This window comes from Bombyx mori, chromosome 19 (genome assembly GCF_030269925.1).
Source record: "Bombyx mori chromosome 19, ASM3026992v2".
NCBI lineage: Eukaryota > Metazoa > Arthropoda > Insecta > Lepidoptera > Bombycidae > Bombyx > Bombyx mori.
Window position 1 is genome coordinate 14,735,476 of NC_085125.1, and position 142,733 is coordinate 14,878,208.

The window sequence follows — 142,733 nt, forward strand, 5'->3', positions numbered from 1 at the left end:
TTTTTTTTTTTTTTTTTTTTTTTCGGGTAGAGGGCCGAACCTCCTACGAGGTCCCCGCGCAAAAGGGGCGCGCGGGGTATGTGAGACTCAACGATCTGCATGGTGTTGTGAGCAGACCGCGGGCCCAAGGATTTTAGAGCCCACCCACTAAACGACTCCTCTGCACTCTTACACCCGACGTCCGATCCCCTCCGAGGTCAGAACCCGGATGAGGTAGGGGGGCTACCGCGGTCAACACTACAACCAGACGGCGCGGCTCACCCCAAGGACGCCCAGCCGACGGAGCCTTCGAGGCGAATCGAAGGCTCTGAAACGTCGGCCGTCTCGGTACGGCAGCCCGTCGGGCCGCCCAGACGGTGCCGCTGGTGTCCCGGAATACCCCGCTGGACCAGAACCAGCCTGCCGGGTCGGGACGCGATACACCGTCGACCGGTCGCTCTATTCACTCCACGGCAGCGCGCTAGAGTGCTGGTAGCGCGCCGCGCGGCCTCACCCCCTCAGGTCGCCCCTTGACCTTCACCGGGGGGAGACCGCCACCTACAGGGGCCGGGACGTACGGGCGTATTCCCGCCTCCGGCCCCCGGCTCGACGGCGACGGATCGGTGCGGAAAGGGAAGAGCTCTCCCTCTCTCGCTCCGCCGCCTCCTTCTGCGAGATGGTGGACTCGCAGAAGTCGAGCATCGCCTTCCAGGACGCATCGCTGCCGAGCATCGTAGCCACGACGCGCGGCAGCGAGAGGTCCTCTCCAATGACCGCGACGAGGGCGGCGCGCTGCTCGTCGAATCCAGAGCAACGCGCCAGCGTGTGTTCCGCTGTGTCATCCTCGTCGCGGTCCGCGCAGTGATGGCACTGCGCCGTCGGTTCCCTTCCGGCTATCTTGTGCAAGTACCGGCCAAAACAACCATGGCCGGTCAACATTTGCGTCAGCCGGAAGGTGAGGCATCCGCGGTCGCGGCCCACCCAGTCCGCGAGAACCGGGCGGACCGCCTCGACGGTACGGAGGCCGGCCGACGGGTCCGCCAAGCGGCGAGACCACGCCTCCAGCACGGACCGCCGAGATTGGAGCCTCCGCGCTCGAACTACTCCTTCGCCGGGGCGCCCTTCCCCCCTAGAGCGGAGGTCGCTACGCCACCGGTAATCGGCAGCGAGCGCCTCCGCCTCCAGGTCCCAGGGTGGCGCCCCAGCGAGCAAGCACGCCGCCTCGAAGGAGACGGTGCGGTATCCTCGGATCGCCCTGACCGCGATCGCGCGCTGCGGACGTCGCAGCGCGGCGACGTTCTGGCGGGTCAGGGCGTGGCACCATACGGGCGCGCCGTATAGTGCCATCGACCGCACCACCCCCATGTAGAGGCGGCGCGCCACCTGATCGGGACCCCCGACGTTTGGAAGCAGCCGGCTCAAAGAGCCGGCCGTCGCCATCAGTCGAGGGCCCAACTTCGCGAAGTGAGCGCGGAAGTTCCACCGACCATCCAGTTCAAGGCCGAGGTACCGAAGACCGGTCACCCCGACCCCGACGCGGACGCCTCCGATCACGAGGTGGGCACCCAGAGGCGGCGCTCGTCCCGGCCCGTGAAACAACAGGGCCTGGGTTTTGTCGAGCGCCACCTCGAGTCCCAGCCGTCGGATCCTTGTGACGACGTGTGCCACGCCTGCGCACGCCAGACGAGCAGACTCCCGGTAGTCCCTCCCCGGAGCCACGACCAGAGTGTCGTCAGCGTAGCAAATGACGCTCAGCCCGGGGAGGGGACCCCGTATGACGCCCCGCAGGACCCAGTCGTAGCCGATGTTCCACAGCAGGGGGCCCAGGACGGACCCCTGCGGAACACCGCGCTCGACGGGGAAGCGGTACATCGCCCCACCGTGTCCGATGCACTGGATCGACCTTTTTTTTTTTTTTTTTTTTTTTTTTTTTTTCGGGTAGAGGGCCGAACCTCCTACGAGGTCCCCGCGCAAAAGGGGCGCGCGGGGTATGTGAGACTCAACGATCTGCATGGTGTTGTGAGCAGACCGCGGGCCCAAGGATTTTAGGACCCACCCACTAAACGACTCCCCTGCACTCTTACACCCGACGTCCGATCCCCTCCGAGGTCAGAACCCGGATGAGGTAGGGGGGCTACCGCGGTCAACACTACAACCAGACGGCGCGGCTCACCCCAAGGACGCCCAGCCGACGGAGCCTTCGAGGCGAATCGAAGGCTCTGAAACGTCGGCCGTCTCGGTACGGCAGCCCGTCGGGCCGCCCAGACGGTGCCGCTGGTGTCCCGGAATACCCCGCTGGACCAAAACCAGCCTGCCGGGTCGGGACGCGATACACCGTCGACCGGTCGCTCTAATCACTCCACGGCGGCGCGCTAGAGTGCTGGTAGCGCGCCGCGCGGCCTCACCCCCTCAGGTCGCCCCTTGACCTTCACCGGGGGGAGGCCGCCACCTACAGGGGCCGGGACGTACGGGCGTATTCCCGCCTCCGGCCCCCGGCTCGACGGCGACGGATCGGTGCGGAAAGGGAAGAGCTCTCCCTCTCTCGCTCCGCCGCCTCCTTCTGCGATATGGTGGACTCGCAGAAGTCGAGCATCGCCTTCCAGGACGCCTCGCTGCCGAGCATCGTAGCCACGACGCGCGGCAGCGAGAGGTCCTCTCCAATGACCGCGACGAGGGCGGCGCGTTGCTCGTCAAATCCAGAGCAACGCGCCAATGCGTGTTCCGCTGTGTCTTCCTCGTCGCGGTCAGCGCAGTGGTGGCACTGCGCCGTCGGTTCCCTTCCGGCTATTTTGAAAAGGTACCGGCCAAAACAACCATGGCCGGTCAACATTTGCGTCAGCCGGAAGGTGAGGCATCCGCGGTCGCGGCCCACCCAGTCCGCGAGAACCGGGCGGACCGCCTCGACGGTACGGAGGCCGGCCGACGGGTCCGCCAAGCGGCGAGACCACGCCTCCAGCACGGACCGCCGAGATTGGAGCCTCCGCGCTCGAACTACTCCTTCGCCGGGGCGCCCTTCCCCCCTAGAACGAAGGTCGCTTCGCCACCGGTAATCGGCAGCGAGCGCCTCCGCCTCCAGGTCCCAGGGTGGCGCCCCGGCGAGCAAGCACGCCGCCTCGAAGGAGACGGTGCGGTATCCTCGGATCGCCCTGACCGCGATCGCGCGCTGCGGACGTCGCAGCGCCGCGACGTTCTTGCGGGTCAGGGCGTGGCACCATACGGGAGCCCCGTATAGTGCCATCGACCGCACCACCCCCATGTAGAGGCGGCGCGCCACCTGATCGGGACCCCCGACGTTTGGAAGCAGCCGGCTCAAAGAGCCGGCCGTCGCCATCAGTCGAGGGCCCAACTTCGCAAAGTGAGCGCGGAAGTTCCACCGACCATCCAGTTCGAGGCCGAGGTACCGAAGACCGGTCACCCCGACCCCGACGCGGACGCCTCCGATCACGAGGTGGGCACCCAGAGGCGGCGCTCGTCCCGGCCCGTGAAACAACAGGGCCTGGGTTTTGTCGAGCGCCACCTCGAGTCCCAGCCGTCGGATCCTTGTGACGACGTGTGCCACGCCTGCGCACGCCAGACGGGCAGACTCCCGGTAGTCCCTCCCCGGAGCCACGACCAACGTGTCGTCGGCGTAACATATTACGCTCAGCCCGGGGAGGGGACCCCGTACGACGCCCCGCAAGACCCAGTCGTAGCCGATGTTCCACAGCAGGGGGCCCAGGACAGACCCCTGCGGAACACCGCGCTCGACCGGAAAGCGGTACATCGCCCCACCGTGTCCGATGCACTGGATCGACCTGCCCTCGAGGTAGGAGCCGATCAGTCGGCGGAGGTATGCGGGGACGCCGTGATACTCCAGCGCCCCCGCGATCACCGACCAGGGCAGGGTGTTGAAGGCGTTCCTTACATCTAAGGATAACGCCATCGCCACCCCGCCCCGGGATACGGCTTCGTCGGAGAGGGCCCGCACGCGCAGAATTGCGTCGATAGTCGAGCGGCCCTCTCTGAAGCCGTATTGCTCCGCCGAAAGATCGGGACCCGTCTCGGTCAGGTGCCGGACGATGCGGGCCGCGACGATCCTCTCGAGCATCTTGCCCGCTTCGTCCAGCAACACGATGGGGCGATAGCCCGCGGGTGAGTCCGCGGGGCGCCCGTCCTTCCGCAGAAGGACCAGTCTGCCCGTCTTCCATTTCGACGGGAACCGTCCCGACTCGAGGCACGCTTCGAAAAGCCCCCCGAGCCGGTCCCCTAGGGCCTCGAAGGCCAAGCTCCAGACCCGGCCGTGAACGCCGTCAGGGCCGGGGGCCGTGTCCTTCGCTCTCATTTTGGACACGGCCGCATGGATCTCCGCCCCCGTGATAGGGGGAGGGGGCTCCTCGGCAGCGGGAACGCTGGGGCGACGTGGAGGTGTGCCCCACGTGGCGTCCATCTGGGGGGGCTCAAAGTCCCCCCCCGCTGCCGGCGGGAAAAGCGCGGAAACTATCTCCCGCAGCTGCCGAGGCTGGAGCCGCTCGGTCACCGGGAGCGCCCACGGCTGCAGTTTCCTGCGAACCATCTTGTATGGGCGCCCCCAGGGATCTTCGTCGAGCGACTCCAGGAGAGTCTTCATGCTCTGCTTCTTGGCCTCGCCGATGGCCAGCTGCAGCGCCGTCTGCTTTTGACGACAGTCAGCGTGCAGCTGGGCCGCCGTCTCCGCGAACGCAGCGTCGCGACGACGGCGGCGGCGGTGGCGTGCGCTCCGGCGGCGCGCCCTCACGCACTCCTCGCGGAGTCTTGCGATCTCGGGCGACCACCAGAACGCACCCCCACGTGGTGCTCGGGGGCCGACCCGGGGCATGGCGGCATCACAAATGTTTGCCATGGTGCCCCGGAACCAGTCGACCTCCGCATCCACGTCCGCGAGCCGCGCGGGTTTTGGCGCCCACGCAGCAACAGCGGCCGCCTCCATCAGCAACTCCTTGTTCATCCGTTTCAAGGCACTGGATCGACCTGCCCTCGAGGTAGGAGCCGATCAGTCGGCGGAGGTATGCGGGGACGCCGTGATACTCCAGCGCCCCCGCGATCACCGACCAGGGCAGGGTGTTGAAGGCGTTCCTTACATCTAAGGATAACGCCATCGCCACCCCGCCCCGGGATACGGCTTCATCGGAGAGGGCCCGCACGCGCAGAATTGCGTCGATAGTCGAGCGGCCCTCTCTGAAGCCGTATTGCTCCGCCGAAAGATCGGGACCCGTCTCGGTCAGGTGCCGGACGATGCGGGCCGCGACGATCCTCTCGAGCATCTTGCCCGCTTCGTCCAGCAACACGATGGGGCGATAGCCCGCGGGTGAGTCCGCGGGGCGCCCGTCCTTCCGCAGAAGGACCAGTCTGCCCGTCTTCCATTTCGACGGGAACCGTCCCGACTCGAGGCACGCTTCGAAAAGCCCCCCGAGCCGGTCCCCTAGGGCCTCGAAGGCCAAGCTCCAGACCCGGCCGTGAACGCCGTCAGGGCCGGGGGCCGTGTCCTTCGCTCTCATTTTGGACACGGCCGCATGGATCTCCGCCCCCGTGATAGGGGGAGGGGGCTCCTCGGCAGTGGGAACGCTGGGGCGACGCGGAGGCGTGCCCCACGTGGCGTCCATCTGGGGGGGCTCAAAGTCTCCCCCCGCTGCTGGCGGGAAAAGCGCAGAAACTATTTCCCGCAGCTGCCGAGGCTGGAGCCGCTCGGTCACCGGGAGCGCCCACGGCTGCAGTTTCCTGCGAACCATCTTGTATGGGCGCCCCCAGGGATCTTCGTCGAGCGACTCCAGGAGAGTCTTCATGCTCTGCTTCTTGGCCTCGCCGATGGCCAGCTGCAACGCCGTCTGCTTTTGACGACAGTCAGCGTGCAGCCGGGCCGCCGTCTCCGCGAACGTTGCGTCGCGACTACGGCGGCGGCGGTGGCGTGCGCTCCGGCGGCGCGCCCTCACGCACTCCTCTCGGAGTCTTGCGATCTCGGGCGACCACCAGAATGCACCCCCACGTGGTGCTCGGGGGCCGACCCGGGGCATGGCGGCATCACAAATGTTTGCCATGGTGCCCCGGAACCAGTCGACCTCCGCATCCACGTCCGCGAGCCGCGCGGGTTTTGGCGCCCACGCAGCAACAGCGGCCGCCTCCATCAGCAACTCCTTGTTCATCCTTTTCAAGGCCCACCTGGGGAACGAACGGGGCGCACCTTGCGGGAGCTCCTCCTCGCCGCGGGCGCCCGCGGCTGACGACGACAAGGAGGAGGCAGAGAGCTCGAATCGGACGTATCTGTGGTCCGAGAGCGTCTCCGCCCCCTCGAGTACGCGCCAGCCGCGGGTGCGGCGCACGGCGGACGGGGACGCGAACGTAACGTCCACGTGAGATTCCCCGTTCCACCGCACGCAAGTCGCGACCGTACCTCTGTTTAGAAGACAGAGGCCGGTCGCGATCGCCCACTCCGAAAGAGCCTCGCCTCGCGAATCCGTGCGGGGGGAGCCCCAAGCCGTACACTTGGCATTGAGGTCCCCCGCGACGATGACAGGGCGGGACCCGAAGCGGTGCAAGAGCACCTCGAGCCCGCCCAGAAACCGCTCGAACTCGGCGAGGCTCCTGTTCGGAGAAAAGTACGCCCCGATCACGACGGTCCCGTCGATCCTAGCCGCGACGTACCCGGGTCCCCTGGCCACCATATCCAAGGGGGGTAACGCCGCGGACTGTCTAAGTACGATGGCCACGGAGCCGTCGACGTCCCCGATCCAGCAGTCCTGGTCGGTGGGGACGAAGTACGGCTCCGCGGCGACAGCGACGTCGATTGACCACTCCGCCATGGTGTGGACGAGGAGATCCTGTGCCCTGGCGGAGTGGTTCAAATTACTTTGGAGGAAGCGATGGACGCAACCCATTACGGGGCTACGTCCATCGCTCCCTCGTCTGTCCCGCCCTGCGGCTCGACAACAGCCGCGGCGGGAACTGACTCGCCGGCTGCCCTTGTTGCAGCCGGCTTCTTTTTCTTTCCGCCCCTCCTCGTTTTTGTAGAGGTGGGGGCAGATTTACACGCCGGGCCCCCGGCCCGGTGGTCGGCCTTCCTTTTGGCCGCGTCGCACAAGACGCAGTGCGGCGCGGCTGTGGTGCAGGAGGCTGCCTTGTGCCCCGGTTGGCCGCAGCGGAAACACAAGCCGCTGCGGTCCACGGTCGAGGGGCACTTGGCGAGGCCGTGGCCGGTGCCGAAGCACCGAAGACAGCGCCACGGCCTGGCATCCTGCAGCTGCACGTGGGCCACTACCCAGCCCACGCGCAGCCTTCCTGGGCTGTCGGAAGGCCGCCCCTGTGGAGGGGTGGCCAGGAGGGTCGCCGTTGCAATCGGGCAACGCGCCCACGCCGTCCGGGTACCAGAGTAGGTTACCCGGAGCTCCCCGACTTTGACGTCGGCGAGGGCGCAGTTGCCCTGCGACGCGATGGCCGAGGCGACCTCCTCCTTCGTGGCACACTCGTCGAGGCCCGTAATTTTCACCTCCGCCATTTTTACGGGCCGCGCGATGCGCACCACCTCGGGATCCGGCAGGATTTCCCTCAGCCGGGCCGCCAATTTTTCGGCCGCGGCGTTGGTGTTCGGGCCGGGGCACTCTATGAGACGTGCCCCGTTGGCCGTCTGCCGGACCTTGATGCCCCCCTCCACGCCGAGGGCGTCCACATCCACGCCGCCGCGCGCCTGGGTCATCACCTCGTGGTAGGTGATGCCTTTTTCTTTGCCGGCCGGCAGCAGCTCCACTACCACTGCAGCCGACCGCGGGGCGCGCGGCCTCCTTCGTCCATTTCGGCCCCTCGGCTCCGCTCGACCCTCTTGGCGGGGAGCGGCGGCCGCAGGGGCGGGCTTGGGGCGCGGCGCGACAGGCGCCGCCACCTTTTTGGGCCCACGCCGCACTACCGTTGTCCATGCCTCTTCCATAGTGGCAGGAGCCGGGGGCAGCGGGCGGGGCTGGGGAGTCGGGGCCGGTTTCGCAGCGTTGATGCCCCCCTTCTTCTTGGTCCGGCTCCTGCCGGGCCCCGCCTTCGCAGGCTGGGGCGGCGCAGGAGCGGATGCCGATTTCTTCGGGGGGGCTGTTGATGTTGGTGCCCCCACAGCTGCGGGTGTTGGTGAAGTCGCAGCAGGAGTTCGCGCGGGTGTAATTCTTTTCTTACCGCTGTAGGTCCTAACAGCGGGTTGCATAGTCCTGCGGGGTGCTGGCACAGGCGCACTTCCCTTCGCCTCGTGAGCGAGGGGCGGCCTCGCACGCTCCACCTTGGAGCTTCGTGCTTCCTGGATGAGGACCTGCCGCCTCAGCTGCTCGACCTCAGTGAGGCCTTCCGCTTCGGGCGGAGGAGGGACAGGGGCCGAGCTGCGTTGCCGCTCTATAAGGTCGGCCACCATGGTCCTCAACTCGGCCATGTCGACGCGGAACTGTCCGTTCTCCGCCCGAAGTCGGCCATTTTCCTCCGCCAGTTGCTCAAGGCGGGCGTGCTGCAGGGCTACTTCTTGCCGCAAGCCTTCCGTCTCCGTGGTTGTGGTGCGGTTCACTACGTCCTGCAATCTCTCTTCAAGTGTGGCCGCTCCAGATTTTAGGGCCCGCACATAATCACCCTTGAGTCCCCCGCCGGATTTTGTGGCGACTGCGGAAACTAATTTTCCGACCACCTCGAATGCACGGAGGGGGTCAGAGGGACCCACCTCCGTTAGGGAGCGCTCTAGGCGCTGAACCACTCCAATCTCTGATTTTTCCCGGGCCTCACGGCAGGCGGCCCTGGACTGCGCCGAGGAGGCAGCGTCCAGTCCGCAAGAGGAACTTTTTTCGAAGCCGGTGGCGGGCGACGCCGCAGCAGTCGCCGGCCCTTCCGCCAACGCCATATATTTGGCGCTGGCAGGCTCACCCTCGGACGAGTCAGACGGAGCGGAGGACGCCGGCCGTCGGCCGACTTCCGCTTCCGCCGAGTCCGCTGTCGAGTGTCGGTGAACAGCGCCGGTGTCTCCCGCCCACTGGATGCGTCGCCCCTCGCGGAGCTCCGCGCCGAGTAGAGCGAGATAAGGCTCTCGCAGCGCTCGAGGCGCACGGTGGGGACCCTGTCCCTTACGCGACCCGTGCTGTCGCCCCCTTCTGCGTGACAGTGTGTGCCCCCCCCAGAAACGGTGGGGCAGCGTGCGGCCGATCGCTCGACCGCACGGAGGGATTCTCCCCCCGCGGAGCGGGAGGTACCCTCCTGGGGTATTACTTTTCTCACAGATGCCATTTCATATTTTGTTTCCTTTTTTATTAACCAGGGGTCGGTCCCCTGGGGTCTGGTTGGTACCCTCGGGACTGGACTCCCTCCAGCCATTCATCCCATCGCCGGGCACCAGAGCTTAGGATTGGGGCATTTTTTAAAGAGGTTTACGTCCTCGCGGCCCCGTGCCTCGCGGCAGCGGCCCCCGTCCCCCACGCGGTGAGGATTACGGGTTGGCCGGCGGCCCGCCGAGTGCAACAAGCAACACGGCAAACCACCGCCCGACGCTCAAAAGAGCAGCAACGACGAAGCCACGCCGGTATACCGGTACCCCCCTCTGGAGGGCGTGCCCCTGTAGCCGAAGCCGGGGACATGGCGACCAGCGGCCGGAAGATGCGTAAGCAACGCCGGCTCACTTCTCCATCGAAAAGGCAGGCCAAAAGTGGCCCACCATCTCCCATGGGTTACGTCCGAAACGGGTCGGACGTGACCCGAAGAAAAACAAAAAAGGGGGAAGAAAGGGGAAAAGAGAGGGAGCCCGAGCGTCTCCAGGAGGAACACCCTTCAGCGAGTGAAGGGCGTGGAGAGCCCGCAACTCCCCCTGCTGGTTTTGGTCCGCGTCATCCGATCTCTTTCGTTGCAAAGCCTAACTAGGCTATCCTACACCTACACCTAACCTACCTCCCTAACACCTAAGAATCCTTGCAACGAAAAAGATCGGACGATACCCCTGGGAGTGGGACTGTTCCCAGAGGATCCCGTTATCCGCCACCTACGGACGCGCCCGGTGGAAGTCCAGCAAAACTCCCCCACAGACGGAGCCCCCGGCCACGCAGAGTGCGCGCCGGGGGGCCCGCCCAGGTCCCTCGGGAACCTTTTTTTTTCTCGGGTAGAGGGCCGAACCTCCTACGAGGTCCCCGCGCAAAAGGGGCGCGCGGGGTATGTGAGACTCAACGATCTGCATGGTGTTGTGAGCAGACCGCGGGCCCAAGGATTTTAGAGCCCACCCACTAAACGACTCCTCTGCACTCTTACACCCGACGTCCGATCCCCTCCGAGGTCAGAACCCGGATGAGGTAGGGGGGCTACCGCGGTCAACACTACAACCAGACGGCGCGGCTCACCCCAAGGACGCCCAGCCGACGGAGCCTTCGAGGCGAATCGAAGGCTCTGAAACGTCGGCCGTCTCGGTACGGCAGCCCGTCGGGCCGCCCAGACGGTGCCGCTGGTGTCCCGGAATACCCCGCTGGACCAGAACCAGCCTGCCGGGTCGGGACGCGATACACCGTCGACCGGTCGCTCTAATCACTCCACGGCAGCGCGCTAGAGTGCTGGTAGCGCGCCGCGCGGCCTCACCCCCTCAGGTCGCCCCTTGACCTTCACCGGGGGGAGGCCGCCACCTACAGGGGCCGGGACGTACGGGCGTATTCCCGCCTCCGGCCCCCGGCTCGACGGCGACGGATCGGTGCGGAAAGGGAAGAGCTCTCCCTCTCTCGCTCCGCCGCCTCCTTCTGCGAGATGGTGGACTCGCAGAAGTCGAGCATCGCCTTCCAGGACGCGTCGCTGCCGAGCATCGTAGCCACGACGCGCGGCAGCGAGAGGTCCTCTCCAATGACCGCGACGAGGGCGGCGCGTTGCTCGTCGAATCCAGAGCAACGCGCCAGCGTGTGTTCCGCTGTGTCTTCCTCGTCGCGGTCCGCGCAGTGGTGGCACTGCGCCGTCGGTTCCCTTCCGGCTATCTTGTGCAAGTACCGGCCGAAACAACCATGGCCGGTAAGCATCTGCGTTAGCCGGAAGGTGAGGCATCCGCGGTCGCGGTCCACCCAGTCCGCGAGAACCGGGCGGACCGCCTCGACGGTTCGGAGGCCGGCCGACGGGTCCGCCAAGCGGCGAGACCACGCCTCCAGCACGGACCGCCGAGAGTGGAGCCTCCGCGCTCGAACTACACCTTCGCTGGGGCGCCCTTCCCCCCTAGAGCGGAGGTCGCTACGCCACCGGTAATCGGCAGCGAGCGCCTCCGCCTCCAGGTCCCAGGGTGGCGCCCCGGCGAGCAAGCACGCCGCCTCGAAGGAGACGGTGCGGTATCCTCGGATCGCCCTGACCGCGATCGCGCGCTGCGGACGTCGCAGCGCGGCGACGTTCTGGCGGGTCAGGGCGTGGCACCATACGGGCGCGCCGTATAGTGCCATCGACCGCACCACCCCCATGTAGAGGCGGCGCGCCACCTGATCGGGACCCCCGACGTTTGGAAGCAGCCGGCTCAAAGAGCCGGCCGTCGCCATCAATCGAGGGCCCAACTTCGCAAAGTGAGCGCGGAAGTTCCACCGACCGTCCAGTTCGAGGCCGAGGTACCGAAGACCAGTCACCCCGACCCCGACGCGGACGCCTCCGATCACGAGGTGGGCACCCAGAGGCGGCGCTCGTCCCGGCCCGTGAAATAACAGGGCCTGGGTTTTGTCGAGCGCCACCTCGAGCCCCAACCGTCGGATCCTAGTGACGACGTGTGCCACGCCTGCGCACGCCAGACGGGCAGACTCCCGGTAGTCCCTCCCCGGAGCCACGACCAGAGTGTCGTCAGCGTAGCAAATGACGCTCAGTCCGGGGAGGGGACCCCGTATGACGCCCCGCAGGACCCAGTCGTAGCCGATGTTCCACAGCAGGGGGCCCAGGACGGACCCCTGCGGAACACCGCGCTCGACGGGGAAGCGGTACATCGCCCCACCGTGTCCGATGCACTGGATCGACCTGCCCTCGAGGTAGGAGCCGATCAGTCGGCGGAGGTATGCGGGGACGCCGTGATACTCCAGCGCCCCCGCGATCACCGACCAGGGCAGGGTGTTGAAGGCGTTCCTTACATCTAAGGATAACGCCATCGCCACCCCGCCCCGGGATACGGCTTCGTCGGAGAGGGCCCTCACGCGCAGAATCGCGTCGATCGTAGAGCGGCCCTCCCTGAAGCCGTATTGCTCCGCCGAAAGATCGGGACCCGTCTCGGTCAGGTGCCGGACGATGCGGGCCGCGACGATTCTCTCGAGCATCTTGCCCGCTTCGTCCAGCAACACGATGGGGCGATAGCCCGCGGGTGAGTCCGCGGGGCGCCCGTCCTTCCGCAGAAGGACCAGTCTGCCCGTCTTCCATTTCGACGGGAACCGTCCCGACTCGAGGCACGCTTCGAAAAGCCCCCCGAGCCGGTCCCCTAGGGCCTCGAAGGCCAAGCTCCAGACCCGGCCGTGAACGCCGTCAGGGCCGGGGGCCGCGTCCTTCGCTCTCATTCTGGACACGGCCGCATGGATCTCCGCCCCCGTGATAGGGGGAGGGGGCTCCTCGGCAGCGGGAACGCTGGGGCGACGCGGAGGCGTGCCCCACGTGGCGTCCATCTGGGGGGGCTCAAAGTCCCCCCCCGCTGCCGGCGGGAAAAGCGCAGAAACTATTTCCCGCAGCTGCCGAGGCTGGAGCCGCTCGGTCACCGGGAGCGCCCACGGCTGCAGTTTCCTGCGAACCATCTTGTATGGGCGCCCCCAGGGATCTTCGTCGAGCGACTCCAGGAGAGTCTTCATGCTCTGCTTCTTGGCCTCGCCGATGGCCAGCTGCAGCGCCGTCTGCTTTTGACGACAGTCAGCGTGCAGCTGGGCCGCCGTCTCCGCGAACGCAGCGTCGCGACGACGGCGGCGGCGGTGGCGTGCGCTCCGGCGGCGCGCCCTCACGCACTCCTCGCGGAGTCTTGCGATCTCGGGCGACCACCAGAACGCACCCCCACGTGGTGCTCGGGGGCCGACCCGGGGCATGGCGGCATCACAGATGTTTGCCATGGTGCCCCGGAACCAGTCGACCTCCGCATCCACGTCCGCGAGCCGCGCGGGTTTTGGCGCCCACGCAGCAACAGCGGCCGCCTCCATCAGCAACTCCTTGTTCATTCGTTTCAAGGCCCACCTGGGGAACGAACGGGACGCACCTTGCGGGAGCTCCTCCTCACCGCGGGCGCCCGCGGCTGACGACGACGACAAGGAGGAGGCGGAGAGCTCGAATCGGACGTATCTGTGGTCCGAGAGCGTCTCCGCCCCCTCAAGTACGCGCCAGCCGCGGGTGCGGCGCACGGCGGACGGGGACGCGAACGTCACGTCCACGTGAGATTCCCCGTTCCACCGCACGCAAGTCGCAACCGTGCCTCTGTTTAGGAGACAGAGGCCGGTCGCGATCGCCCACTCCGAAAGGGCCTCGCCTCGCGCATCCGTGCGGGGGGAACCCCAAGCCGTGCACTTGGCATTGAAGTCCCCCGCGACGATGACAGGGCGGGACCCGAGGCGGTGTAAAAGCGCCTCGAGCCCGCCCAGAAACCGCTCGAACTCGGCGAGGCTCCTGTTCGGAGAAAAGTACGCCCCGATCACGACGGTCCCGTCGATCCTAGCCGCGACGTACCCGGGTCCCCTGGCCACCATATCCAAGGGGGGTAACGCCGCGGACTGTCTTAGTACTATGGCCACGGAGCCGTCGACGTCCCCCATCCAGCAGTCCTGGTCGGTGGGGACGAAGTACGGCTCCGCGGCGACAGCGACGTCGATTGACCACTCCGCCATGGTGTGGACGAGGAGATCCTGTGCCCTGGCGGAGTAACCTTTTTTTTTTTTTTTTTTTTCGGGTAGAGGGCCGAACCTCCTACGAGGTCCCCGCGCAAAAGGGGCGCGCGGGGTATGTGAGACTCAACGATCTGCATGGTGTTGTGAGCAGACCGCGGGCCCAAGGATTTTAGAGCCCACCCACTAAACGACTCCTCTGCACTCTTACACCCGACGTCCGATCCCCTCCGAGGTCAGAACCCGGATGAGGTAGGGGGGCTACCGCGGTCAACACTACAACCAGACGGCGCGGCTCACCCCAAGGACGCCCAGCCGACGGAGCCTTCGAGGCGAATCGAAGGCTCTGAAACGTCGGCCGTCTCGGTACGGCAGCCCGTCGGGCCGCCCAGACGGTGCCGCTGGTGTCCCGGAATACCCCGCTGGACCAGAACCAGCCTGCCGGGTCGGGACGCGATACACCGTCGACCGGTCGCTCTATTCACTCCACGGCAGCGCGCTAGAGTGCTGGTAGCGCGCCGCGCGGCCTCACCCCCTCAGGTCGCCCCTTGACCTTCACCGGGGGGAGGCCGCCACCTACAGGGGCCGGGACGTACGGGCGTATTCCCGCCTCCGGCCCCCGGCTCGACGGCGACGGATCGGTGCGGAAAGGGAAGAGCTCTCCCTCTCTCGCTCCGCCGCCTCCTTCTGCGAGATGGTGGACTCGCAGAAGTCGAGCATCGCCTTCCAGGACGCGTCGCTGCCGAGCATCGTAGCCACGACGCGCGGCAGCGAGAGGTCCTCTCCAATGACCGCGACGAGGGCGGCGCGTTGCTCGTCGAATCCAGAGCAACGCGCCAGCGTGTGTTCCGCTGTGTCTTCCTCGTCGCGGTCCGCGCAGTGGTGGCACTGCGCCGTCGGTTCCCTTCCGGCTATCTTAAAGAGGTACCGGCCAAAACACCCATGGCCGGTCAACATCTGCGTCAGCCGGAAGGTGAGGCATCCGCGGTCGCGGCCCACCCAGTCCGCGAGGACCGGACGGACCGCCTCGACGGTACGGAGGCCGGCCGACGGGTCCGCCAAGCGGCGAGACCACGCCTCCAGCACGGACCGCCGAGATTGGAGCCTCCGCGCTCGAACTACTCCTTCGCCGGGGCGCCCTTCCCCCCTAGAGCGGAGGTCGCTACGCCACCGGTAATCGGCAGCGAGCGCCTCCGCCTCCAGGTCCCAGGGTGGCGCCCCGGCGAGCAAGCACGCCGCCTCGAAGGAGACGGTGCGGTATCCTCGGATCGCCCTGACCGCGATCGCGCGCTGCGGACGTCGCAGCGCGGCGACGTTCTGGCGGGTCAGGGCGTGGCACCATACGGGCGCGCCGTATAGTGCCATCGACCGCACCACCCCCATGTAGAGGCGGCGCGCCACCTGATCGGGACCCCCGACGTTTGGAAGCAGCCGGCTCAAAGAGCCGGCCGTCGCCATCAATCGAGGGCCCAACTTCGCAAAGTGAGCGCGGAAGTTCCACCGACCGTCCAGTTCGAGGCCGAGGTACCGAAGACCAGTCACCCCGACCCCGACGCGGACGCCTCCGATCACGAGGTGGGCACCCAGAGGCGGCGCTCGTCCCGGCCCGTGGAATAACAGGGCCTGGGTTTTGTCGAGCGCCACCTCGAGCCCCAACCGTCGGATCCTAGTGACGACGTGTGCCACGCCTGCGCACGCCAGACGGGCAGACTCCCGGTAGTCCCTCCCCGGAGCCACGACCAGAGTGTCGTCAGCGTAGCAAATGACGCTCAGTCCGGGGAGGGGACTGGCGGAGTAACCTTTTTTTTTTTTTTTTTTTTTTCGGGTAGAGGGCCGAACCTCCTACGAGGTCCCCGCGCAAAAGGGGCGCGCGGGGTATGTGAGACTCAACGATCTGCATGGTGTTGTGAGCAGACCGCGGGCCCAAGGATTTTAGGACCCACCCACTAAACGACTCCCCTGCACTCTTACACCCGACGTCCGATCCCCTCCGAGGTCAGAACCCGGATGAGGTAGGGGGGCTACCGCGGTCAACACTACAACCAGACGGCGCGGCTCACCCCAAGGACGCCCAGCCGACGGAGCCTTCGAGGCGAATCGAAGGCTCTGAAACGTCGGCCGTCTCGGTACGGCAGCCCGTCGGGCCGCCCAGACGGTGCCGCTGGTGTCCCGGAATACCCCGCTGGACCAGAACCAGCCTGCCGGGTCGGGACGCGATAGACCGTCGACCGGTCGCTCTATTCACTCCACGGCAGCGCGCTAGAGTGCTGGTAGCGCGCCGCGCGGCCTCACCCCCTCAGGTCGCCCCTTGACCTTCACCGGGGGGAGGCCGCCATCTACAGGGGCCGGGACGTACGGGCGTATTCCCGCCTCCGGCCCCCGGCTCGACGGCGACGGATCGGTGCGGAAAGGGAAGAGCTCTCCCTCTCTCGCTCCGCCGCCTCCTTCTGCGAGATGGTGGACTCGCAGAAGTCGAGCATCGCCTTCCAGGACGCGTCGCTGCCGAGCATCGTAGCCACGACGCGCGGCAGCGAGAGGTCCTCTCCAATGACCGCGACGAGGGCGGCGCGTTGCTCGTCGAATCCAGAGCAACGCGCCAGCGTGTGTTCCGCTGTGTCTTCCTCGTCGCGGTCCGCGCAGTGGTGGCACTGCGCCGTCGGTTCCCTTCCGGCTATCTTGTGCAAGTACCGGCCGAAACAACCATGGCCGGTAAGCATCTGCGTTAGCCGGAAGGTGAGGCATCCGCGGTCGCGGCCCACCCAGTCCGCGAGAACCGGGCGGACCGCCTCGACGGTTCGGAGGCCGGCCGACGGGTCCGCCAAGCGGCGAGACCACGCCTCCAGCACGGACCGCCGAGATTGGAGCCTCCGCGCTCGAACTACTCCTTCGCCGGGGCGCCCTTCCCCCCTAGAGCGGAGGTCGCTACGCCACCGGTAATCGGCAGCGAGCGCCTCCGCCTCCAGGTCCCAGGGTGGCGCCCCGGCGAGCAAGCACGCCGCCTCGAAGGAGACGGTGCGGTATCCTCGGATCACCCTGACCGCGATCGCGCGCTGCGGACGTCGCAGCGCGGCGACGTTCTGGCGGGTCAGGGCGTGGCACCATACGGGCGCGCCGTATAGTGCCATCGACCGCACCACCCCCATGTAGAGGCGGCGCGCCACCTGATCGGGACCCCCGACGTTTGGAAGCAGCCGGCTCAAAGAGCCGGCCGTCGCCATCAATCGAGGGCCCAACTTCGCAAAGTGAGCGCGGAAGTTCCACCGACCGTCCAGTTCGAGGCCGAGGTACCGAAGACCAGTCACCCCGACCCCGACGCGGACGCCTCCGATCACGAGGTGGGCACCCAGAGGCGGCGCTCGTCCCGGCCCGTGGAATAACAGGGCCTGGGTTTTGTCGAGCGCCACCTCGAGCCCCAACCGTCGGATCCTAGTGACGACGTGTGCCACGCCTGCGCACGCCAGACGGGCAGACTCCCGGTAGTCCCTCCCCGGAGCCACGACCAGAGTGTCGTCAGCGTAGCAAATGACGCTCAGTCCGGGGAGGGGACCCCGTATGACGCCCCGCAGGACCCAGTCGTAGCCGATGTTCCACAGCAGGGGGCCCAGGACGGACCCCTGCGGAACACCGCGCTCGACGGGGAAGCGGTACATCGCCCCACCGTGTCCGATGCACTGGATCGACCTGCCCTCGAGGTAGGAGCCGATCAGTCGGCGGAGGTATGCGGGGACGCCGTGATACTCCAGCGCCCCCGCGATCACCGACCAGGGCAGGGTGTTGAAGGCGTTCCTTACATCTAAGGATAACGCCATCGCCACCCCGCCCCGGGATACGGCTTCATCGGAGAGGGCCCGCACGCGCAGAATTGCGTCGATAGTCGAGCGGCCCTCTCTGAAGCCGTATTGCTCCGCCGAAAGATCGGGACCCGTCTCGGTCAGGTGCCGGACGATGCGGGCCGCGACGATCCTCTCGAGCATCTTGCCCGCCTCGTCCAGCAACACGATGGGGCGATAGCCCGCGGGTGAGTCCGCGGGGCGCCCGTCCTTCCGCAGAAGGACCAGTCTGCCCGTCTTCCATTTCGACGGGAACCGTCCCGACTCGAGGCACCCTTCGAAAAGCCCCCCGAGCCGGTCCCCTAGGGCCTCGAAGGCCAAGCTCCAGACCCGGCCGTGAACGCCGTCAGGGCCGGGGGCCGTGTCCTTCGCTCTCATTTTGGACACGGCCGCATGGATCTCCGCCCCCGTGATAGGGGGAGGGGGCTCCTCGGCAGCGGGAACGCTCGGGCGACGCGGCGGCGTGCCCCACGTGGCGTCCATCTGGGGGGGCTCAAAGTCCCCCCCCGCTGCCGGCGGGAAAAGCGCGGAAACTATTTCCCGCAGCTGCCGAGGCTGGAGCCGCTCGGTCACCGGGAGCGCCCACGGCTGCAGTTTCCTGCGAACCATCTTGTATGGGCGCCCCCAGGGATCTTCGTCGAGCGACTCCAGGAGAGTCTTCATGCTCTGCTTCTTGGCCTCGCCGATGGCCAGCTGCAGCGCCGTCTGCTTTTGACGACAGTCAGCGTGCAGCCGGGCCGCCGTCTCCGCGAACGTAGCGTCGCGACGACGGCGGCGGCGGTGGCGTGCGCTCCGGCGGCGCGCCCTCACGCACTCCTCGCGGAGTCTTGCGATCTCGGGCGACCACCAGAACGCACCCCCACGTGGTGCTCGGGGGCCGACCCGGGGCATGGCGGCATCACAGATGTTTGCCATGGTGCCCCGGAACCAGTCGACCTCCGCATCCACGTCCGCGAGCCGCGCAGGTTTTGGCGCCCACGCAGCAACAGCGGCCGCCTCCATCAGCAACTCCTTGTTCATTCGTTTCAAAGCCCACCTGGGGAACGAACGGGGCGCACCTTGCGGGAGCTCCTCCTCACCGCGGGCGCCCGCGGCTGACGACGACGACAAGGAGGAGGCGGAGAGCTCAAATCGGACGTATCGGTGGTCCGAGAGCGTCTCCGCCCCCTCGAGTACGCGCCAGCCGCGGGTGCGGCGCACGGCGGACGGGGACGCGAACGTCACGTCCACGTGAGATTGCCCGTTCCACCGCACACAAGTCGCGACCGTGCCTCTGTTTAGGAGACAGAGGCCGGTCGCGATCGCCCACTCCGAAAGGGCCTCGCCTCGCGAATCCGTGCGGGGGGAGCCCCAAGCCGTACACTTGGCATTGAGGTCCCCCGCGACGATGACTGGGCGGGACCCGAGGCGGTGTAAAAGCGCCTCGAGCCCGCCCAGAAACCGTTCGAATTCAGCGAGGCTCCTGTTCGGAGAAAAGTACGCCCCGATCACAACGGTCCCGTCGATCCTAGCCGCGACGTACCCGGGTCCCCTGGCCACCATATCCAAGGGGGGTAACGCCGCGGACTGTCTTAGTACGATGGCCACGGAGCCGTCGACGTCCCCCATCCAGCAGTCCTGGTCGGTGGGGACGAAGTACGGCTCCGCGGCGACAGCGACGTCGATTGACCACTCCGCCATGGTGTGGACGAGGAGATCCTGTGCCCTGGCGGAGTGGTTCAAATTACTTTGGAGGAAGCGATGGACGCAACCCATTACGGGGCTACATCCATCGCTCCCTCGTCTGTCCCGCCTTGCGGCTGCTCTGGTGCCGCGGCGGGAGCTGACTCACCGGCTGCCCTTTTTGCAGCCGGCTTCTTTTTCTTTCCGCCCCTCCTCGTTTTTGTAGAGGAGGGGGCGGATTTACACGCCGGGCCCCCGGCCCGGTGGTCGGCCTTCCTTTTGGCCGCGTCGCACAAGACGCAGTGCGGCGCGGCTGTGGTGCAGGAGGCTGCCTTGTGCCCCGGTTGGCCGCAGCGGAAACACAAGCCGCTGCGGTCCACGGTCGAGGGGCACTTGGCGAGACCGTGGCCGGTGCCGAAGCACCGAAGACAGCGCCACGGCCTGGCATCCTGCAGCTGCAGGTGAGCCACTACCCAGCCCACGCGCAGCCTTCCTGGGCTGTCGGAAGGCCGCCCCTGTGGAGGGGTGGCCAGGAGGGTCGCCGTTGCAATCGGGCAACGCGCCCACGCCGTCCGGGTTCCGGAATATGTCACCCGGAGCTCTCCGACTTTGACGTCGGCGAGGGCGCAGTTGCCCTGCGACGCGATGGCCGCGGCGACCTCCTCCTTAGTTGCGCACTCGTCGAGGCCCGTGATTTTGACTTCTCCCATCTTCACGGGCCGCGCGATGCGCACCACCTCGGGGTCCGGCAGAATCTCCCTCAGCCGGGCCGCCAATTTTTCGGCCGCGGCGTTGGTGTTCGGGCCGGGGCACTCTATGAGACGGGCCCCGTTGGCCGTCTGCCGGACCTTGATGCCCCCCTCCACGCCGAGGGCGTCCACATTCACGCCGCCGCGCGCCTGGGTCATCACCTCGTGGTAGGTGATGCCCTTTTCTTTGCCGGCCGGCAGCAGCTCCACTACCACTGCAGCCGACCGCGGGGCGCGCGGCCTCCTTCGTCCATTTCGGCCCCTCGGCTCCGCTCGACCCTCTTGGCGGGGAGCGGTGGCCGCAGGGGCGGGCTTGGGACGCGGCGCAGGAGGCGCCGCTACTTTCTTAAGCCCACGCCGCACTACCGTCGTCCAGGCCTCATCCATATTTGCTGGGGCCGGGGGCAGAGGGCGGGGCTGGGGAGTCGGTGCCGGTTTGGCGGCGTTGACGCCCCCCTTCTTTTTATTCCGGCTCCTGCCGGGCCCCACCTTCGCAGGCTGGGACGAGGCAGGAGCGGCCTTCTGGGTCTTGGGCTGGCCGGTGATAGGTGCCCTTGAGGGGGCGGGTTTTGGTGCCCCCGTATCCTTTGCCGATGATCCGGGTTTGGCCGGAGCAGCAGCTGAAGCGGCCGAACGTGCCGCTGGTGTCGCATCCTTTTTGGGACCGCCATATGTTTTTGCGGCCATTTTCTTTCGGGGTGCCGGTGTGGGGGCAGCGCCTTTCGCCTCGTGAGCGAGGGGCGGTCTCGCACGCTCCACCTTGGAGCTGCGTGCCTCCGAGATTAAGAGTTGCCGCCTCAGCTCTTCGGCCTCGCTTTCATCTTCCACTTCGGGCGGAGGGGGAACGGGGGCCGAGCTGCGCTGCTTCTCTACCAGGTCGTTGACCACCGTGCGCAGCTCTGCCATATCGACCTTGATTTGGCCGTTTTCAGCTCGCAGGTGGCCGTTCTCTTCGCTAACCTGCGCAAAGCGGGCGTGCATCAGGTCCAGCTCTCGCCGCAGGTCCGCGTTCTCCTTATCAGTCGTGCGCTCCACCACCTCCACCAATATCTCCTCCATCGAGGCGGCTGAGGATTTGAGGGCCCGTAGGTAATCACCCTTTAAGCCCGCGCTCGACTTCGTCGCCACCGCAGACACAAGTTTCTGGATAATGTTCAATCTACGGAGGGGGTCATAGGGACCCACCTCCGTCAGGGAGCGCTCCAGACGCTCGACCTCTCCTACCTCTGTCCCGTTCTTTGCCTTGCGGCAGGCGGCCCTAGACTGCGCCGAGGAGGCAGCGTCCAGTCCGCGGGAAGAAATGTCACAATTGGTGGCAGGCGGCGCCGCAGCAGCCACCGGCCCTTCCGCCATCGCCATATATTTGGCGCTGGCGGGCTCACCCTCCGAGGAGTCGGACGGAGCGGAGGACGCCGGCCGACGAGCCGACTTCCGCTTCCGCCGAGTCCGCTGCCGAACGCAATCGGCAAACAGCGCTGGCGTCTCCCGCCCACTAGACGCATCGCCCCTTGCGGAGCTCCGCGCCGAGTACAGCGAGATCAGGCTCTCGCAGCGCTCAAGGCGCACGGTGGGGACTCTGTCCCTTACGCGACCCGTGCTGTCGCCCCCTTCCTCGTGGCAGTGTTTGCCCCCCCCAGAAACGGTGGGGCAGCGTGCGGCCGATCGCTCGACCGCACGGAGGGATTCTCCCCCCGCGGAGCGGGAGGTACCCTCCTGGGGTAGTACATTTTTAACAGTTGCCATTGTATCCATGTTTCCTTTTTGATTAACCAGGGGTCGGTCCCCTGGGGTCTGGTTGGTACCCTTGGGACTGGACTCCCTCCAGCCATTCATCCCATCGCCGGGCACCAGAGCTTAGGATTGGGGCATTTTTTAAAGAGGTTTACGTCCTCGCGGCCCCGTGCCTCGCGGCAGCGGCCCCCGTCCCCCACGCGGTGAGGATTACGGGTTGGCCGGCGGCCCGCCGAGTGCAACGAGCAACACGGCAGACCACCGCCCGACGCTCAAAAGAGCAGCAACGACGAAGCCACGCCGGTATACCGGTACCCCCCTCTGGAGGGCGTGCCCCTGTAGCCGAAGCCGGGGACATGGCGACCAGCGGCCGGAAGATGCGTAAGCAACGCCGGCTCACTTCTCCATCGAAGGGCAGGCCAAAAGTGGCCCACCACCACCCATGGGTTACGTCCGAAACGGGTCGGACGTCACCCGAAAAACAAAAAGGGGGAAGAAGGGGGAAGAGAGAGGGAGCCCGAGCGTCTCCAGGAGGAACACCCTTCAGCGAGTGAAGGGCGTGGAGAGCCCGCAACTCCCCCTGCTGGTTTTGGTCCGCGTCATCCGATCTCTTTCGTTGCAAAGCCTAACTAGGCTATCCTACACCTACAGCTAACCTACCTCCCTAACACATAAGAATCCTTGCAACGAAAAAGATCGGACGATACCCCTGGGAGTGGGACTGTTCCCAGAGGATCCCGTTATCCGCCACCTACGGACGCGCCCGGTGGAAGTCCAGCAAAACTCCCCCACAGACGGAGCCCCCGGCCACGCAGAGTGCGCGCCGGGGGGCCCGCCCAGGTCCCTCGGGACCTTTTTTTTTTTTTTTTTTTTTTTCGGGTAGAGGGCCGAACCTCCTACGAGGTCCCCGCGCAAAAGGGGCGCGCGGGGTATGTGAGACTCAACGATCTGCATGGTGTTGTGAGCAGACCGCGGGCCCAAGGATTTTAGGACCCACCCACTAAACGACTCCCCTGCACTCTTACACCCGACGTCCGATCCCCTCCGAGGTCAGAACCCGGATGAGGTAGGGGGGCTACCGCGGTCAACACTACAACCAGACGGCGCGGCTCACCCCAAGGACGCCCAGCCGACGGAGCCTTCGAGGCGAATCGAAGGCTCTGAAACGTCGGCCGTCTCGGTACGGCAGCCCGTCGGGCCGCCCAGACGGTGCCGCTGGTGTCCCGGAATACCCCGCTGGACCAGAACCAGCCTGCCGGGTCGGGACGCGATACACCGTCGACCGGTCGCTCTATTCACTCCACGGCAGCGCGCTAGAGTGCTGGTAGCGCGCCGCGCGGCCTCACCCCCTCAGGTCGCCCCTTGACCTTCACCGGGGGGAGGCCGCCACCTACAGGGGCCGGGACGTACGGGCGTATTCCCGCCTCCGGCCCCCGGCTCGACGGCGACGGATCGGTGCGGAAAGGGAAGAGCTCTCCCTCTCTCGCTCCGCCGCCTCCTTCTGCGAGATGGTGGACTCGCAGAAGTCGAGCATCGCCTTCCAGGACTCGTCGCTGCCGAGCATCGTAGCCACGACGCGCGGCAGCGAGAGGTCCTCACCTATGACCGCGACGAGGGCGGCGCGTTGCTCGTCGAAACCAGAGCAACGCGCCAGTGTGTGTTCCGCTGTGTCTTCCTCGTCGCGGTCCGCGCAGTGGTGGCACTGCGCCGTCGGTTCCCTTCCGGCTATCTTATGCAAGTACCGGCCAAAACAACCGTGGCCGGTAAGCATTTGCGTCAGCCGGAAGGTGAGGCATCCGCGGTCGCGGCCCACCCAGTCCGCGAGAACCGGGCGGACCGCCTCGACGGTACGGAGGCCGGCCGACGGGTTCGCCAAGCGGCGAGACCACGCCTCCAGCACGGACCGCCGAGATTGGAGCCTCCGCGCTCGAACTACTCCTTCGCCGGGGCGCCCTTCCCCCCTAGAGCGGAGGTCGCTACGCCACCGGTAATCGGCAGCGAGCGCCTCCGCCTCCAAGTCCCAGGGTGGCGCCCCGGCGAGCAAGCACGCCGCCTCGAAGGAGACGGTGCGGTATCCTCGGATCGCCCTGACCGCGATCGCGCGCTGCGGACGTCGCAGCGCGGCGACGTTCTGGCGGGTCAGGGCGTGGCACCATACGGGCGCGCCGTATAGTGCCATCGACCGCACCACCCCCATGTAGAGGCGGCGCGCCACCTGATCGGGACCCCCGACGTTTGGAAGCAGCCGGCTCAGAGAGCCGGCCGTCGCCATCAGTCGAGGGCCCAACTTCTCAAAGTGAGCGCGGAAGTTCCACCGACTATCCAGTTCGAGGCCGAGGTACCGAAGACCGGTCACCCCAACCCCGACGCGGACGCCTCCGATCACGAGGTGGGCACCCACAGGCGGCGCTCGTCCCGGCCCGTGAAAAAGCAGGGCCTGGGTTTTATCGAGCGCCACCTCGAGCCCCAACCGTCGGATCCTAGTGACGACGTGTGCCACGCCTGCGCACGCCAGACGGGCAGACTCCCGGTAGTCCCTCCCCGGAGCCACGACCAACGTGTCGTCGGCGTAACATATTACGCTCAGCCCGGGGAGGGGACCCCGAATGACGCCCCGCAGGACCCAGTCGTAGCCGATGTTCCACAGCAGGGGGCCCAGGACAGACCCCTGCGGAACACCGCGCTCGACGGGGAAGCGGTACATCGTCCCACCGTGTCCGATGCACTGGATCGACCTGCCCTCGAGGTAGGAGCCGATCAGTCGGCGGAGGTATGCGGGGACGCCGTGATACTCCAGCGCCCCCGCAATCACCGACCAGGGCAGGGTGTTGAAGGCGTTCCTTACATCTAAGGATAGCGCCATCGCCACCCCGCCCCGGGATACGGCTTCGTCGGAGAGGGCCCGCACGCGCAGAATTGCGTCGATAGTCGAGCGGCCCTCTCTGAAGCCGTATTGCTCCGCCGAAAGATCGGGACCCGTCTCGGTCAGGTGCCGGACGATGCGGGCCGCGACGATCCTCTCGAGCATCTTGCCCGCTTCGTCCAGCAACACGATGGGGCGATAGCCCGCGGGTGAGTCCGCGGGGCGCCCGTCCTTCCGCAGAAGGACCAGTCTGCCCGTCTTCCATTTCGACGGGAACCGTCCCGACTCGAGGCACGCTTCGAAAAGCCCCCCGAGCCGGTCCCCTAGGGCCTCGAAGGCCAAGCTCCAGACCCGGCCGTGAACGCCGTCAGGGCCGGGGGCCGTGTCCTTCGCTCTCATTTTGGACACGGCCGCATGGATCTCCGCCCCCGTGATAGGGTGAGGGGGCTCCTCGGCAGCGGGAACGCTGGGGCGACGTGGAGGTGTGCCCCACGTGGCGTCCATCTGGGGGGGCTCAAAGTCCCCCCCCGCTGCCGGCGGGAAAAGCGCGGAAACTATCTCCCGCAGCTGCCGAGGCTGGAGCCGCTCGGTCACCGGGAGCGCCCACGGCTGCAGTTTCCTGCGAACCATCTTGTATGGGCGCCCCCAGGGATCTTCGTCGAGCGACTCCAGGAGAGTCTTCATGCTCTGCTTCTTGGCCTCGCCGATGGCCAGCTGCAGCGCCGTCTGCTTTTGACGACAGTCAGCGTGCAGCTGGGCCGCCGTCTCCGCGAACGCAGCGTCGTGACGACGGCGGCGGCGGTGGCGTGCGCTCCGGCGGCGCGCCCTCACGCACTCCTCACGGAGTCTCGCGATCTCGGGCGACCACCAGAACGCACCCCCACGTGGTGCTCGGGGGCCGACCCGGGGCATGGCGGCATCACAAATGTTTGCCATGGTGCCCCGGAACCAGTCGACCTCCGCATCCACGTCCGCGAGCCGCGCGGGTTTTGGCGCCCACGCAGCAACAGCGGCCGCCTCCATCAGCAACTCCTTGTTCATCCGTTTCAAGGCCCACCTGGGGAACGAACGGGGCGCACCTTGCGGGAGCTCCTCCTCGCCGCGGGCGCCCGCGGCTGACGACGACGACAAGGAGGAGGCGGAGAGCTCGAATCGGACGTATCTGTGGTCCGAGAGCGTCTCCGCCCCCTCGAGTACGCGCCAGCCGCGGGTTCGGCATGCGACGGACGGGGACGCGAACGTCACGTCCACATGAGACTGCCCGTTCCACCGCACGCAAGTCGCGACCGTGCCTCTGTTTAGGAGACAGAGGCCGGTCGCGATCGCCCACTCCGAAAGGGCCTCGCCTCGCGCATCCGTACGAGGGGAACCCCAAGCCGTGCACTTGGCATTGAAGTCCCCCGCGACGATGACAGGGCGGGACCCGAGGCGGTGTAAAAGCGCCTCGAGCCCGCCCAGAAACCGCTCGAACTCGGCGAGGCTCCTGTTCGGAGAAAAGTACGCCCCGATCACGACGGTCCCGTCGATCCTAGCCGCGACGTACCCGGGTCCCCTGGCCACCATATCCAAGGGGGGTAACGCCGCGGACTGTCTTAGTACGATGGCCACGGAGCCGTCGACGTCCCCCATCCAGCAGTCCTGGTCGGTGGGGACGAAGTACGGCTCCGCAGCGACAGCGACGTCGATTGACCACTCCGCCATGGTGTGGACGAGGAGATCCTGTGCCCTGGCGGAGTGGTTCAAATTACTTTGAAGGAAGCGATGGACACAACCCATTACGGGGCTACGTCCATCGCTCCCTCGTCTGTCCCGCCCTGCGGCTCGACAACAGCCGCGGCGGGAACTGACTCGCCGGCTGCCCTTGTTGCAGCCGGCTTCTTTTTCTTTCCGCCCCTCCTCGTTTTTGTAGAGGAGGGGGCGGATTTACACGCCGGGCCCCCGGCCCGGTGGTCGGCCTTCCTTTTAGCCGCGTCGCACAAGACGCAGTGCGGCGCGGCTGAGGTGCAGGAGGCTGCCTTGTGCCCCGGTTGGCCGCAGCGGAAACACAGGTTGCTGCGGTCCACGGTCGAGGGGCACTTGGCGAGGCCGTGGCCGGTGCCGAAGCACCGAAGACAACGCCACGGCCTGCTCTCCTGCAGTTGCACGTGGGCCACTACCCAGCCCACGCGCAGCCATCCTGGGCTGTCCGAAGGCCGACCCTGTGGAGGGGTGGCCAGGAGGGTCGCCGTTGCGATGGGGCAACGCGCCCACGCCGTCCGGGTTCCGGAGTACGTCACCCGGAGCTCCCCGACTTTGACGTCGGCGAGGGCGCAGTTGCCCTGCGACGCAATGGCCGCGGCGACCTCCTCCTTCGTAGCGCATTCGTCGAGGCCCGTAATTTTCACCTCCGCCATTTTTACGGGCCGCGCGATGCGCACCACCTCAGGGTCCGGCAAGATTTCCCGCAGACGGACCGCCAGTTTTTCTGCCGCGGCGCTGGAATTCGCGCCGGGACATTCCACTAGGCGGGCCCCGTTGGCCGTCTGCCGGACCCTCAGGCCACCCTCCACGCCGAGGGCGTCCACATTTACGCCGCCGCGCGCCTGGGTCATCACCTCGTGGTAGGTGATGCCCTTTTCTTTGCCGGCCGGCAGCAGCTCCACTACCACTGCAGCCGACCGCGGGGCGCGCGGCCTCCTTCGTCCAGTCCGGCCCCTAGGCTCCGCTCGACCCTCTTGGCGGGGAGCGGTGGCCGCAGGGGCGGGCTTGGGGCGCGGCGCCGCTACCTTTTTGGGCCCTCGCCGCACCACCGTCGTCCAGGCCTCATTCATGTTGGCCGGGGCGGGAGGCAGTGGGCGGGGCTGGGGGGTCGGTGCCGGTTTGGCGGCGTTGACGCCTCCCTTTTTCTTTGTCCGGCTCCTGCCGGGCCCTGCCTTTGCAGGCTGAGGCGGAGCAGGAGCGGATACCGGTTTCTTTGGGGGGGCAGATCTTGTTGCCCCCGCAGCTGCAGGCGTAGAGGCTCCGGTTGTACGAGCCCCGGCCGGAACAGCGTCAGAAGTGGCCGACAGTGTCGCGGGTGTTGCAGCTTTCTTCGGTCCCGCGTACGCTTTCACAGTAGCCGCTCCCTTGATCTTTCGAGGTGCCGGCACAGGGGCACCATCTTTCGCCTCGTGAGCCAGGGGCGGCCTCGCACGCTCCACCCTGGAGCTGCGCGCCTCCTGTATAAGGAGCTGCCGCCTCAACTCCTCGACCTCAGTGAGGCCTTCCGCTTCGGGCGGAGGAGGGACAGGGGCCGAGCTGCGTTGCCGCTCGATGAGATCGGCAACCATCGTTCGCAGCTCGGCCATGTCGACGCGGAGCTGACCGTTCTCCGCCCGAAGATGGCCATTCTCTTCTGACACTTGCTCGAGGCGGGCGTGCATCAGATCCAGCTCCTTGCGTTGGTCCATTGTCTCTTCATTTGTTGTGCGGCTTACTATCCTTTCCATGCGCTCTGCCAAGGTGGCGGCTGCTGACTTCATGGCACGCACGTAGTCGCCCTTTAATCCCTTGGCCGATTTTGTAGCTATGGTGGCGACCATGTCCTTCACTATTTCGAATGCTCGGATGTGGTCATAGGGACCCACCTCCGTCAGGGAGCGCTCCAGGCGCTCGACCTCTCCTATTTTTATTTTTCCTCTTGCCTCACGGCCGGCGGCCCTGGAATGCGCCGAGGAGGCAGCAGCCAGTCCGCGAGGAAGACTATCGTCACAATCAGTGGCGGGCGGCGCCGCAGCAGCCGCCGGCCCTTCCGCCAACGCCATGTATTTGGCGCTGACAGGCTCACCCTCCGAGGAGTCGGACGGAGCGGAGGACGCCGGCTGACGAGCCGACTTCCGCTTCCGCCGAGTCCGCTGCCGAACACAATCAGCAAACAGAGCTGGCGTCTCCCGCCCACTAGACGCGTCGCCCCTTGCGGAGCTCCGCGCCGAGTACAGCGAGATCAAGCTCTCACAGCGCTCGAGGCGCACGGTGGGGACTCTGTCCCTTACGCGACCCGTGCTGTCGCCCCCTACGTCTTGGCATTGTTTGCCCCCCCCAGAAACGGTGGGGCAGCGTGCGGCCGATCGCTCGACCGCACGGAGGGATTCTCCCCCCGCGGAGCGGGAGGTACCCTCCTGGGGTAATAAATCTTTCACAAGTGCCATGGTTTTCATATTTCCTTTTTGATTAACCAGGGGTCGGTCCCCTGGGGTCTGGTTGGTACCCTTGGGACTGGACTCCCTCCAGCCATTCATCCCATCGCCGGGCACCAGAGCTTAGGATTGGGGCATTTTTTAAAGAGGTTTACGTCCTCGCGGCCCCGTGCCTCGCGGCAGCGGCCTCCGTCCCCCACGCGGTGAGGATTACGGGTTGGCCGGCGGCCCGCCGAGTGCAACGAGCAACACGACAGACCACCGCCCGACGCTCAAAAGAGCAACAACCACGAAGCCACGCCGGTATACCGGTACCCCCCTCTGGAGGGCGTGCCCCTGTAGCCGAAGCCGGGGACATGGCGACCAGCGGTCGGAAGATGCGTAAGCAACGCCGGCTCACTTCTCCATCGAAGGGCAGGCCAAAAGTGGCCCACCACCACCCATGGGTTACGTCCGAAACGGGTCGGACGTTACCCGAAACAAACAAAAAGGGGAAGAAGGGGGAAGAGAGAGGGAGCCCGAGCGTCTCCAGGAGGAACACCCTTCAGCGAGTGAAGGGCGTGGAGAGCCCGCAACTCCCCCTGCTGGTTTTGGTCCGCGTCATCCGATCTCTTTCGTTGCAAGGCCTAACTAGGCTACCCTACTCCTACACCTAACCTACCTCCCTAACACCTAAGAATCCTTGCAACGAAAAAGACCGGACGATACCCCTGGGAGTGGGACTGTTCCCAGAGGATCCCGTTATCCGCCACCTACGGACGCGCCCGGTGGAAGTCCAGCAAAACTCCCCCACAGACGGAGCCCCCGGCCACGCAAAGTGCGCGCCGGGGGGCCCGCCCAGGTCCCTCGGGACCTAACCTTTTTTTTTTTTTTTTTTTTCGGGTAGAGGGCCGAACCTCCTACGAGGTCCCCGCGCAAAAGGGGCGCGCGGGGTATGTGAGACTCAACGATCTGCATGGTGTTGTGAGCAGACCGCGGGCCCAAGGATTTTAGAGCCCACCCACTAAACGACTCCTCTGCACTCTTACACCCGACGTCCGATCCCCTCCGAGGTCAGAACCCGGATGAGGTAGGGGGGCTACCGCGGTCAACACTACAACCAGACGGCGCGGCTCACCCCAAGGACGCCCAGCCGACGGAGCCTTCGAGGCGAATCGAAGGCTCTGAAACGTCGGCCGTCTCGGTACGGCAGCCCGTCGGGCCGCCCAGACGGTGCCGCTGGTGTCCCGGAATACCCCGCTGGACCAGAACCAGCCTGCCGGGTCGGGACGCGATACACCGTCGACCGGTCGCTCTATTCACTCCACGGCAGCGCGCTAGAGTGCTGGTAGCGCGCCGCGCGGCCTCACCCTCTCAGGTCGCCCCTTGACCTTCACCGGGGGGAGGCCGCCACCTACAGGGGCCGGGACGTACGGGCGTATTCCCGCCTCCGGCCCCCGGCTCGACGGCGACGGATCGGTGCGGAAAGGGAAGAGCTCTCCCTCTCTCGCTCCGCCGCCTCCTTCTGCGAGATGGTGGACTCGCAGAAGTCGAGCATCGCCTTCCAGGACGCGTCGCTGCCGAGCATCGTAGCCACGACGCGCGGCAGCGAGAGGTCCTCTCCAATGACCGCGACGAGGGCGGCGCGTTGCTCGTCGAATCCAGAGCAACGCGCCAGCGTGTGTTCCGCTGTGTCTTCCTCGTCGCGGTCCGCGCAGTGGTGGCACTGCGCCGTCGGTTCCCTTCCGGCTATCTTGTGCAAGTACCGGCCGAAACAACCATGGCCGGTAAGCATCTGCGTTAGCCGGAAGGTGAGGCACCGGAAGGTGAGGGACCTAACCTTTTTTTTTTTTTTTTTTTTTTTTTTCGGGTAGAGGGCCGAACCTCCTACGAGGTCCCCGCGCAAAAGGGGCGCGCGGGGTATGTGAGACTCAACGATCTGCATGGTGTTGTGAGCAGACCGCGGGCCCAAGGATTTTAGAGCCCACCCACTAAACGACTCCTCTGCACTCTTACACCCGACGTCCGATCCCCTCCGAGGTCAGAACCCGGATGAGGTAGGGGGGCTACCGCGGTCAACACTACAACCAGACGGCGCGGCTCACCCCAAGGACGCCCAGCCGACGGAGCCTTCGAGGCGAATCGAAGGCTCTGAAACGTCGGCCGTCTCGGTACGGCAGCCCGTCGGGCCGCCCAGACGGTGCCGCTGGTGTCCCGGAATACCCCGCTGGACCAGAACCAGCCTGCCGGGTCGGGACGCGATACACCGTCGACCGGTCGCTCTATTCACTCCACGGCAGCGCGCTAGAGTGCTGGTAGCGCGCCGCGCGGCCTCACCCTCTCAGGTCGCCCCTTGACCTTCACCGGGGGGAGGCCGCCACCTACAGGGGCCGGGACGTACGGGCGTATTCCCGCCTCCGGCCCCCGGCTCGACGGCGACGGATCGGTGCGGAAAGGGAAGAGCTCTCCCTCTCTCGCTCCGCCGCCTCCTTCTGCGAGATGGTGGACTCGCAGAAGTCGAGCATCGCCTTCCAGGACGCGTCGCTGCCGAGCATCGTAGCCACGACGCGCGGCAGCGAGAGGTCCTCTCCAATGACCGCGACGAGGGCGGCGCGTTGCTCGTCGAATCCAGAGCAACGCGCCAGCGTGTGTTCCGCTGTGTCTTCCTCGTCGCGGTCCGCGCAGTGGTGGCACTGCGCCGTCGGTTCCCTTCCGGCTATCTTGTGCAAGTACCGGCCGAAACAACCATGGCCGGTAAGCATCTGCGTTAGCCGGAAGGTGAGGCACCGGAAGGTGAGGGACCTAACCTTTTTTTTTTTTTTTTTTTTTTTTTCGGGTAGAGGGCCGAACCTCCTACGAGGTCCCCGCGCAAAAGGGGCGCGCGGGGTATGTGAGACTCAACGATCTGCATGGTGTTGTGAGCAGTCCGCGGGCCCAAGGATTTTAGAGCCCACCCACTAAACGACTCCTCTGCACTCTTACACCCGACGTCCGATCCCCTCCGAGGTCAGAACCCGGATGAGGTAGGGGGGCTACCGCGGTCAACACTACAACCAGACGGCGCGGCTCACCCCAAGGACGCCCAGCCGACGGAGCCTTCGAGGCGAATCGAAGGCTCTGAAACGTCGGCCGTCTCGGTACGGCAGCCCGTCGGGCCGCCCAGACGGTGCCGCTGGTGTCCCGGAATACCCCGCTGGACCAGAACCAGCCTGCCGGGTCGGGACGCGATACACCGTCGACCGGTCGCTCTATTCACTCCACGGCAGCGCGCTAGAGTGCTGGTAGCGCGCCGCGCGGCCTCACCCTCTCAGGTCGCCCCTTGACCTTCACCGGGGGGAGGCCGCCACCTACAGGGGCCGGGACGTACGGGCGTATTCCCGCCTCCGGCCCCCGGCTCGACGGCGACGGATCGGTGCGGAAAGGGAAGAGCTCTCCCTCTCTCGCTCCGCCGCCTCCTTCTGCGAGATGGTGGACTCGCAGAAGTCGAGCATCGCCTTCCAGGACGCGTCGCTGCCGAGCATCGTAGCCACGACGCGCGGCAGCGAGAGGTCCTCTCCAATGACCGCGACGAGGGCGGCGCGTTGCTCGTCGAATCCAGAGCAACGCGCCAGCGTGTGTTCCGCTGTGTCTTCCTCGTCGCGGTCCGCGCAGTGGTGGCACTGCGCCGTCGGTTCCCTTCCGGCTATCTTGTGCAAGTACCGGCCGAAACAACCATGGCCGGTAAGCATCTGCGTTAGCCGGAAGGTGAGGCACCGGAAGGTGAGGGACCTAACCTTTTTTTTTTTTTTTTTTTCGGGTAGAGGGCCGAACCTCCTACGAGGTCCCCGCGCAAAAGGGGCGCGCGGGGTATGTGAGACTCAACGATCTGCATGGTGTTGTGAGCAGACCGCGGGCCCAAGGATTTTAGGACCCACCCACTAAACGACTCCCCTGCACTCTTACACCCGACGTCCGATCCCCTCCGAGGTCAGAACCCGGATGAGGTAGGGGGGGCTACCGCGGTCAACACTACAACCAGACGGCGCGGCTCACCCCAAGGACGCCCAGCCGACGGAGCCTTCGAGGCGAATCGAAGGCTCTGAAACGTCGGCCGTCTCGGTACGGCAGCCCGTCGGGCCGCCCAGACGGTGCCGCTGGTGTCCCGGAATACCCCGCTGGACCAGAACCAGCCTGCCGGGTCGGGACGCGATACACCGTCGACCGGTCGCTCTATTCACTCCACGGCAGCGCGCTAGAGTGCTGGTAGCGCGCCGCGCGGCCTCACCCCCTCAGGTCGCCCCTTGACCTTCACCGGGGGGAGACCGCCACCTACAGGGGCCGGGACGTACGGGCGTATTCCCGCCTCCGGCCCCCGGCTCGACGGCGACGGATCGGTGCGGAAAGGGAAGAGCTCTCCCTCTCTCGCTCCGCCGCCTCCTTCTGCGAGATGGTGGACTCGCAGAAGTCGAGCATCGCCTTCCAGGACGCATCGCTGCCGAGCATCGTAGCCACGACGCGCGACAGCGAGAGGTCCTCTCCAATGACCGCGACGAGGGCAGCGCGTTGCTCGTCGAATCCAGAGCAACGCGCCAGCGTGTGTTCCGCTGTGTCATCCTCGTCGCGGTCCGCGCAGTGATGGCACTGCGCCGTCGGTTCCCTTCCGGCTATCTTGTGCAAGTACCGGCCAAAACAACCATGGCCGGTCAACATTTGCGTCAGCCGGAAGGTGAGGCATCCGCGGTCGCGGCCCACCCAGTCCGCGAGGACCGGACGGACCGCCTCGACGGTACGGAGGCCGGCCGACGGGTCCGCCAAGCGGCGAGACCACGCCTCCAGCACGGACCGCCGAGATTGGAGCCTCCGCGCTCGAACTACTCCTTCGCCGGGGCGCCCTTCCCCCCTAGAGCGGAGGTCGCTACGCCACCGGTAATCGGCAGCGAGCGCCTCCGCCTCCAGGTCCCAGGGTGGCGCCCCGGCGAGCAAGCACGCCGCCTCGAAGGAGACGGTGCGGTATCCTCGGATCGCCCTGACCGCGATCGCGCGCTGCGGACGTCGCAGCGCCGCGACGTTCTCGCGGGTCAGGGCGTGGCACCATACGGGAGCACCGTATAGTGCCATCGACCGCACCACCCCCATGTAGAGGCGGCGCGCCACCTGATCGGGACCCCCGACGTTTGGAAGGAGCCGGCTCAGAGAGCCGGCTGTCGCCATCAGCCGAGGGCCCAATTTTTCGAAGTGAGCGCGGAAGCTCCACCGACCGTCCAGTTCGAGGCCGAGGTACCGAAGACCGGTCACCCCGACCCCGACGCGGACGCCTCCGATCACGAGGTGGGCACCCAGAGGCGGCGCTCGTCCCGGCCCGTGAAACAACAGGGCCTGGGTTTTGTCGAGCGCCACCTCGAGTCCCAGCCGTCGGATCCTTGTGACGACGTGTGCCACGCCTGCGCACGCCAGACGGGCAGACTCCCGGTAGTCCCTCCCCGGAGCCACGACCAACGTGTCGTCGGCGTAACATATTACGCTCAGCCCGGGGAGGGGACCCCGAATGACGCCCCGCAGGACCCAGTCGTAGCCGATGTTCCACAGCAGGGGGCCCAGGACAGACCCCTGCGGAACACCGCGCTCGACGGGGAAGCGGAACATCGCCCCACCGTGTCCGATGCACTGGATCGACCTGCCCTCGAGGTAGGAGCCGATCAGTCGGCGGAGGTATGCGGGGACGCCGTGATACTCCAGCGCCCCCGCGATCACCGACCAGGGCAGGGTGTTGAAGGCGTTCCTTACATCTAAGGATAACGCCATCGCCACCCCGCCCCGGGATACGGCTTCGTCGGAGAGGGCCCGCACGCGCAGTATCGCGTCGATCGTCGAGCGGCCCTCTCTGAAGCCGTATTGTTCCGCCGAGAGATCGGGACCCGTCTCGGTCAGGTGCCGGACGATGCGGGCCGCGACGATCCTCTCGAGCATCTTGCCCGCTTCGTCCAGCAACACGATGGGGCGATAGCCCGCGGGTGAGTCCGCGGGGCGCCCGTCCTTCCGCAGAAGGACCAGTCTGCCCGTCTTCCATTTCGACGGGAACCGTCCCGACTCGAGGCACGCTTCGAAAAGCCCCCCGAGCCGGTCCCCTAGGGCCTCGAAGGCCAAGCTCCAGACCCGGCCGTGAACACCGTCAGGGCCGGGGGCCGCGTCCTTCGCTCTCATCCTGGACACGGCCGCATGGATCTCCGCCCCCGTGATAGGGGGAGGGGGCTCCTCGGCAGCGGGAACGCTGGGGCGACGCGGCGGCGTGCCCCACGTGGCGTCCATCTGGGGGGGCTCAAAGTCCCCCCCCGCTGCCGGCGGGAACAGTGCCGCAACAATTTCCCGCAGCTGCCGAGGCTGGAGCCGCTCGGTCACCGGGAGCGCCCACGGTTGCAGTTTCCTGCGAACCATCTTGTATGGGCGCCCCCAGGGATCTTCGTCGAGCGACTCCAGGAGAGTCTTCATGCTCTGCTTCTTGGCCTCGCCGATGGCCAGCTGCAGCGCCGTCTGCTTTTGACGACAGTCAGCGTGCAGCTGGGCCGCCGTCTCCGCGAACGCAGCGTCGCGACGACGGCGGCGGCGGTGGCGTGCGCTCCGGCGGCGCGCCCTCACGCACTCCTCGCGGAGTCTTGCGATCTCGGGCGACCACCAGAACGCACCCCCACGTGGTGCTCGGGGGCCGACCCGGGGCATGGCGGCATCACAAATGTTTGCCATGGTGCCCCGGAACCAGTCGACCTCCGCATCCACGTCCGCGAGCCGCGCGGGTTTTGGCGCCCACGCAGCAACAGCGGCCGCCTCCATCAGCAACTCCTTGTTCATCCGTTTCAAGGCCCACCTGGGGAACGAACGGGGCGCACCTTGCGGGAGCTCCTCCTCGCCGCGGGCGCCCGCGGCTGACGACGACGACAAGGAGGAGGCGGAGAGCTCGAATCGGACGTATCTGTGGTCCGAGAGCGTCTCCGCCCCCTCGAGTACGCGCCAGCCGCGGGTGCGGCGCACGGCGGACGGGGACGCGAACGTCACGTCCACGTGAGATTCCCCGTTCCACCGCACGCAAGTCGCGACCGTGCCTCTGTTTAGGAGACAGAGGCCGGTCGCGATCGCCCACTCCGAAAGGGCCTCGCCTCGCGCATCCGTGCGGGGGGAACCCCAAGCCGTGCACTTGGCATTGAAGTCCCCCGCGACGATGACAGGGCGGGACCCGAGGCGGTGCAAAAGCGCCTCGAGCCCGCCCAGAAACCGCTCGAACTCGGCGAGGCTCCTGTTCGGAGAAAAGTACGCCCCGATCACGACGGTCCCGTCGATCCTAGCCGCGACGTACCCGGGTCCCCTGGCCACCATATCCAAGGGGGGTAACGCCGCGGACTGTCTCAGTACGATGGCCACGGAGCCGTCGACGTCCCCGATCCAGCAGTCCTGGTCAGTGGGGACGAAGTACGGCTCCGCGGCGACAGCGACGTCGATTGACCACTCCGCCATGGTGTGGACGAGGAGATCCTGTGCCCTGGCGGAGTGGTTCAAATTACTTTGAAGGAAGCGATGGACACAACCCATTACGGGGCTACGTCCATCGCTCCCTCGTCTGTCCCGCCCTGCGGCTCGACAACAGCCGCGGCGGGAACTGACTCGCCGGCTGCCCTTGTTGCAGCCGGCTTCTTTTTCTTTCCGCCCCTCCTCGTTTTTGTAGAGGAGGGGGCGGACTTGCACGCCGGGCCCCCGGCCCGGTGGTCGGCCTTCCTTTTAGCCGCGTCGCACAAGACGCAGTGCGGCGCGGCTGCGGTGCAGGAGGCTGCCTTGTGCCCCGGTTGGCCGCAGCGGAAGCACAGGTTGCTGCGGTCCACTGTCGAGGGGCACTTGGCGAGGCCGTGGCCGGTGCCGAAGCACCGAAGACAGCGCCACGGCCTGCTCTCCTGCAGTTGCACGTGGGCCACAACCCAGCCCACGCGCAGCCATCCTGGTGAGGGACCTAACCTTTTTTTTTTTTTTTTTTTTTTTTTTTTTTTTTTTTTTTTTTTTTTTTTTTCGGGGGGAAATCCTCATGGACTACCTTCGCCTAGGGAAAAGCGAAGGGGCGTGCCGGACTCCTACCGGCTAAAACCACCCCGGTGTCCACCCACACGTGCGCGCAGGGCCGCGGGAATCCAAAATTCTTCCGCAGCCCCACACCAGTGCTGGCCCGGTCTATCCAGGCCTCGTCTCCTGCACGGAGTAGTGAGGCGTTCAGCTACTCCGTGCATCGCCTCAGAGGCACGCGCCGACACCCGCATGCGCCTCCGTCTCAGGTCCATCGAATAGGGGGCGAGGGCTTTCCCAAGTCCCTCGCCCCTGGACCCATTCATGGGGGGCGGAAAAGGGCATTGTCCGCCCTTGTTCTGCGCCCGGTGCGCCTTCTGCGGCCGGGAAAGGGAGTCGAGATCTCCCTCTCCCGTTCTGCAGTTTCCTTCTGCGACATCACGTCCTCGCAGAAGGACACCACCGCGTCCCACGACTCTGCGCTGCCGACCATCCTCCGCACTACGGCCGGCAGCGACAGATCGCTTCCTACTTCATTTGTGAGGACACGGCGCTGCTCCTCCCAAGCTACACACTCGGCGAGCGTGTGTTGCGCCGTGTCCTCCCCGCAGTGGACGCAGTGGTGGCACCGAGCGTCCGGCTCCCTGTCTATGCGGCACAGGTACTTGCCGAAGCAACCGTGCCCCGACAGCACCTGTGTCACCCTAAACGACAGGGATCCGTGCCTTCTCCCGAGCCAGTCGTCGAGTACTGGCCGGATCGCCTCGACGGTTGCGAGGCCGGCGGTAGGGCGCAGAAGCCTTTGCCGCCATTCCGCCACCAAGGCCAGACGGAGCTCCTCTCGGCGCAGCGCGATCTGCCGCTGCACCAGCCTCGAGCCCCGTGCCCGCTCTTCCTCGCGCCATCGATATAATGACGCGAGTACTTTCGCCTCTAGGTCCCAGGGCGGGGATCCGGCCAGGACGCAAGCCGCCTCGTAGGAAATCGTGCGGTACCCGCGGATGACTCTGACGGCCATCACCCTCTGCGGCTTACGCAGAATGGCGAGTGTGCTGGCCGTCATGTCCATCGCCCACACAGGGGCCCCATACAGGGCCATGGACCGCACGATTCCCACGTACAACCGCCTACAGGCGGCGCTCGGGCCCCCCAAATTGGGAAGCAACGTTGAAAGCGCGCCCGCTGCACCCATCAGCTTGGGCACCAGCCGCCGGAAGTGGGGCCCGAATTCCCATCGGCTGTCGAGCACCAATCCCAGATACTTCATGGTGGACTCGACAGCTATCCGGGTCCCACTTACCACGATGTGTGATCCCGGCGCCGGCGCACGTCGGGGGCCATGAAACACCATAGCCTCCGACTTGTTTAGGGCCACCTCCAGGCCCAGGCGCCGGATGCGGTTCACCACCAGTGACACCGCAGCCGCGGCTATCAACGTCGCTTCCCTGTGCGAGCTCCCCCGGGCAGTGACAAGCGTGTCGTCCGCATAACACGTCAAGTTGGCGCCCGACGGGAGCTCGCCTCTCAGCACCCAGTCGTAGCCGATGTTCCACAGGAGCGGTCCCAAGACCGATCCCTGTGGAACACCGCACGACATGAGGTGCCGACCGGCACCGTCACGTCCCCGATAAGTGACGCATCTACCCTCCAGATAAGCCCCTACCGTGCGGCGGAGGTAGGGAGGCACGCGATGGTATTTCAGAGCCTCCCGAATACAACTCCAGGGTAGGGTGTTGAAAGCGTTGGAGATGTCTAAAGACACCGCCAGTACCACCCCACCCCGGGACACCGTCTCCTCCGCCAGGGCCCTCACGCGCATGATGGCGTCTATGGTGGAGCGCCCCCGACGAAAACCAAATTGGTTGTCATCCAGGTCCGGCCCCTCCCTGCACAAGTGGCTGACGAGGCGATCTGCGATAATGCGCTCAAAAAGTTTGCCCGCCTCATCGAGCAGCACTATGGGCCGATACGCGGACGGCGAGTCCGCGGGGCGCCCCTCCTTCCTGAGCAGGACCAGCTTCCCCTCCTTCCATACACTAGGAAACTGACCCTGCTCGAGACATGCCGTAAAGAGCCCCCTCAGCTGGGGCTCTAGCTCCTTCAGAGCCAGGACGAGTGCTCGACCAGGAACTCCGTCGGGTCCCGGGGCCGTGTTCTTAGACCGGAGTCGCGACACGGCCGCTCTCATTTCTGCTTGCGTCACCTCGGGGACATCGGTGCTTTCCTCTTCTCGAGAGTCTGTGGCTGAGGGTGAAGCCATCGCCGGGGAAACGTATTCCGCTCGCTCAGGGAAGAGGGCCGATACAACCGCTTCTAGCAACTGGGGTTGCATGCTTTGCGCCAGTGGAGGCGCCCAGGCACGCAACTTGCCCCGTACCCAACGGTAGGGGCGCCCCCACGGATCCCGATCTAGGGACCCCAGCAGCTCCTCCCTGGCACGCGACTTAGAGTCGCCGATGGCCAGCCACAGAGTCTCCTTAGACGCGCGGTACGCCTCATACAGCGCGTCTTCCTCGACGGAATCCCGTCGACGTCGTCTCCGGTATCGCGTGTACCGGCGGCGAGCCGCGACGCACTCAACGCGCAGCCGTGCGATCTCGTCGGTCCACCAGTACACCTGGCGCCTTGCGGACTGTTGGTGGACACGGGGCATGGACGCGTCGCAGATCTGCGTCATCGCCCCTCGAAACCACAGCGCCACCGCTTCGACGTCGACGGGACTGTTCATTGTCGACTCCCAAATCCAGGACTGGACTAAGGCAGCTTCCTCGAGTAGCTCCTCGTCGATGCGCTTAAGTGCCCAGCGTGGGCCGTCGTTAATCGGGGCGGTTGGCTGGCGGCCGCTCGCGGTCTGGGCAGAGACGTCGAACCGGATATACCGATGGTCCGACAGCGTCTCCACCTCCACGGCGACACGCCAGTCGCGGACTCGGCTGGCGACAGAGGGGCTAGCAAACGAGACGTCCACTATCGAGCCGCCCCGCTGCCGCACGCACGTGTATTCCGAACCCCGATTCAGGACGACCAGACCAGTTGTCACCGCCCACTCTTCTAGCACCTCGCCCCGATGGTCAGTGACCGGAGATCCCCACGCCGATGACTTGGCGTTGAGATCCCCGAGCACCAGAACGGGACGAGGGTGATAGCGGCCTACGACGGCGCCCAACTCGACGAGGAACCCCTCAAAGTCGGCGAGACTCTTGTTGGGAGAAAAATACGCCCCTACAATGCCGATACCGTCCGAGACCGCAGCAACCCAGCCGCGGCCCCGAGACGGGTTGATCAGAGTCTGGCCGATAATGGCCACCAAGCCGTCAATGCTCCCCAGCCAGTTGTCACGGGCGGGGACAAAGTACGGTTCGGCGACCGCAGCCACGTGGATCGACCACTCTGCCATGCTCTGGAGTAAAATATCCTGAGCTCTGGCACAGTGATTGATATTGCCCTGGAGGAAATGGAATTGTGCCATTATTGACATTCCATTCCCTCGGCAACGGTCCTGGGCCGGGAGTCGGCTACGGAGCTACTAGCCTGCGGGGGTGGCGAGGTTTCCCCGGTAGGTTTTGAGTTCCTCTTCTTCTTCTTGGCCTTGCTGGCTGGTGCGCCACAGGCTCCTCCACCCAGCCTGTGTCCCGCTGGCTTCCCTGCAGCTGAACACAAGCTGCAGTTGAGCGCCGCGGAACACTGAGCCGCCTTGTGGCCGGGCTGACCGCAGCGATAACAAAGGTCACTGCGGTCAACTTCAGCGGTGCACTTTGCCCGGACGTGCCCCTTATCCAGGCACCGGAAACACCGCAAAGCCCGGGGCTGTAGAAGTTTCACCCTCGCTGCAACCCAGCCAACCAGCAATCTGCCGCTTAAGGCGATCTTTTTCGCCGACGCTACAGGGCACCGAACCCAGACCACGCCGAGTCCGGTGGCATCGGTGCGTATATCGCCGGCCCGCACCTTGTCCGATGGACACTCTCCACTTCGGGCAACGGCCGCTACCACCTCCTCAGAGGTCACGGAGTCATCCAGTCCAGCAATCCGCACCTCTGCGGTTTTCATTGGCCTGGAGACCCGGACGTCCTCGGGGCTGAGGACCTCCCTCATCTTGGCGGCCAGAGCGTCCGCCTTTTCGGCACTGCCACTCGTAGTACCAGCCACCTCGAACAACCGTGCACCCGTGGCAGCCTGCCTGTGGGTGACGGCCTGAAGACCAAGATCTGATAATTTGATCTTGGCCTTTGCTTCGGCGATGACCGACTGGTACGTTACGCCGCGCTCCGCAGCTCCGGGCTGTAGCGTGAGCGTCACAGCTTCGGAACGCGGAGCACGTATCTCCGGTCCTTTGCGACCGCCTTTGGCAGCCCGCCGCGCAGGCTGCGCAACCGCCTTTGCGGTTTGGCCGGGGGCATGCGTTGCTGCTGAGGCCGCCTTGGCGACCCTGCGTGCCTTCTTGCGGCCCACGACTGTAACCCAGGTCTCACCCTTAGACCCAGCAGTCGTGGGCTGATCGCTCGATGGGGCTCCCTCGACGGGCTTTTTGACACCCTCCGCGGGCTTCCCCTCCCTAGGCTTAGGTCTCGGCGGCTCCTCAGCCCTCCGCCGTGTATCGGCCGCTAGTGGCGGACGGAGGATTTCCGCAGGGAGGCGCCGAGAAATTGCCTCCATACGAGCATTGACCATGCTCCCGCACTGGAGCATACAGAGCCGGACAATGCGCTCGACCTCGTCGTCGGTATGAGTGCTTGTCGGTCTCGGTGCGGGAGCCGGGGTCACTACCGATGCGGCATCAGTGGACGTACGCCGCTGCTGCTGCTCGCTCAACGCAGTGACTCGTCGCCGGAGGTCCTCCATATCATTTCGGAGACGGCTGTTTTCCTCCTGCAACTTCGCAACCTCGTCAGAGGCCGTCCTGTTGAGGAGGATGCCAATCGCCTCCTTAATGTCCGCGGCAGCTTCTTTCAGACCGCGGGTAAACGTGCCCTTCAGGCTGCCGGATTTGGTGGCAACCTTCAGGACTAAGTCCACCCCGTCCAAGGCAAGCTGACTTAGGGCCACCGCAGATGGTTCCCCCCCTTCCGCCGCTAGAGTAGCGCGTCGCTCGCGTGCGCGTCGGGCCATTTCCGACACTTCGTCGGCCGCGACAGCTTTGCGCTGCTCTCTTCGGGCGGCGTTGATCTCCGCCTTTGAGCTCCCTAGCGAGGCACAGCTCTCGCCACCAGGGTCCTCGGTAGTGACCCCCATGTCACTATCTGCTTTGCTGGCAGCCGGAGTATTGGAGCACACGAACCTACCCTGTGCGTTCCTCCGCGGCCGTGAAGCAGTCACTCCTCTCGAAGCCTGCCGACCTCTCCTCGTGGTCGGTAATTTCTTGGGGGGCAGCAAGCCTTCCTCATCTGAGGACAGATCCACCGACCCATCTCCCACTGGAGCATTGTCGCGTGAGCGTTTTCTAACGGAAGACGACCCACGCGGTCCTCCGTCAATATTTTCAAAATAACTGCTTCCAGTAATATTATCAGCAACAGGGGCCTGGTCGCCTACTCCTGCGCGTCCATCGGTAACCAATTTATCACTCGCAGGCCCGGGTACCTGCGAGCGCCGGGCGTCAGCCGGGTCGCATGACAAATCTCTCTCATAGTTAGCCATTTTCATATTAAAGAAGTGGGTGGTACGCACATAACTTCCCCAAGGCGATGTGGCCGCTCTTTTTGGGAGGGTGTTTGATCCTCCCGAGGCCCGCAGATGCCTCCGGTGCAGGATATACCGCCCGCTGGTCGGTATCTACAAGCAATTTTTTTTTTTTTTTTTTTTTTTTTTTTTTTTTTTTTTTTTTTTTTTTTTTTTTTTTTTTTTTTTTTTTTTTTTTTTTTTTTTTTTTTTTAATATATATATATATGAACTAGCTAAACTAAACGAAACTAAACTAACTTAAACTAGCCACCACCCGGCACCGTGGTTTAATCACCTCGCCACGGATGCCCCTAGGCCGCAGGTTGAGGAGCAACCCACGGTCTTCTCCACCTCGATCACCGCGACGTACACGTAGCGGAGACCCCTAGGCCACGAACTGTAAAACAGCCCGTGGTCTACCCCTCCTTGCTCCCTAGTCGTGTACTCTGCAGCTGCAGAGCGCAGATAGAGAGCCCTCGGGAGCGACTCCTCCGCCCCGGCAGAAATTCGCCGTGGGCAACAATCTCCTCTTTCTCACCCCTCACGAGGAGATTGTTGCCCACGCCCAGGGTGCACCGGCCCAGCGCCTGCTCGTCCTCTCAAGAAAACAAAAGGACCAGCAGCCACTGAACACTCGGGGAGGTTTTCTGCCAGGCACCCCAACCTAACCTAACCTAACCTAACCTAACATTTCGTTTCAATTAATTTCAACCCAATTGCTTACAGTTCCAAAGAAATTAACTACACCTCATTTCATCATTAAAAACTAAAAATTAAGCTGTATGTTATAACACCTTTGCTTTTATAGTTGAAAAAATGGAACTTGCTACTTACTGTCTTTCACTTGACAAATGACAAGATCATCTACACAATATTAAAATTTTAATTTAACTTATAATTTTAAGATCAATTTCTACGAATTGTACGTCTATCTCTTTTAAATTTATCAAGAAAGATTAATATTTATTAATATTCAAGGTCTACTCTGTCTCTAGATCAAATCAAATAATAAATATGTGAGTATATTAGATTCACTTTAATTGAAGAGTTTATGATTTTATAAAAATTTTTGAATGCCTATTATGTTTTTAATTCACCATTCAACTATGAGGTATTTAATACATTAAATATGTACACATAGTTATTTAAATATTTTCAAAATAAATATTTTGGATATTTTAGGTCTTCAAGAACTGATACACGTCGTATCGAAAGATCACGGAGTCATTCGGTGGAACGATACCAAGAACGTAAAGATAGCAGAAGGTCCAGGAGTCGATCATCCAGTCACAAGACTCACAGGTCAAAGTCGCTCACGTCCAAACAGAGTTCTACAAGCAGAGAAAAAAAGCGTAAAAAGACTAAGAAAAAGAAAAGACACTCTTCTAGCAGCAGCAGTAGTAGTAGTAGTTCTAGTGACAGCAATGAAGAAGAATTGAATTTCTTGCAAAAACTGGAGGCCGAAAGACAAAGACTCAAAGAAGAGAAACGTAAACAGAAAGAGATGCTCAAAGCGAAGGAAACTCCTGAGGAGAAAAGGTAATAATAGTAGATACTAGAAAAATGGGTCGAGAATCTGAATTGCGAAATCTAGCTTAACGATCTTGAACTCATTGTGGTTTGACAAATAGGACTTCTGTACTTTTTTTGAGCTACACGACTATGCCAGTGTTTGAATGCCGTAGTCGGTATACATTTTTGTTTTGAGATATGAACTTAGCCAATTTATTTCTTATCATAATGAATTTAATGGTATAAGACCCTGGCTAGTTTAGCTACTAGTCCCTGCCTCATTAAGTACTAGTAGTAGTCTGTTGTAATCATGGATACCATCCTGCAGATTTATATCTTGAAGCAGCTATGCATTTTAGGTTTGAGGTTATAATCTTATGGTGGATGTTAGATTCTTCATTTATTTATTCATAAATAAAATTTTGTTGAAGTCTCAGGAAAAAGAAGAACTTTCAATGAAATACTAATTAAAAATATATCATTATTAAAATGCTTAAGGTAAACTTTAATATCACTATTCATTTCTTTTGCTTTGCTTCATGAGTACTGTCCATTGTATCACTTTGTGTAGAACTGATTATTAACTAACTCCATGTTGCCTTTGCAATGCTTTTTATTGTCAAGACGACTATGTCTACTATTTTCCAGACCATTTCTATAGGTACTTTCAATATCCATTTTTGTTATTTGACAACTGATGGCACTACTCATACTGCCATAACAATACAATGGCAGTCCCACCCCTTACATTGGAAGGTATTTTTGGTTTTTGATGCATATAGGCAGGATGAAGGCCGTACCTTCTTACAAATCTTACAAATTTATTAGTTTTGTGGATTTGATATTAAAATTTATATTATTAAGTTATGTTTCCTTTATTGTAGCATGCATCCATCATGATTTTATTAATATGTCAATACTTTTTAAACTATATATTGTTCCTAATTATGCTGATGGTGGATTGACTATGGTTGCTATGGCTTATATGCACTTTGAGGATATTAGAAAGTAAATTTTTGTACTCAATCCGTGCTGTTCTAATAACATTCTTTAACTCCAAGCTCCAAATATAGAATTTATTCAAGTTTAAATTGGCAGTCAAAAGAACAACAATATCACAAAACAATAAGTGTTAAATAGTATAACAACTAAACGAACATTAATTTGTATGTCTCTTTCACTCTTTCCAAGTTTTGTCATTACCAATTACTTTTTATAGTAATAAATTGTTTTACTGATACAATTACCTTTTTATTTAATTTAATTTAAAGGGAGAGGCGTCTTCGTGAAAAGCAAGAAAAAGAAAGGAAACGCCGCGAGCGTATGGGCTGGGACAATGAGTACCAATGCTACACTAACCAAGACAACCCATTTGGAGACTCTGCACTGACCAATACATTTGTCTGGGCTAAAAAACTTGCTAAAGAAGGTGTGAAAAATGTATCCAGAGAAGAACTTGAAGCTTTGAATAGACAGAAACAATTAGAAAATAAGATTGAATTGGAAAAGGTAAGGATTTGATAATAGACATAGGCTTAAGATAGGCATGAGGCTTTATAAATATAAAGTATAGCAAATGATAAAGCTATGGGAGTTGTTCATGAGACGCAAACATTCTAAACATTTACAGGGTCTAGGTGGGGTAGAATGAAAACTGACAAACAGTCTGTGCGCTGTCCTATTGTATATTATTGTATAGATCTTGTTGACCTGGGAACTGCGTAGTATATCGTGATCAATTGTAGACTCTAAATATTAAGAACATTACTGCCCGGTTTCAATTATGGCATTGAGCCAAGAGTGTAATAATATTGTGGGCCATTCCGTACATATTACTTATATTACCAGTACAAAACTACTATAGATAATGACATATTTACTTTGTAAATTGTAATGAATATAATTATTTTGTTTTAAATTGTGCATAAGAATAGTTTGTAAAATAAATCATAACTCTTTGAGCGCGTACCGTTGATATATCGACTTTATTATTATGGCTATAAGGTGCGGAGAGTCGGAATACCGACGTTTGCGCAGTTTGGTTAAAGGTAGGTGGGTATCGAACTTAGGGCGCGCAATAATAAGTTAATAGCATCTATAAATAATCATTTCAAATTATTTTACTGTGAATTTAGCATTGATTTCTGTTTTAGGTTTCCTTTAAGTTAAAGTTTTTTTATCAGTACTTTTTTTAAAAACCCTTTGGTATTTTTTGCCTAATATGTGCCAATAAGCTGAACACTACAAGATTTAAAAAATAATAGCGCTACATTATTCATTGCTAATTCTGGCGTACGTTGCACACGACTGCCATATCTTATGATTGTATCATTTTCATGTTGCCTGGTGGCAGTGGATTTCATTGGCGACACTGCTGTTTCTGCTTCGAGATATGTCTGTGAGTGTGTGTGTGTGTGTAGGTGAAGCAGCGCCGCTTGGAGCGCGAGGCGGAGCGCGCAGCCCGAGAGGCGGAGGCCGGGGCGGCGGCGCGCGCTCGTGAGGCCGCGCAGTTCCACAGCTGGGCGCGCCACGAGGATGCCTTCCATTTGCACCAGGCCACCCTGCGCACGCAGATAAGGATCCGGGATGGACGAGGTCAGTCACAATAAAGCATTATCTTAAAGAGAGGCAAAACACTGGAGGTAGGACCTCTTCTGAGTCCGCGCGGGTAGTTACCACCACCCTGCCCATTTCTGCCGTGAAGCAGTAATGCGTTTCGGTTTGTAGGGTAGGGCAGCCGTTGTAACTATACTTGAGATCTTAGAACTTATATCTCAAGGTGGGTGGCGCATTTACGTAGTAAATGTCTATGGGCTCCAGTAACCACTTAACACCAGGTGAGCTGTGAGCTCGTCTAACCATCTATACAATAAAAAAATAAAAAAACAGTCATTATTTCTGTATATTTTGTGACCGCTTGCTTATCTACAGCACTGCAAGCTATACCTACTGGTAATTTTTACGAAAATTGCGCGGACGGTGGAGTATGAAATTTCCCACATTTATACAAAATTTAGAGAAGGGGTGCAAAATGTTAATCTTTTTTTTAATTATGCATAAAAATACATAAAAATGTTTATAGTCTGTGGTCAAATTGAGAATAGATTAATATTATTATCCTCACTTGTGATATTTGTATGTTGTTTACAACTATGCACACCACTTGGTTCCTTCAAACAGCGAAGCCGATAGACCTGCTGGCGTGGTATGTGAGCTCAGAGGAGTGCGTGGATGCTCTGGAGATGCACGAGCCCTACACCTACCTCAACGGGCTGCAGATGCAAGACCTCGAGGACTTGCTCGAAGACATCAAGGTATAAAATACTTTCAGTACCCGTAAAGCTGAGCAAAGCTTACACCAGCACAATCGGACTTGTTCACTCACCCCAGTACCGACACAAGCACACGGCCAGCTCGGGCCTCCCTGTGGGGGGGGGCGGCCCTACCCCGATAGGACGGTGTAGGACTCATCTGATGATTTATACGAAGTTGTAATAAGGCCTTGGCAAAAGTATTCACTCTACTCACTCTGCCATTGTTCGAATACCATAAAATTAAATTACGTACCTAATACGTCCGTGAATATTTATCTTCATTCTCCAAAGTGTAGGCATCAGCCGCGCGATATGAACGATTTGCCACCCACCGTGGTGGGGGTCGGGGGGCTGTGGTCCGGGGTTTATTCATGAGTTAAATAATTCTCGTAGTGTTTTGTCACACAACTTCACTCCTCGTGTTCCCGCCAAAAAGTCCATATAGATGGTAGAAAAGGGTAGAAAACATAAATCATATAATATACAAATATTTTTGGTAGGTTTACAAAGAGTTGGAGAAGGAATCTAACCAGTCGTACTGGGAGGACGTGCAGACCATCGTGCTGGACGAGCTGGGCAAGCTGCGCACCGTGGCCGCGCCCTCCGCGCGCAGGGACGGCGTGCACAGGGCCGTCGCCGATGACGTCACACAAGTACTTCCACTCTTTACACTACTACACTCAAGGCTAGGGTTGCAACCTTCTTTTTGTAGATAAAGTACATTGGTTATTACAGGTAGGAACAAAAAGTACATAGTATTAAAATAAAGTACAATTTATTTTTTACTGTTATTATGTTTAAAGACATTTTTTATTACCATTGAAAAAATTAAACAGGACTGTGACAATTAATGACAGTGACATATGAGGTTAAGTTCGGTCAGAATATTTGTAAAAACAACGAGTGCTTAGGTGATGTAGCGTTGGCGAGTGGCGACATCGATTGAGCAATCGATGTATTTCGCTTAACGAAACAATACATATGACTAAACTTTTCAAAATCCCAAAGAAACCAAATCATGCCAAATAAAGTATTTTCGTGTACTTTATTGTTCACATAAAGGATAGCGTACAATACTTTATTATAAAGTACGGGTGGCAGCCCTAGTCAAGGCGCCAGACGGACGCACGCGGCGCGACCCTCCGGTTCCGGTCACTCGATCTTACCCGCTCTCTACCATTACAGATCTTCAAAGGCAAGACCGGAGCTCAGCTGGAGGCGCTGCAGACGCAGATAGAGCAGAAGATATCCGGCAGGAGAGACGGCGTCGACATCGGGTACTGGGAGAGCTTGCTTAGCCAGCTGAAAGGTAACCGCTGTCTGGCGCGCATGCTGCTGTCCACTCGTGCACAATATGCCCCTGCCAGCTGTCGTCTTAGAACTAACCGTTACTTTCTGAAGACGGGGTTGGTGGTAGGACGCTTTGTGGGTTCACCACCGCCCTGTCCATTTCTGCCGCGAAGCAGTAATGCGTTTCGGTTAGAAGGGCGGGGTCGCCGTTGTACTGTAAAAATTGATACCTTAGAACTCGTATCTCAAGGTGAGCGACAGCATTTACGTTGTAGATGTTTATAGGCTCCGGTAACCACTTAACAGCAGATGAGTTGTGAGCTCTTCCACCCATCTAAGACGATCTAAACCAAGCTCCCAAACTTATTTTGGTCTGCTGCCCATTTTCAGAATAAATTATTTTTTAGCGCCCCCATTTTTTCATCTAATTAAAAACCACTATAATGAGAGCTCAATCGGTGTCTAAGAGTCTTTTTTTTCTGGGTCTCCTACCGCCCTCCTTAAAGTCTTTAGCGCCCACAAGGGGGCGCTATCGCCCACTTTAGGAAAGGCTGATCTAAGCAATAAAAAAAATGTGGTGACCGCTTCAATTAATCCAGACTCTGCGTAGACGACTCGTGCGGCCCTTTTTTTTCCATTTTTTTTTTATTAGATTGGTGGACGAGCTCACAGCCTACCTGGTGTTAAGTGGTTGCTGGACCCCATAGACATCTACAACGTAAATGCGCCACCCACCTTGAGATATAAGTTCTAAGGTTTCAAGTATAGTTACAATAGGCCCTGACTGACCTGCTCTCTGTAGTCATCGACAAGATCATTATTAAAAAAAAGGTGTAAATTAATTGACCACTCATCGATAAATCAGTGGATAAATGTAGCCGCCCCCGAGGCTGCTGAGCGGCCGCAGGAGTCGCTCGCTCGGTATCCACAGAGGCCCGAATGCAACACATTCATCTAAAACAGAGAGTAAAGTAGCGCGTTGTGTCGCCAGCGCACCGCGCGCGCGCCCGCCTGCGCGAGCGGCACCGACACAACCTGCGCCGCAAGCTGCAGCTGCTCAAGCGCGAGCAGGGCGTCGCCCCCGCGCCCCGCGCCCCCGCCAGCCCCGAGCCCGCGCAGCCCGACGGCGGGGGGGCCGCGCCCGACGGCGGGGGGGCCGCGCCCGACGGCGGGGGGACCGCGCCCGAGGCCGAGGGGGACGAGCACGAGGAGGAGGAGGAGGAGTGCGTGTCGCTGTACCGGTCGGGTCGGTACTCGCCCGCGCTGCTGACGGACCGCGACCTCGAGCCCGCCACGCTGCTCACCGAGCCGCTGGCGGACCTGCAGCGCCTGCACTACCTGCGCGCCGCGCGGACCCGGGGCCGCGCCCCCGCGGTACGTTCTAACCCTTGCGCGGTCGGACAAGGCGGACTCCGTAGTGACATCACTGCGCCCCGGCACAGACCGTACTTATTCAATGGTGTCGATGTATGAACAGGGACGACCAGAAGGCAGCTCGGCGGGGCCGGGAGCGGGCGGAGGGGCGGAGTCTCTGGAGGCGGAGGCCCGGCGCGCCATGGGCGCCCCCGCACCGGACACGGCGCCCTTCGCCCTGGAGCACGCGCTGCCGGACCAGCCCTGTCTGTGGGCCGACAAGTACAGGCCCAGGAAACCGAGATACTTCAACAGGTCATCTCATGAAGCCAATATCATTACTACAATTACTATTAGCTATTTAACCGACTCTTTATAGATGAACCGATTTAGATATTTTTTTTTTAGAAGTAATACTTTTCATGTGCACTCATTTAAATTTTATCAAAATGTGACTAGTTAGCGATGTATTTTTAATTGACTACATTGAAGATATTTTAATTTTATTTTCTTGACAAAGCTTTTCATTTTTGTAAAAATTTTGTGTTATTTAGGTACTGTGTGCAGCCCCCGAACAAGGGTCGGCAACGAACTATGTCCCCGCGGACCGTTCCGTACCGACCCCGTACCGACCCCGTACCGACCCCGTACCGACCCGTACTGACCCCGTACTGTGCCCGTACTGACTCCCGCCCGAGCCTCGTTATTAACATCACATCTGTGTCCGCAGAGTCCACACCGGCTTCGAGTGGAACAAATACAACCAGACCCACTACGACATGGACAACCCTCCCCCGAAGATCGTCCAGGGATACAAATTCAACATATTCTATCCGGACCTCATCGACAAAAACTCGACACCGGAGTTTTCTCTCGTATGTGATTAATGTTTATCTATCTAGGTTGTTCCTCATTCTTGTAAAAATGGTAGTATGGCAGTATGGTATTATGGCAGTATGGTAGTATGGCAGTATGATAGTATGGCAGTATGGTAGTATGGCAGTATGGCAGTATGGTAGTATGGCAGTATGGTATTATGGCAGTACGGTAGTGTGGCAGTATGTTATTATGGCAGTATGGTAGTATGGCAATATGTTATTATGGCAGTATGGCAGTATGGTATTATGGCAGTATGGTATTATGGCAGTGTGGTATTATGGCAGTATGGTGTTATGGCAGTATGGTATTATGGCAGTATGGTATTATGGCAGTATGGTATTATGGCAGTATGGTATTATGGCAGTATGGCATTATGGCAGTATGGCATTATGGCAGTATGGTATTATGGCAGTATGGTATTATGGCAGTATGGTATTATGGCAGTATGGTATTATGGCAGTATGGTATTATGGCAGTATGGTATTATGGCAGTATGGTATTATGGCAGTATGGTATTATGGCAGTATGGTATTATGGCAGTATGGTATTATGGCAGTATGGTATTATGGCAGTATGGTATTATGGCAGTATGGTATTATGGCAGTATGGCAATATGGTAGTATGGCAGTATGGCAGTATGGTATTATGGCAGTATGGTATTATGGCAGTATGGCAGTATAGTAGTATGGTATTCAAGGGCGGATCCAGCTTTGGTGCCAGGAGGGGGTCACATAGTCATGGTCAAGTCAAGAACTTATAATTTAATTTTGATAACAATAGATACAAGTAAAAAGTAGGTATTTTATTATAAGCACATTAAAGGTATAAATAAATTTTAGTTTTTTAACTTAGAACTGTGTTATGATATGTTGAAGTTTAGTCGTTCCGATTCCGATTGAGGTTAGGCCTAGCTAGACGTTACGTAGTCGACAAGCGCGCGCGAGTGTGGCGCGGTAAAATTCAAATTTTCGATGCGTTCGTTCCCAAACATTTGCCATCATACAAAGTTATTATATTATATTAAATTAATTAAGGAGCAATATAAGGAGCAACAATATACCTAGTCTTGCCATAAATACTGAAACAAAGGAAAAAAAAAATTCTATTGCAAATAACATTTATTACTTTTACAGTGTGTTAGTTTAATACATAAATATAAAACAATTTAAAGTATAAAAAGCTTATTCGAAGTGGTCTCCATTGGCTGCAATACAGTCCTTTAAACGTTGAGGCCAGTTATCAATAGAAGCACGCACTCTTTCCATGGAAAATTTTTTCACTGCTAATCGTGCAGATTATTTTAGGGACTCCAAATTATCATGGCGTTTAGAGCAAGCCGTACTCTCTAAAACTGACCATAAATCATAATCCAGCGGATTAAGATTGGGACTAGACGACGGTCAGTCTTCAGCTCTGATGAAGTCCGAAACGTTCGTTTCCAACCAATACTGCGTAGACCGAGCTTTATGACCTGGCGCCGAGTCTTGCTGGAAGGACCATTCTTGATTATTGAACATGGTGTTGTTAAGAGGCTTCACTACCTTCTCAAGAATGGTATCTTGATACACTTGTGCCGATGTTTTGATACCTTTTTCACAAAAGTATGGCTCAGTCACTCCTTCATAGCTGATACCCCACCAAATCATCACTGAAGTCGGATAGTGCCCACGTTGCACTCTGTCGACTAATTGGGAAGCTTCCTTAGAGCTTTGAGCATAAATACGGTCATTTTGTTTGTTAAAATGTTGCTCAATTGTAAAAAAAAATTCTCATCCGTAAACAAATTTTTTCTATGACCTTCCTTTGCGTACCGTTTCAGTAGTTGTTTCGATTTTACCCCCCATTTTCTTTTAAATTATCAGTTAAGAAATGACCACTAGGTCTCTTATAGGACCATTCTAACCGGCGCCATCTAGGCGGGCTTCGGATAGCCTGCCGACCGAGAGGGCTGGTGGTCGTGGCGCCGACGACCGCCAGTCCGGCGTCCCGAGGGGGAGGGTGATGGGAGAGATGTGCTCCGCACTAAACGCTTCACTTTCCCCCCTTTGCCTTTTCATGAGTTTTGTCTCATGCGAGGTTTGGACGTTGGTTGTTGAGAGACAGGAGGTTTTAGTCGGTCCGACTCCGACATGCCCCGCCCTCCATCCCCAGTGAAGGGCGGAAGTCCGGCGATCCGGCGAAAAAAAAAAAGGTCTCTTATAGGCTGCAAGTCTTACGCGACATGGTTCTAGGTGCTATCTTCATCTCCCGAGATAAAATCTTTTGCTTTCGGACAGGATTTCTTCGAATTCTTTCCCTTACTGCTTTGACCACCTTTTTCGTACGAACACTACGTGGACGGGTAGATATTTTGCTGTCACAAACAGACTAACAGAGGAGGTCTCATTGCACCCATTAATAGCCCGGTACACAAACATTTTACTAATACCAAGCGTATGGAGAGTTTTAAAAATTGCCTTTGGCTCCATACCTACTTTGCGTAATGCAATCACAGCGATTCGGTTTTCTTTATCACCCCACTCCATTTTAATATCGCAAAATATTATACAATGTATTGGCGCCAAAATGAGAAAACTCAATGAGCAATCATAAAAATTCCAAATTCAAATGTAATATTTTGTTTATTTTTAATTGTAACAGTATTTATGGCCAGACTAAGTATTGTGTCCTTAAATCATTATGTTCAATATGTGGTCCACCTAGGTGCCGGAACCAGCTCAGGGGGGGGTCATGACCCCCATGACCCCCCCCCTGGATCCGCCCTTGATGGTATTATGACAGTATGGTAGTATGGTAATACGGTGACGCACGTTGCAGAAGCCGTGCCCCGAGAACGCGGAGTTCGCAGTGCTGCGGTTTCACGCCGGCCCCCCCTACGAGGACATCGCCTTCAAGATCGTCAACCGCGAGTGGGAGTACTCCTACAAGCGAGGCTTCCGCTGTCACTTCCACAACAACATCTTTCAACTTTGGTTTCATTTCAAGAGATATCGGTATAGACGCTAGGGCTAGAGATATTATCAATAAAGTTAAATACACAAATTGGTTTGTCATTTTAATACCTATTCTTGTTCATAATGAATATTGCTCTTTTACTTAGAAATGTATATTTTATATATACGAGTAAATGATAGAATGCAAATTATAGAACCAAAAGAAGAAACTGGTAACGTCCGTACCTATGATACGTTGCAATGGGTATACTACTGGAGATGTAACCCAAGGAGGATACTGTGTCTATGCAGCATGCTGTGCTGACCTCACATAATGTCGGATAGGGGCAAGAAGAAAATTAAGATTCCTTATTGGTCTTTTGTATGCCTTATTTTAAATGTCTTCTGCATTGTACAGGCAAAGTTAACTAGCAAAATTTTTGAAGTATATTTAAAAATAAGAACGACTAAAAGAAATTATCGGTGCATTCGTATCGAGCAATGTTCGAATACCAATAGTACCAATTTTTCTAATGAAATATGTACAAATGTTCACGACTTACTTCCACAGTGAAGGAATGACACCATGTAATAAAAATCAAACGCGCAAAATCTTATACCTTTAAACGAGCAATTCTTGTATATTAAAATATAGATAATCTGAATCTCGGAAACGGCTTCAACGATTTTTATAAAATTTTGTATACAGGGGATTTCGGGGGCGATAAATCGATCTAGCTACGATTTATTTTCAGAAAATGTTGTATTATTCGTGTTTTCAATAATCAACTCTTCCCGACATCTATTGGCGAATAATAATACTATTTTTCTTAATTGAGGGCAACTAACCGTTTTAAAGACACAACAAGATAGCGTTATCAACAAAAAAGCGAGCAAAGCTCGGTCATCATCTCCTTATTATTAAATAACCCGAAAAAAATATATTTTGCGTAGTTCGTAGTTAGGTAGTAGGACCTCTTGTGAGTCCGCGCGGGTAGGTACCACCACCCTGCCTATTTATACCGTGAAGCAGTAACGCGTTTCGGTTTGAAGGGTGGGGCAGCCGCTGTAACTATACTTGAGACCTTAGAACTTATATCTCAAGGTTGCGCATTTATGTCGTAAATGTCTATGCGCTACAGTAACCACTTAACACCAGGTAGGCTGTGGCTCGCCCACCCATCTAAGCAATAAAAAAAAAAAGTTCAGTACCACCACGCTGCCTATTTCTGTAAAGCACTATTGCTTATCAGTTTGAAGGGTGGGGCAGCCGTTGTATTGTTAAAACGGAGACCTTAGAACTCATGTCTCTAGGTTGGTGGCGGCATTTGCGTTGTAGATGTCTATGGGCTCCAGTATCAACTTAACATCAGGTAGGCCGTAATCTCTTCCTCCACCCATCTAAGTAATAACATAATTTAAAAATGTCGAACACATCTACATTACTGAGAACTGCCAAAATATCCATTCAATAACTTTTGCTTTACAATTCTAAATCAACACATCGGTCCATCTCCATAATAATCTGGAGCTTGACGCAATCAGTAAGTATATACAGTCGGCATCAACGCGCCACTTGGAGAAGGCGGCACGACACGAAAACTCTCCTGTCGTGGCCGGCGGTAACTACATAATCGATCCTGCGGACCGAATGTTAATCAGTCACCGTTGCCAAAAAGACGTCATTTCGGATCCTCCCAATCCACTACCGGTGCTTTTAGGTACCTCAAGTACCGGTCATCATTCTCGTCGAAGAGTTCGGCGAGCAAATTAACCCTCAGACACAGCCCACTGAGTTTCTCACCAGATTTTCTCAGTGGGTCGTAGTTCCGATCCGGTGGTAGATTCTGCGAAGCACTGCTCTTGCTAGGGCCAGTGTTAGCAACACGTCCGATTTGAGCCCCGAGAGCTCACCTACCCGTTAGGGTAACGCCGATATAGCCTCTCAAGGCTATCAGCATAGGTAGGAAAAAAATACATCAGTCAAATTACAAATTGATCCCTGCAGTATTCATTTTATTGTAAATGGTCTTTAGTAATATCTACATTAGCTGGAAGGTAAGCTAATTTCCTATCTATACTAATAGGACCATCACCACTTGTCATCCGAATATCACTACAATTTTAACAAATTATCTAACAATACAAAAATTGTTTCAAACAAAGGTTGAAAAAATAATAGGCATTATCTCTTTATATTTTTACTCTTTATTGTAAGATTAATTTTCTGAAATATTTTCCAGAACTAATATAAGTCGAGAAAGATGTTACTAAAATTTACATTTCAGATAAATTGCACAATCAGTTATGGATTGTTATTTTTTTGGTTGATCCTCAGACGGGTTCACTACTTCCTCTGTTACAGGGTTGGCTCTAAAGTTAGGGAACTGCTCCCATGGTGCACTCAGTTCAAAGCGTCTGAACTCTTGTGCCAACTCAAGGGGTTCGACCACCACACGCTTCTGCTCATCGTCATAACGAACTTCTACATATCCACTTAGAGGGAAGTCCTTCCTGAAAGGGTGCCCCTCAAAACCGTAATCTGTTAAAATCCTTCTTAAATCAGGATGGTTAGCAAAAAATACTCCATACATGTCCCAGATCTCTCGTTCGTACCAATTTGCGGCCTTGAATACATCGCAGGCTGAGTCTACAGGAGTCAACTCGTCAGTGTAAGTTTTGACTCTTATTCGGGCATTGTAACGTAGAGAAAGTATGTTATATATGATTTCGAATCTGTTTGAGCGCGAGGGTACGTCCATGCCAGCGATATCGACAAGGTTTGCAAACTGAGCGCTGTGGTGGTCCTTCAAAAAGGATAAAACCGGGATGACTGCGTCCGGAGGGATGAGCACCTCTAGTTCGTTGCCGGCAGTCAGCTGTACTTTCTGCACATACTTGGGTAGACAGTCAGCTACATATTTGCCGAAGTCGACGAGCTGCGCCTTTTGCAGTGGATCTAATTTGGCTACAGTTGGTCGTGTCTCTTGTACTGGGGTTTTTTCGGTAGATTTTGTCGCTACGCGCTGGACACCAGGTATTTTGGTACTGTTTAAAATAGCTCGTCCGACGCCGTTTCCCGCACCAATAGTGCGTTTTAAGAAGAAGGACATAATGTTCTAGCAAAATAAACTAATTCCTTACGTAATTAAATTCGATCGAAAATCTTAGGAAACGACATAAACATTACATAGTTGACTTTGACTTTTGTGTTTTATTTGACACTAGACACACTAGACAGTACACGGCCCGAAAGGTAAATCTTTGAAGAAGGATCGCTAGAACAAACGGGATCGAAATTCATAAATAAAAATTTTAGACGATTTTAGGATTATAAAAATTTACCTATTCTCTTCTACATTTATTATCCTACAGTTAGAATGTTTTTCTACAGAACAGTATGTAACGGTTTTGTTGTATCTGATCTTTTTATTTTTATTGCTTAGATGGGTGGACGAACTCAAAGTCCACCTGGTGTTAAGTGGTTACTGGAGCACATAGACATCTAGGAAGTAAATGCGCCACCCACCTTGAGATATAAGTTCTAAGGTCTCAAGTATAGTTACATAAAGTAGATCTGATTTAAATCCCTTTCATTTTATTTAAATTTAAGATTTGGCTTTGTATTATAACAGTTTTCTTTATGGGCTATGTTTCCTTTGCATATCCAATAGAAGAATTAAACATAACCATAAAAAACATTATTTAAAGACAACAGAAGCAATTATTTAAAAGAATACCATAAATGCAATCAATAGATACACTAATATTGTAGCAATTATTGGATTATTTGATGAAAATCTACATAAAATTACAATATTCTTTCAGGCGAAATCAACAGGTATGACGATTACTATTAAAGTTTTGTTTATATATTGTTTTCGAAATTAATAACAGTGTCGAGTTTTCGTTAAATTTGCGAAACATCAAAATGAATTTATTATGTATAAATTGTCACGGTTATGATACAACCAATTTTATAATTTTATCCCTCTTACCTGTCTACTGTATTATCGATGCCCGAAAATAAGCTTCTGACCCTGTGGTAACTGGTATCCATGGAATCCATTTATACTGGTATCCATTTGGTTTGGAAAATTTCACTCTACCTTGAATTTATTTTTGATCAGATGTGCCCAACATGACATTTATTCTCAAGAGATCATATTGAGTGCTTGGGTAAAACCTTACTCTTGGTAGGTACACATTTATGCAATGTTTAACATTAGTACACTTGTTATATGCAAGTATACTGTACTAGAAGGCTCTATGCATACATATGTTCTAGATATCTTAAAATAACAAACATTTTGTATAGCATCTTCTAATGCTTACAAAGATAAGATAACTATATTGAAATGACACTTTTTAAAAAATTATGGGTGAAAGAGTATACTAGGCTCTTTTTCTAAATTGCAACAGAAACAATTATGGAGGAGGATCTTCAAAAATTGAAGGGAGTCCTGCGGTCCCTTGTGGTGTCTAGTCCTACGCAAGTGGACCTACGCTCATTATTGAGGGACTACCGCAGTATGATGGGAGAGCACATACCAATAGCCAAATATGGATATCGAGATCTACTCACTTTCCTCAAAGAACGCTGCAGTGACTGTTTCTTGGTGAGATTTTGTGAATTGAGTTCAATAGTTGGTAGTAATAATTTCTGCCTGCATAGTGTGGTATGTTGCTATCTGTTTATTGATAAAGATGGCAAATTTCTTACTGCCGTTACACACACAATTACTATAATACATAAACATCACAGCCACTGCCCCACCTTACAATTTATCACCACAACCACTATCAGACTCTTGAAGCAAGAATTAGTATTACAATTAATAATATTAAAGTTCTTAATATATACCATGATTAAAATAAACTTTGCTCTAATTATGAAAAATCCATAGTGGTAGTTAATGTCTTAACATTAATTATTTCATTGAAGAAGTACATAAAATTTAAAATTAAAAAGTATCATTTATAACTTGAAGTTCTTGGAGTCAATCAATATATTAACAATAAATGATGTACATCTTTCATTTATAGAAGATTAATCTTCTAAGGAAAGATTACTTACTTCTATTTTGTGAACTTATAATTTAAAGAAAAGCCAGCGTGTGAACATCAGCTGATTCAACCTTTTTTTGGTGAAAAATAATTAACATTTTACATTCAACATTCCAAATTCAGATTTTCTTCAGTGTTATGATTTAATTACCGGAAACCCATATAACTTACAACAACAACATCCAGACCCTGAATTTCAAGTATCTGATATATGTATACTGACTCTGACGGGGGATTGACTTTGAAGCCCAACACACAATAGCCGGGACTACTTATTATCAGACAAAGCAAACATTCAAATAGATTCCCTAATCATCATAAATAAAATTACTTTCACTGTTTAATTTTACATTTATTGCTCTCACTTTATTATTTCAACAGAAAGAAACATGAATGTCATTTTTTATATAGAAAAAATTGATGTAGCCCAACATTAAAATGTAGTGTTGTGTGTGTGTTACACCCAAGTAGTCTGTGACCACGAAACCCCTAAAGTATCTGTAAAGAAATAATGAAATGAAAATGTTAAATGTGAGATCAAACTGTAAAAGTAGCTTTAAGTAATGAAGTTTATAAAATAATAAATAAAATGCGTTTATTTCAAGCCACTTAAGCCTTTAAAATTTCACATACAATTACATAATATTTGAATCAAAATAAAATTTAGTTAAAATTAAATTTGTCAGTATTATTAATAAATAAAAATAAATAAACATGAAATATAATTGAATTAAAATCATCAACTACTAATATAAACTCCACTACTATATGAGTCACTGTGTTAGATTACCGTGAGATAGATGCTTATTACAACAGTGTCCTAAGTTTTGAATGTTTTATTAGCTTAAGTATTGGAAAGTGGCATTATAACAACCTTTTACTTGCGTTTTCGTGAGCTATGGGATGGGTAAATACTACATATTGGAGACGCCAAGAGAGTGACTGCTTAGTATAGTTAGTATAAGTCTCCGGTGTGTCAACATGCTCTAGACAACAGTACGCAATATTCTATGACAATATTCGACAAAAGTATACCATGCAGCTGAAATAAATTGAGACAAAACTTTAACGGACAAGTTGGTTGGCCCTAAGCTAACACCTGGAATATTATTATCGTTAAGATGAAACAGACTTCAAGAAATCGGTAGATCCTCTTGAGTTTCGAGAAAAATATACACAATTATATTTTTTCTAAATTATTTGGAGGTAGTTAGGACGATGCTCTAATTAGAAATTTCATAAAGATCAGTGTGTCGCCGTGATTAGTCGTTTGCGACTAAAATTGTAAAACACGATTCGTCAGAAAATGCAAGATTAAATTGTAAAAGTAGTTTTAAACATACGTGAATGGTGCAAGCGAATATTAACTAAAGTGTTGTAAAAGCAAAATGACGTTATTGCCGTGCGTGGCTGTGATAGAACATGAAAATCGAAGATACAGTCATCAGTGATTATTTCCTACAAAAACAGATTTTAATTATGTACTGAAGTGCACCATATTGTTAGGGGAATTCATCAATAAATGTTTATTTACAGTTTGGAGGAGTATCAAGCAACCCTGTGCTCACTTTGATAGTTCCTGACAATCTCAAACACATCGATAAATTTGTTAGGAAGCAAAAGGCTCCCACCAATGTCAGAGTGTAAGTATAATTGATTTGTGAGGTTTTAACCATCGGAATTGAACTAAACCACGATATACCAATATATAAAATAAGTACTATGGGAGGAGTCGCGTCCTAGCGATAACACGCGTGTCTCACACGTGAGGTCGAACTGCCGAGACCGGAGGCTGGGGACGTATTTCTCTTACAATATCTTAAAGACTGGCTGACAGGAGAATGTAACGTCACGCAACGTTAAAGTGTTCTTAAGTTAAAAATATGGACCAAAAAGAACTTCAGTCTTGCTTGTTATTTACTGAAAACTATACAAAACTGAATAAAATAACAGCAAATCATCATCATCATCATCAACCTATAGCAGTCCACTGCTGGACATAGGCCTCTCCAATTGCTCACCACTCAGCACGACCATACAAGATAACCTATAATCATGACTCCGATACGTGCGTTAAACTAATAAGGCCCAAAACTTCAAACGTTAAACTGATGTGAGGCTCGCGGTCACGGACAGCGAACTCCTGATGTGTACTTCTGTTGTCATATTGTCAACACAGATTGTTTAATTTACAGGAAAGGTAAAAGACAAAGTGTGCCAATGAATGACTTGATAGTTAATACATTCATCGCCAAAAAAGAAACAGAAATGAATCCAAACACTAAACCGAAAGCAGCCGCGACCAAAAATGTGGAAAACACTGTAGAGAAAAAAATGGTTGAACTGAAACTGACTGACAATACTGACTCAGCGGACAGCACACCTCAGCACCGAGTCAGTACCCAAGACTCGACGATTTGTTCTCAAGATGCACTACGAAGTTTTATGAGGAAGAGAATACCGGCCTATGACTGCGAAAGCAGTTGGGGTTACGAGAGTACTGGCAGGACCTCCTCGCAAGATAACGATTCCGGCAGACAGTCTTCTTCAAGTGAGTATATACGTCGTTAATCGGACAAGTATTCCATTCCGAGGTCCGTCATTCCGGACCTGATGCGAACTCGCGTGGCGCCGCGCCCGGGACTGTTCCCGGGTGACGTCACGGTGCGTAGGTACGAGGAGTGACTAGATCACTCACCGGAACTCGGTTCAATAATGCCCTGTTCCAAACAGATGTTCGACCTAACTGGTGGTAGGACCTATTGTGAGTCCGCACGGGTAAGTACCACCGCCCTGCTTATTTCCGCCTTGAAGCAATAATGCGTTTCGGTTTGAAGGGTGGTGTTGTAACTATACTTGAGACCTTAGAACTTATATCTTAAGGTGAGTGACGCATTTACGTTGTGGATGTCTATGGGCTCCAGTAACCGCTTAACACCAGGTGAGTTGTGAGCTCGTCCACCCATGTAAGCAATAAAAAAAAACCTAAGTAAATCCCTTCTCGCAAATCTGTAGCATTCACTCCGTCCCGAAAGTCCGTTGAAAGTGAATCGACTCTGACCTCCCCGGTATAATATAATCACTAATTATAATATGTTTAATTATTATTAGCCGCATTCCCCAGTAATAGTGTATGATTACCACACTTCTGAACGTTGGCCTATACTTACCTAAAAAGTCTTGGTCGAGAATACGATTCCCTTTACAGGACAATGTGTAAACAAGTTGGTAAACATATCCGATGGCCTGGACTGTGTCCCTGTTGCCTTCTACAAATGGATTGGAATTTTTTTGGTCCAGGATATGTATGTATATATTTTACAGCCGAAACAGATTTGCTAGTGAGTGCGCGTCCTAATGTTCGCGTAACCTACATCACTGCACGTTACAATTGTACCGTCAGGCACGAAAAAGCTGATTTTCATTTTTACTATCCGAAAAATGTTATAAAAATGTACCTAATATAGGATATTATCATGTAATTGTAAATTACGATTTATCCAGGTACGAGCAGTTCAAAGTTGGTTAAATTGGAAAATTTGAAGAGAGAAATTTACGATCTGGTAGCGGAACATCCGGAAGGCATCTGGTGCACGGACCTGATAGGGTTGTACAGGTGCGACATTTGGCAGCTGCTTGCATAAGTTTCTCTGCAAGGTATACTCGTGAAGTTTGCTCGGTTACTATGTTGAGCATCCATGAGCACAAATACAGGTTCAACAGATCATGACTTACACGAGTGTGGTGTTCGCTCACGCGGCCCACGCACACAGACACTCTCCAATCCCTACAATCCCGCCTTTGCTAGTTAGCCGTCGGGGCTCCGTGGTTCGCGAGGAACGTCGACCGAACTTTGAGCTCGTCCACTCATCTAGCAATAAAAAAAAAAAAACCTGCACGTTGACCTGGGCCTCGAATCGATCCGCAAACACATGAAGTCAGTGTCGGAACGTTACTTCGATAAGGCTATGCGTCATGATAATCACCTTATCATTGCCGCCGCTGACTATTCCCCGAATCCTGATCACACAGGAGCAAGTCACCATCGTCGCCCTAGACACGCCTTACGGATCCATCAGATCCAATAACTCTTGCATTAGATACCTTCAACTGTAACGCTAGGAGCAGGCTGAGGAACCCCGGTAACCGTACTCGTCGAACTCGATAAAGAGGTCGCCGTGCAACCTAACCCATGCATCAGCTGAGTTTCTCGCCGGATTTTCTCAGCGGGTCGCGATTCCGATCCGGTAGTAGATTAATTCGCGAAGCAATTGCTCTTGAGTTGTTAGGTCTCCTTCGGAGGCGCTCGGGCAGTTGTTAGCAAATCCCACCGCTCCTGGCTGAGCCTTTGCTCGCCGACCTGTCCTGGTGAAACTGGAAAGGCCTCCGAGCCACCAGTAATCTTTCAATCATAAAAAAAGGTTCAACAGCTCGGCCTATGAACAGTTGAAATTTATAGCATTTTTTGACACAATTTTTGTAATTTTTTTCTTTTGAGATTTACTAATCGCCTCACGTCTCGCCCATATCTGCAGCGTCCTTACTCTACACGCGGCGACATGACATATAATGCAAATTCTAAACAGTTTTTGGACGCGGTTCTTTACACACAGTCTCACTCTGACTCCAGGGATCGCTACAAGAAGGAGTTGAACTTCACACGTTACGGGTATACGAGCATCATCAGCTTGGTGTACGCTCTGGAGAGCATACACGCGAGCCGGCCCCACGACACGGGCGACTGGCTGCTGAGTCTGTCGGCCCCCGCCCCCGCGCCCCCCGCCCGCGCCCCCGCCCCCGCCCCCGCCCCCGCCCCGCCGCGCGCCCGCCCCCCGCGCCGCGCGCACGTGGACCCCGAGGACGCGCTGCCTGGCATCGAATTTGTACGTTTTTATTTTATTAAGAAACGCTACGTCACTTCAAGTACACATACATTCGACCATCTTTTTTTTTTTTTATTGCTTAGTGACAGCTGCTTGCCTGAGATTCGCATCACACAGCGTGCGGTCAGGCAGGAGCTTCGGCTTCTTGATGTCCATAAGTCGAGTGGGCCGGATTGCATCCCCGCAGTGGTTCTAAAAACATGCGCCCCTGAATTGACACCCGCGCTAACGCGTCTATATCGCCTCTCGTACAATACCAACAGGGTTCCGTCTTCATGGAAGACTGCTCATGTCCACCCTATCCCCAAAAAGGGTGACCGGTCGGACCCCTCGAATTACAGACCTATCGCGATAACTTCCTTGCTGTCCAAGGTGATGGAGCGAATCATAAACATCCAACTTCTTAAGTATCTTGAGGATCGCCAGCTGATCAGTGACCGGCAGTACGGTTTCCGTCATGGTCACTCAGCTGGCGATCTTCTTGTATACCTCACACATAAGCTCTCGCTGTGAGCCTTGACATCGCGAAGGCCTTCGACAGGGTTTGGCATAGGGCACTTCTATCGAAGCTTCCAGCTTACGGGATCCCTGAGGGACTGCAAGTGGATCGCTAGCTTTTTGGATGGACGGAGCATCACAGTTGTCGTCGACGGCTGCTGCTCCGATACCATGACCATCAACGCTGGTGTTCCACAAGGTTCGGTGCTCTCCCCCACGCTTTTTATACTGCATATCAATGACATGCTATCTATTGATGGCATGCATTGCTATTGCTATGCGGATGACAGCACGGGGGATGCGCGATATATCGCCCATCAGAGTCTCTCTCGAAGCGTTGTACACGAGTCATTAAAACTTGTGTCTGAAGTGGAGAACTCTCTGGGGCGGGTCTCCAAATGGGGTGAACTGAATTCAGTTCAGTTCAATCCATTGAAAACACAGGTTTGCGCGTTCACTGCGAAGAAGGATCCTTTTGTCATGGCGCCGGAATTTCAAGGAGTATCCTTGCAGCTTTCCGCGAGTATCGGGATTCTGGGGGTCCATATTTCGAGCGATGTCCAGTTTCGGAGTCATTTGGAAGGTAAAGCCAAATTGGCCTCTAAAATGTTGGGAGTCCTCAACAGAGCGAAGCGGTATTTCACGCCTGGACAGAGACTTGCGCTTTATAAAGCGCAGGTCCGACCTCGCGTGGAGTACTGATCTCACCTCTGGGCCGGGGCTCCCAAATACCAGCTACTTCCATTTGACTCCATACAGAAACGGGCTGTTCGGATGCTCGATAGTCCTGCTCTCGCGGATTGCTTGGAACCTCTGGGTCTACGGAGGGACTTCGGTTCTCTCTGTGTTTTATACCGCATGGTCCATGGGGAATGCTCTGAGTAATTATTCGAGATGATCCCCTCATCTCCTTTTTATCATCGCACCTCCCGCCACTGGAGCAGAGTTCATCCATATTATCTGGAACCGCTGCGTTCATCGACAGTGCGTTTCCAAAGATCTTTTTTGCCACGTACCATCCGGCTTTGGAATGAGCTCCCCTTCACGGTGTTTTCCGAGCGCTATGACATGTCCTTCTTCAAACGAGGCTTGCGGAGAGTACTTTATGGTAGGTAGCGGCTTGGCTCGGCCCCTGGCATTACTGACGTCCATGAGCGACGGTGACCACTTACCATCAGGTGGGCCGTATGCTCGTCTGCCTACAAAGGCAATAAAAAAAAAAAAGGTTGCACGGACGAACTCACAGCCCACCTGGTGTTAAGTGGTTACTGGAGCCCATAGACATCTACAACGTAAATGCGCCACCCACCTTGAGATATAAGTTCTAAGATCTCAGTATAGTTAGAACGGCTGCCCCACCCTTCAAACCGAAACGCATTACTGCTACACGGCAGAAATAGGCAGGGCGGTGGTACCTACCCGCGCAGACTCACAAGAGGCCCTACCACCAGTAAAATCGTTCGTCTCACCTCAACAAGCTCGTATATAGTTCGATCGCGTTAAGATGCAGTGAGTCACCAGTGCAACTGCAGGGTAAAGGTGTATTCACAGTGGTGTTAAAATTCAAACAAATTATATTTTTAAAGATTAAGTTTGATGAATTTAAAAAATACACTTAAAAGCTAAAAATCAAAATTAAGTCATTAATATTTTAATTACTATCACTAGTATCCTCGTTAGTGTTTATAATAAAAGAATTTTCTGCAGCGAGTTCAATGACGTCATCTAATTACCACTTGGTATTTTCTTCTTGTAAGAGACGTGGTCGCAGCATTTCTTCCATCGATCAGCGTATACTAAACGAATTGCGTCTTAAAATATTTGTACTATGCTGTCCATAGTCACATTTACATCAAACTGTTTAAAATACTTAAAAAGATTGTAACTTTTCTCTTTCCACTTTGAATTACCGAACCGCTTTTATTTTTACGAATTGGTGAGGTATTCATTTAAAAAATATATAATTCACATAGATAATACACATAAATTAGTTAACACAAATACAGGGCACAACCGTTGCGTTCAAAGCTATGTCTTCAACTGGTCGCTGTGAACTTGACCTTGTTATTTGAAAAGATTTGATCGGTTAGGGGTGGGGTTAGGCCGGCGAACAATAATGACTCATTGCATTCTTAACGCGAACGAACTATAGGAGGTTTATTTTATTTGAGACTACTATATATATTGTATGTTAATCTATACATATAAATAAAATTAGAGTGTCTGTTTGTAATATTGAAATAGCCTCTTTTTACTACATGCATATGAATATGTATACGGTGCATACACTAAAATAACATTTTATACAATTTTTGTCTGTCTGTCTGTTTGTTCCGGCTAATCTCTGGAAAGGCTGGACTGATTTTGACGGGACTTTCACTGATAGATAGCTGATGATATAAGGAGTAATTTAAGCTACTTTTTTTAGACAAGCTTTGCCCCGCGGCGTCACCCGCGATACGACAATAACCGCGGGTAACATCGCGGGACTCAGCTATCAGTAATAAAATTTAATGTTTCCGAAGCGAAGCGAGGGCGGGTTGCTAGTTATAAATATGTGTTTCGGAGCAGGGATTCGATTGTAAAAAGATTAAGGGATTGTGTAAGGACCCGGTGTGCGCCCCGGGTAGTGAACGGGGAGTATCCTTCCTTGTCAGTGTGAAGGATGTGTGTCCAGGACCCGGACGTGTTCCCGTCGGACTGTCTGCAGTACATGGAGAGCGTGCCGCCGCCCGGGCCGTGCGCGGAGCCCGGGGCGCTGCTCGAGGTGCTGGTGGGGGAGGTGTACTCCCCTTCGCACTTTTGGCTCATCCGGCTCGGGGACCACTACAACATTGCCATGGAGAACATCATGGACGAAATGAAGTGAGTGCAGCGCAGCTTACTGCGAGGGACATTTTAATCGTATACTAAAAAGAATACCTTTTTATTTGGAAAATTCATTTCTTTTTATCGAAACGGGTTTTAAAAGCATGTAAAATGTGCCATTATAATGTCGAGAAGATATTTGATGGCGGCGCGTGTTGCGGCGCGTGTTGCAGCGCGTACTACGGGGCGGGCGGCGCGGGCGAGGCGCGGCGGCTGGCGGCGGGCGCCGTGCGGGCGGGCCACTACGTCGCCGCGCTGTACGCCGCGCACTGGCACCGCGCGCTCATCGTGCAGCTGCTGGACGCCGACCTGGTCAAGGTGCGGCACGTGGACTACGGCACGGTGAGCCGCGCGCGCGTGGCCGAGCTGCGGCCGCTGCGGCGCGCGTGGGGCTCGCTGCCCGCGCAGGCGTGGCGCGCCCGCCTGGCCGGCGCCCGGCCCGCCGCCCGGGGCCGCCGCTGGCCGCGCCCCGCCGCCGCGCACTTCCTAAACCTCGTGCGGGACACGCCCTTCGTGGCGCACGTCGTGGCCGTGGACCACCAGGTAGCCTATGTCGATATATCTATATATATAAAATTAGGTATTAATAAATAAGTTTTCAACCAACGACACGTATACAGCGGAGCGGAGCGGAGTATTTTATTACTGGTGGTAGGACCTCTTGTGAGCCCGCACGGGAAGGTACCACCACCCTGCCTATTTTTACCGTGAAGCAATAATGCGTTTCGGTTTGAAGGGTGGGGCAGCCGTTGTAACTATACTTGAGACCTTAGAACTTATATCTCAAAGTGGGTGGCGCATTTACGTCGTAAAAGTCTATGGGCTCCAATAAACACCAGGTAGGCTGTGAGCTCATCCACTCATCTAGCAATAAAAAAAAAAACTACTCGGAGCATCATTCTGCCATCACTAGTATGTAATACGCCTGTGCTCATAGCCCGGTCTGTGGAGGGTTCCCGACCTTCATGTGACACGATCTTTACTAAAATCTTTATCGCTCTGTGTAGTCTCCTGCTCCTAATTGAGTTAGTGGGTCTATGGGGGAATTTCAGATCTCATTTGTCATTCATCTTTAAAATTAATTATTCCGGGGCTTCCTGAGAGCTATGTCGTGTCCTCGGCTGGAGGCAGGGTCTTGGCTGTACCTTCGGTATTGCTGACATCCATGAGCGATGGTGATCAATTACCACCACAGTTGTCTGACTACAAGCGCAAAAAATGGCATTGCGTTATGGTTGTTACTTGAATTCGTGCACGCCCTCGCCGCCGCTCGCCTGCGGCGCGGCAGTCGCGGCAGTCGCGGCAGTGCACAGGACGCTGCTTGCAGGAGAACATCATGGAGGTGTTCCTGATCGACACCAGTGGCGAGGAGGACGTGTGCGTGACGGGCGAGCTGGTGAAGTCCGGGCACGCCGAGCCCCGCGCCGACTCCGCGCTCACGGTGAGTGTGTCCCCGCCGCGGCTGGACCTGCGCTCGCTGCTGGGCGCGCTGTCGGGCTTGCGGCCCGCGGGCCCCGGGGCGGAGCGCGACGCCTGCAGCGACGTGTCCGCCTCGGCCTCCGAGCTGGTGGGGCGCTCGCCGCAGCGCATGCAGGAGTGGGAGTGTCCGGACGCACACTCGGTTCTGTCGGACGCGTCGTCGTCTCGCTTGGCTCGGATCAAAGCTCTACACTCTCGCGTCAAAGCAGTCCCGGCCGCGCCCGACGTCACCAACAGGTTTCTGAGACACAAGTTGGCTCTGAGTAAAAAGTTAAATAGTTAGCGGGAATCAATCTAAGCAGTACAGTCAGTACAGCATGCAACGAGCCGTTACTTGAGGACGTAAATGTTCCAATTGGCGTTATACCAATAGGCCGCGGGCCCGTCCGCTGCCCCCCACAGGCATCTCCACCTGAGACATGTCTCAATGGTTTAGTGATTGCGCAAAGTTTATTTTTAATCACAAGACATCAGCTCAGTAACATCGCTCGATACAAGTACGCTTTAGGCCATGACGACTACGAGAATTTGTTCAGTACTGATTTATTTGAAGACACCCTCGCAAACCCGAATGACGCACATCTACATGAACACACAACACAGACAACGGATAACCTTCATAAGATCCAACAGTAAATTGATTCAACATTTTTAAAGATTTTGCAAGAAAATAAATGTACAAATTTAAAGCTTAACACGTTGAACGCCACATGAATAACCAAGTATTTGCATTTAGGCCGCGGTGCTCACCGGTGAGCCTCATCTTACTGAAGCGTTCGGGCCACGAAGGTCACCCGTGAGTCCTACAAGCCACAGATTGTACCTAGCTATCGAACAAAACGCATACGGAAGTGAACCGCGTGGCCCTTTAGCTGAACCGAACGCCTTGGTTTTCAAATCCAACAGAAACTTATAGTTTTAATCAAGATTATAGCCTTTTAACGCAAAAAAGTCGCAATATCTTCCGTGCAAATTATCGCATTTTTAAATTTTAGAAGGAAAATCTTAAGTTGATAAAAAATACTGATTCCCTGATTTTGGCCTGAATGCCACAGTACGCTAGGCCCACCGGTGGGTCGCGTGGCGTTCGTGTTAAAAACTAAAAAAGCCCTAAGAATAGCGAGTGCCGTTAGCCGAGTGGCCTCTCGATCAGTTCCTCTTGTAACCTACGTAGATAACATTTCGTATCGGCCATCAAAAATATTAGTAGTGCTAGATCTAACTTTTTTGTTTAATTGATCAGTTTTAATTTTATTATGGAATATTAATATATATATTTTTAAATATTATTGTAAATTCTATTTTTTTTTCTTACTTAGATGGGTGGACGAGTTCACAGCCCACCTGGTGTTAAGTGGTTACTGGAGCCCATAGACTTGTACAACGTAAAGGCGCCACCCACCTTGAGATATAAGTTCTAAGATCTCAAGTATAGTTACAACGGCTGCACCACTCTTCAAACCGAAACGCATTACTGCTTCACGGCAGAAATAGGCAGGGTGGTGGTACCTACCCGCGCGGACTCTCAAGAGGTAATTACGCAAATTATTTAAATATTCTCTTTCATCCTCAACCTCCACGCTTTCATCCAAGTCCCGCCCGAGGCAATCACTCAGCGCCATTCTGCCCACCCACATCCAGGCCTATGGACGTATATTATTGGAATACAAATGCTGGAACTATTCATGAGAAATCATTTTTTTAACTATAAATTAATTTAAGATTAATTAAACAATACCGTCCAGTTTGTTATAGTTTGCTTTATTGTAAATCAAAATTTTAAAGAATATGCAAAATGAGTATTTAGCTTTTTTAAAATCCCTAGGGTTATTACATATTGGTGGCACTGACTCACGTGACGTGATAACAATGTTAATAATTGAGGTCGGGAATACTTAACAGATCTTAACCAAATTAAAAATAATCCCGAACCCGAGCGATAACAACAAGAATCAACATAATCCAGTTTAGTTATCGCGGAGATATCGAGAGATGTGCTATGGTGGTTCTGTTCAAGAACACGCCAGCACGTGTTCACACACAATTGGAATTTTGGGCACGGAACTTCGCTTTCCACTGCTGTCTTCAGTGTACATTGCGGTTCCAAGAAACATGTACTTAAGCCTCCGGTCTATAGCGAATAAAATGATTCTATTTATTTTGAAATAAAAATAAATGACCGTTATATCTTCGGGCACGGCTGCACCCCGGTCACGTTGACCCCATGATGACCATCCATTTTCGAAAACTTATCTAACGTCAGTATGATTTTGCGTTTTAGTAAATTAGTTTGAAAATTATTGTTATTACATACAACAGCCTGAATCGGCTAGCTTCGGCTTTGCAAAGTTTATCCGCCTGAATTATTTTTAAAAGTTGTGCTCAAATATACATAGGTATGTAACATTGATGCCAAATTGATTGTGTAGAGACCCGAAGCTAGCTAGAAAGAGACTAAAGCTCAGTGCACTTGTTCCCACGAGCTGCTACGGCTGTGTGCTAACCTGTGCGTGACACGGACGCGCGGCGGCGGCGAGGTTATATCCGGAAGCTTTGCAACGTCGTTGAGCTTAGCGGAATGAGGGGGTGTGCGGGGGCTGGGGTACAGCCGCCGGTATATAACCTCGGCCGTGCCCCGTCTGTACCGGTCGCATTACGCTTGCAGACGCCCGAGACCTACCTGTACCCGGTATTCGAGGCGCTCGAGTCCGGAGACACGCCCAACTACGAGGACATCCACCGGTATCTGCGCGACGGGATCGACCTTGACTATGTGGAGGCTTACCGCCGCCACGTGCCCGTGGACAGGCCGCCCACGCCGCCGCCCCCCGCGCCCCCGTCGCCCCCGCCGCCACCCCCGCCACCCCCGCCCCTCCTCTGGCCTCCCTGTGTGCCTCCCTTCCTTTTTCTGCACAACATACAGCCCCCGCCCGGCTTCGAACCGCTCTGAACATTCATAGATCTCGTACTTGATCTTATTAATTGACGTTACATAATCTACATTATATGACTTCGGCTGAAATTTATCGATTTCGTAATTAATAATTGTAATTAAGTGTGTGTGTGCGTGTATGTAAAGTGACGTGTCAGTTGATAATTGACTACCTGAAAAGAGTAATGAATTGTGCCTAGGGCGTGTATGGTAGAGGGGGACGCACAATGAGACCCGGGGGTATGGTACTGAGAGTACATTATCGCTTTAAATATAGAATTTCGTGTCCCGGCAGCAGGTATATAAAATGTCGTGCTTGACATTAAAAATGCCAGTACTTACATAATACCGTTTAATTTAGGGGTGTCGAGAAATTCCTACTACTTTATTAAACCATTGCAATACCACTTCATTCATGCCTTGTCTTTTGCGAATTTTTACAATATCCCCTGCGGATCTACACCTCATTGCCTTCCAATCGTGCACATTGTATCTGTAACTTTGTAAAGAATATTGCAGAAAATGTAGCCAGTCTTGATGTGAGTAGGGCTGTGAGGCTGCTGTCTAAACTAATAAAATGCGAATAAATAGACATTAAAGTGCAAGTCGTAGGATCGACTAACGTAGACCACCTTTGAATCTCGACGAATAAACCGTTACCTCATTTTATGCATTTAAGTAATCATTTCGATGTTTTGTTATAATTTAACTTTTATTGACTAGTTCATATTTTTGTAGATTATAGCTACTATTTGTTTTTGTTTTTTGCTTTATTTCATAAGAATATTTTTCATTTTACGAAGTTATACTATGTTAAGTAAAATCGAGTGTTATCTTTTTCATTCAAGTAAATTGATAAACTTGGCTAAAACACATAGACGTCAAAGCGTATTGTATCCAACTGTCGGGTCCCATGTACCGTCAAGTTCACTACAACGTCTACTTGACATTTCTATTGTGCTACAGACTGTTAGCTAATGATTCAGCATAAATGGCAGTAATGATAATTTGAATAAAATTAACAATGTAAGAAATGTTAGTCCAAAGTCATTTATTTCATCGCTTTAATCTGATGATGATGTCTAAGCAATTATAAATAACGTTTATAGCACCTCACAATAGATGGGAACACGAGTATTATTTCGTCTTCTCGCATTAAAACTGTATAATCTCAAAACTTACTAATTTTACAGGAGAGTGTTTTAAAGGTTTAACATGTGATATTTTTAATATTAGTCATCTTTGCAACATTTATTCATTATTTTTTACCAGTTACATTATCTGTCTTTTAAAGTAAGATAATAGTACAGTAAAAAAAAGATAATAGTAAAGTTAAAAATAAAGTAAGATAATTATGTATTAATTTTGTTAATAGTAGTCAAAATACGGGTAAACTAAAAAAAAAAAAAAACTAATCTACGCTCTTTTGACAGTATTTATGAGAAAAATACCGGTGATACCAAATGATTCCGCATATTAACTCAATTTTGAATATTTTTGGAAATTATACACTTTTAATGCGTAAAGACGATTTGTGTATAATATTTAACTGAATCAATATAATATGTGAATAAGAATAAATGTACATACCTACTTTTAGTATTATAAGCGATCAGTTTATTTGTCCCTTTGCCTGTTATGTATTCAAATCGCGCATAAACAGTAAACTCCAGTCGCGCGTCAGAGCTGGCATCCACAATGTTTTTGAAACATAGTTATTTTAAATATTTTGCACTAAAATGTCAATGCGGTTAGCTTTTTATATCTTTATGTGTCATAAGGCTAAAATAAGAATTATTTTTGTTCACACCATTGTACCTAGTTGTACCAAGTAATTATCCACGTAGTTTTTATGTTATAAATACATGATATTGATCAATAACGAAGCTCGTCACTATTGTTACCCATCAATCATTACATTGCGAATATTAGTGGAAGCCTATGATTGTTTTGATTATCATCACAAAGTTTTAGCTTGTCTATTAGTAGGTGAACTGAATACTGCCGCCAAACTAGGAGCGTAAATGTTTTAATATTGTTTGATCGGATGAATTTTGAAGTTGGCAAGGTGTCTTTTCAAAAAGGTGTAGTCTTTAAGATTCAAAAAACTTTGTGTTGTTTTTTACAATGTGACAACAAACAGCAAAATCAAAAGGTTTTCAATTAACCCGTGCAAGCTGATCACTAGGTATTGATCACTAGTCAGAACCGTATTGCAAAGGTTGACAAGAACCTGTCGGTTTTTTTTATGATTGTTTAATTTTTTTGTTTGAGAAATGTGATCTTATGTGTGATTTGGGACAGTTTGGTAATAATTGTAAGATTAATCTTAAGATTTTCACGGGTTACTCACCTGTGCAGATTTAGTTGTTACGCAGCCCGTTAGCACTAAGATAGTATGACATGAATGGTCGATTTGAGAACCACGGCTTTTAGGGTCCTTTATGCTTAGTAATAGGATGCATCCAAGATGACCATTTGTATGTATGCAAGGATTAATAGTCGTATATGTACGTGGCGAAGGCGCCCGAGACGTGACCGAGCACCGTAACGCCTGAGCGCGCCGAGACGCAAGGGGCAGCTTCACACTGTAATCAGAGTTTGCGTTATGGACGGTATTAACAGAGAGGCTTGAATGATATTTGTAAGTACGTATTGTATAAGTACAGCGCAGTGTGAGCGCCAATCGTTTATTTGTTATTTTATATGTAGCTGTGATACATACAATTTTTTTTAATTAAAGAATTAAAGTGAATTTTTATTATTTTAATCCAAAGTTACAACTGGTTGCTACTTCGATGCAGCAGTGCGTCGCCATTATCCCCTAATACCCATCCATATCCAATAATATTGGCCATGTAACTACATATTCGACCCAGGCGACGGGGCAACGCAAAGTAGCGTCGCCTGAAACATGTCGGATCCCCCGGGTCCACTCGGTGTGCTTAGGTTTCTCAAAAACCGGTCACCGTCCTCATCGAACTCTTCAATTACGACGTCAGGCTTGACCAGCGAACTAACCATCCCTATCCGTAAGCTTAAATCTAGCTTAATCAAAATTCAATCTAATAAATTAACGACCTAACGTCGTACAAAGAATCCTGTTTTTCACTAAAAGCAACAATTTCAGTATATTACTAGTAATATAACCCGCAAAATTATAATTTGCGTAATCACTGGTAGTAGGACCTATTGTGAGTCCGCACGGGTAGGTACCACCACCACCCCGCCTATTTCTGCCGTGAAGCAGTAATGCGTTTCGGTTTGAAGGGTGGGGTAGCCGTTGTAACTATACTTGAGACCTTAGAACTCATATCTCAAGGTGTGAGGCGTATTTACGTTGTAGATGTATATGGGCTTCAATAGCCACTTTACACCAGGTGGGCTGTGAGCTCGTCCACCCATCTAAGCAATAAAAAATAAAAATAATAATATAGACCATGCTGCCAGTTGACATTGTTTTTACATGCATTAAACCTTGTAGTAAGTATATTTTTGACTTCACAACGTCTTATAATTCGATGGAGCCGGCTGCACGCACGAAAAAACATGACTAATTGAGGTGTTCCATTTAAGGCTTGAAGTGCAAGCGAGAGCGCGCAACGAGCGACAAAGAGGCACAATCGGCCTCCGCGTTCGGCAGCGTTCGACGTCTGTCTCTTTCCTACTTGAGTGAGCGATGCATCCGCGTGGACATGTTTTCGTCAAGTAGAAGTTCAGTGAAAAGTGAATGTATACAAAATATCTATCAAACAAATAAAATTAAAATTTTCTTTTGTAAAATGTTCCATCAGTATTTTCTTATGACGTTGTCACGTTCAACTATCGTCAGTAAACTGACTTTACAAACAACCGATTTTATTTCCCTACCTAATCGTTGGTAGCCTAAGGGCATAATCCAATTATTTACAGACCGGTAGGTGAGCTTATGGGTTCAACCTGAGAGAGTTTGCCAACATTGGCCCTAGCAAGAGCAGTACTTCACAGATCTATCCGACGATTTGCAAGTGAAGTAAATTGTCCCTTCGTAATAAGGTGATACTGTAAAAAACATGCATAAGTACGTCCGGTTATGACCTCCAGTTCATCAGTAAGTATCTACAGTCGGCATCAGTGCGCCATTTTGAGAAAGTGGCACAACACGAAATCTCTCTCGTCGTGGCCGCCGATAACTACATTCCCGATCCTGCGGGCCGGATGGTAAACAGTCGATGTTGCCCTAAACACGTCATCTCGGATTGTCCCGATTCACTAACGGTGCTTTTAGGTATCTAAAGCACTGGTCATCGTCGTCAGGTTTGAGCCACGTGAGCTCGCCTACTAGTTCTGTGCATCTAGTATAAACTCTCGAGGTTACCAGAACAGGTAGAAAATATCACAGAATCACCTCCGGATTGGAAACGCGACGCACTGAGAAGATCCAGCGAGAAACTCAATGGGTCTTCTATGGTTTAGTTGCACATCGAACTCTTCGTTGTAATCGATAAGGAAGTGAGTATAAAGCATCTGTTTAAAATCAGTTACGGTTACGCTGATATAGCCTCTCAAGGCTCTCAGCTTAGGTAGGTAATAAAAAAAAAAAGAAAACGAACTATTCCATAGACAAAGTTGACGTTTTGCTAATCCATGAGTTTCACATATGACATTTGGTAAATGATAATAAACATGGCGTGCTGATTAAGGAGCGTCGCTAAAATAATTTTGTTTATTAGGTCAAATCTCATTTTTGTTAGTATGCGGCATATTCGATAAAGTAGGTAATGTGTTCACATATTCGAGTAAGGATACTTAATGTAAATGTCCGGAGAAGGTAATGCGGCGCGCTGTGTGCGAAGGATGTGCGTGCGGATGAGGAGTCGCCGGGGCGAAGGCGCTTGGCGGTAGGCAAGGCGTGAGTGATATGCAAGCGGCGCCGGCGCGCTACGTGTCTGTGAGCGAGTTGTACACGACCGACGAAGTGGAGCTGTTGCTGGACGAGATTAGAGAGCTGGAGCCCACGAGCTGCCGCGGTGAAGACGTGCAGGTTACTCTCACAACACACTAAAGATTTTTGTTTATATTGTCCACAGATGGCAAGTATATATATATTTTTTATTGCTTAGATGGGTGGACGAGCTCACAGCCGCCCACCTGATGTTAAGTGGTTACTGGAGCCCATAGACATCTACAACGTAAATGCGCCACCCACCTTGAGATATCAGTTCTAAGGTCTCAGTATAGTTACAACGGCTGCCCTGCCTTCAAACTGAAACACATTACTGCTTCAGGGCAGAAATAGGCAGGGTGATGGTACCTACCCGTGCGGACTCACAAGATGTCCTACCACCAGTAAGTAATTTAAATACATTACATTGTTGGTAGTCTAATCATGGACTAATCTTGGATCTAATCATGAATCCTTGAACACTACATTTCTACTGGGTATAGCTTCCTAGAAAACTAATTTCATGCTCAAACTTAACACATCGCATATATTGTCCTTATAATCATGAGCAAACTTCAAGGTACAAACACAAATTCCTCAAAAATTTAATGTATTTGTAGGTGTTTCACAACTTTTTGACTATCAGATGCAGATTTTTATTGTACAAATTGGTAAACAAATAGGTATCTAATGCAATGAAACATAGTCGCCGTTTGTTTTCTTCTATTTTGTAATTGTAATTTTGTAAAATTAATTGGCCATTTACAATTTTTTTACTGATTACACTCCTCCCTCCTTGCGTCGATAATCCTCAATGCTGAGGGTCGTGGCCTCCTCTAACAACTTTCTCCTGTATTATCCTGCGCCATTCCTGCCTATCCTCTGCTGGATAGCAATGTGGACTGAAGTATTGATTGATTACACTAAAGCTCATTAGTTATTACAAAGCTTATATGGGTGGAGGAGCTCACTGCTTACCTGGTGTTAAGTAGTTAGTTAGTCCTTAGACATCAACAATGTCAATGCCACCACCCACCTTGAGACATGAGTTCTAAGGTTTCAATTTTAACAGTACAACAGCTGCCCCACCAGTCAAACCAAAACTCATTATTGCTTCACGATAGAAATAGGCAGGGTGGTGTTACCTACCCATGCTGACTCAAAAGATGTTCTACCACCAAAAATGACACAAAAAAAATTTTGAGGTTTGGATTTTTATTACCTGATGTTAATGATTCACTCTGAAAGTAAACAGTGAATATTTGTGAAGTTACATATTTCAATACAAAAATTTATACCTGTGTGTGGGATCTGAACACCAGCACAGTTGTATTGCTTGATATGTATGCACTGGGTATCTTTTCCTTTAGGCCACAATGACAACAAATGTAGAAAATAGTATTGGGAACTATTGCCTATTATTAGGCTTATTGAATATAAATGAAGTTATTTTTTTAATGAAAAATATTAGCCCTTCTTATATAGCTGTTTTTGCAAATAATAATGTATTACTCAACAATGTTATATAGTGTCCCAGTTCATATCAAGTTTGTACCTGGTTTATTCTTAGTAAATGTGGACACTGAGTAATTTTGTTGCTTTTTTGTCACCAATGGTATTTTCAAATTGATATACCCATTCCCAATGTGGAATGTCAAATTTAAATTAAACCAGAGTTCTATCTTAACTTTCACATCCATCATAATAAGATATTACTCAGAACATTATAGGTTTTATAAAGAGATGACTAATTAATCAATAAAACAGTAATTATTGTATGAGCCTAGAAACTAGAGCATAGAAATGAATAGTATGATACATTTTATAATGGTAACTTTTTCATTTTGCTTTGATGTTATTGAAAAAATTAGATATTTGAAACAGATGAAATTAGTTTGTTATATGAATAATAAAGAGTAAAGTATAAAGTAATATATTGTAGGATTTCGAGATAGCCGGTAGCGGGTGTGTCTCGGGCGGGCTGTCGCCGGTGGGCACTGAGCGCTCGTGGGACTCCCACGCGCAGTACCGCGCCGCCGTCTCGCCCGGCGCCGGCCCCGCTCCCGCCCAGCTGTACTGTGCGCCGCGCCGGCTGCTCGCACCGCGCGCCGCCGCCTCGCTCGTGCTGGCCGGCGCCGGGGCCGCGGCTGCCGTCTGCGTGTGGGTGGCGGGCGGACGCACCGTGCGCTTGCCGTTGGCCGGCCGCCTGCGCGCGCTCCTGCTGGCTGCGCTGACGTCGGCACTGCTGCACGCCACGCTGGCGCTGCTGGCCGCCACGCGTCTGCAGGCGCAGCTCGCTCTCGACTGGCCCCGCGTGTGGTTGGTGGCCGCCCTATGGACTGCAGTCTCGCTCACCTGCGGGGGCTCCCTCACGCTGCACGCCATCGTCGCCGCTCCAGAATACAGATATGCACCCAAATACATCGCTGACCTGCTGTATGCTGCTGCTGTGAGTCTTTTAAACTCTCCTACTCCCTGTGCCGTATTGCGAGACTGTACAGAGCAATTCAACACAATTTTGAATGCGACCTTATGTTCTAAAATGGGTAATCGCAATTACATTGTGATGTCTATGGGCTCCAGGCCCCACTCAGCACTAGATAGGTTGTGAGTTCTTCTAAACATCTAGAGTGGACAATACAAGTTTGAAGTTTTAGTTGCAATAGCTGGGTAATGTTTCCAGGGTCTGGCCCTGAGTAGCGCGGCGCTGGCGGTGGCGGTGGCGGCGGGCACGTGCGCGCGGCGCGGCGGGGGCGCGGCGTACCGCGCGGTGCCGGCCCGCGACAACCCGCCCTTATAGCCCTTACTCTCTTCTACATTATGTATTCCCATACGTGTGGTGGCGGGCCGCGCGTGCCGACAGTTGGCGGGCCGCTATGGCAAATGTGTAAAACATAGCTCAGGTAAAACAACTCGAATTGAATCAAAACTAGCACAATTTTTTTATTTAATGTTTTAAGAATATAAAAATTCTTCCATCAAATTATTACGTATAAAAAAATAAGTTTATTGCACAATTCCTATAAAAAAAGTAATAACAGATTTGATTATCAATCCTTGAGCCTCTGAACTAAGAATAAATAAATAATTAATGTATTCTGTTACAAAAAGGATAAAACGTGTGCACACAGAGAGCACAAGTTTCTAGTTTTTTCTAAATAAGTTCAGTGTTTATGTGTGCAGAGTTTATCCAGTTGTGTGAACCTGACAAAAACAAATAAATAAAAACTGATCAAAAGTAGAGGCTATATGAAATTAATTAATGTATAATCACGATAATAACTTCTGGTATCTCTTTATGAGTTTTGCGTTGTGTGAGGGATCTTAAACTTTCGAAAAAGTACGTTTATCTCATTCCTAGTTAATGGACTAATTAATGGAACAGTTGGCGTGTAAGGCGTCCGCTGCGAGTCGCCGGCACGCTCGCAGTCGGCATTTCCGCACGCGGCACGTCCGCACGCGGCATTTCCGCACGCGGCATTTCCGCACGCGGCATTTCCGCACGCGGCATTTCCGCACGCGGCATTTCCGCACGCGGCATTTCCGCACGCGGCACGTCCGCACGCGGTACGGCCGACGTCGCACGATAAATTGTTCGCCCGACATTTTGCTCTCCCTTCACATAACGCAGAACTCTCCAGCGACAGGTTGGAATTGAGACCGGTGTAATTTTTTACAGTTTTATATGTAAAATACTATGTATTGTGTCCTTATAATAACTTAATTTGAAATGTTTCTTAAGATAATGTTGAAAGTGGATATACTTGTAAAAATATTCATAATACTTTTCATAATTTTCGATTCAATGACTCAAGAAATTACTAAGTTTTTTTTAATGGTTTTGATAGTGAAATATTAAATTAAAATAACCAGACTGGAAGGACAAAAAATTGTGATCTCGTTCCATCTCCAGCAATTCGCGAGCTCCGTCGGTGCCATCAGTCAGCGACTTGCTGGAGGTTACGTTTCATCAGGAGACCCACGTGTACAATATAATAATATTGCCTAATAATTGAGTCGTTTTTGTTGTGAAATTGAGTCGTGTTGACACGCGAACCTGGATAATGATATGTTGAGGTGTAGCCTGGCCCGCGCCCGGGGGCATCGGCATGGGTTAGGGCGCGTGTACGGTGCGAGTTGTGTGCCGGTTTGTTTATTGTAATGTATTTTAGTAAAGTAACGTCGATACTGCCATGTTCGTTCACGTCCATTTTGTGTTTTGTCCGTATTTTGTATTCGAGGTCGAAGGGCGAGGGATGCCGGGGGGCTCCACTGTTGCCCGGGGATGCTGAGGACACCCACCGGATCGTCCAACAACGCATCCCTAAACATATTGTCCCGTCGGTTGCGCGTGCAATTTCCGCACCCACTTCCCTGACATGAAAGTTACTTTAAAGGTGGTCTGCGTGCTTGCGTCCAGCGGATCCCTCAAAATAGCAAATTAGACAGAACGCATTTCGCGTTTGGATTAAAATGAATTTGTGTATACCGACCAGATGTTCCTGTGTGTAGTTGTAAGGCTCAGCAGTTAGGGCTGGTTTAGGGGTGCCTCTGGTGGCTCCTCCGGCTCGCTTCTGGTTAAGATACCTGCATCGACATCTCTATTAGCTGTAATGAAGGCGACGAGCAGGCGGCTTGATCCTTCGTTCCTCACTCTAGCATCTCGTATGATCTCTACATGTTCCAAGTCTGATTTTGAAGCTAGTCCATATTGACGATTGACTCTGTAATGACTTATTATAATTTTAATGATTGTAACGTGTAATAATGCCATTTAATCGAGTGTAGTTGTTTTGCACTTATTATAGACTTGTTCACATCATTTTTTATCTAGTCATATTTTGTAAATAAAAACTTATTTTATTATGTTCACCGGCAAGAATAGTCGAAATGCGAATTAAACAACAGTATTAAAATAATATTATAAATAAAAGAATATGTTTCATTGGTACATGTGACTGTCGGGTACCGAGTGACCCCCGCAGCGACCCCTCGTTGAAGGGTTACTTCATTGCACAAAACAAAAGGGGGGACTCTTTTGTTTTTGTTTTTCTTCTTTTTCTATTATTTTTCCGATGGGTTCGTAATAAATTTCATGTTGTAAAATACATTTTATAGTGTACAATAAATACAGGTACATTTAAATGATATTTTAGACTCTGAGGAAGTCATGAAAACTTTCAGAGAAGAGCGGGGATTTGTGTTGTTATTCACAGATTCGACTATTTCTGTTTTAGAACTAATATTCGCTATGATTCCTAGTCCCTAGTTCAATAAGGTGAAGCATATGTTTTCCTTGATTTAATTAGTTCCTTCTCAGATTGATTACAAACGTATGATATATTTGTTCATTTTATTAACGCTATACATATACAACCGACTGTACGGGAAGGGTCAATTTTTGTATTCGTTAATTGTTTATGAACTTGTCTGTAGTAGATAGCATTGCTGTCAATGTAGTCTCTTAATATTCCGTCAGCTTATTTTTAATTTTTAATAAATAGTTCCTACATATGAAATTACTTGTAATTGGCGCCCTATTTTATGAGGTTAATAAGTAGAAACATTTAAAAGACGTTAAGACAGTTCTCAGCCGATGTTTTATTTGGCAGAGGTTAGGTTAGGTTTGCCTTTTGGTGTTTTTCACTTAAAATACTACGTCGTCTGACTGATGAAAACGATGCTGCTCGATTCACTCATAAAAAAACTTATGCTGTCCGCTACAGTCAAGTCCAATGTTTAAATAAAACTGTAGCACCAAAAAATCGTTAATAAAGCTTGTAATAATATACATTTGCTCCAATGATAATTATGTATAATAGTCACAAAAACATAAGTTCTATGAAATCGATGATATTTGAAATGTTAGGCTCGACACTGTACATTTGTAACTTATTGTCTTGCTCGACGAAAAGTTCGGTAAAAGTCTCATAATAGCTCTTTCCGCATGTCGTATCGGCGGACTCGGTGGCAAATTCAAGTGACATCTCGTTTCTAACTAGATAACCATTAACGAATGAAGTACGCCTTTTGTGTGTGCACTCACTCACACGCGCAGTGGGCCGGCCGCGACGGTTGTCGCTTGTGTCGCTGTCCCCGGTCCGCTGACGCAGGGCGGGACGAGAGGCGGTATTCGAACTCATAATGTAATCTAAACTTTGGACCACATAACATCTGATTTTAATTTTTTTTGGTGTCGAGCCTCCCCCGGCGCCACGCGACAAAACTGGCGGTTACCGACTGTAACTACAATTTTAGTTTTACGCCACCTTCGTATTAGATCGGACAGTAGAATGATTTTTGATAACATTTTAATTAAATACTCCTCACACGAGCTTACATACCTATTTCTAGTTTAGTTTTATAAGAATGAAAATGTTGGTAATAAAGCTACATTATGTTTGTTTTTTTTTTGTCCACATCGATTACGTTGTCTTGTACAAAACACAGCATGACTGAAGTGTCGATTCCCAAGCACATTGTGGAGCCGGTTGCCGCGTCTCCTCGGTCCGAACTCTATCGATGTGATCACTCAGAACAATATTATGTTAGATCCCCATTAAATCTACATTATATTGTAAGGTACATATCACAAAAATAATTTTTTTGGTTATTATTTTTATGACATTTATTTGTCGTCTGCATTGTGCAAGGAATCACAAAATACTTTAAAACGCTACGTTTTTTTTCGTAATTTTATATCACTTAAAGATTTTTTCGATATACTTTGGTCACGTTTATAGTTGTTTTTACTAGCAATTTTAATGTTTCATATTTTTTAAGATACATATATATTAATAAATGAATGAAGAATTTAAAAAAGCAAGTTCTATTCGAACCAAACACTGTTTGTGGTTTGTGTTGGTGATGTTCGGAAAAGAAGCAACGATTCAGTACTTTGGTTGGCGCGAGTTGTAGACGTAATTAAAACTTCTTTTACGGTTTCATAATATGTGATTTAGATGTATATGGGCATTATGTTTTAGAAGGGTGTAGTAATGCCCTGATAACAAATAAAATTGGAAAAAAAACGTAGCGTTTTTATATTTCATTGTAAACGAAGCCTTATTTATAATCAGTGTTTCTTAAACTTTATTTTCAAGTTGAAAGTATTATAATGTAAAAGTTGGAGCGTAACGTACAATCCTGGACTCGCACGGCCCAGGGACCAAGTTGAGAAGCACTGGTGTTTGCGCAGCTTTCGTGTGTGACTGTAATGTAACGAAAGATAATAAATATGTAAGCACTCCACTGAAAGGTCTGATTCGTAAAATGTCAACGAAATGTGCGAATCGTTTTTAATTTAAACATTTTAATGATATTAAATGGTTTTATACAAAGTTTTGTTTTGATCTCGTCGGAATTATCCACGGTCCCCTCTGGCAGTTTAGTTATTCTGTGATAACATCTCAGGATTAAACTTTATTATGAAGATCGGCCCACCTGAAAAGGCACAGCAGAACTGTTTGTTGCCTGCTGCTGAAATACGTATCTTAATATTATTCAATAACTGCAAGTCCTTGGTGTTTATAGCGCTTTGGGATTTAAAATACTTCGTGTCTTTTCAAAAGCAGACGCGCAGACGGTCTCGTACAGCGTTTTTTGAAGTTAAAACTTCTATAGCCGCGTTGAGCTCTTTTTAGTAGGGAAAATCTTATGGGTCGCGACATGCTAATGTTAATTTAATTGTACATTTATATCTATTAGTATAAGTATGTATATCTATAGCACGTACTGCTCTGATATCAGACTGACGCATGCGCAACGGCTTGTGTAATAACACATCGTATAAACCTGACCGTGCGCTGTGCGGGTTAGCGCTTTTTGGGTAGGTAGGTGAAATCTTGTGAATTCGCGTCACCAACATGCGTGATAGCAGTATAACTGCAACATTGATGCTGGGAATGTCATTACAAGTAAAATTGAATGGATTTAATAAAAAGTGATTGTACGTATATTAATTGTTATCATTTCAATTAAATTGTATTTAAATTATATCATGATCTTGTACAGCCCGTAATAATATATATGAATAGGTACTAAATAAACCTTATAAACAAGAATAATTTTTTTTTCTAAAATAATTTTACTGGTGGTAGGACCTCTTGTGTGTCCGCACGGGTAGGTACCGCCACCCTGCCTATTTCTGCTGTGAAGCAGTAATGCGCTTCGATTTGAAGGGTGGGGCTGCGCCGTTGTAACTAAACTGAAACCTTAGAACTCATATCTCAAGGTGGGTGGCTTCATTACGTTGTAGATGTATATGGGCTCCGCAAACCACTTAACACCAGGTGGGCTGTGAGCTCGTCCATCTATGCAATACATAAAAAAATAAAAAAATGTGAAAACTAGATTGATGTTGATAATTTTAATTTAAACATGAAATTTAACATTTTAATATACTCGTACCTACTTGTGGACAGGGTAAAGTTTGACAACAGTGCTTTTGTAGTTTAAAGCACAAAAAAAAAACTTATAACACGAGTTAGGCAATCGCCCGATGCCCGTATTTGCTGAATCCGCATCGGATGACCCCGTGCGTCATAACAGAAACTGCACCATTGCAGATTTAGCAATAAGTTTACTTTAATAAATATATTGTAATTATAAATTAGTCTTGTAGTACATTCAAACGAATAAACATCGTTTTAATTAAATAAATTCTTTTTTTTATAATTAACTCGTTCGCCGTAACTTAACTGGCGCAGTCGGTAGGATCGCGACACTCGCCTTGAATATAACTCTTCAGGCTTGAGTGAACGGTATCGACCGTTATTTTCGCGAGCTCATACAACGAATCTACGAACGGCGACTATCATCTAGCGGGAGTTCCGGAGAATTGGGAGTCCTGCTGTACTACAAGGCCCGGTTGGAGATGCAAAGGACATTGGGGTGAGTGCAAGTTGTATTCCCAGTTTCCTGTGCTATATTTCCTGCCGTTATATCCTGAATGTTATGTGTGTTTGTGTATAGACTAAAATAGTTATAAACAAAGCACTACATACACTAGAGTAGGTTAATCTGATAGGTATTTTTTTTTTATATGCTTAAGTCAATGACACAGTTGTAATTCGCTTGGATAGCAATATTATAAATCACAGGTACGTTTTATTGTTTGCTAAAATCGCGGATCATATAACGTTGCTGATAATTCATTTTCACGCTTTTGTCGTACAGAATAAGCAGAGTACTAGCTAATAATCTTACGTAAAATATTATTACAAAGTTATTTAATTGTGAGTTTTATAGTTTTGTGTTGTATAGCCTATAAAGATGGCAATGGCAAACATCGAACTAGTAACTTTTAAGTTCGTTTCTGAACTGTTACCTAAGTACGATGGTAACCCTAAAACATTGAACTATTTTATTAAAGAAGTAGAAAATGTTATATCATTATTGGATCAACAAGTTAGGGTACACCCCGCTCTTATTAGCTTAATTAAGAGTAAACTGAGCGATACTGCAATTTGTGCAATAGCTTCCGAGGGAAACGTGGATAGTTGGCAAGCTATTAAAACAGCACTAACGCGTAGATTAGGCGAACCACGCAACGAAATACAATTGATGCAAGAATTAATAAGGTTGCGTCGTAATAAGAACGAAGACGCAGAGTCATTTGGTAAACGTTTACGAGAAATATTAGACACATTAAACGTGGTAGGTAGACACACAGATAAGTCATACTACGAAAATATGGTAATAGACCAATATGTAAGTCACTTAGACTTTCACGTATCTATTGGGGTGAGGATTTCAAAACCCTCGACTCTAGAAGCAGCTATAGTAACGGCTAGACAAGAGGAAGCCCGATTAGCTTTTAATAGATTTAATAATAGTTTTAGTTCACTAAATATACAGCATAAGCAAAAGGAAATAACTAAGTCTAACCAAATCTCTTACCCGGTAAGTAACCTTCCCCTGCGCAATAGTTGGAACCCGGAGTTAAAACCACAACGAGGGCCAACCATGCCGTCTTGGAGGAGTGGTTCGGCGTCAGGTAATGTGAGACCTAGCGGATCAGGTACCTTTAGGAATACAGGCAACTTTAGACCACAACTAAATGTACCTCGACAGCAAATAAACCCACCACAAAGAGTATCAGACGTCACTATGAGGTCAGTAAAAAAGCCCGAAAAACCGCGCTTTGCACCGGAAAAAATGTTTTACACACAGCATAGCCAGGAGCAGTATTACCCTGACAGTTACGACCCATATTACAGTGGTGAGTACTATAACCATAATATGCAATACAGTGACCAAAACTACGAGTATATGCCAGATATGTCGGGAGAAGAATCAAATCAACAGGATTTTCTTCAGGACGAGGACCAATCGAACCCCAGCTGATAAAGATTGTTAACCTCAACCACCACGGCAAAGACCACCTCCCTTACATCGAATTACCGGAGTTTCAAGGTAAATTTTTATTAGATACTGGTGCCTCACGTTGTATGATATCACCCGATGTAATAGCCGGTACTAGTCTCGAACATTGCATCGAACGTGAGCCATTTACGGTAAAAACCGCGCATGCTACTACTCGTCACGAGCACGTCGCAATTTTACCTTTACCTTACCTGTTCAACACCGATATACACCACAAATTTTTATTGTTTGATTTTGACCCAAAATATAAGGGCCTTATTGGGATGGACTTGTTTAAAAAATTAGGTTGTAATATAGATTTCAAAAATAAAGTGTTGCGAACATTTAATACCGAAATACCAATCTATTTCGACTATCCGGTAAAGCAAGTTAAAATAGAACCGAACTGCGAGAGGTTTATAACGGTTAAAACAAATTATACCGACGGTTATTATATTTGTGACGATTTCACTTGGTCTAAAGGATTAAAGTCACCAGCCGCGATAGTGACAGTAAAAAACGGGACTTTCAGGACATCTATAATCAATTATAATGATACACCGCAAATAGTGAGTAACAATCGTATGTTAGCCCTAAGCCCACTACCGTCACAGTTGATAGAAAACAGTCAAAAGTACGAAATTAACAAAATTGAGACGGAATCTGACATAGATAAAGAACTTTGTGAAAATTTAAAGAAAATTCGTACCAGCCACATGAACGAGGAAGAAAAACGGGAAATTACCAAAATCTGCTATCAGTACCGTGACATATTCTACTCGGAAAACATTCCTTTATCGTTTACCCATACAGTAAAACACGAATTAAGACTAACCGACGACACCCCCATCTTTGTACGGAGTTATAGACAGGCTCCCCAACAACGAACAGAGATACAAAAACAGGTAGATAGTCTATTAAAACAAGGAATCATTAGGGAAAGTATCTCCCCTTGGTCGTGCCCGGTACACATTGTTCCGAAAAAACCGGATGCATCAGGAAAAGTTAAATGGAGACTTGTTATTGACTATAGAAGACTTAATGACAGAATTATAGAAGACAAGTACCCCTTACCAAACATTAACGACATCCTTGACAGATTAGGGCGCGCACAATATTTCACGACCATAGATTTAGCAAGCGGCTACCATCAATTAGAAATGCACCCTAAAGACGTAGAGAAAACAGCGTTTACTACTGAAAGAGGCCACTATGAGTTCCTAAGAATGCCTTTCGGACTAAAAAATGCCCCGAGCACTTTCCAGCGTCTTATGGACCATATACTCCGAGGTATAGACAACGTATTTATGTACTTAGATTACGTCATAATAGCCGCGACGTCCCTACAAAACCACAATGAAAAACTGAAATTAGTATTTCAGCGATTCAAAATGCATAATCTGAAAGTTCAGTTAGACAAATCAGAATTTCTACAGAAGCACGTTAACTTTCTAGGACATGAATTGACTGACCAAGGACTAAATCCTAACAAGGACAAAATTAAAGCAGTATTAAATTTCCCTATACCACAAACGCAAAAAGACATAAAAGCTTTCTTAGGCCTAGTCGGGTACTATAGGAAGTTTATTAAGGACTTCGCGAAGTTGACGAAACCTTTAACAGCATGTCTAAAAAAGAACGCAAAGGTTGAACATACAAACGAATTTTTAGACGCAGTTGATAAATGCAAACAAATTCTAACAAACGCCCCAATCCTGCAATACCCTGACTTCGACAAACCGTTTATTTTAACGACAGACGCATCTGACTTTGCTTTAGGAGCAGTACTTTCCCAAGGCAATGTGGGCTCAGATAAACCAGTAGCCTATGCCTCAAGGACATTATCAGATACTGAGATCCGTTACTCTACCATAGAGAAAGAACTGTTAGGGATAGTATGGGCAATTAAGTATTTTAGACCTTACTTATATGGCCGTAAATTTACAATTTATACGGACCATAGACCCCTTACATGGTTAATGAGTCTAAAGGACCCTAACTCTAAATTAACACGATGGAAACTAAAGTTAGCAGAGTATGATTACAAAGTTGTTTATAAAAAGGGCAAACAAAACACTAACGCAGATGCACTATCTCGAGCAAAAATTTTTCATAATAGTATAGATTCTCTAGCTGTTAATGTTGATGACAATAGTGACGACAACATAATAAATAGAATATTCGAAAACGCCCGTAGACAGGCAGAGGTAGAAACTGATGACCCGAATAACCAAGACAATGAACGTAACAATACTGACAATGACGACCAACCTTATAACAACAATGACGTAGAAATGACCAGTATCTATCCCTCTCAAATTGACGAAGAGACAGACACAAGGAGTGCAACAACAGTCGACCCCGATCAATTAGTTTCTACAAATCATACCCAACCTGATAATGAAAATAACGGTATCCCTATAATATCCGACGCTATTGATAGACAGTTGAAACAATTTTACGTTAGGTCCACACCAGGTTCTACATACAGAGTAGAGGACAGATCAACAAACTCTAGGACAGTTATTAAGGATGTTTTCATCCCAGTAAATAACACTGAATCAGAAATTATCAAATTTTTAAAGGAACACACAATAGCTGACCGTGTTTTTCATTGCTATTTTTACGACGAAAATCTATACTTAGCCTTTTCAAGAGTGTATACTACGATCTTTAATGACAGAGGACCTAAATTAATAAGATGTACTTCGCGGGTCACACTTGTTGAAAATAAAACTGAACAACAAGAACTCATTAAGCGATATCACGAAGGTAAATCATCGCATCGCGGTATCCAAGAGACCTTTAAGCATCTGCATAGGAATTATCACTGGCCTAATATGTTATTGACAGTCCAAAGGTTCATTAATCAATGCGACCTTTGCCTAAAAGCCAAATATGAAAGAAATCCCTTAAAACCTCCATTGATTATAACAGAGACACCTACGAAGCCATTTCAACACTTGTTCATGGATCTCTATAGTACTGGAGGTGCAACGTTTTTAACAATTATCGACAATTTCTCTAAATTTGCCCAGGCGGTACCTCTGAATGCTTCTAGTAGTGTTCACATCGCAGAAGCCCTATTACAAGTATTTTCTGTACTAGGACTACCTCTTAAAATCACCACAGACTCAGATACAAAGTTCGATAATGACGTCATAAAAGAGATATGTGCTTCGCATGATATCCACATTCACTTCACGACGCCTTAGAACCCAAACTCTAACTCACCCATTGAACGATTTCATTCAACCATCGCAGAAATAATAAGAATTCAAAGAATGACAAATAAAGACGACCCCATACAATTGATCATGAAATACGCTATAATCGCCTATAACAACGCTATTCATTCTACTACAGGCTATACACCACGTGAGCTTTTATTCGGTCATACGGCATCCCGAAATCCATTAGAGCTATATTATCCTAAAGAATTTTATCAAGATTATGTCCTCAATCACCGCAAGAATGCAGAAGCAGTACAGGAATGTATAGCAGCCCACGTGTCTAAGAACAAAGAGCAGGTAATAGAAAAGAGAAACCAGGCAGCGGAAACAATCACGTTTAAGGTAGGTGAAACCGTTTACAAACAGGTCGCCAAAACCACCAGGAGTGACAAGACAAAACCAGTATATAAAGGTCCGTATAAAATCATTCATTTACACCCTAATAATGTCGCAGAAATTATAGGGCACCACCCAAATTCTAAATCGATTCGAGTTCATTTCAAACTCTTACGTAGACCACATCTTGTTCCAGGGCCCTCATCGCAGGAGCCTTCGTACTCTACACAGCCGCCGACTTGACCCTTAATCCTATAGACAATACTAATGGCATCCTTTTGTTAAAACAAGGACAAATTTTGAAGCAGATAGACACTTTTAGTCTGGCCTGCGTATATAACGTATCGTATTTACATGAAACAACCTTAAAGCTTATGTCTTTATATGCCAGTACTAAAGCTGCTGAAGGTAACGAAGAGTTGCATAGAGCATATAAGGATCAAATAGAAAATAGTTTACATTTAATAGGGAAGAAGTTAGCATTTATTGCACCGCACCATAGATTTAGACGTGGCTTAATTAACGGTTTAGGTTCAGTAGTTAAAACTATTACAGGTAATCTGGATTATGAAGACGCTATTAAGTTTGAAAATGAATTATCTAATCTACGTAATTCAGTCCATAATATTAACACATCTCAAAAACAAACTTTATTCATAGCAAAGCACGCAGTTGAAGAATTTAGTAAACAGATCAAGTTATTAGACGAAAATCAGAAAAAGATAGGTTCAATGTTAAAAAACGCCACTTTAAGTAATAACGTAGTAATAAGCAGATTGCACTTTTTAGATTTATATATCCAAATATATTTTAGTTTGCAATTACTCTTAGATAAATTAGTTATATTAGAAGACGCCATGACCTTTGCACAACTAGAAGTAATGCATCCTAGCATTATAGCTCCACACAGTCTTATAAGTGAAATAACAGCTATTCAAAGACTTTACCAATTTAGACCCGTTGATAGAATAAGTATTAAAAATATTCATAGTATAGAGAGCTCTATTAGCGTAAAAGCGTATAGCACAAACGACGCACTAACATTCATACTAGATATCCCTTCCATAGATGAAAACCTTTATGACCTTATCCATCTATACTCCATACCAGATAAACAAAACCTCACCATTATTCCTAAATCCAAATACCTAGCACTGGGAACCAACGAGTACTCATACCTGGAGGAAGATTGCAAGAAGATCACACAAGACGTCCAACTCTGCACATCGCTGAACACCCAACCTGTGGAGAACTCTGAAGACTGCATAGTAACTCTTATAAAACACGAGAGCACAAACTGCACCCGTGCCAGGATGAACCTGAAACAAGGCAAGATCCAGAGACTAGAAGACAACAAATGGCTTATCATCTTGAAAGACGAACAAATCCTGAAATCTCGCTGCGGAAGGAAATCTGACTATAAAAAGTTGTCAGGAATATACATCGCCAGCATTACAAGCGATTGTCAAGTGGAAATATTCAACCGAACACTGAAGACAAACACGGACACTATTACAGCAGATGAAATCGTACCCATTCCCAGCGAAACCACTATTCTAGAAGGGAATATTCGCTATAACCTACAACTGAAAGATATATCTCTGGATAGCATCCATGAACTGATGGACCGGGTTGAAAACATTCAACAACCTGTCATCGACTGGCAGACTATGATGACTACCCCAAGTTGGTCAACACTGGGACTCTACCTCATTCTGATAGCAATAATCATCTGGAAGCTGTGGCAGTGGAGACAGCGACGACTACAATCAAAGAACGAGAGCCCCGAGAACACTAGCACCGAGGACGCTGCTGGAAGCTGCGGGACGCGCTTCTATCTTAAGGAGGGAGGAGTTAGGCAATCGCCCGATGCCCGTATTTGCTGAATCCGCATCGGATGACCCCGTGCGTCATAACAGAAACTGCACCATTGCAGATTTAGCAATAAGTTTACTTTAATAAATATATTGTAATTATAAATTAGTCTTGTAGTACATTCAAACGAATAAACATCGTTTTAATTAAATAAATTCTTTTTTTTATAATTAACTCGTTCGCCGTAACTTAACTCACGTCTGCAGGAAAAGCATCAATCGTTACGTAGAAAATGTATAGAGAATATTATTTCGACTTTAAAGCTCAGTTTCCTTTTCAATAAGCCGTAAACTGTTGTATTATGTTTTTTACGTTTTATTGCCCTTGTAGGCAGACGAGCATACGGCCCACCCGATGGTGAGTGGTTACCGTCGCCCATGGACTTCAGCAATGCCAGCGACAGAGCCAAGCCGCTGCCTACTGCTGCGGATTTCACCAACCCACTTTTTTTTTTCTTTTTTTTTCCTATCTATGGTGATAGCCTTGAGAGGCTATTTCAGCTTCGCCCTAACATGTAGGTGAGCTCACGGGCCTCAAACCTGACGACACCCAAACAACGGCACGACGTTGTTGCCTCAATTTTACTGTAGGATTAAATGTGACGTCACAAATTGTAAGCCTAATGTTAAGTGTGCAATAATGTTCGGATGTCAATAATTTTGATTATCTAAAAATGTTATCGTAGCTCTCGATCGATCGATTAACGAACAGTTTCCGTCTAGTGGAACAGTGAACTATCATGTAGCCGCAACATTCACACGTTCAAACTAAAGTAATGGGTTCGAACAACGAAGCGTCCCTTGCAGCGGAAAGTGATTTGTTTCGTGAATATTACATCGAGAATGATTATTTCCTGTCAGCTGAAGGGGTCTTGAAAATTTTGTCGGCCGTGAGTTTTTTATAGCATTATTAATGTCTTCTTGTTTGAATGCTTGGTAGTCATTTTATTATATTATGTAGGTACCTGTGGTAATAGTTTTGTATTTTTTAATCCAAGAGAGTGTTGATAATCTGATCTGATCTGATCTTTAAATGAAGAGTGAAATACTATAGAATACAAATTATTAAATGGCGTAGTAAAACTGAAATATTTACGATGGACAAGGAATATGACAATTATACCTAATTTAATTTATTTTTAACTGTGTTTTGCTTAAAAAAAGTTTTTCTGTCCGTATATATTTTGAAGTCGTGGCTTAAAGGATAAGACGTCCGATGCATTCGTGTTGAAGCGATGCACCGGTGTTCAAATCCCGCAGGCGGGTACCAATTTTTCTAATGAAATACGTACTCAACAAGTGTTCACGATTGACTTCCACGGTGAAGGAATAACATCGTGTAATAAAAATCAAACCCGCAGAATTATAATTTGCGTAATTACTGGTGGTAGGACCTCTTGTGAGTCCGCGCGGGTGGGTACCACCACCCTGCCTATTTCTGCCGTGAAGCAGTAATGCGTTTCGGTTTGAAGGGTGGGGCAGCCGTTGTAATTATACTGAGACCTTAGAACTTATATCTCAAGGTGGGTGGCGCATTTACGTTGTAGATGTCTATGGGCTCTACTTAACACCATCTAAGCAATAAATAAAAAATATATATAAACATAATAATTTTGTTCAGAGACTTAGTTCCACAGACATCCGCATGCGTCGGAGGTTGCATGATATATGGCTCGTTTTGCGTACCTACCTACTGACTACTCATGGAGACAATAGGAAAATCTATTTTAAATCTTATGTACCATCCACAAAAATTTTTTCTTCATGTATACACAAATCATAAAATAGGTAGAATTTGAATTATTAAGTAGAAAAGCACTGCTGATTTCTATAATTAATCTCTTACGGCATATAAAATTAAAGTACACACTTGGTGTAAGCTGACTGCAAATAGGCAACAGCGATTTAACTATTCTTAATAATTATTTTTTTCTTTTTGTTAGAAAATACGACATAAAATTATCGTCAACATTGTTATTCAAAGGTGCAGAGACGCGATAAAAATCAAATCGCTATTGAGATCGATAAGCCGATTATCTAAGCAATAAATTAAACTTTACTATAAGATTAACTGGAATTAACTATGATTGGTGATTAAAAGATAGTAATGGTTTTAACGAATATCGTGAATATCGGAAGTCATTTGTGACCGTGAGTTGGGCCGCCATCTTGATTATTACGTGACTACAACAGACGTAGAACTCTGTCAAGAGTAATCTTTTGAAAGCTGAACCCTTGTTCCGCGATGTGCCAGTTTATATTGTTCATCGCAGCACCGTCACCATTGGATGTTCAAATTCTCTAGACTACGAAAGAAATATCCGATTGGAGCACCACCTACCGGATCCAAACTAAACTATCCAAGGGGTCCTTGGACTCAAACCTAAAAACCATTAAAATCAGTCCAGCTAGTTACAAGGATATCAGTGACAAACAGTGTGCAGAATACTCAAAAATACCTAAGTGAAACGTTCCACAATGCGACGATTCATCACGCCACGTAACGTCACGTATTGTTCGTTGATGATAATTTGTAAAAAAAACATACATACATAGACAATAATTAAGATAAAAAACCTTTAAAAACCCTACAAATAAAACAAAACAAAACAAAAACAAAAAAAATGTTGAAAACAATAAATGAGAACGCTTAATCTCAATCACAATGATACCTCATTCGATTCGGCTTAGCTGTGGGAGTAAAATTTTTAATTTATTTTTAAGTTACGCCAAAAAAACAAATATAATGTGTTCTTTAACGTAAAACTCAGATGTAATTTCTTTTATCTATAAACTGGATTATGACACTTGCATCGCCTCCTATTATTATCCGCCTTATTCATTTTTTATTCCGGCTGCGAATTAATAACGAGTTCCGGTTTGGAGTTGACACAGATTTTACTATAAAGCAAAAAGCAAAGCGGTGCCGGTTTTGACCTTAGATTTGGCGATTGACGGCCGCAAAATAAAAATCTAATGAACCCTTTGCAATACAGATAGTGTGCATAGTGTCGTCGGTTCTATTCCTGGTGGGGTCGTCGTGCACCGCGGCGCCGGGGCTGGCTGCGGGGGCTGCGGGGGGGGCGCTGGTCGGCGGGCTCGTCATGGCGCTCATGTACGTCGGAGTACTGATGAATCTTCCATTGCACGGTGCACAGGTTTGGTTGTTTACGGTAGGTACCCCGGCCGCTAGGTGACGGTGTTATTAGCCATAACATGCGGCATGATACCGACCTTAGAATTAAGTAGATCTAAAATATAAGAATACATAAGGCCGACCTCGCTGAGTAGTTATCGTTGGTTGTTCTCAGAATTGTGGCTCTTTTTGTAACTCGTGGTAAAGTTAATCTCAATCGTATTTTATCCGATTAAATCAAAACCCGATAGCTATTGATGGCACTTCACTTTTCGAAATATTTTCGCCAACGGACGGTAGGTGGCGCAAATAGTTTCATGAATTGGGTACATGACAACTATTGAGTTAGCGAGATTAAGCGTGATCGAGACTTAGTTTTAATTATATTGATTGATATTTATATAGTATAGATATAATATATAGATAGTAGACATACGGCCCGTTTGAATGATAGTAACCGTCATTCATGGATGTCAGCAATGCCAGGTACATAGCCGAACCGCTGCCTACAGTGGAAGACTGCAAGCCTCTTTTGAAAAAGGATATGTTATAGCGCTATGGATATACCGTGGAGGGAAGTTTATTCCAAAGTCAACATTCCCGATCCTGCGGACAGAATGGAAAGCAGTCAACGTCGCCTCAAACACGTCATTTCGGATCCTCCCGATCCACTAACGGTGCTTTTAGGTACCTCAAGCACCGGTCATCGTCTTCGTCGAACCCGTCGTTAAATCGTTACCCACAGATATAGGCTGGACTGTGGTATCAATCCATGTAGTATCACACGCTCTGCCAGAGGAATTTTTTGTTAATAATAAAAAAAAAAACATATTACATTTCAAACTAAATAAAATAAAATATAAAAAAAAGAAAAAGGCAAAAGGAGTTGGCTCAGCTAATGCTGTTCAAGGTCGATAAATCGAACAGCGCTGATACTCAGTCACCCCCATTTCCCTTTAGATCGTTGCGAAAATGAAGGCCAGGTTGTTCTATTGTATTTTTGTATTTTGCAGGACATTTTGGTTTCGGGAGTGATAGGTGTTCTGCTACTCGTCGCTGGGGCTCTCAGCTTCACAATCTGTGATATGAGACAGCCTGTCGATTACGTGCCGGGGGTAAGGCCAATTGAACTGTTTAGATCCTGATCGCCCGCCTGAGAGCCCGTGTCGTCGACATTTCTAGTACTTTCGTTTTGCGTAAATGCGTTGTTGTAGCATTGTAAAGTCGTTGAATATATACATATCCAGTGCTTAATTTGCATGTGCATCCTGGTTTTCAAGTCAGCTCATGTACGAACTATAAGTCCCGATTCCGTTAGCCGAATGATCACCATTGTATAGTTTGAGTCGGAACTTGATTTATGGCACTAATAGCAGAGTTAGGTAGGTTAGAAACTACTAGGTAGGTACTGAGTACGGCGAGATGGTCAGGGCCTTCTGAAAACAGTTTGATATCAAGTGGGATCGAGTCTTGACTCGATCTTCTGAAATGAGATCTTGCTAGACTCCTTGCTAGCAAGATCTTGAGATCTTGCGAGCTGATGTTTACTTCATATACATGGTGTGAAAACGTTCCCAAACACTAACATAGCTGGTTAAACTTGTGGTTCTAACACATTACAAAATTACATTTTAAATTTATTTTAATATTGGTTTCCGCATTGCATGTATCTTTTTTACATTTTATTTTTTTATTGCATAGATAGGTAGACGAGCGACAGCCCACCTGGTGTTAAGTGGTTACCGGAGCGCATAGACATCTACAACGCACATAAACGTAAGACGCCGCCACCCACCTTGAGATGAGTTCTAAGGTCTCAGTATAGTTACAAGGGCTTTCAAACCCCACCCTTCAAACCGAAACGCATTACTGCTTCACGGCAGAAATATGTAATGTAACAATAAACGAATATCTAAGTCTGAAAATAACATCTCCTGGTACTCATGGCTCCGAACAGTTGAGCCGCTAAATCTTGCTATCGCAATTGGACTGTGATGCTTACTACTTTAATACCGCATTATAGCCACTGGCCGTAGTGAACGCTGGCATGGTGACGGCGAGCACCGTGAAGACGTACGTGTCGGTCGTGGGCTGGCACCCCGCGCCCCCCGCCCCGTCGACGCACCCCCCCGCACACGAACTCGACGTCTAGTCTTGCCTCATTTGGAAACAACACTTATCATCAATATGCCCTGCTTGTAGCATTTTGTATCACTTCTCTTGGGCAAGTTCAATGGCAGCGGTAGGCAGCGGCTTGGCTCTGCCCCTGGTATTGCTGAAGTCCATGGGCGACGGTAACCACACACCATTAGGTGTGCCGTACGCTCTTCAGCCTACAAGGGCTTTAAAAAAAAGCTGTCTTGTACTCTGTCTGTCTATGAGTATACTCAAGAGCGGTGAGAATGTTTTTCATTAGTAACGACACAGACAGCTTTCAGAGTAGGTTGTTTGTCTGAGTGTGCTGAAAAATAATAAAAGCTTTGTGGTACCAAATTATTATATTTTCATGAGAATGTTTTAAAAGGCTGTAATTAAATTTAGAGATTCCATCACATACACTGTGTGTACATGTATACAAATCAAATAAATAGATAGTATCTTAGAAGCTTGACCTGAGTCTATCAATCAGTTCAGTTCATTGAATATTAAACAAATATGGTGGTGTTTATATATTACTGATCATACATCATATTTTATGATCGACAGAGTATGAGTAACTTTTGATACAATTTTAATGAAAAGTATCAATTCAGACATCAACATAGAGCAGAATTATTTTTTGTTAAATTTAAATAGAGTGTAAGCTTAATTATTGTTGTGCTGATGTTTGTTGCTTTTTTTTCTAAATCGTTTTATATCTGTTAATTTGCTTCCATTTTAATTATTGGTAAGTAGTCTTGAACACATAAAAAACCATTAGCGTAAGATAAACTAAGAGTGTAATATTTAATTTACAATAGTGTTATATGAATATTTTTATTAAAATATGTAATTATTCTTAAGACTAGTTTCAATTTGATACTTTATTAAATACTTTGCTACATAATTGTTTATACTTTATTTGTACTTTGCAATATACGTACATTAATATTTTTATAGCACCATCACCAAATTACATATCAAAATTTGAGATATAAACTTTATTTTGAGTATTTCAATAATCAATTTGCGATGAATTTCACTAGCTACCTTGTAATGCAAAATATTTCAATACAGATTCAACTAAACTCTCAGCTTTAGGTTTTGCTGCGACTCCAGCTATTTCCACACCAAGATTTTCAATTTTATGCGCTGTTGAGTTGCCAATAGCAAAGTGAGGTAGTAAGGACAATCTGTTGCTAAATGTCTGTAGTTGTCTGTGTATGTATTCACAACCTGACGGACTAAAGAATGCCAAGCCACTTGGACTATCATTCAAGTTATTCAATTCCATTAAAAGGGCCTTTAAGTTTTCATTCTCTTGTGTCTCATACACAGTTATAGCATCTAATGTGATTCCTTCAGATTGTAGCATGTTGGGGATGGTCTCTGATCTTAAATTGCCACACGGAAACAGAAATGTTGATGTTTTTTTCTTATCTTTTAGAATAATTTTCGATAAATTTTCTGCATTACCTGCTGTAGCCCCGAGCGCGTCCAAACCTAGTAACAATTTTATTTTTTGAGAGCTCATCTCTCCAACTGTGTACACATCTTTCGAGTTCCAAATGACAAATTTTGTTGGGTCCCAACACTTTGACACAGCTTCTACAGCTCGCGGGCTGGTCAATATCATCCCATCGTAATCGTTTTGCAGTAGTTTCTGACTTAACTCCTCTATGTTTATGTAAATAAACTGCAGTGGCTCCACGAATATTGTCTCAAAGTTATTTTCTCTAAAGATTCTTTGATAATCCTCAGACTCACCTTTGAATAGCACTATTTTCATCATCGAAAATTCGTTTTATACTTTTGTTTTTAACTACGTTGTAAATGAATAACTTCGGCAAGGCCTATTTTTGTCAATTCTAATTTGAATTGTTTATAATTATTTGTAACGAATAAATTTTTTTCCAACAGATATACGTATAATCTTTATTGGTGTAAAGTTTTTGAAATTTACATGACTTCAATTAATATCGTAAAATTCAATTCGTTCAAATTCAATTCATTTAAATGGATTTGTTTTTAAGTGGGGAAAATAACTTTCAAAGTTTCACCTTCATGTTTGAGTTTGACATTTTTGACAATTATGAGTAAAGTTCATCATAAATGATCCTCTTTTATTGTGATGAAAATGAAACATCTTCTTTATATTGAAGGGCCATCTGTGTTCTCTTTATTTAAAATTGAATGCTAACGGTATAAAAAAAGATTTTGAAAAGTTTGTGTAAGTTAATTTTACGTAGAACGAAACAGACTCCCTGTAACACCTAGCAAAGTTACATACTTAACGACTATTTGGGATCGCTCAATTTAATTCGCACCCCTACACCTTACTAGTTCACTCATTTATTTTGTTAGTTTTTTAATCTTTCAGTAGATCTAATAAATAAATAAAATATGTAAATTTAGGACTATTACGAAATACTGTTTATGTTTACTTAAAGTATTACAACGAAGTTTTATGGTGATAAGTGGTTACCGGAGCCCATAGACATCTACAACGGTTCGGTTTGAAGAGCGAGGGAACTGTTGTACAGTTAAAAAAACGGAGACGTTAGAATTCATGTCTCGAGGTGGGTGGAGGTATTTACGTTGTAGATGTCTATGGGCTCCGGCTACCACTTAACGCCAGGTGGGCCGTGAGCTCCTCCAACCATCTACGCTATAACAAAAAACATTAAATTATTTCACTAGAATTTATCGGGTAGTGTGAACGTTCTTTTTCATGTGGATGGTTGTTTTTGACGTTTCCGTTCCGTTATACAAAGAAGAGAACACGTTAGAGTCGTGTTGGATAATAAAATAGTATGAATCTAAGATGGGTAGGTACATTATAAAATGGTAATTAATTCTTTAAATATCATAATCATGATAGCAAATTTAATTCAAATATTAAAATTTGCAGGTATAACGTGTTTAAAAAATCATTGAAGAAATAAATATTTTGTATATTATTGTGATCAAGGTTGGCAGCGGCTCGGCTTTAGATCGCGATGAGTTAATAATCTGTCGAGCGATGGTTATGACTTTTATTCAGCGGAACGTATTACCGTTCACCTTAAAAAGCAATCTTAAGATTTTCTCTTGAGGTTTCTTTTATTTTGTTCCCTTATTTGCAACATTCATTAAGATGACAGACCAATGCCCTGACAAATTCACTAAAGAAAAATTCTAACGTCAATAATAAATAACAGTGAAATTTCTTATTTAAGATTGTACCATTATTCATCACTTTCGACTGATTTGTTAAATTTAATGATAATTAGGCATGTGCAGACAGTGTAACGTTGTTTGGTGAAAGTGACACAGTTCGCGATGGCTTTAGGTGGATGTTCGAGCGGTTTGCTTGTAACCGCACTGCTGGCCCTGGTTCTATTGCCGGCTCAATATTATGTGCCCGAATATTACTTGGGAGTGGATGTTCCATTGCCGATCGAGAAAGTGGCGCCCCCTAACGGTTTCATCGTCTGGTTGGATAAAGCGTTTGTACATTTTCCGCCCTTGGATCTTTTCTTTACGTTATCCCTGTTGATTTTGGCTATTGTCACTTATCTGTACGAGTGGATACAGAGGAAACTTATGGAGAGGAGGATTGCAAAGGTGCTTAATTTTACTTTCAATATTATTTCAAAAGCGTAATCGTGCTTTATTCTTTCGCATAGTTTTGGTTTAGCTATCCAAGAGCACATTCTCTTCATTTTTTAATTAGGTTTAAAAAAAACATAATTTTTTCATTTAAGAAACAAGTTACACAAATAATTTGAACCTAAAAATATTTAAATAGAATATCCCAGGTATCCTGCCTATGCAAACTGGGAAGGTAATTTACATATACATTTAGCATGACGAAGTAGACCCACGACCACCACCACCACCACCACCCATCAATACGTGAGAGAGATTTGATAAGGAGCACAAGAACATATCGTATGAATGTCACTTTCTATCAGAGTCTGGTGTCAGGCCGGTTTGGAAAATGTCAATGATTAGTCCCTAATAAGGATTTTGGATAATTTAACAATGTACTGATATTATTTCCAGTTAAACAATTACCTGGTTGCCAGCGTGGAGCGGCTCCGGGTGTGGGACGCGCAACAGGAACAGTTGGAGACCACTCTGAAGATGGTACAGAATGCCACGTCCGAATACAATCTACTTTTATATTTGTTGTTGCGTCAGCATCGGTGTCTCGCCACCGGCAACAACGGGCCGCCTTCCAACTGCTTCTTCGACAAAACAGTTGATGATGACCTTAGTTTTTTGAGAAATCCTATTGAAACGTGATCTGAGCGATCGTTTTGTGCTAAAATATAAATAACAGAAGTTTTCAAATTATTCTTTATTCTTTATTGTACACACAGTTAATACAATACAATAGTTGCGAAAAGTTCTAAAATACTCACCAATTGCTTACCGCTTAACTCAACAATTGAGTTATCTACCAGCTAACCGTTCGTAAAGAGGGAGAGCTTTACATAAGTGGGTAATTACTGGTGGTAGGACCTCTTGTGAGTCCGCACGGGTAGGTACTCCCGCCCCGCCTATTTCTGCCGTGAAGCAGTAATGCGTTTCGGTTTGAAGGGTGGGGCAGCCGTTGTAACTATACTGAGACCTTAGAACTTATATCTCAAGGTGGGTGGCGCATTTACTTTGTAGATGTCTATGGGCTCCAGTAACCACTTAATATAAGATGGGCTGTGAGCTTGTCCACCCATAAAGCAATAAAAAAAAAAAAATTGGCACTAGGGGCGCTGTTCCAATTACATGCAAATTTGAGTTAACTTTTACGCTATCGAGAACGCTAAAAAACTCACACTAAGCACACTGAGTATTAGAACAAGTCATCGATCCTATTTTAAAAAAACTCAAAAATACGTTTCATAAAAACAGTATGGACATGCTTTATGTGTGTATACTTTGCTAACAGAACAATTATTTCAGCCAGCATTAACACTTCAAAATCACAATCGAAAATTATATAATATTAAAACACAATGTAATACAATTATCATTTGAAGCGTGGGGCCTACCGAGGTCCACGTTTAAACGGCTTCACGCGATAACCCTTGTTTCCTGAACTTAGAGAATTGATATTCATGAATTTTGTTTTCTGCTTATGATCAACTGAAATGTATAGAACGAACCTATATAATTATTATAATATGTACATATGTGTATGTGGTTGCGTGCTGGAGGCCTGCGACCTATGCCCTCGCCAGCTGCCCCTCGTTGCCGGTGATCCTGCGTTAATGTTGAAGCATTATATCTGATCTAATCCGCGCTCGAAACACGCATTTAATAATTAATTATAGTGTTGACATGTTTACGGTTCTGTTTTATGTGCGTTGGCTGCGAGATGTGAGCCGCGTTGTGTGTGACAATAAATATGCCAGCGCTGTGTTGTTGACTCGGCCAAAGCGTTGCGTTTTGTAACATATTATTATAGTTTTGGTTTCAGTTTGAATTTTGAAGTTGACATATTTTGTAGGTTAATACGAATGTTTTGAATTGTTTGATTATGGACTGGGTGCTTGTAATTTTTTAAGTTTTATGCTATATCCGAATTTAATCTAAACAATGTGTGCTTGTGTCTGTGTATGTGTGTGTAACAATGGTTTTATCGGCCTCACATCGTACGCCATACAGAGCTTTCATTTAAGAGATGGTAAGATCGCTAGGTGGTATGTAACGTGTTTTCAGTTTTATGAAGCCAGGACCACGTGAATTGAGTACTAGAACACTTTTAGTTGACAGTCAGCTAGTATAGACACTGCAGATGTCACTTTGTCAGCGTAACTTTACAAGATTTAATGCAGAATACACTCAGAATAAAGATGAAACCTTTATTACATGATAGCAATATGTTTTATGGCTTCTAATGAGGCTTAGAAGATAGCTAGGAGTCTTTCAGCATACAGGTTAAGCAGAAGATGAAGGACAAAGATTAGCAGAGGTACGTAAAGCAGTTTGTTAATGGCACGGAAACGAAATGTTAAAGTAGCGGTGGCGTAGCTGCTGCAGCACGCGGCTGCTGGGAGATATTTATGATTTGATTGTTACGCTGGTAAGATTAACGCCATCTATCGCCGAATAGCCGAACGAATATCGAAGCGCCTAGAACGCTCGAGAAGCACAACGCCATCTATTGACAGATAGCGGAAACTACTACTAGAGATGTGTGGAATAAATGGATGTGGATAATTCTAGGGATAAGGTACCGGCTATAAAGGCGTTGTAGAGATGGCACGCAGTCAGTCAGTAATCGGAACTACTCGAAGCGAAACAGCGAACAGATCACCTGAAGCGAAGCGGAACAAGCGAATTGAGAGTTTTAAAGTGTTTGTGAAGTGTTTAAGTGTTCTAAGTGTTGAATACAGTTTTAAGTTGTACTGTTTGTTCACCCACTTTGTCCTATTTAAATAATAGCTTGGATAGTTTTATAGAATTTATTAAACGTAACTTTTTAGACACAAACAATCTGTATAAATTTTGCAGCAGTAATGGAGGGAAAAATGCAATGACACAGATTATACCGATAAAATAGATTAACCAACTCAACATGTACTTTGGTGAAATTTTATTTATCCCGAACCCCAGCGCGTATCATTATTATGTGCTATATAAAATATCACAATGTTTACTGTTCGATGTCTCGGTACACCACGACAGCTGCGTAGAAGTAATGATAGTACCATTATTCATCTAACAGACCGGCGAGACAGTCGCTAGATCGTTGATAAGCAATTTAATGTGCGAATGTAAAATACAATGTCTTTGTTGAGAGGGTAGTTGGACATCTGTCAGATCACACGCGTTTCGATTATTTTTAGTGTTTTTCCCGTTTTTTCTGTGTTTTTAAGAATTGTGTTGCCCTATTTTTGTTGGTGGTGGATTAGTTTAAGTTTCATTTAACTGGTAAGTGTATTTTTTATGTCAATGTCGTCCTCGGTGGGCGAAAATGTCCCGCCGGACAGAGCGAGGTCTTCTTTAGATTCAGAGATGGACGATCTTTCTCTAATACTTAATTCTCCTGTAAAAGCTTCACAAAAACGCCCTGCGGAAGACGTATTAAGCGTCCCAGAAAAAAGATCAGCTCCACATTTACCGGCAGCCGCCTCTAATCAACATACCTACACCCGGCCAGGTTTTGATAACAATTCAGTTCTTAATTACTCTGAAACTGACTCTGGCCCTTTTGTTGTCCATGTATCTCGTTCAGATGGTGACTTTGCCCCAGTTTCGAACCACACCCGTACCCTTAAAATTGCTCAAATTATTTACAATGGTAAGATCTCAGGGATAGATGAAATTAAAAACATGGGTAGAAATAGGGCTGCTATTATTTTTAAAACATATAACGAAGCGAATTCATTTTTAACAAACCCATTACTTTCATCTAACAAATTGTCAGCAATTATTCCACGCTTTCAAGTTACCAGGATGGGTGTCGTGAGACAAATTCCTGTAGAGTGGTCTCTTGAGGACCTAGTCTCATGGATTGAGTGTCGGTCTGTTTCAACCACCGTCATTAAAGCCAGAAGAATGAATAAGAAAAAGAAAATAGATGGAAAAACAGTATGGGAACCGACGGGTACAGTTGTCCTCTCTTTTCTTGGGCAAGTTCTTCCTAAACATGTATATTGTTGCAGCGTTTCCCTCCCTGTAAATATATATACTCTTCCCACTATTCAGTGTTTAAAGTGTTGTCGTTTTGGGCACATTCGTGATCAATGTCGATCGCAAGCCCGCTGCTCTCGATGCGCAGGCCCCCATGAAGGTAATTCTTGTAGTGTTTCAGAAAATAACATAACCTGCTTGTTCTGCTCTGGTTGTCATCCCGCCTCTGACCCGAAATGCCCCGAACATGCCCGTCAAAGATCAATTAAGATGGTTATGTCTGAAGAAAATATTAGTTATATTGAGGCAGCTCGCAGATTTCCTTCAGTCCGCACCTCCTATGCCGATGTTGCCAATTCTTCTCTTCCCCAAAAACCTATCTTCCTGAGCCGATCAGCTCCATCTTCGAATACCCTCCCGTCTTCCTCCCCCTCATCTTCTCGTCATACTCCGTCAACTTCATACAAAAAAACCGTTTTTTTTGAAAAATCGTCTAAACCAATACTTTCCAAGTCTTATGATCGTCATGCTCACAACGATATTATTAGCCCTCCTAACTCTTGTTTACCCAATGGTTGTGCTCTTAGCACTCCCACCCCCTGTGCCCCTGCTACAAATGATAATCTCGCGGAATTAATGTCAATGCTGCTTCTAAATATTTTATCAAAATTCAATGATATACTACCGAACAACGTCTTGATTCAGATTCACGCTTTAATCTCTAGTCTCGTCAACTCTCAACCAAAGCATAATGACGAAGGTCCTACAATGGAACTGTCGTAGTATCAGAAATAAAAAACAAGAAATAATTTATCTATCTAATCAATATAACCCTGTCCTCTTTGCTGTTGCGGAGTCATGGTTGAGACCGGATACTCTGCTTAGGGTGCCCGGGTTCTCGTGTCTCCGCGATGACAGAGACGACGGCTGGGCAGGAACTGCTATCTTGGTCAGAAGAAATATATCTTTTTCTCGCATTACCCTTCCTCCTCATTCCTCAGCAATTAACATTGTGGCAGTTCGCTGCTTTAACATCACAGTGGTCTCAGTGTACATCCCTCACCCTAACAGTAACCTTATTCAAGAATTTTCGACACTCTTAACCTCTCTTCCATGTCCTCTCTTAGTCTTAGGAGATTTTAATATACGCCATACAATGTGGGGTTCTGAGTTATGTGACTCAAATTCCTCATTATTTCTTGATAAACTTGATGAATTAAATTTGTGTCTACTTAATGATGGAACTCCCACCCGTAGAGTATCCCCATCCCAAAGTCCAAGTGCCCCAGACCTGTCCTTGTCCTCTCCCTCTTTAGTTAACTCGATTTCTTGGTCTGTTCTGTCCAACTCCCATGGCAGTGATCATCTTCCAATATTACTAACTCTAGCCGATTCTTCCATCCCATCTTCAATTCCATATGAACCCCTTTTGAAATTCAGACTTAACAAGGCCGACTGGCAAAAGTATTCATCTTTAGTTCAAAATAATCTTGAATCTCTTCCTGATGCAAATGATGAAAATACTCTATTTTTGTACCTAGAATTTTGTTCCATTTTATCCTCCGCTGCCGAACTAACCATTCCCTTAAAGAATTCAGCTTCAAATAAAATTCCCTCACCAGCATGGTGGGATGCTGAATGCTCCCAAATAGTCCAAAAACGCAAGGAGGCTGAGTCTGAATTTTCTAAAATTCTCTCTTTAGAGAATTTCCTAGAATTTCAGAAAATTTCGGCCATCTCTAAAAGATTTTTGCGACAAAAGAAATCTCTTGCTTGGCGTAATTTTTGCGAGTCTCTCTCCCCAAGAACTCCTGCCTCCTTGATTTGGAAAAAAATAAAAGCATTTCGTAAATCACAATCTGATAATAATATTAATTCTAATTCCTTGTCTTGGCTTCCTGATTTTATCTCCAAACTCTGCCCACCCTTTGTGCCTTTTAAACCTTGTCCCTTAATTCCCTCCTCCGCCTCTAATGACCCCATGAATTCCAGCTTCTCATTTGCAGAACTATGCTGTGTTCTTGACAACCTCCGAGATTCAGCCCCAGGTATAGATGGCTTCCCGTACTCTTTTATAAAAAAATTATCTGACTCTTCTAAAAAAATCTTTCTAAATCTTTTAAATCATATATTTCTCTCCAGTTCTATTCCAGCCTCATGGAAAACTCAATTGATAATCCCAATTCTAAAACCAGGCAAGGATCCAGCTCAATCTTGTTCATATAGACCTATTGCTCTCTCGAGTGTGCTAGCTAAAATTATGGAACATTTGATAAAAAATCGTCTAGAATGGATAGTTGAAAACAGGTCTATTCTCCCTAATAGTCAGTTTGGCTTTAGACGAGGTTACGGAACATTGGACAGCCTGAGCCTCCTCACTTCAGATATTCGTGTTGCATTCTCTCAAAATCGTCATGTTATAGCAGTTTTTCTAGATATTTCCTCTGCATACGACAATGTCGACCTTCATTTACTTAGACAAAAACTTATTAACCTGAATATGCCTCCTAGAATTGTGAATTTTATCTTCAATTTGTTTTATGACAGATCTATTATAGTTCGCATCTTAGGTGAAAATTCTTCTCATCGGACCTGGAAAGGTCTGCCTTAGGGTTCTGTTCTCAGTCCTCTGCTTTATAATATTTACACTGCTATTTTAGATACTACTGTGAACCGTTTTTGCCGTATCCTCCAATATGCTGACGATATTGCCCTCTATACCATATCTAATTCTTTCTCACAAGCTTGTAATTGTCTAAATTCTGCTTTGTTTAACCTGAATTCTTGGTTGAATGATCACTGCTTATCCCTGTCCATCCCTAAATGTTCTGCGGTTGCTTTCTCCCGTAAGAGAGTTATCCCTGACATAAATATTGAAATTTGTAACCAATCTATTCCAGTCTTGAGTAAAGTTAAGTTTTTGGGCATTCTCTTGGATTCTAAACTCTCCGGTGTTCACCATTTAAATTATATCTGCAATAAAGTTGAGAAGAGCATCAATGTTCTACGCGCACTCTCCGGTGTTAAGTGGGGTTCACATCCTTACAGCCAGAAGCTTCTTTATAATGCTTTAATTAGAAGTCACTTTGACTATGGTTGCTTTGTTTTGGAGCCTTGTAATAAAATGGCACTTACAAAACTAAATCGTATTCAATCAAAATGCCTCAGAATCATCTCTGGCGCCATGAAATCTTCCCCTATAAATGCCCTACAAGTTGAATGTTTTGAACCTCCTTTAGCCTTGCGTAGACAGTTTCTAGCTGATAGATTTTTCTACAAAGTAATTTCTCTCTCAAACCACCCCCTTTTAGCTCTACTTTCCCAACTTGCTCAACTGACCGAAACCTCTAGATACTGGCGTCATAAATCTGTACCTCCTCTTGTCAACTCGTATAAGAAATTGCAAAATTTAGCTTCTCCAATTTCTCAATATGATAAATTCCCCCTCTTTCTTTTCTCTTTTGACTGTCTTTTATTTCGTCCCACTACCTTCTTGAATATTGGGATCCATAAAGACTCCCCAGGAGCAAATTTACAATTTCAGAACATAGTACAACTACAATGGCCTAATCATTATCACCTATTCACTGATGCATCTAAACTATCCCAAAATGGTCCTGTAGGTGCTGCGGTATGGATCCCCAAGTTTAAAATCTCCCTAAAATACAAACTCCCTCAGACTTCCTCTGTGTACTCTGGTGAAGCTGTTGCTCTTTTAGAAGCAGCTCTTTTTATTAAAACTCGCGGTCTAAGTAAATCGGTAATTTTTTCGGACTCCTTAAGTTGTCTTCAAGACATAACTAAATTTCCATCGCATTCAAAAGTCAATTTTGAAATTATATTAAAAATTAAAGAAACTCTGTTTCAATGTCACTGCTCCGGACTTGATGTCACTCTCGTCTGGATCCCAAGTCATAGCGGAATTTGTGGGAATGAGCTTGCTGACTCCTGTGCCAAGGAGGCTGTTGTTATGGGCTGTAACAAGTATAACAAAATTTTTCCTCGAGATTTACATTCTCTGGCAAAATCTGATATGCTTCAATCTTGGAATGAAAGCTGGCAGATTTCTCGTCAGTCAGTAGGTAAGCATTATGGTAACTTGCAACCGACCCTGCCCTCTAAGCCTTGGTTTTCCTCCCACTGCCATCTTCCTAAAAAAATTGTCTCAGCTATAATCCGTCTTAGACTTGGCCATGTTTGCTCCCCTGTTTTTCTTGCCAAAATTAGAGTCCGTGACCATTCTCTTTGTGAGTGTGGATTAGATGAGGGTACCCTGGATCACATTTTCTTCGACTGCCCCAATATCGTATCCCCTCTTTATGATATCCTTCCCAATGACATTCCCCGACCTATTAATATTAATTGTTTATTAACTTTAGTCTATTCTAAACATGTAAATATTCTGTGTAAATTTTTATCTGCTAATAATATTTATCTCTAAAGTAGTTAGTCTAACATATATTTGTTTATGCTGTTCTTAAAACCACAGATTCGCGTATGGAAAAACCGACCAAATTTACTTGTATTTAGATTTAGTAATTTTTTCCCTCTCTAAGCACCTGTCATTTTTGTAAATACTTTGACATTGGCAAAATCAATGCCAAAGGCGTTGGAGCCAAATTACCTAAAAGAAGAAGAAGTCTTTGTTCACGCCGTTTATCGGGAAACTTGACTCGTTATATTCAGATAGGTACCTATATGAAGTGTTTTATGTATTACTGATATCGATTTGCTTGTGTTAGAGCTAGAACTCTTCATGAAACTGTTTAACTGGCTTGTAGCGTAGCAGTGTGTGTCTATGTATCTCCCAGATTAGTGGGTTCGAAGTAAAGCATATAGACCATGTTTATGACTAATTATAGTTTGCGTAATTACTGCTGGTACCTAGTCTTGTGAGTCCACAAGACTAGGTACCAGCACCCTGCCTGTTTTCTGCCGTGAAGCAGTAATGCGTTTCGGTTAAGCACTCATCCTCTCGTGTAACTAGGAGGGCAATAAATAGTTTGAGCGCAATATATACGAGCAAGATCCAGGCTCAATTAAAGCGGGTACATCAGAGCTACGCACACGCTGGAGTTGAAGCTTTGTTTCCGAAGAACAATCTTCCAGCCTTGAATGTATTACAATATTTCGATCGGCACTGAAGGAGTCGGAGAGCGCAACCTGAACGGAATATGCTGTTGGTCTACTGGGCCCAGTAGAATTATTTAGTTAAATCAAAACAACTTTACGCTTTAATCTCGCGTTTATTATGTTCACTACATATTGCTACGCCGGTAAGAGTAACGCCATCTATCGCTGAATAGTCGAACGAATATCGAAGGATCTATTAGCGCCCAGAACGCTCGAAAAGTACATCGCCATGTACCGACAGATAGCGGAAACTACTACTAGAGATGTGTAGAATATTCTCGCTAATTCTAGGGATGAGGTATCGGCTATAAAAGCATTGTAGAGAGGGCACGCAGTCAGTCAACATTCGGAACTACTCGAAGCGAAACAGCGAACGGATCATCTGAAGCGAAGCGGAAGAAGCGAATTGAGAATTTTGAAGTGTTTGTTGAGTGCTTTAAAGTGTTTGTGTAGTGTTTAAGTGTTGAATACAGTTTTTAAGTTATACTTTGGTGATATTTTATTTATCCCGAAGCCTCAGCGCGCAACAATATTGTCGACACACTACACTACACTACATGTTGCGAATACTTTACAGTTATCGTCGCCGCGTCGGTCGGGCGGTCGTCCGTGACCACTAAAAGCAGTTTTAATATAATATTATGTACCTATATGACTCACGAAAACCGAAGAAAATACAACAATTAGAATTACTTATGAAATTATTAGATGTACAAATAAGTTTTCGTCGTTTTGAGAAAAATGGCGTGGCACGAGGTTTACGTTCGAATTCACAGATGATAATCGGCTTGAAAATTAAATGATCATTTAAGAACAACATAACCCTATCGTATTATTAACTCTGTGTTAGCATCAAATATATTTTTTTATCCAAAAATGTCAAAATTTGAGCCAAATAAGAGTCATTTGCGGGAACTTTTAAATTACTTTTTTAATTTCAAGAAATCTGCAGCCGAGGCGCATCGATTGCTCGTAGAAGCATAATATAATGAGGCTGCCTTGAGTGAGAGAACATGTCGTGAGTGGTTTCAAAAGTTAAAAAACGGTGATTTTGACGTAGAAGACAAAGATCGCAGTGGAAGGCCAAAAATTTATGACGATGCAAATTTGACGGAATTATTGGAGGAAGATTTGTCTCAAACACAAAAAGAACTTGCACTTACTTTAGAAGTCACTCAGCAAGCAGTTTCACATCGTTTAAAATCGTTAGGAATGATTCATAAACAAGGTAATTGGGTTCCATACGAATTAAAGTTGAGAGATGTTGAACGGCGATTATGCATGAGTGAACTGCTGCTAGCTAGGCACAAAAAAAAGTTTTTTACATCGAATCGTCACTGGTGATGAAAAGTGGACACATTATGATAATCCAAAAAGAAGAAAATTATGGGGACCACCTGGCACTTAATTGGGAAATACTACCTCACCCGCCGTATTCACCAGACATTGCGCCGTCTGACTATCATCTGTTCCGGTCAATGGCACATGCTCGGAGCAGCGGTTCACATCATATGAAGATACCAAAAATTGGGTTGATTCGTGGATAGCCTCAAAAGACGAGGAGTTCTTCAGACGTTTCTTTTTTTTTTATTGTTTAGATGGTTGGACGAGCTCACAGCCCACCTGATGTTAAGTGGTTACTGGAGCCCATATATCCACAACGTAAATGCGCCACCCACCTTGAGATATAAGTTCTAAGGTCTCACGTATAGTTGGCTGCCCCACTCTTCAAACTGAAACGCATGACTGCTTCACAGCAGAAATAGGCAGGGTGATGATACCTACCCGCACGGACTCACAATAGGTCCTACCACCAGTAAAAAACGTGGAATCCGAACTCCGCCTGAGAGATGGGAAAAAGTAGTTGCTAGTGATGGACAACACTTCGATTAAATTCAAATTACCGTTCTTTCATAATCAATATTATTTTTTCGACAAAAAACGGCGGAAACTTATTTGTACTCCTTTTAATTGGTAAGTAATTTAGATACTTACTTTTATCAAATTTGAACGAAACTTTATTAAGATTTATAATCACCAAAGTTTTAAGAACCAAGGAAATTTTATTGTTGATAATGTAGTTGGCACAACCCTGGCTACAGGGGCCAGGTAGATGGAGAACTTTTACGAGTTTAAAAGCGCTCATCTCTTAAACTATTCATTTAAATAAAAATCCCATTTGGAAATCTCATTACCATTTTTAAGACTTCGTTCAATTTAACCACTCCATATTTTCATCTCTTACTTTTATGTACCAAGTGCCAACCCTAAATATTTTTCCAGTATTTTAAAAACACTATTCTGCACACACGATGATTATACACTAAACCCAACTCCATCCCATCTAAATAGTTCTGAGAGACTTTGAGTAATAAGATCAGGATATGATATATACTGATGTATGGATACCACATTTGGGTTTTCATTAACTGGCCAGTGAGCTTAATTGTAATTTCACTTCGAACTCGTGATGATGACCCTGTTGCCGGTCGTAAAGCTCGCAGCTCGCATTCATGAAGATATTCTAAATCTATTAGCAAGATCTGACTTGCTAATTTTACTATTGAGGTATGAATAATTTATCTTTGATTAGACAACGTTTCTACTCGGAATAGATGCCGAGATACCGAAGCTAGCTCGACAGTTGTTCAATGAACAGAACACTACTAAATGTTATACGATTCTCGATCGGGACTACAAGTTGTATACACGAGGGCCCAAACAAGGAGTGTGTTCATATTATGTGGGCTTTTCTTATACCACCATTATATTCGTTTCGATCAGGACTTATGGGCTACTGTTAGAGTCCTTATATTTAGTTTGAGGCGGTTCTTTAGTATTTATACTTTTATAGTTAAATAAAAGAGTGGCACCTGACACGTCACTTCGATCGGTGCTTTTAGGCACTCCAACCACCGGTCACCGTTCTCGTCGAACCCGCCGAATGCGACGAAGGCTTTGGCGCGAAAATTAACCTACAGACACAGCCCATTGAGTTTTTCGCCGGATCTTCTCAGTGGGATTCCGATTCGGTGAAAGATTCAGCGAAACCCATGTTAGTGGGCAAAACCCATGTGCAAACCTTCATATAAATTTTAATTAATTTTTACGCTATCGAGAACTTTAAAAACTGGCACTAAATACACAAATGATATCGGTGAACTCTGCTCCGATTGTAATAAAGTGATAAAAAGGAGATGGAGGGACCATCACGAACAAATCCTCCGAGCACTTTGATATTTAAATCTGGTTTATTACAATATTGAATAGTCGGGTAAATGGTTATAAAATCGTAATTAACTTATTTTAATTCATTTAGCCTTATGTGTGTAAATATTCGTTTCGATTTGAAGAAGGGTGGGGCAGCTGCTGTAACTATACTTGAGACCTTAGAACTTGTATCTCAAGGTGGGTGGCGCATTTACGTGGCGTGGACGTCTATGGGCTCCAGTAACCACTTAACACCAGGTGGGCTGTGAGCTCGTCCACCCTTCTAAGCAATAAAAAAAAAGTATAGTACTATATTATGTAAACATTCCAAAAACAAATATGACAATAATGTTAAATTTATGTGACAATAAATAAACGATAAACAGCATCAAAACTTGTTAAATTGGTAAATTAGCATTTATTTGCGTCGGCAACACCGGATTCGGTCCGCGGACAGCGGTTGATTGTGTTACCATTATTTATTAAAATTTGTAGATTAATGATCGTGATGCATGGCTGCGCGTACGGACTTTAATGCTAAATAAACTGTTTGGAGTTCCATTTATAGTTTAACGGATCAAATGTAGCGAGAATGTAATGTTGGGAATATGCGATGTGAATGTCCTGTTTGGTTTATCAGGAGGGCTTAAGTTTCATTCTATATCATTTTTGCTTATGTAACGCATGTATTATGTATTGAATATTGTAACGTTTCTAAACTTGTCTTACTTCAATTCCGTCCGTGGTTTGTTGAACAATATTTGCAAAGAGACGCGAACCAACTCTGAGATGCAGAGTGAGGACGCTGCGAACAACACTTCCCCCTCAGGGTTCAGACCCGGTGCCCGAAGGATCGCCCTAACGACTGTAATATATTTTTAATGGTGGTAGGGCGTCTTGTGAGTCCGCACAAGTAAGCACCACCACCCTGCCTATTTCTACCGCGAAGCAGTAATGCGATTCGGCTTAAAGGGTGGGGCAAACGTTGTACTGAAAACAGATAGAACTCATGTCGCAAAGTAGGAGGCGTCATTTACATTGTTGATGTCTATGGGCTCCGGTGACCACTTAACGCCAGGTAGGCTGTCAGCTCGTCACGCACTTTAGCAATAATAATAAAACAATATATATTAAAGAACTTGAATCTGTAACAATTTGGGCGCTTAGTTTTTACGAGCTTCAATTAATTAGAGGGGACTTAATTCGGTTCTTTACAGCTTTCTGAAAGTGTACGGTGTTAATCGTGGTACTTAAACGTATAGGTAGGTATTGAGCCGAGGGCCGAGGGAGGCTTTGTGTTTGTTGATTGTCCGCTAATGGCTTTGACTTACATTTCCTTTTTACAAGTCGTTTTATAAGTTTACTTATACTTATGTATAATTGTTTGTGGGTGTGAAGGTATTGGAATCAGTGTAAACTTTGAGATTAACTTAAGTGTTGTTGTCACCTAAAAGTCTAATCATCAACACAGCCGATGAACAAAAAAACAGAGTTAATTATTTTAATTTAAGCGAAACAGTGAGCACATTATTTTGTACAGTGACGTCAGCCGTGGGCTGGGCACCGTCCGGGAAGCTACGTCGAGTCTTCTCATTACTTATTCACGTCACACTCCTCAATATGCAAATAATGAAAGAATTCAACAAGTACGTTCTGTCGGTTGTGACTTACTCACAGTACGGCTAGGCACAAAGATGCTCAGTGAACTATCATGATCATCATCATTAGCTCATGGGAGTACACTGCTGGATATTGGCCTCCATCAAGAAACGAATCCTAGAGTAGGCCGAATTTGAGGTTATCATATGTTCTGCTCCGTGAGTGGTGTGCCTATTGGAGATAAGCAGCAATTGCTTGGAGCCGAATCCAAACAGTTCGTCAATGAGAATGCCTTGGAGGTGGCGAGCACTCTGAGATGCTTGCAGAGCAAACGCTTGTACGATTTGTCAAAGGAGGTCCAAATGGTACAGTTGTAATAGTAAAGGCGCACACCTCGCGGGGGACCACTCCGTCATTACGAATGTCCGCCACTCCGAACGTTCTACAGTTCTAAAGATCACTGACGTTCTTTTGACAGAACCCCAAAAGCTCTGTGTACACTTTTATAATAAATAAATCTCCTTCGACTTAAGTTATATTAAAACAAAAAATTAATTATTAAATCGAAGTTCTTAAAAAAACATTAACGAAAGTCTATCGGCGACTAAGCTTTGAAGAATTAAAAAGAAAACCTTTGAAATATTTACAAGCGATTCTGAACCTTATCATCTCTCGGTTAATGTTAACAAAGCCAAATCAATAAGAGCGTAAGGCGGGCCATCAATTTTTTCAATTCCCCTCGGCCCCTGGGTCGGAAGTCTCCATAAATCATGGAGCTCGGCAACCCTTCCAGTTTAAGTGGGCGATCCGCCGAGAGTAACGCTGTAGCGATGACGTGGGTACACAATTTGCCATTATTGATTCATCGTATCGGGAATTTCAGCCAATTGTGTACTTAGTTTCGTTGTTATGTTACTTAATATCAGTTGTTACTTTTAAAGGTCTTGATAGAAAACTCAAAGAGGTTGGAGAACGCTTTTCAAGTGTTACCGAGGGGCGAGAATGTAAGTTAGTAAAAGTAAAAAAAACAAAATCGATTTCGGAACAAATCGATTTATTCGCTTGTTTTATTTTAAGAAAAACAATATCGTATGTAATGAGTGCTTCGTTTTAAGTAATTTTCCGATACAGGATATTGGATATCCGAGGAGCAACTTGTCCTCGATAATATTTGTACGAGGCAGTAGGTGCGTGGGCGGATGTTGTCGAGACAACCACGTTTCAAAACAAAATACAGTTCGACATGCGGCTTTACCTACGCTTACTCTTTATACTCCACTCGACTTCAAGGTATTGCCAGAGTTTACCTATTTATGAAATAATTTGATTCCAATGAAAGTTGTTTTTAAATTCTGATGAGGCAATAGGTATTTATTAAGCATAGGTTCTATCGCGGGCCTTGAGCGCGGCGACTGAATCAAGAAATTTCGTAACGAAAATAACCTGACACTCCCACTGCGCCTACTATGTAGCTCGCGTTCAACACATTCACACGTTGCGCTGGTGTAGTATTTGTGAATAAGCGCGCGGCGTGACATCACACTGCATGAGCATCATGAAAAGTCTGCCCATCTCTCTCTCACGCGGTCTAGTCTAGCTTATGAGTATGAAGGGGACAGTTAATGTTTTGTGACAGGTGACAGACATTGCTTTTGATCGAACAGTGATACCCGCGTCACAGTAGATTGAGTCGCGTTATAATTTTATTTAATGACATGATTTTGCTTGTGAGTGAACCGAACTTTATTTGCTAAGAATTATAGAGCAGATCGCCGTTCGCTGATATCTCTAAAAACTATTTTCTGACCCGATGTGTTAATCACCATTTTCATTACTTCGGGTACAGTCGATCCATTATGTTACAGTGTTATTCTAACGAAATTGAGATTATTATATTTTTAAAGATTCTTGTACATAATAATATCCTAAAAATATTTTTTCTATGTAGAAATATTTTGTTACGAAAACGTTTACGTTGGGGAATTGAGTTTTATGGAAATTTGATTAGTCTGTTCTCAGAAAAATATCCTAGGAATATTTTTGAATAGCAGTCCATTATAATAATGTTCAAGATTAATTAAGGAAAGAAAACTTGAGATTTGAGAATTTTATCGCTAAAATGATAACCACTTATTTGGCAAGCCAAGGCCTCCCGTGGCTCACTAAAAGAGAAGCTTAACTTCCTTAATTGGAGTCGTTAGCCTATGTATTTCGGCTCTAAAGTTTACATATTGGTTTCCTTAGAGTTGTCCTATCCGAGATATCCGCGATCCTGTGTTACAAATAGCACGAATACTCTTTATTGTCTCAATCTTCTCAGTGGGTCGCGTTTCCGATCCGGTGGTAGATCCTGCGAAGCACTGCTGTTAGGGCCAGTGTCAGCAACACCTCCGCTTTGAGTCCTGAGAGCTCACCTACATGTTAGGGTAACGCTGATATAGCCTCTCAAGACTATCAAAATATGTAGGGGAAAAAAAGAAAAAAAAAAAACTCAAGACTGATTGCGGCATTGAACAAACATGACGTGCCGCAGGGGGAAGTTTGAAAATAAACCACACGCGTCTCTTCATTAGTCTACGTTTGTATTTTTTCCATCGCACACATATCAGTCAAGTTTATCAAAGAGTACTAAAATTGATTAATTATTAAAATGAAATGTGTTTATAAAAGAGTCAGACATGTGATATCGAGACGAGCTGATGTCCTTCGAAGCGCAGTCAAGATTTCGGTGGCAGTCTAGAATTGAACCACGTTGACTTGTGCGGCCATATAATGTGGATAAACAATCTGAAACTAAATTCAAGTAAGTACATACTTTACAAATATTATATGTTTCTGCACCTAATTTATTAACTAATTTAGTTTACTAAGACGGTAAATATAGTGAATTAACACATAGAATATTCTGAATTTTGGAAAATGTCAAATTTTTGGTGTTGCCTGGGTATTTGTTGGAGCTGATATTGATCAGCTCTAACAAATACGACAGTGGGTTCGTTAATTCGTGATTTTGCAAACCGAGCTGTGTTATTTAGTGGCTCATTAATTGTAGTGTAAAATCGAACTCCATTATAAATAGTAGAGTCCACTCTCTCATTATTAAAACGATTAAATAGATCTCAGGAATTAAACCGCGGGATGTTTTATACGATGTTGCCACTGTAACAAATAAAATACTCTGCATAAAATTCTAAATACATTGAAACAGACGGTTACTTTGATTTTTAAGTACATTTCTTGTCAATAGCAGTATTTGCTTTGTAAAAGATTTCTTTAAAACTTCGAAAAATCTCATAATATCGTAACTGTGCATGTTACTACTCCTTTGTTCTTATACAAGGAAAATAAAATAAAATATTTTTATAGGTTTTGTTTTATTTTTATCGTCTCAAAATTAGAATTTCCAGAATCGTCTAGAATGAGGTCTAATCGTGTTCTTGTAGTTCAAGTGCGTACCTTATCCCTGGGGGTGGCTCGTGTGTACTGACATCAGGGGTTCTGCGATCTGAACTAGTCCAGTCATAGAGACTGCGGAGAAGTACTACCAGAGTTAGAAATTTCGTGGAATTTCTTGTAAATTTTTGCTGGAAAACTAGAACCGTTATTTTACAAATTTTGTTTGCTTGTCTAAGATTTCGTATTTGCTTAACATAGGTGAACTCGATTGCATATCTATTCCACTATAAATTGCAAATAACAAATCAAACGTTTTTAATTAATTAATATCTCTTTTGGTTTTCACGAGTCTTAGACATAATTAAGACTACTTATATGGTTTAATACCGTGATTATTTTATTTTTTTAAATATCATTTCCGACGCTTGAAATAATTTATAGTCTTCAATTGTCACGGACGAATCATCCTTAGAACAAATTTTAAATCTGTTCTGATTAATCCATGGAGTCAGTCCCTTAGTCTGGCAGCACTGGCTACGTCTAACGTATTATTCTGAGACGACGAAATGGTTCCTGAAAATCTGCCATCTCTTTGAATTGTAAAAATGTTAACATTTAAGCAATTGTGATGTTTATTGTTACGAGTTAAAGTCTATTTTGAAATTTAGAGCCGGTGTTTGAAACCGAGCATCATTTTAGCGAGAGGTTTCCCCTGCATTATTGATATCGGGACATTCTCGACTTTGTACTTTTTAGGAAGTTTAAACGCCAGGGATTAGGATGGATTTGCTTTGCGATTCACAACTGAACTCCTAAAGCGATTTCACGGTCCAAAACGTTCCGTTATTATCTAATTAATGATACAAACGATACAAGTGTAGCTCTATTTTTGCGATTTAGTTTTTGTGAAGCATTGTCCTAAGAGCTGTTGAGCCAGCTGTTGGTGTGTTCATGTTGCTCGTCTCAGCTTCAGCTTTAGCACGTGTCCACGCTGCTTTTCCTCTAAGTTTATGACACTCTGGTTCAACGCTGGTCGGTAAGATAATCTTGGAAGTTGGTTCATCGACTCATCGAAACCGTTCCTTCGTCTACCTGTTATCTCTTTCTATCTTAATTATTTTCACACTTCCCTCCTGGTATCTTTACTTTCTAGGCAGGCAGCGGCTTGGCTCTGCCCCTAGCATTGCTGAAGTCCATGGGCGACGGTAACCACTCACCATCAGGTGGGCTGTATGCTCGTCTGCCTACAAGGGCAATAAAAAAAATCTTTCTTTGTCCCACTTCTGTACCTCTCCGTTGTTTCAGGTCATTTTTATTGTTACATAAGCTTCAACAACATACGTCAGATCGGTCCAGCCCTTCTGCTGCTTATTTATTAATTATATATATTAGTATATTTATTAACTATTTAAACTGTTTCTATGGCTTTTTTATATTATCTTGAAGCTGATAGATACTACGTAATTATGAAAATATTTCAAAACGAGTACGTAAAAGTTTACTGTCTCTCTTTGTAGGGGCCAGGTATGGATTTTAAATTAAATGACGATAATTCGACTTATAACGTGTACTTTATTTTAAATAGTAAAAAATGCATTAAAAAAGACTTTCACAAAAATTGCAATAAAAATGGCGTGTGCGCAATAGTGGCATAGATTACAGAGAGTAGACGCCAATGAGACGCCATAACGATATGGAGCGGTGGCGCGAAGATTTGAATCCTTAACATGCCCCCACGCGTTGAAAGCTCGACTTTCAACTGGAGACGTCATCTTCAGGCAGCAATGGAACAATGTTGCTAAAGGATCTTCGAACAACGCCATTTCTGGTTTTAATATCAGCCACTCTGGTTATCTGGTCAGTACCAGGATATACCTCGACAATGCGTCCCAATTTCCACTTCATGGGTGGAAGGTTTTCTTCCTTCAAAAGGACTAGGGTGCCAATTTTCAGGGAATACTGACATGATCGCCATTTTATACGCTGCTGGAGTTGGGCCACGTATTCCTTACACCATCGAGTCCAAAAATGCTGGCGTATCTGTTCAATCCTCTGATAACGTGTGAGTCTGGTAATAGGGTGTTCTTGAAAGTTCCTTTCGGGCAGGGAAGTGAGAGGCCGGCCGATAAGGAAATGACCTGGCGTGAGCGGCGTTAAGTCTTCTGGGTCTGATGACAAAGGAGTTAGTGGTCGAGAGTTAAGGATCGCCTCAATCTGAACCAATGCTGTGGTGAGCTCCTCAAAGGTTAGGTTACAATTTCCCAGCACTCTATTTAAATGATGCTTAGTTGACTTAACACCTGCCTCCCAAAGACCTCCGAAATTAGGGCTGTACGCGGGAATAAAATGAAAATTGATGTTATCCTGTGCCGAATCAGCGGCCAAGGAATCACAATTGGCTTTGAGAAATTTCGATATGTCATTATATGCGCCAACGAATGAGGTACCGTTGTCTGAAAATATGTCTCTAGGCTTTCCTCTACGCGATATGAATCTCCGTAACGCTAATAGATAGTTATTGCTCGTTAAGTTACCCACCAACTCTAAATGAACTGCCTTAGTAGTGAAGCACACAAAAATAGCAATGTACGACTTGATGAGTCTACAACCGCGACCAGTACGACTAGCGCAGGAAACGGGACCGGCATAGTCCACGCCTGCTGCACTTTCAAATGCGTAACCTCCAGGTTCGAGTCTCTGCTGCGGTAAGTTGCCCATTAACGGAGCGAATGACTTTCCTTTCATACGATTGCAACGCACACACTGACTGACGGTAACATTTTTTCGCTAAATTACGACCGCCTATAGGCCAGTAGTTTTCTCTAATTGTGGCTAACAGGAGTTGAGGGCCTGCATGCATTAATCTTCTGTGTTCAAACTCAAACAATAACTTAGTGACATGATGTGTGGACTGTAATACGATAGGGTGTTTTTTCTCAAATGGAAAATTTGAATTATCTAATCGACCTCCGACGCGAATTAAGTTATCTTTATCTAAATAAACGTTAAATTTAATCAGCGGGCTTTTATTAGGGATTTTGTGTTTTCTTATCAATAAATCATACTCAGGGAACGATTCCATTTGCGAATGTCTCATAATCAAAACCTTAGCATTCCGCAATTCGTCAGCACTTAAATATTTATCATTACGTTTTGACCCTTTTTTTAAATTGTTTATAAATCGCAACACGTACGCAACGGTGCGCAAAAGCCTTGAAAACCTTGAAAAGCGACTAAAATCTATGAGTTCGCGAGGAGCGTTGGATAATGTTAGTAATGAAACTTCCTTTCTAATCTCAGGTAACTTGTCACTGGCACATGGGTTAGTGGGCCAATGCGAGTCACTACGTTTTAAATAATCTGGACCATGCCACCATAACTTGTGAAACTGAAGAGAATTAATACTGACACCACGCGATATCAAATCAGCGGGATTCTCGTCAGTCGGGACATGTCTCCAAGTGCAGCTTCCAGTTTTATCTAAAATCTCTGCAATACGATTACGCACGAATGGCTGTAATTTAGATGGCAACATTTTTAGCCAGCCTAAAACAATGGTAGAATCTGACCAAAATATAACGCGGTTGATTTTAGCACGCAATGCAGTTACACATTTCTCATAAATTCGAGCACCAATCAACGCGCCGCAGAGTTCTAGTCGGGGTATAGTCGTTGGCTTTATGGGAGCAACCCGGCTCTTAGCGGTAAGTAGCTGAACTGAGACGGCATCGTCGTAGTCAATACTACGCACATAAAGATAAGCACCATATGCACGCTCAGACGCGTCAGTAAAAATGTGTAACTCCAACTGGGAGTGAGAATCACAAATGACATGTCGCGGTATGCGCAAGCTGCTCAAATGAGGCAGGCTGTCGACAGTTTCGATCCACGCCTGGTATATCTCTGAAGGCAACTCCTCATCCCAAGATAAGCGTTGAAGCCACAACCTTTGTAAAATTAATTTCATCGAAATGATGAAAGGTGATAAGATCCCAAGTGGGTCAAATATTTGAGCTATGACAGAGAGAATGTCACGCTTTGTTTTTCCCTTAACAATGACAGGATTGACAGGAAAATGAAATTGGTCTGACTCTGAATCCCATCCGAGGCCAAGAGTCTTATTAGGTTCAGCATCTCCGAGTTTTAATTCAAGGGATGGTTGATGACTGGCTTGTGATAACAGTTGAGGTTCATTGGACTTCCATTTTCTCAAAGGCATGCAAGCTGATGCTAATTCAGCAGAAACTTGCTCACGGATGCGCAATGCTTCGCTGATGAAGTCACTTCCAGTCAACAAATCGTCGACATAAAAATCATGGATAATGATGTCCGCTATCGTGGGGTCCTTACATTCTATACCTATTTGTTTCAAACATCTACTAGCGAGATAGGGTGCGCTAGCAGTCCCATAACTGACTCTGTTTAAAGCATATGATTTGAGTGAATCTGACTAATTTTCGCGCCAAATAATCTGTTGTAACGGTCTGTCCGCTTCATGCACGACGATCTGCCTATACATTTTCTCCACGTCAGCTACAAGAACATACTTGTGCTGCCGAAAACGTAAAAGAATTGACAGAAGATCGTCTTGCACCGTGGGTCCTATCATTTGAATGTCATTAAATGAAACCCTTGAGGAAGTAGGGCTGCTCGCATTAAATACGACGCGCAACTTAGTGGTCGTACTACATTCACGAAGGACACCATGATGTGGGATGAAGTAATGAGGCAACTCAATATTCGGTTTGCACTCTGACATGTGACCAAGATTTTTATACTCGCGCATAAATTCCTTGTACATTTTACTAAATGAATCATCACCTTTGAGTCGACGCTCCAAAGATAATAAGCAACGTTTAGCTCGCTGATAAGAACTTCCCAAAACGTCAGGCGCTTGTTTCAATGGGATTCTTACGCAAAACCGTCCGTCTGCGAGGCGAGTTGTATTTTTAACAAAATGTTCTTCGCATAACTTCTCTTCAGGGAAATAATGATTTGACTGAGGACAGACTTCTTCAAGCTGCCAAAAACGCATGAGTTGGTTTTGGATGTCATCATTAAAATTATAAGAAGTCATAGAATCAACTTGAGTGAAATTACATTTAATTTTACATGGCCAAGTCGATGTATGGCCGCTGGTTACTGGACCAGAGACTATCCAACCAAGTCTAGTCTCATAAAGAATCGGCTTGCCATCCCCTAATTTAATTCTTTGAGAACCCAAAATGTCCCAGAAAACATCAGCACCAATAATAAGATTGATGGCAGAAGGTAAGTAGTACTTCGGATCCGCTAGGCAAATGTCTGAAGGAACCTTTAAATTTCTAACATCTATCCGACATCCAGGAACGTTATCAGTGATGGACGGCAGGATGAAACAACTTAGACAAGTTGAAAAGTTCTCATTCAAAGATTTAACTTGTACGCGACACATCTGACTAATATGTGATGTTATATTATTTATGCCTATGACAGACTTATTTATGCAATTAACTGGTAAATTCAATTGTTTATACAAATCCTCAGTCATGAGACACGAAGTGCTACCGCTGTCGAGTATCGCACGGGCGATGACCTCACGGTTATTGCTGTCATATAATTTCACTAACGCAGTAGATAATAGAACATCACACTGACCTTGACCTGAATTCTCATTAGTGGTCATCACGGTTCCCGAAAGTACGACGCTCGGATTGTGAGAGCTGCTCGGAACCACAGAAGGCTGAGACTTGATCGATTGACTCGACTCACTAGCATTGTTGCCGTTATCACAATCAGCTGACACCGATGCTGTCGACTGTCTCACGCCAAACTCGTTTACGTGTATGAGTGTGTGGTGCTTACGTTTGCAAACCTTACACCCTGACTTCTTACACGAGTTCGCATAGTGTCCACTACGAAAACAATTAAAACATATCTTATAATTTGGTAACAACTTGTACCGTGCTTCACTACTCAATGCGAGAAAGTTCGGACAATTATTTAAATAATGTTCACCATTACAGTTAGGGCATGGTTTCATTGGCGAATGATTTTTATAGTTGTTAGTAGTGGTCGAAGGATTATTGTTATTATAAGAACCACCTTGAACAGAAACCATAGTCTTAATTTTTGTTGCACATTTACTACTACCAGTTTTTTGAGCATTTTGTGACATTTCAATGGTCTCAATTAAATCAGCTCGATTATGCAAAAATTCTAAAAAGGAATCAAATTTAATAGTTTTATCTTTACCTTTTCCTAAATTACCCTTGTACTCTTCCCACTCACGGTAAGTTTTTGCATCTAACTTTTGTGTGACGATGTGAATTAAAAGTGTGTCCCAATGCGTTACTGGTTCTCCTAACGACTCAAGTGCGCGCAAGTTCTTATTGATTTGATCTATCAAATGTTTCAAATTGACAGATGACTCCTTTGTGATCGGGTCGATGTTAAATAAAGCAGCGACATGATTTTGTATTAATAAACGTTTGTTGTCAAACCGTTCACATAAGAGCTTCCATGCCACTAAATAATTGGTTGCGGAAAAATCAACAGATTGAATTACTACAGCAGCCGAACCCTCTAACGACGCCCTCAAGTAATGAAATTTATTTACTACATCGATATCATCATTGTTGTGAATTAAACTTGAGAATGTGTCGTGAAACTCCAACCATCGATCATATGAACCTCCAAATTTGGGCAGCTGGATGGTAGGTAACTTAACAAGTCTATGATTAGCGCGTGAATGTGAAGCATGCGATGCATTTTCAATCTTCTCATGTAGCCTTTGGTATGTATTTAGAATTTCATGTGCATGAGCGCATGTTTTATAATACTGAGTTTCAAACTCTGTTCTTTCAGCCATTTGTATATCCATGTTATCAGAGCTGCACTCTATTTTCAACTGTACCTCATCGTATAAGTGATATAAAGCTTCGATCTTACCAATGCGCAATTGTAACTCCCTGACCTCTGTGGCAGTGATCGTTGATTCATCTATTGTTTTCAGATGACTCGCGAACACTGTTAATCGACCTTTGATGCTGCTACGTTTCTTTATTAGTTCCTTTTGCTCAGTCATTTTTGGGAGACAGGTATGATCGGTCTAGAATCAATACAGGTAGTATATGTTTACTTAAGTACTTTTATCAATTACATAAAATACATAGAAACAACTAATGATGAAATTACTTAACATCAAATACCTGATAATAATCACACAATGTTAAACAGTTGTTAAACGAGAAGCTCAGTAAAATAATGACAAATTAACATGTAAATAATAATGAATTTTGTGATTAAATTATAAATTGTACACGTTATTAACAATAAAGGATTAAATTACCATTTTGAGACAGAGCAATGTGGGTACATAATATTTTATCAATAAATTTAAGTCGATGCAAAATGTTACAAAACTAATGATAAATCGGTCAAAATTGATGTTAGTTAAACAAGTTCGTTTCTTATTTAAATAATAGAACAAACAAATACGCATAAAATATTTAACTAACTAACCTGGGTTTATCTAACATTAAAGCAATCGATGACATTGGTACTTATCTGTTTCACTGAACAAAGAATTGGTTTACTAACCTTACAATTACGTCGAAATAAGCCTAAAATACCTGATTAATTGAGTGTTGGGTTGAAATTATACAAAATAATCATTTAACAAAGGATTTCCACACTTGAACTTTGAGCTCTTGACCACTCTTCGATGGCGTGCAATCCCGTTCCATTAAATTTGCACTCCACGGCTTCAGTATTGTATGTAATCTTCTTTTTCAACAAAGTATGAGCTGGTAAGTATATCCATCCGGCTCGAAGGACCATGTAGGGGCCAGGTATGGATTTTAAATTAAATGACGATAATTCGACTTATAACGTGTACTTTATTTTAAATAGTAAAAAATGCATTAAAAAAGACTTTCACAAAAATTGCAATAAAAATGGCGTGTGCGCAATAGTGGCATAGATTACAGAGAGTAGACGCCGATGAGACGCCATAACGATATGGAGCGGTGGCGCGAAGATTTGAATCCTTAACACTCTTAACTTAACTCTTACTGTCATAATATGTGCATAAGGAAGTGTCAAATGATTGAACTCTCTTTCTTCGTTGAAACTCTCTTTCTTTTTACCTAATTACAAGACATAATGTATACAAGGTTCCTTCTAAAGTACTAATTGTTTTTTCCCCTACCTATTCGCCGGTAGCCTAAGAGCTTATTCCGGCAATGCGCGGGCGGGTAGGTTAGCTCACGGGCTCAACCTGAGAGATATTCGTAGAATCTACCACCGCCTCGGAAACGCTACTCGCTGAGAAGATCCAGCGAGGAATTCATTGTGACTGTGGGTACCGTTTGTTAATAGCAGCGACTCCCGCCATTATCAAGAACTTGTTTAAAGTAAATATTGATGCGGGTTTACAACAGAGAGGTGGCATCATGTATACTTCCCACCCTTGAACCCGGAATGCATGGCTATTCGCAGTAGAGACAGACATGGTGGCATATTTTAAAATTTGTGTGTTTAGTTTTATTGAAAGTCGTTTGTGAACACGTGATAGGTGTGTATTTCCTTTAAACATTTGTGTGTTCGTGTGGGTGAGTCGCATAGGTCGATACAGGCATTCCTTGCGTCTTATTCGTTAGTACAAAGGCGATTTTTGTTATTTCGGACGACTCAGGTACCTTTGAGCTCGAGTGATGTCCGAGATATCCGTAATATACGAAAGATCACACTAAAAGTAAGTAATACAAAAAAACGTAAACCTTTCCACTTCCATCTTAATCTAGTGTAATTAATTTTAAACACTTTCAAATACAGAATCTCCTCCTTTTTAAATTTCAAAGTTAAAAGATTTCTCGTTTGCAAAATATTGTTCTTAAAATTGAATTTCACGAAATATTATGAACTAGATGACATAAAATTTAACTTTCAGTGAAAATTCACGAATTACTTTACAGCAGCGAAGGGTCCAGCCAAAAAGGGTTTATAACCAAAAGGTCCTTATTTGTTTAATAAATGGTCCCGGTAAATGAACTTGTATTGAGACGGATGAGCCTCTTGTAATATTATGACGGATGTCGGATTCAAAGAAATTGTGCTGTGCTCACGATTCTCATTTTCGTCTTTGAATAAATGTCATCCTTCGGAAACGGATGAGGTTCTTACAGCATTGTCAAAAATGTTAATTTAATCATATTTCTTGTATGTTCACGAGTTGTATTCGTTTCTCTTTGAAGATTATTGTATTGTATTGTACATTTAGCACGATCTTGGTGTAGCATAATTTAAACACGATTATACCGTTTAATCTTGATCTTATATTATAGATTTTTCCGACGCTTCCATAGAGCTATATTGTTATTAGAGCCCATAGTAGTCGGTATTACCAGCTTCACCAGGACGTTTTCTGTTGACGACTCAAGGTTTGGTTGCTGAATGGAAGTGGCGAATGTTCAATCATTATTGGCAAAAACTAAACATCCCACTAATGTCGGTTAATATGGACCTCCACTTTCCTTTCCCTATTGTGGGTGCCGGGAACACACATGGATCGGTGCCATGAAGGTAGATGTATACGAGAAGCTACTGTCCACGAGCTTTTTTTTTTTTTTTTTTTTTTTATGATTGAAAGTTTACTGGTGGCCCGAAGGCCTTTCCAGTTTCACCAGGACAGGTGGGCGAGCAAAGGCTCAGCTAAGAATGGTGGGATTTGCTAACAACTGCCCGAGCGCCTCCGAAGGAGACCTAACAACTCAAGAGCAATTGTTTCGCGAATGAATCTACTACCGGATCGGAATCGCGACCCGCTGAGAAGATCCGGCGAGAAACTCAGCGGGCTGATGCATGGGTTAGGTTGCACGTCGACCTCTTTGTCGAGTTCGACGAGTACGGTTACCGGGGTCCCTAAGCCTGCCCCTAGTATTAGAGCTGAAGGCATCTAATGCAAAGGTTATTGGATCTGATGGATCCGTAAGGACGTGCCTAGGGCGTCGACGGTGACTGGCTCCTGCATGATCAGGATTCGGGGAGTAGTCAGCGGCGGCAACGATAAGGCGATTATCATGACGCATAGCCTTATCGAAGTATCGTTCCGACGCTGACTTCATGTATTTCCGAATTGATTCGAGGCCCAGGTCGTCGTGTAGGTCAACGTTCCTCACGAACCACGGAGCCCCGACAGCTAACCTGCAAAAGCGGGATTGTAGGGATTGGAGGGTGTCTATGTGTGTGCGGGCCGCGTGAGCGAACACCACACTCGCGTAAGTCATGACGGGCCTTATGCAAGTTTTGTAAAGTGTCACCTTGTTCCGAAGGGACATTTTACTCCGCTTACAGATCATGGGGTAGAGTCTACCGAGAATAAACGCGGCACGGTCACGGACTGATTTTATATGCGGGCGGAATGTCATCGATGCATCCAGGGTAACGCCCAGGTACTTGACCTTCCTGGCCCAGGGTATGGGTTGTCTAAAGAGAGTAATCGGGGGTGTGAGATTCCTCCTCCTAATCCGGGAGGAAATCCGTGTGGAGCTTCCCCTCTGAAATAGCACCGCAGTACTTTTCGCTGGGTTGATGTCTATGCGCCATTTTCGGAACCACTGTCCTAGGGCTAGGGCTGCGCTCTGAAGCTTCTTCGCGATTAGGGACTTATTTCTACTAGAATAGTAAACAGTCGTGTCGTCGGCGAATAAAGCTAAATGGGTCGGCGGCGACCGGGGAATATCGTTGACGAATAAGCTAAATAGGAGTGGTGAGAGGACAGAGCCTTGCGGGACTCCAGCTGTGAGAGGTCGTGGGGAGGAGCGGGTTCCCTCGACTCGATATCGAAAAGAGCGGTTCGACAAGAAGTCCCGTATGATGAGCACGAGACTATCCGGCACGCCCATGTTGAATAGTTTGAAAATCAAACCGTTGTGCCAGACTTTGTCGAACGCTTTTGCGACGTCGAAGAAGAGAGCTCCCGTGTATAACGGTTTTGGTCGATTAAGCCCCACAAGAATGTGCTCCGTGAGGCGGTGCACCTGTTGAACGCATGAGTGATTTGTACGGAATCCGAATTGTTCATCGATGAGAATGCCCTTGGATGAGACGAAATCTCTGAGGCGCTTGTAGAGCAGACGCTCATACAGCTTGCCTAGAGACATGAGGAGGCTAATCGGGCGGTAACTCGTCGGATGATTTTTTGGTTTACCGGGTTTATGTATGCCGATAACGTCCGCTTCTTTCCACACCGCGGGAAAGATACAGTTCGCCATAGCGGCATTGAAAATAGATGCCAACATCACGATGAGTTGGACGGGTAGAAGTTTAATAACGCGGTTAGATATACCGTCGGAACCGGGAGCCTTGCGAGGACGTAGGTCTTTGATCAAGTCTTTAACTTCCATCGGGGTGACGGGTGGTAACGCATCCGAGGGTGGCAAGGAGGCTCTGCGTTCTACCTCACTGTCTACTAATTCTACATGAACAGGGTCCACGGATTGAGTGCTGGGCGTGCACTGGGTTTGCAATGTATCGGCCAGCAGCTCTGCTTTTTCGTCATCATCAAAGGCCGCGAGTCGGCCTGAGGGGCTTACGAGGGGGGGCATAGTTACTACCGTATCCGATTTGAGGGTACGAGCTAAGCGGTAGTAAGACCTTTGGGAGGGCGCGAGTCCTTCTAAGAAATCAGACCATCTGGCATCTCGGACTTCGGCGATGCGAGACTTTACGTCGCGTTGTAGGGCACGCATTCGAATACGATTTTCCGCGGTAGGATACCTGTCGTAGGCGCGTATCGAGGCGTTCTTAGCTCTAAGGAGTTCCCTAATATCGTCGGACAATTTGAAGCGGTGAAGGAAGTCCTCCGCTACAACTTGTTTCGATGACCTATCTAATGTCGAGGTGATGTGTGATGTTAAGATGTCTATGGCTTCAGCGGTATCCTGAGGAGACGGGGTAGAGTCCGGGTTAAACGGGAGCGATGGTGGATCAGATTCAGCCAGGCTGATGCCCAGCGTGTGCCAATCCACCACAGTCCTCGTGACGGGAACGGAATCGGGAGCGCGACCGAGCTTCATAACGACGGGACGGTGGTCTGAATCTAACTCTGAAACTACTTCGATCGAGTGTAAGCGCAGAGTTACGTTTTTTAATAACGCTATGTCGAGTATATCCGGGCGATGCGCGATATTTAGCGGGTAGTGAGTCGGGGTTAACGGAGCGACGATATCGAAGGCGAGATCATCGACTAACGCGTCAAGCCGCCTGCCATTCGGGGTTGTGGTGTGTGAGTTCCACCTGATGTGTTTACAATTAAGGTCGCCCGCCAGAATGACAGAGCTCCCCATACCGAGCAGCGCCTCGATATCACTGCTTAGAACGATCTTATCCGGTGGAAGATAAACGGACGCGATAACGATCGGCGCGTGTCCCGTCAGTGAGATTCGGCACACTGATGCTTCGATATTAGCGAGCGCGGGAGGATCGAGCGGGACGCAATGCAGGGCTCTTCTATAGTAAATGACGGTACCACCACCACGGGCAGAGAGCCTGTCGTTCCTGACCATGTTATAGTTCGCGATTTTAGGGTCACGGCGCGCGGGCTTAAGTAGGGTCTCCTGCACTAAAAATATATCAATTTGATGGTCACGCAAAAAGTCAGAAACCTGATCACGTTGATTTGCGAGACCGTACGCGTTAAAAAATCCTATCGTCACGGATAGGGGCTTTATTCTACTTATATACGCCATTGATTACCGGCGGAGTGAGGGGAGGACGTACGTATTTAATGACGCGTATACGTCGGCGTATTCCTGCACAACGGCGATAAAGTGTTGTGCAGTGGAGGCAGCGCGAATGGCGTCGCCCAAAGCGTTAACGCGCTCAAAGTTGATCGACTGAAAGAAGTCGATCGCTAAAGCGAGATTTTCGGACGCGGTCGGAGGGCAAGTCGCGGGAGAGGGACGAGTCGCGGGGGCAGGACGAATCGCGGAGGAGGGAGTTGTAGCCGTGTTCGTGTACGGCAGCGGTTTCGCCCAGGCCGAGACACTGGGCACCGCCGCCGGAACGAACGCTGGCTTAGCCTGCGACGCAGAGGGTGCCGAGGCTTTGATGTCTGGGCCGGAAGCTCGGAGGCGGTTTTGGCGGGCGACGCGGCGATTTATTTTCGGGGCTCGGGGGCATCCGCGGTAATTTGCGGGGTGACCCTGTGTTCGACACAGGACGCAGCTAGGCGGTTCCGTCGCGGTTTTTTGATCGCGAGTGCATAGGGCCGTGGCGTGATCGCCTAAACATTTGACGCATCGGGGGCGCGCGTGACAGTTACGGGAAGAGTGCCCATACAATTGACAGTTATGGCACTGGCTAGGAGTGCCTTTTTTATGGGGTGTCCACGAGCTGTTAGGTCTCTCTTGGAAGCGCGAAAAAAACACCGTTTTTCAAGTTCCTTAATAGTAAGACGGCCTGCATATCTACACGTGTCGAGCGGTGCGACCGTGGCGGGGTTCAAGCTCTGTCCAACTTGGTACGTTTGTTTACCGCGCGTTGTTGTAACGCGCGTTAACGTGACCTCCACTCTGAATATATTTGTAATAAAATGACATTTAAAAAAATATCTTCTATATATAAAAATGAATTGCTGTTCGTTAGTCTCGCTAAAACTCGAGAACGGCTGGATCGATTTGACTAATTTTGGTCTTGAATTATTTGTGGAAGTCCAGAGAAGGTTTAAAAGGTTTGATGTGTCCCCCGTCGGATGGATTCCTTTTGTTTGTATTATGCAAAAGTTTAGGTTTTTTATTTATCGATTGAGGCACTACGAAGTCTGCCAAGTCAGCTAGTTTTTTTATAAAATTGTGTATGAGTAATTACGCTTGGGATGGCGTTTCATAAGCTCAAACGCGTGCGGATGACGAAAAACACTCATATCTACAATAAAGCCGATTGATTTTCTTTGATGTCTTTGTAGACAGACGAGCATACGATCTCCCTGATGGTTAGTGGTTACTATCGCTCATGGACGTCGGCAATACTAAAGGCAGAGCCGAGCCGCTGAGTACTTTCATCGACTGTGAGTCTTCACATAGGAGCATCAGTACCGACCGTGATCTTGTTTACCAATCAGTAATTATAACAAATTAAAAATACAATAAATATGTGGGCTAGCAGTAATGTTCATCGAGAATGTTCCCTTACAGTTTGAATATTGAAAGAGCGTCCGTGTTATACATAGTAGATGGCACTCATTAGTCGCCACTCACTCGTCTTGTTCACCACGACAGTAAATTATTAGCGTCTCCTTCTGATCGTGGTAAAATTTCTTATTTGCCGAAAAATATGCTAAAATCTGCTTCACTGCACATTATTACAATAAAACATTGTTGTTAAGTAAACAATTTGTTTAGGAACACGTGTTTGTAAAATTCTTAAAGGTCAATGGTTAAAAGCAATACAAAAGGCAAGGAAGCCTTCTGCATTGTCGCGCACAATTCTTTTTTTTTTTTTTTTTTTTTTTTATGATTGAAAGTTTACTGGTGGCCCGAAGGCCTTTCCAGTTTCACCAGGACAGGTGGGCGAGCAAAGGCTCAGCCAAGAGGGGTGGGATTTGCTAACAACTGCCCGAGCGCTTCCGAAGGAGACCTAACAACTCAAGAGCAATTGTTTCGCGAATGAATCTACTACCGGATCGGAATCGCGACCCGCTGAGAAGATCCGGCGAGAAACTCAGCGGGCTGATGCATGGGTTAGGTTGCACGTCGACCTCTTTGTCGAGTTCGACGAGTACGGTTACCGGGGTCCCTAAGCCTGCTCCTAGTATTAGAGCTGAAGGCATCTAATGCAAAGGTTATTGGATCTGATGGATCCGTAAGGACGTGTCTAGGGCGTCGACGGTGACTGGCTCCTGCATGATCAGGATTCGGGGAGTAGTCAGCGGCGGCAACGATAAGGCGATTATCATGACGCATAGCCTTATCGAAGTATCGTTCCGACGCTGACTTCATGTATTTCCGAATTGATTCGAGGCCCAGGTCGTCGTGTAGGTCAACGTTTCTCACGAACCACGGAGCCCCGACAGCTAACCTGCAAAAGCGGGATTGTAGGGATTGAAGGGTGTCTATGTGTGTGCGGGCCGCGTGAGCGAACACCACACTCGCGTAAGTCATGACGGGCCTTATGCAAGTTTTGTAAAGTGTCACCTTGTTCCGAAGGGACATTTTACTCCGCTTACAGATCATGGGGTAGAGTCTACCGAGAATAAACGCGGCACGGTCACGGACTGATTTTATATGCGGGCGGAATGTCATCGATGCATCCAGGGTAACGCCCAGGTACTTGACCTTCCTAGCCCAGGGTATGGGTTGTCTAAAGAGAGTAATCGGGGGTGTGAGATTCCTCCTCCTAATCCGGGAGGAAATCCGTGTGGAGCTTCCCCTCTGAAATAGCACCGCAGTACTTTTCGCTGGGTTGATGTCTATGCGCCATTTTCGGAACCACTGTCCTAGGGCTAGGGCTGCGCTCTGAAGCTTCTTCGCGATTAGGGACTTATTTCTACTAGAATAGTAAACAGTCGTGTCGTCGGCGAATAAAGCTAAATGGGTCGGCGGCGACCGGGGAATATCGTTAACGAATAAGCTAAATAGGAGGGGTGAGAGGACAGAGCCTTGCGGGACTCCAGCTGTGAGAGGTCGTGGGGAGGAGCGGGTTCCCTCGACTCGATATCGAAAAGAGCGGTTCGACAAGAAGTCCCGTATGATGAGCACGAGACTATACGGCACGCCCATGTTGAATAGTTTGAAAATCAAACCGTTGTGCCAGACTTTGTCGAACGCTTTTGCGACGTCGAAGAAGAGAGCTCCCGTGTATAACGGTTTTGGTCGATTAAGCCCCACAAGAATGTGCTCCGTGAGGCGGTGCACCTGTTGAACGCATGAGTGATTTGTACGGAATCCGAATTGTTCATCGATGAGAATGCCCTTGGATGAGACGAAGTCTCTGAGGCGTTTGTAGAGCAGACGCTCATACAGCTTGCCTAGAGACATGAGAAGGCTAATCGGGCGGTAGCTCGTCGGATGATTTTTTGGTTTACCGGGTTTATGTATGCCGATAACGTCCGCTTCTTTCCACACCGCGGGAAAGATACAGTTAGCCATAGCGGCATTGAAAATAGATGCCAACATCACGATGAGTTGGACGGGTAGAAGTTTAATAACGCGGTTGGATATACCGTCGGAACCGGGAGCCTTGCGAGGACGTAGGTCTTTGATCAAGTCTTTAACTTCCATCGGGGTGACGGGTGGTAACGCATCCGAGGGTGGCAAGGAGGCTCTGCGTTCTACCTCACTGTCTACTAATTCTACATGAACAGGGTCCACGGATTGAATGCTGGGCGTGCACTGGGTTTGCAATGTATCGGCCAGCAACTCTGCTTTTTCGTCATCATCAAACGCCGCGAGTCGGCCTGAGGGGCCTACGAGGGGGGGCATAGTTACTACCGTATCCGATTTGAGAGTACGAGCTAAGCGGTAGTAAGACCTTTGGGAGGGCGCGAGTCCTTCTAAGAAATCAGACCATCTGGCATCTCGGACTTCGGCGATGCGAGACTTTACGTCGCGTTGTAGGGCACGCATTCGAATACGATTTTCCGCGGTAGGATACCTGTCGTAGGCGCGTATCGAGGCGTTCTTAGCTCTAAGGAGTTCCCTAATATCATCGGACAATTTGAAGCGGTGAAGGAAGTCCTCCGCTACAACTTGTTTCGATGATCTATCTAATGTTGAGGTGATGTGTGACGTTAAGATGTCTATGGCTTCAGCGGTATCCTGAGGAGACGGGGTAGAGTCCGGGTTAAACGGGAGGGATGGTGGATCAGATTCAGCCAGGCTGATGCCCAGCGTGTGCCAATCCACCACAGTCCTCGTGACGGGAACGGAGTCGGGAGCGCGACCGAGCTTCATAACGACGGGACGGTGGTCTGAATCTAACTCTGAAACTACTTCGATCGAGTGTAAGCTCAGAGTTACGTTTTTTAATAACGCTATGTCGAGTATATCCGGGCGATGCGCGATATTTAGCGGGTAGTGAGTCGGTGTTAGCGGAGCGACGATATCGAAGGCGAGATCATCGACTAACGCGTCAAGCCGCCTGCCATTCGGGGTTGTGGTGTGTGAGTTCCACCTGATGTGTTTACAATTTAGGTCGCCCGCCAGAATGACAGAGCTCCCCATGCCGAGCAGCGCCTCGATATCACTGCTTAGAACGATCTTATCCGGTGGAAGATAAACGGACGCGATAACGATCGGCGCGTGTCCCGCCAGTGAGATTCGGCACACTGATGCTTCGATATTAGCGAGCGCGGGAGGATCGAGCGGGACGCAATGCAGGGCTCTTCTATAGTAAATGACGGTACCACCACCACGAGCAGAGAGCCTGTCGTTCCTGACCATGTTATAGTTCGCGATTTTAGGGTCACGGCGCGCGGGCTTAAGTAGGGTCTCCTGCACTAAAAAGATATCAATTTGATGGTCACGCAAAAAGTCAGAAACCTGATCACGTTGATTTGCGAGACCGTAAGCGTTAAAAAATCCTATCGTTACGGATAGGGGCTTTATTCTACTTATATACGCCATTGATTACCGGCGGAGTGAGGGGAGGACGTACGTATTTAATGACGCGTATACGTCGGCGTATTCTTGCACAACGGCGATAAAGTGTTGTGCAGTGGAAGCAGCGCGAATGGCGTCGCCCAAAGCGTTAACGCGCTCAAAGTTGATCGACTGAAAGAAGTCGATCGCTAAAGCGAGATTGTCGGACGCGGTCGGAGGGCAAGTCACGGGAGAGGGACGTGTTGCGGGGGCGGGACGAATCGCGGAGGAGGGAGTTGTAACCGTGTTCGTGTACGGCAGCGGTTTCGCCCAGGCCGAGACACTGGGCACCGGCGCCGGAACGAACGCTGGCTTAGCCTGCGACACAGAGGGTGCCGAGGCTTTGATGTCTGGGCCGGAAGCTCGGAGGCGGTTTTGGCGGGCGACGCGGCGATTTATTTTCGGGGCTCGGGGGCATCCGCGGTAATTTGCGGGGTGACCCTGTGTACGACACAGGACGCAGCTAGGCGGTTCCGTCGCGGTTTTTTGATCGCGAGTGCAGAGGGCCGTGGCGTGATCTCCTAAACACTTGACGCATCGGGGGCGCGCGTGACAGTTACGGGAAGAATGCCCGTATAATTGGCAGTTATGGCACTGGCTAGGTGTGCCTTTCTTGTGTGGGGTTTCGACGGCGATTCCGGAAAGGCTACAGACCGTTCGGATGTTGAATATTTGCTTACCCTCGGGGGTAGGCTGGAGGGCGACGAGAACCATGTTATATGGCTCCCTTCCGCGACCTGTGTGCATGCGGTGTACGGAGTTAACCGGTAGGCCTTGTTCGAGAAGGTCGGCCTTGACTAGCTCGGCATCCAACTCTTTAGGGATGCCACGTATGACGGCACGGAGTTCGCGCTCCTCCTGGAGCGTATACGTGTGGAAACTTATACGCTCCTTACGGAGGTAAGAAGAGAGGGCCCTATGGTCGTCGGGTGTTCGAACCTTAATTTGAATGCCGTTCGCGAGGTTACGGGCATTCGTGAAGGTGATATTTTTGGCCTTAAGGGCCAGGGAAACTCGATCCCAAGCTGCCTTCTCTTGGAGGATTACCGGGGGAGGGGTCTGGGTTTTATTTTGTGCCACTGGACGCGGCGACGGAGTGGCACGGGCTGGAGGCGCAACGGGAGTCTGAGGGCGGGGGCGCGACGCGTTCGCGGCTTTGCTAATTTTAGCGGCCGCGGGAGCTCGAGACTCCGCGGCACGCTTCTTACCCTTTTGTACCAGGGTGAATCCATCCGTCGATGAGGCGGGAGCGAGGTCGACCTCCATCTCCGAGTCAGAGTCGGAGGACGAGGAGGCGGGCGCAGGTGACCTACGAGCAGGTGTTTTGGAGGGCACGACGGAGGCTGCGGATGATCGCGCTGCTGGAACGGTGGCCACGGCGGACGACGCAGCAGTTTTACTCGCCAGTATAGGCGACGCGGGAACGGCAGGCACGACGGAGGCTGCGGTGCTCGATGCAGAAGCTTTGCACGCAGGTACAGGCGACGCAGGAGCAGCGAGCTCGGCGGAGTCCACGAGAGGGCTCGCGGTGTGATCGGCCTTGAAGGCCAGAAACTCTGAGGCGAGCTGTGGGTGGCGAAGTCGGAGGAATTCCGCGAATACAGCGTCCATGATCGCTGAGTGCCCAGGTGGGGCGGCCCCGGGTCTTGAAAACACTCGCCTTGCGGCGAGGCCCCAACTTTTCGGACCTGAGCGGTTCTATTGAACACAGGTGGCGATGCGGCACGATTACTACAGGACAAAGAAAAACACAACAAAAGGGAAATAACAAAAAGAAACAGAACAATTAAACACTTTCAGGAAAACAGTTTGTCGGCAGATGTACCACGAACACAGAAACAACAAAAGGAAACAAAACAAATAAAACTTCCAGAAAGAGCACTTAGTCGGCAGATGTACCACGAACACAGGCCGCGCGAACAATGGCCGGGCTAACAAAAGCCGGGCGAGTGGTCGATGGGCACGTCCGCACGTGACGGGTGCCTCTATCGGAATGCGCACAATTCTACGAGCCGGCCAGCTTCTCAAAGCGAGGGGCGGTCGCGCTCACAGACCTGCTTGACAAACCGATTGAAGTCGACATATTATTATAATGATAGAGTTGATGGAATTGCGGGTGGATCGGGTCGAGAGACTGATTAACGTTAGAGTGATGTCTTTGAAATCGTTATAGGAATAGAATTTGAGGTGGTTTCAGTGTGAAGCCTACGCAGTACTGGAATGGCATGGCTAGCTCGCGGTCACGTGTATTCATTACACCAGCTCGGCGATACTATGTCAGCAGCACATACACATAGCATCGACGTTTTATGATGGTACTAGCTTAGAAGCGGGAGAAGTGCTCCGTATATTACATAATATGTATATGACGTGATGAGTATATGACGATAATTTAACTTTTATTTTCTCATTAGTTTAGTAGCATTCTCAGCCTATTTGTGTTTTTTTTTAATTTTTCTTTTATTGCGTAGATGGGTGGACGATCTCACGGCCCACCTGATGTTAAATGTTTTTCGGAGCCCATAGACATATACAACCTAAATGCCGCCACCTACCTTGAGATATGTGTTCTAAGGTCTCAGTTTTTACAGTACAACGGCTACCCCACCCTTCAAACCGAAAGGCATTAGTGCTTCACGGCAGAAATAGATAGAATGGTGGTACCTACTCGTGCGGATTGACAAGACGTCCTTCCATCAGTTTAGATTATGGCCCTTTTCGTAAGGCGGGTGTGGCGAAGTAGATCTTAGAAAACGACGTGTGAGTGTGTGTATCCCGTGGGACGTATGTGGCGACATCTAGGCGGGCTTCGGATAGGGTGCTGAGTGGGAGACGACGAGACGACGAGAGGCGGTGATCGCGGGGACGCTTCACCTTATTCAGACGGGGACCTGCGTGGTTTTATTCACTTCCACTTTAATATATATATCACCTACTGTCCCCAAGCCGTACCCGGGATACCGACGATTTCCTCCTATTCAAAAATAACCTCAGCGGTTATCCAGTAGAAGCAGCTCGGAGCCAAGACAATATTGTTCCTTTATTGATCCTCATAATTTCATTTTGATAAAGGGTTGTAAAGTATTGAGTACGGTTTTAATGTCTATAGTAAAACCCAACTTTTAAAGTAGAGCGTTTTCCCTCCTCGGGGGTCAGTAATTACCAGACCCTCGCGAATGCCAGCGATGTAAGCTCTGTGCGCAGCGCTGAAGTGTTTGGTAAGTAATATGCACCTTGCACACCAACAGAAATAATAATTTACAGAGATCGTCCTCGTAGAGCCAAACACCTGAACATGTGTAGATTAACAACAAATAATCCGTATAGAATTTTTTGATAACAGAATATCCGCTGTTACAATAATCTGAAAGTGTTAGATACAGGAGCCGGGTTCTTCTGAATCCCGGGGACGGGTCGGATCCCGCGGGACATCGACCGCCCGTAAACCCTTTACCTGTATCGAAATATTGATGTTAAAATACCCATTGTGAAGTGTGTTCGTCGGTCTGAGATAATTATTTTATTATTTGCTTGATCGTGCACGTGTGTCCTTGTAACGCTTCGGGGATTTGATATGGATGTAGGCGGGGTGTTCTTCAAGTTATACCGACTTCAACGTATACAAGTTTTTATTCGCCAATTTGTTACTTTGGCGAACAGTACACGTATAGGATTTCTGTGCTCATCATTAATGACCTGATATAGTATTTATTTATTTATTTATTTAAAGAGTTAAATCTGCAAATTCGAATTTAGTACTAATTTTTCTGTAATGTGCAGTTTAATATAATAGTATAAACTAGCTTAGGAGTAATAATTGCTTTAATAGTGTAAAGCTTAGTAGGTCGTGACGTCTGTGGCTGATGTGTTCAAAACTGTCGAAGTACTTAAATAAAAACAAAGTTCTCCTCAAATTATCTATTTTTTCTATTGATTTTTTTCTATTGCGGTCCGCTTTGTGTTGAGTGGATACTGAAACTGCTAAAATGTTTACGCGTCCTGTTATTATCCTACTAAGGTAAAATAGCCAGGTTTCTTTGAACTGATAAGTTTCATGTAAGTGTTCAATCCATTCAAGAGCCTCTAGGCACGTAATGTGCGTATGTGTGTGCCACGTAATGACTTCAGTCTGGTCGTAAGGGTCGCCTCAAATTGCCGTCTTGTTACCTGATAATTTAGGACAATTAAGGCACGTACACTAGAACGAACTCGTGGCAGTCATCCCTTAGTCCGTTATTATTAAATGTCGTTTGTTTCATGTCTTGCTCGAGTGAATTCGACAAGAAAATTGTTATAGTTGTTCCTATTATTTTCAAATATCAGAGCCGTGTACTTTGATTAATTAGGCTAAAAAGCACTGAAAGAATTCTTACCAAAGTGAAGCTCGCCTTCATCAAAACACGACTAAATATAAATTTTCTTTGAAAGCTTCAGTTAATCTTCGGCTTTAGACTTAAAAGTAATTATTTTTTTTCGGACAAAAGCTTGGTGATCAGTTCAAGTTTAAAATCGATACAGACAGTAAAATTTAGATTAACCTCGTAAAATAAATAGATATAATTCTGTAAGAAACCGCAACTTTAGCTCTGAGATCGTTCTATTATGACACCCTCTGGTTCCTAGCTTTGTGTCCATCACCACCTTTCCCGAATAGCATCAGCACTTATGATCCTTTATTAGAGAACAATCCCCTTCTATCCAGTCAGTCTTTTTCCTAATTCCGCACGGCACGGTTGCCGTTATTGTCGTCGTAAATCTTTGTAGGTATGTCTATTTCATTATTAAAAACTTTTTAAAAAATATTTTTTTCTCGATTCCGTATAACAGTTCGTTGACAAACGTACGGTGAATACAACTATAGAGTAACGCTTTGTGATAAAAGCTGCATGTAGATCGTTAAATTAATATACTACGCTGAAACATTACACAATGCCATGAAATTTTGTTTCGATACATTAAATATGCATTTAAGAAATACGATCTACTCTAGGGAATTTGTGGGAAAATATAGAGTGACTGGACGTTTCCAGCAACAAAGGGAGGGTCTTGTCATCAACGTATATTCGCTCGGTGAAGCTGGTACAACCCCTCGAGGCTACCTGCATACGTAAACAAAATGTACATTCATTAATCGGGGACTGTTGGTCCGATATTGCTGGTTTAATTTTTGAAATAGTAATCATAGATTATTATGATATGTCAACCATGTAACGAGCACCTACTGTAGCTCCACCCGCCGCTCTAGAACCTGGCCACATACATATTTTAGTCAGCTAATATAAAACAATATCTTAGAAAAAATTTAAACGAACCTCCCTTCCTTAATATTCACATTCTTGTTTTTAGTAACCGTATAGAAGTAATATACTAGCTGGGTCTCGCCCCCCTCCCCTGACCGTGGCCCCTCCCCGGGGATACAAGCGAATCCCTTGTAAGCCCAGAACTGACGGGCTCCGTACAGGTTGTTGTACTTGCCCACTAAACTAATATTACAAACTTTGAAATTCTGAAGTTTTGGGTAATAGTTTATAGCAGCGTTAACAGGTTGGTAGCGCGCGGTGAGATGACTCGACAAGGGTGTTAGTTTGGATTGCGCTGGGCAACGTTGCAGGGCTGACCGTCTATGGCGCGAAACGTTCACGAGGTCAGGAGGGATTACTATAGTCAACACCTTGTTCAACGTACTTCCCAACATTCATGTTTGAAAAAAGGCAATACGATACACAGAACGACACCTTATTTAGCTAAATAAGATAAGAAGTTTCGGTCCTTTTTCAAACGAGACTTGAAGCGAGTCTGCGGCGTAGGCAGCGGCTTGCCTGTGCTTCTGCCAGGGCTATACATAAGCTATCCATAAGCAACGATAAGTGTTGATCACATGGTGGACCGTACGATCTTATGCCTTTGCAGCAAACGATAAAAAGGGATGTATATATGTAATGTACTGTTTAATTTATCTAAATTTTTCTTGTAAATGTCGTCAGCCCAAACTCAGTTTCTTTTACCGGATATCTTCTTCCACTAGGATAAAAATAAATACAATCCACTACAACATAACATATCAAGGAGGAAGAGATGTTTATATATCATAATAAATATTGATGAAGTGTTTATTTTTCGTTAGTCCGGTTTTCTTGAAGGGATCTGAGACGAGCGCGGAGAGAGGTCCTTGATCCCTTCGATCCTCTACCCCTCTAGTACACCTCAACTGGGTAGGGATGGGATTTGCAGATTTACTCAATCGACACAGATATATGTATCGAATCTACTATTTAGTTTGTGCTGGCGTAGTTACCTACGCTACTTATATTGTCGTTTTGTTGAAGATTCAGTCAACGCAGCCTGCGGGGGACGATATCACAGTGTGATTGCTGATGCCATGCATTGATGCATATTAATATTTTTCTTTTTAATGTGTTTTTAACAAAACGATTTTAACTAATCATTTTCTTTTGTACTATATAAATTACGAATTTTTCACAGGCTTCGTGAAAGCTCATACATTTGTAAAGCACGATTTCATTACATGCACGATAAAGCTCTAAAAGTGGTTTTGATGTCTACGATTCGAGCAAGTTTCAGATGCTGTATTTTAAAAGCTTTACTTAATAAAATCTAAGATTTATTGGAGTACGATTTAATAATAGTGGCGAGTCTCAATTAGTCGAAAGGTTCAAACTCATCGGAAACACCTCACATCACTATCAGGGATTCGAGTGTGT

The 142,733-nt window shown here is 48.7% G+C and overlaps 7 protein-coding genes and 1 long non-coding RNA gene across 15 annotated transcripts; 5 read left to right on the forward strand and 3 right to left on the reverse strand.

Moving 5' to 3' along the window:
- Positions 1–43,242: 43,242 nt before the first annotated feature.
- LOC101739240 (splicing factor Cactin) lies at positions 43,243–53,804 on the forward strand. Of its 2 annotated transcripts, XM_038017687.2 has the most exons (11): positions 43,243–43,430; positions 43,597–43,953; positions 45,198–45,435; positions 46,347–46,521; positions 47,107–47,240; positions 47,741–47,893; positions 48,426–48,549; positions 49,522–49,904; positions 50,008–50,198; positions 50,614–50,758; positions 53,580–53,804. In XM_038017687.2, coding segments are annotated over exons 1-11 (2,091 nt in total). In that variant the 5' UTR covers positions 43,243–43,428; the 3' UTR covers positions 53,769–53,804. The 2 variants fall into 2 exon arrangements, with proteins under 2 accessions (XP_037873615.1, XP_037873616.1); XM_038017688.2 differs by lacking the exon at positions 49,522–49,904.
- A 2,079-nt stretch (positions 53,805–55,883) lies between these two features.
- Positions 55,884–56,963, reverse strand: LOC101738954 (NADH dehydrogenase [ubiquinone] iron-sulfur protein 3, mitochondrial). The gene has a single exon (XM_004933644.5). The coding sequence runs from the start codon at positions 56,806–56,808 to the stop codon at positions 56,011–56,013; it is 798 nt and encodes a 265-aa protein (XP_004933701.1). The 5' UTR covers positions 56,809–56,963; the 3' UTR covers positions 55,884–56,010.
- A 404-nt stretch (positions 56,964–57,367) lies between these two features.
- LOC110386536 (uncharacterized) lies at positions 57,368–74,177 on the forward strand. Its single transcript, XM_038017508.2, has 10 exons — positions 57,368–57,536; positions 58,118–58,314; positions 60,299–60,405; positions 60,958–61,313; positions 62,267–62,378; positions 63,393–63,645; positions 66,821–67,008; positions 67,185–67,554; positions 68,339–68,452; positions 71,156–74,177. The coding sequence occupies exons 2-10, from the start codon at positions 58,126–58,128 to the stop codon at positions 71,438–71,440; spliced, it is 1,974 nt and encodes a 657-aa protein (XP_037873436.1). The 5' UTR covers positions 57,368–57,536; positions 58,118–58,125; the 3' UTR covers positions 71,441–74,177.
- Positions 59,094–60,210, reverse strand: LOC134200708 (uncharacterized). Its single transcript, XR_009975735.1, has 2 exons — positions 59,637–60,210; positions 59,094–59,260 (listed from the first exon to the last, which is right to left on the reverse strand). It is a non-coding gene; the product is annotated as an uncharacterized LOC134200708 (long non-coding RNA).
- A 1,856-nt stretch (positions 74,178–76,033) lies between the features above and the next one.
- LOC105842644 (uncharacterized) lies at positions 76,034–83,686 on the forward strand. Of its 3 annotated transcripts, none has more exons than XM_038017510.2 (4): positions 76,034–76,175; positions 76,258–76,445; positions 78,289–78,795; positions 79,030–83,686. In XM_038017510.2, exons 2-4 carry the CDS (start codon positions 76,323–76,325, stop codon positions 79,144–79,146), a joined length of 747 nt encoding a protein of 248 aa, XP_037873438.1. In that variant the 5' UTR covers positions 76,034–76,175; positions 76,258–76,322; the 3' UTR covers positions 79,147–83,686. The 3 variants fall into 3 exon arrangements, with proteins under 3 accessions (XP_037873438.1, XP_062530113.1, XP_037873439.1); XM_038017511.2 differs by having other exon boundaries at positions 76,056–76,179; XM_062674129.1 differs by having other exon boundaries at positions 76,038–76,445.
- An 8,692-nt stretch (positions 83,687–92,378) lies between these two features.
- LOC119629987 (uncharacterized) lies at positions 92,379–98,336 on the forward strand. Of its 4 annotated transcripts, none has more exons than XR_009975737.1 (4): positions 92,379–93,044; positions 95,151–95,304; positions 96,304–96,405; positions 97,314–98,336. XR_009975737.1 is itself a non-coding variant. In XM_038017764.2 (4 exons), exons 1-4 carry the CDS (start codon positions 92,931–92,933, stop codon positions 97,440–97,442), a joined length of 522 nt encoding a protein of 173 aa, XP_037873692.1. In that variant the 5' UTR covers positions 92,379–92,930; the 3' UTR covers positions 97,443–98,336. The 4 variants fall into 4 exon arrangements, 2 of the variants coding, with proteins under 2 accessions (XP_037873692.1, XP_037873693.1); XR_009975736.1 differs by having other exon boundaries at positions 95,151–95,269; XM_038017764.2 differs by having other exon boundaries at positions 95,151–95,327.
- Positions 98,325–99,660, reverse strand: LOC101737021 (uroporphyrinogen-III synthase). Of its 2 annotated transcripts, XM_038017763.2 has the most exons (2): positions 99,197–99,596; positions 98,325–98,932 (listed from the first exon to the last, which is right to left on the reverse strand). In XM_038017763.2, exons 1-2 carry the CDS (start codon positions 99,219–99,221, stop codon positions 98,472–98,474), a joined length of 486 nt encoding a protein of 161 aa, XP_037873691.1. In that variant the 5' UTR covers positions 99,222–99,596; the 3' UTR covers positions 98,325–98,471. The 2 variants fall into 2 exon arrangements, with proteins under 2 accessions (XP_037873691.1, XP_004927389.1); XM_004927332.5 differs by having other exon boundaries at positions 98,325–99,660.
- A 776-nt stretch (positions 99,661–100,436) lies between these two features.
- LOC101736890 (uncharacterized) lies at positions 100,437–101,770 on the forward strand. The gene is made up of 2 exons (XM_004927331.5): positions 100,437–101,035; positions 101,477–101,770. The coding sequence occupies exons 1-2, from the start codon at positions 100,751–100,753 to the stop codon at positions 101,717–101,719; spliced, it is 528 nt and encodes a 175-aa protein (XP_004927388.1). The 5' UTR covers positions 100,437–100,750; the 3' UTR covers positions 101,720–101,770.
- The last annotated feature ends 40,963 nt before the right edge of the window (positions 101,771–142,733 follow it).

Excerpts from the sequence above, each read along its gene's own strand:
- LOC101736890 (XM_004927331.5), top strand. The coding sequence starts at position 100,751 with ATGGCTTTAGGTGGATGTTCGAGCGGTTTGCTTGTAACCGCACTGCTG. Across the intron at positions 101,036-101,476 it reads TGGAGAGGAGGATTGCAAAG|TTAAACAATTACCTGGTTGC; the intron begins GTGCTTAATTTT and ends TATTATTTCCAG.
- LOC105842644 (XM_038017510.2), top strand. The coding sequence starts at position 76,323 with ATGCAAGCGGCGCCGGCGCGCTACGTGTCTGTGAGCGAGTTGTACACG. Across the intron at positions 76,446-78,288 it reads GCCGCGGTGAAGACGTGCAG|GATTTCGAGATAGCCGGTAG; the intron begins GTTACTCTCACA and ends AATATATTGTAG. Across the intron at positions 78,796-79,029 it reads ACCTGCTGTATGCTGCTGCT|GGTCTGGCCCTGAGTAGCGC; the intron begins GTGAGTCTTTTA and ends TAATGTTTCCAG.
- LOC119629987 (XM_038017764.2), top strand. The coding sequence starts at position 92,931 with ATGGGTTCGAACAACGAAGCGTCCCTTGCAGCGGAAAGTGATTTGTTT. Across the intron at positions 93,045-95,150 it reads TCTTGAAAATTTTGTCGGCC|ATAGTGTGCATAGTGTCGTC; the intron begins GTGAGTTTTTTA and ends TTTGCAATACAG. Across the intron at positions 95,328-96,303 it reads CACAGGTTTGGTTGTTTACG|GACATTTTGGTTTCGGGAGT; the intron begins GTAGGTACCCCG and ends TGTATTTTGCAG.
- LOC101739240 (XM_038017687.2), top strand. Across the intron at positions 45,436-46,346 it reads ATAAGATTGAATTGGAAAAG|GTGAAGCAGCGCCGCTTGGA; the intron begins GTAAGGATTTGA and ends GTGTGTGTGTAG. Across the intron at positions 49,905-50,007 it reads CCCGGGGCCGCGCCCCCGCG|GGACGACCAGAAGGCAGCTC; the intron begins GTACGTTCTAAC and ends ATGTATGAACAG.
- LOC101738954 (XM_004933644.5), bottom strand. The coding sequence starts at position 56,808 with ATGTCCTTCTTCTTAAAACGCACTATTGGTGCGGGAAACGGCGTCGGA.
- LOC110386536 (XM_038017508.2), top strand. The coding sequence starts at position 58,126 with ATGGAGGAGGATCTTCAAAAATTGAAGGGAGTCCTGCGGTCCCTTGTG. Across the intron at positions 63,646-66,820 it reads CGCTGCCTGGCATCGAATTT|GACCCGGACGTGTTCCCGTC; the intron begins GTACGTTTTTAT and ends ATGTGTGTCCAG. Across the intron at positions 67,009-67,184 it reads AACATCATGGACGAAATGAA|CGCGTACTACGGGGCGGGCG; the intron begins GTGAGTGCAGCG and ends CGCGTGTTGCAG.
- LOC101737021 (XM_004927332.5), bottom strand. The coding sequence starts at position 99,221 with ATGATGAAAATAGTGCTATTCAAAGGTGAGTCTGAGGATTATCAAAGA.